The 144179-nt window shown below is 43.7% G+C and overlaps 5 long non-coding RNA genes and 1 pseudogene across 6 annotated transcripts in view; 2 read left to right on the top strand and 4 right to left on the bottom strand.

Moving 5' to 3' along the window:
- Window positions 1-30986: 30986 nt before the first annotated feature.
- On the bottom strand, window positions 30987-92345 carry LOC125940842 (uncharacterized). Of its 2 annotated transcripts, none has more exons than XR_007464043.1 (3): window positions 89538-92345; window positions 85070-87266; window positions 30987-32051 (listed from the first exon to the last, which is right to left on the bottom strand). It is a non-coding gene; the product is annotated as an uncharacterized LOC125940842 (long non-coding RNA). The 2 variants fall into 2 exon arrangements; XR_007464042.1 differs by having other exon boundaries at window positions 30987-33032; window positions 86045-87266.
- On the top strand, window positions 33230-34212 carry LOC125940845 (uncharacterized). The gene is made up of 3 exons (XR_007464046.1): window positions 33230-33355; window positions 33394-33486; window positions 34117-34212. It is a non-coding gene; the product is annotated as an uncharacterized LOC125940845 (long non-coding RNA).
- On the bottom strand, window positions 63838-66304 carry LOC125940844 (uncharacterized). Its single transcript, XR_007464045.1, has 2 exons — window positions 64571-66304; window positions 63838-64221 (listed from the first exon to the last, which is right to left on the bottom strand). It is a non-coding gene; the product is annotated as an uncharacterized LOC125940844 (long non-coding RNA).
- Window positions 92346-125341: 32996 nt separating the features above from the next.
- The window catches only part of LOC125940841 (uncharacterized), a 58009-nt gene continuing 39171 nt past the window's right edge, over window positions 125342-144179 (bottom strand). The window contains exon 4 of the long non-coding RNA XR_007464040.1: window positions 125342-125360. This is a non-coding gene — a long non-coding RNA (uncharacterized LOC125940841). The remainder of the gene's footprint in view (window positions 125361-144179) is intronic.
- LOC125940840 (piggyBac transposable element-derived protein 4-like) lies at window positions 127771-128680 on the top strand (annotated as a pseudogene).
- Window positions 137353-143534, bottom strand: LOC125940843 (uncharacterized). The gene is made up of 2 exons (XR_007464044.1): window positions 143250-143534; window positions 137353-140481 (listed from the first exon to the last, which is right to left on the bottom strand). It is a non-coding gene; the product is annotated as an uncharacterized LOC125940843 (long non-coding RNA).

Raw genomic sequence — 144179 nt, 5'->3', positions numbered from 1 at the left:
CCAACCAACCAGTTACAATTTGAAAACCATTTTGTTGTACGTGCATGTCAGCAGGTGAGGAGAGTGGATGCTCGGGTACGACCTTGGAGACATCGCATGATTCACCAGTGATGACGTCCTGTTACTGAGTGATTCTGAACAGCTACCTGCCTTTTGCAAACCATTTCGTTTGGTGTGCATGCCCGCAGGTAAAGGGAGTTGATGCTCGGGTGCGACTGTGGTGACGTCATGTAACTCACTAACGGTCACGTAATGGGACTGAGTGATAGTGAGCAGGGTTGTTAACCTTTGAAAGCCAATTTGTTTGATATGCATATCGGCAGGTCAGAAGAGTGCATGGTTGTGTAAAAACCATGACGACGTCTTGTGAGTCACTAGTGATCACATCACTTGACTGAGTGATCGGGAGCCGGTTGTTGACCTTTGAAAGCCATTTTGTTTGATATGCATGTCGGCAGGTTAGGAGAGTGCATGGTTGTGTAAAAACCATGACGACGTCTTGTGAGTCACTAGTGATCATGTCATTTGACTGAGTGATAGTGAGCCGGTTGCTACTATTTGAAAGCCACTTCATTTGATATGCATGTCGGCAGGTTAGTAGAGTGCACGAGTTAGGTAAAAACCGTGATGAGGTCACATGACTCACTAGTGATCACGTCGTTTGACTGAGTGATAGTGAGCAGGTTGTTAACCTTTGAAAGCCATTTCGTTTGATACGCATGTCAGCAGGTTAAGTATAAACTGCATTCACGTGATCTTGCGCGCGACAGCGACAAGCGACGCGATGGAGATGGCTGTCGCGTTCGCTCGTCACCTACAAGCCGTACCACATGCAAGCGACGAGACGAGCGACGACTTTGAGCGACGTCTCCCCCGGTGTTGCTGGTATGAGGGCAGCAAATACTCGCTGAAACTGGCGTGACGCTTGCTTTATTAATTTAAGTTGATGTGTTTTAGTGTAAAGAGCAGCACAAATATTTTTAAAGGTCTTGCACTACGTTATTATCCTTGCACGTATCAAAATCTAGTCGTTTGCTCGTTCCGTGCGACAATCGGTAGTACTTGACTGATGTATATCCAGTTCCGGCTCCGCGCTATTGGCTAGTCGCTCATAACACTTCCGGGCGACGAGCGACGAATTCTAGATTTCTAGAACCGAGCGATTGAGCAAAAAGACCAAGCGATCTGCTTGCGCGACGAAGCCGTTGCTCATCTTCTTCTTTCTGGAGCTTTACGTGCCAAAACCAGTTGTGATTATGAGGCACGCCGTAGTGGAGGGCTTCGGATTAATTTTGATCACCTGGGGTTCTTTAACGTGCACTACAACGCAAGCACATGGGCGTTTTTGCATTTCGCCTCCATTGAAATGCGGCCGCCGCGGCCGGGATTCGATCCCGCGATCTCGTGCTCAGCAGCGCAACGCCTTAGCTCACTGAGTCACCCCGGTGGGTACCGTCGCTCGTCGCCATCGCGCACAAAATCGTGTGAATGCGGTTTGGGCTTTAGGAGAGTGCACGGTTGTGTAAAAACTGTGGAGACTTCACGTGAGTCACTAGTGATTCCATCATTTGGCTGGTTGATAGCGAGCAGGTTGTTAACCTTTCAAAGCCATTTCATTTGATTCCCTAGTCAGCAGGTTAGGAGAATGCATAGTTGGGTAAAAACTGTGATGATGTCATGTGAGTGATCATGACATTTGACTAGGTGATAGGGAGCTGGTTGTTCACCTTTGAAAGCCATTTCGTTTGATATGCTAGTCAGCAGGTTAGGAGAGTGCATGGTTGGGTAAAAACCGTGATGATGTCACTTGAATCACTAGTGATTGCATCATTTGAGTGGGTGATAGTGAGGAGGCTGTTACCCCTTGAAAGCCATTTCATTTTATATGCTGGTCAGCAGGTTAGGAGAGCGCAGCTTGGGAGCAGCACTAGTGACGTCGAGTGAGTCACTAGTGACGTAATCATGTGACTCAACAATAAGCTGTAATACCGCTGTCACACGGGCACCCGCGAACTCCGTTGAACATGAAACTCCCTAATGGAGATTTATGGCAATGGAGTTGCGGCGGTGCTACACGGCACAGTGCGAGCTTTTGACGGGCGCCGCATGGGACAGAAACGGCGCTGCTGTGCTTACTTCACCGTGCAACTTTTCACATATATAGTCGTCTTTAAAGTAAATTATAGGTAGTTAAAGTATAGGTGCCGGGATCGCTCATTGCCGTGTTTCTCGCCAGGAGAGTTTTGCCGTACGATACGTGCGGCTCGCGCACGCATAAACAAACGAAACAGCGGAACACTTTCTCATGCGGGATGGCGAAGCATGGTGTAGAGAGTACAGGCGCTCATGTCCTTAAAAACAAATTGAAAGTTCCAATTACGCAGTGCATAACCAAAGGCAAAACAAATAATAATGCTAAAATTTGTAAGTGAGCCAGTTACGCCGATTTTATTAACATGGTTTTCTTCGCAGCTGTAGCTATCTGGGAACGAGAGTACTCCGTCCAGCCGTAATGGTCATTGCCGAACTCCCTTCGCGAAAAGCTCCATTAAACTCCCTTGGCGAAAGGGAGACCGTGTGACACCGAGCGCATCTCCTTCGAGATAAAGACGATGGAGTTCAAAGGAGTTCGCGGGTGCCCGTGTGACAGGGGTATTACACTCTCAGAACCATTTCGTTTGATATGCATGTCGGGAGTATAGGAGTGCATCCTAAAGTACAAGCTTGTGAGCTATCATGAGTCGCTTAGTAATGGTGAGCAAGTTTTTACTTTTGCAAACCATTTCGATCGATATGCATGACGATAGGAAAAGAAATTACAATCATGATAGAACACAAGTTGCGCAATGTGCGTTACGATTGTGACTTAGTTATGCAAGTCAATCTTGTCACTCAGAAACGCGACTCGAAAAGGAGGAAATGAGTGATATACCACACTTAAGTGTTTGTGAAGCAGCCATGATGACACTGGTAGCGTGGAAGCTTCCTTAGTGCTGACACACAGGGATGATGTCAATAAATAGACGGCATTGGTGACGCATGTTACTACCTCTTTTTCAAAAATTATTCGTTCCTTAATCAATTGCCAAGAGCATTAAATTGACCGGCACTGAGATTGAAATGAGTGGCACTTGGATTAAGATAGCTGGCGCAAGGATTAAATCAGTTGGCACGCAGATTAATTCGGATGGCGCTGGGATTAAATTACTGGTACTTGGACTAAAAATGCTGGCGCTCAGATCAAAGTGGCTGGCACCTGGATTATTTTCAGTGGTGCTCGGAATAAATTGAGAGGAAAAACCTGTAGAACACTGTTTAACATGCCCTTCTGTCTAACATGTCTTGCAGCATTATTAATGAGCTATTAAAACGTAAGCCTTTTAACTCGGAAGAAGAATTCTATCTAATGTGAACTGTCACACCTGTTGATAAATTTGCAGGAAGGACAAGAAATTTAGCACATGCCACTGTGGCCTGGTCAGGGGCTCCAGAACCGCGGGGCAGTGGGGGCATGCCCCCTCACTCTGAGCTGTTACGAGTGCCCCCCCCTCCCCTCTTCTCCCCTCCCACCAACCATGAGGCAAGTGACTTATGACTAGTTAAAGGGTGCTCCCTTCCTTCAACAAACGAAACAAAATTTTCTAGAAGCTTGTAACTTCTGAGACTCTTTGTCAGTGCTTTTTCTGCATCGAGAGCACTCCGTGTTTTCGTCTGGTTCAACGTATCTTCCATCCTGACATGGTTCTCAAGGAGGGGAAGGCTGGCGCTCTCTTCTGCAGCTCTTGCAGGAGCACGTCTCAGCGCCACGACTTATGATGCCTCTTGTTCTGTCCCTTTTTCCTTGCTCCTACCCAAGCCCTTGAAAAGCAAGAAGATATCAAAGGTCGGTGTAAGCCTGTTCCTAGAAAAGCACGATTTAAATCGGACTGTAGCTTTCATTTCTCTGCACTGTGCTTGGTCTGTGGTCGTTGATATATGTATATATATAAAGAGAGAAAGATAGGTGAACCACATGATGCGACATGAGCCCCCGACATGAGCCCCCACCACACATCAGATATACTTCCGGAGCCCTTGGGCCTGGTCTTTGTTCTAATTTCTTGTTTTCTTTGCCAACTTGTTATATTATGTGTTCTTTCAAGAAATATATATTTTTTCTCTGTTAACAACACATTTAGGTCAATCCACATTCAAGGTAAAAGGCGAACCTTCGATATGCTGGCATAGCTGTGCAGTCTCATGAATGAAGGCACTTTTTAAGAAATTCTCATAAACAGTGGAGTCAACTTCCCTTGAGGTAACCTTACAAGATATTCTAAGCTTGAGGGAGCCGGATACCTGTCAGTGCAGTTTGGCATCATCTGCAGTCATAACAAAATGATCAATCGTTGAATCGCCCAAAAATTTGCGAGCCCCTGACCTTTAGGGCTTGTTCCCTGTGTGACAGGACATGTGGCTGAAAAGGTTTTTCTTCTGCGAGAACGATGTATTGCAGTGCACACCGCGAAAGGGACATTCTCTGGTGTGACAGCGCAGATGCCAACTGAGGATGAAATTGCCAGTGAATGCCACAGGGCACAGGTGGCACTAGTAGCGACGCTTGTCTGTGTGGCCGCGCACATGCCGTTTTAGGTTGCACCTCCGAGTGAACTTGGCTGGACACAGGTGGCACTCGAAAGGGCGCTCGCCCGTGTGTGTGCGCAAGTGTTCCATCATGTAAGTCTTGTTGGTGGTCACGTAAGTACACAGCAGGCACAAATGCAGCCGGCCACGCACCGACACGAGCGACTGATCCAGCTCCTGGGACCCCGATGGCAAGGAACCTGCAAAGTCACAGGGAGCGCGAGAAGGCAATGCGAATAATGCATCACAGATATGGTGGAAGTAAAGTGCTACAGCTGGCAATCAAAAAGGACGGCCTCACTTGTAGGCAAAATGTGTGATAATCGTGGACTACTCAGACAAACCATGTAGCATTACTGTCGTGGAAGCAGTGTACATGCCTCACACAAGTTTCTATCTCTCTGTGTGTAAATAACTACAACTATCCTTATTAGATACAAACCTCTGCAGCCAATACATAGAGGTTGAATTTTGCATGAGATTCTGAGATTACGCTAATAAAGTCATATTGCTTTGTATATGGAACACTGCATTATGCATTCACCTAATGAACTAAGTATTACATGCTCTTTTTTGTTTTGTTTTTCGCATTACAATGCAGCACTAAAAAAAAAAAAAACTGGTATTTAAACATATGTGGCATCACAACTGAAATATGAATATGAATGAATGAAGTTATAGGAACCAACAACTAAGTTTTAAGAAACCTGTTTTTTATGGCACAATCAAAATCTAATCCCCAGAAGTGTTTACACCTGCAGCGGTTACTTCCAAAAGAGCACGGAAATTTTGTAAGCAGAATTTTTCAATCTGACCAATGCCAGCAACACTGAGAAGTGACAGCCAGTGCTTAAAGTCAGGGGGGGGGGGGGGGGGGCTTGGGAGGGCCCGGCCCCTCCTACATTTCCTAAGGAGAGGCTTGCCCCCCCCCCCTCAGCAGGTCAACTGTAGCACTGCGGCACCCATTTTCTTCCTATTGGTGCCTTGTACGAGACAATTTTAACTCTCCAGTTTATTGATTAATGATTTATACAGAATTAAACATTTGATGTGGCATGAGCAAAAACAGGAAAACAGATATTGTTGTACTGCTGCATGCATTTACCCGAAGCACTGTAAATCACGGTCACCACTCTTGTTCGACTAAGATTCTTGGCATAGTGGTCGCAACACTATGAGGGGCCCTCCTCCACTGATGGGAGACTTGAAGCCCTGGTGACAGCATTGCCGATAGCCCGCCTTGCAAATTGGGGAAAGCAGAACAATGGCTGGTTTTCGCAGGAGGTAGTGCAACTTTTGTTAACCACCCATGTTTTGACCTTTCCAGCCACTTTCAGAAACAAAAAGCTGCTGCAATAAGTGTTTGTTGCTGTACAGACCTTACTTAGATTTCTATTGCTGTTTTCTTCATAATTACATGCCTATGTGATGGCATGCCCCTGGCATCTTATTCTGCCAATAGACAAGTCAAGTGATGTAAACAAAACCACTTTTTTGCATGCACATGGGAGTATTTTCCTTGCGTCATGCAAAGGCAGCGCCTGTTTTATACTAGCTGCAATTGAAAACATTCCTGCACATGGTGAATTACAATAAATAACTTAAATGCGCAGCTTAAAAGTCTTCGATAGTTGCGAGTTGAAAAGTGGCCTTGCCTAACAATAAATTAAAAACATGTATTGCATTTCAGTACTTAAAGGAAAAAGGTCCCGCAGCAATCTATATTAATGGAAGCTCACATGTTAAGATATTCTATTGTCATATTTTTGCCACGTGGAGCGTCTAACGTCATTTTTCGAGACTGGTTGTGAACAATTAAAATATTCGCCTCAGTCAATAAGAGACACAATCTTCACATCAGTGGCGATATCTCAACTCATGTTTTGAACGGTTGTCTGTCCCTTTATTATGAAAGAAAATGAAAAACACATAAAATGAAAAAAAAAAATGAGAGAATAAACAGCATTTTTAGACTTTGCAATAGCACCACATTTGCAGGTCGACAATACAACATTTATGTATATTAAACAAAGGAATGTTTCTTTCAATTAGTGCACTATAAACAGTTTCCATGCTTGTTTTTTCTATAGCCTCAATGAAAGCAAAATGCAACTAACCTCTTCATCAATCAGTGCTTTGACCACTGATAATACAATACATACGCACATATAGACAACCCACTACCTCACGATACATAACTCATTATCCTAATTACATACAGCAGCTGCATATAGAGCTCAGATGTGGTGAGCCATTTTGATTTGTCTAAGTGATCAAAGTAGTGTAACATTGCAACACTGTATGTGCAACAATGCCAAATGATCAATGTATGTGCAACCTTGCACAGTACACTCGCCTACAGTCAAACCTCGAAATAACGAAGTTGTACTTGCAGTGAAAAACTTCGTTATATCGAGAGTTTCGTTATATCGAGGTTTTATTAATAGAACTAAGGTGGGGAAATAAATAGAGTTTATTACATCGCAAATTTCTTTAAATCGAGGTTAGTTATATCGAGGTTTAACTGTATTTACATAAGTACCGCAGAACCTTGCTGATATGATCCCGTTTCATACAATTTCCTGGCGCCAACATTTGCAATCAAGAATGCAAGAAAGTGACCTAGTACAGTTAGGCTTATATTTTAACGATTAATATGCTCCCGGGAAACACAAATATTTCGGCAAGATCATTAAGTATATCGCCAAACAGCAATCGAACTATATATTTTCAGGTCGCTAGATCCCATATAAACAATAAAAGGAATGAGGCACACGTTATCAAGAGCAGTAGACGGCCCTACCAGATCGGCACGTGTGGGCGTCATGTGCTGCAACAATTTGGGCAACGCTTCGCATAATGTAGATGTCAACTACACTTGAATCTGCCCAATTATTTTAGCGACCACATTGTACGTTTTACCGGTTTGTACATTTCTGCTTGCATTTTTTCCGAAACATATCAATGAGGTTCTACTTAGTACATACATTTTAGGCAACGTACTATTTGTACCATGCACCACAACAAAACCACAAACTGATATATAAACATATATGAAAGCACATGAAATAAATCAACATGAAATAATACGAGACATTGGGAAAAAAGAAAAGCATTCATAGAGATGAGAATGGCATAGCGTTTGATGGTGGGGGAGAATACAGCCACGCTTTGGTGCATTAAAGAAACGATTGTTTCCCTGTCAGCGCCACTGCGAACAGTAAAATATATTAAAGTAGCCAGCTCATGGAGATCTTGAGAATGCTTCAACTTGAAAGCACCATACAAACAACAGAGACAGACACACAGGCTTACAGGATAATCAGTGCAGTGAAATAACAGACACGCTGTAGTCCAGGTAGAACCATAAAACTCTATGTACTTGAAATCATTGCCAAGAGAGCGATAAAAGTAGTGTCTGTGTGTCTCTGTCACAATCATTTGTAAATACTGTAAACTTCTTTCATTATCATTTTTTCTTTAGTGCATTAAAGCAAAATGGCACTACAGAGTCCTGAAGGTAACTTACTGACAAATTAGGTTCTCGCACCAAAAGTAGCCCGCACACGTAAAATCTGTTGAACATATCTGTGAAGACAGCCACAATCATGTTGCATGTATTGCCTTGTTTAAACTACGTTCTCTACCAGTACATTGCAGTACCTTTTTGTTTTACTCCATTGACTACAACTCAGTTACTTGCAATAAAACCTCTTCTTTCTTTCATGATTCCAATAGGCTTACAGGGGAGCAAGTTGATTTCCAACTTCAGTGGTTGCATACAAACCAAGCCGAGGCGGCCGTCAGTAAACAGTCACATCACTGTCACAGTGTTAAATCAAAAATAAATCAAACTTCTTTGTCAAGTTGTAGGGAAAACAAGCGATGCTTTCCAAGAATATTCTGGTGAGCTGGATTCTTGGCTAAGTCCGAAGCATTTGAACTTCTCGAACGCCCTGCCCTGTGGGACGGATGGACACATCTGTAACAGCACCAAGATCACTGTCAAATCCAGCACAAACAATAACAGTACAGTCAAACAAGGATTTTCCCTTTGTATCAATAAACATATTCAGTGCTACACTAACCAAAATAATATGATGTAATCTATCTATTACAAAATAGTATTCAATCATGCCAAACCTACTTAATAAGACTGGAATATATTTACCTGAATACAAATTTATATCTGCCCAGAGTGTTCATTACCATGTCCTCTCCTTGAAACACCACGTCTCAACATACTGCTGCCAGCATTCATTTAGAGGATTAAAAATTTGATGAGACAGGAATGTTGAAGGCTTTTCTACAGTAAGTGAATGCAACATCCCATAAATATGTTGCTCAATTACCACGAAAAATGGTCCTCGAACAACAATAAGTAGCTGTCACTGACCTTGCAATCTGGACAAAAGATCTCATCAAGGAGACTGTTGTCCACATTTATTTACATTACGACTTGCCTGACTTTGGCATTCGTTAAAGGGACCCTGAACCACCACTCGGGCTAGGTGAAATACCATAGTCCGCGGGTAGCATAAGCTGCTGTGAATATCTCAGCCAAGTTTTGATGTCGTATGCAGTGCATGGAGCTCGCAAGCGGAGCGCGAAGTCATATTTCTCTCAAATGCTCTGGTTTCAACAGAAGCCATGATCTTCACTCTTTTCTGGGTGCTTTATTTCGTAATAAAGCACATTCCTATATGCGGCTGCTATTGGTCGCCGCGAGGTGCCGCCCCGAGTCCACTGGCTAAGTGCACTAGGGCTCGCTGAAGACAACCGTATTTGGCTTACGTTTACCACGTGTGAGGCACCAAAATCGGAACTGTGGCGTCTACGTCAACATCCAAACTTAAATTTGAACTGCGCGCCACGGTGACATTTCGAAGGTGGGGCGTTGTGGCTTCGCCCCACTCCGCCGTAGCATTCGCAGTGCAAGGCATTGGAGAAGTAACGGGAACACAGCAGAGGCCGTGCTTGATTACTCATAACTCTGCTTCTGCTGAAGGCACTGAAGTACTTTTTGGGGCAATGTATTTTTGAAATAGCCTATTTTGAATTTAAGTGCCTTTCTCCACTTCGATAAAAAGTGGTTCAGGGCCCCTTCAAAAACTGCAGAAGATCAAAGCGAAGTTGCAGTGTCATATCACAAGAGACTGAAAAACCAAGTAGAGCCTATACAAAGACTTCATAAAATTTCCGCTCAATGCTCACTAAAAGATGCTCTGTAATATTTACAAAACGAGGTTAGTGTGATTTCTCAGAGTATAACATGATGCAAGCTATCACATGTCCATACATATATATAGCAGTGGTTGGCACAAGGTTGACAACAAAAGCCAGTAGAACATATCTGTACACTTCACAAGTGATCAAACATACATATTGAAACAGGACACATGTCAGCACTGAAGGCATGAACATTCAGATATCAAGACAGACTAACACTTTCTTGCCTTGCATTAGATTGTTCAGCTGGGTCAACGAGGGCTACTAACCATTCCCGAACCCTTTTTATCTACATTGTAGGAGCACTTTTATTGTCAAGCATTGCTTTTCTTTTTCTTTTCCGTTTTCATGTTCTGCGCCCTCTATTGCACCTTTCCTTTTGAGCAAATAACAGCATCAACACTATTCCTTCACTACTGTTACATGACATGTTTACCTGGAAATGCTTTTTATGTTTGTTATTGCTCCCTCAAAAAGAAAGTGTATGCCATCTTGCTATATTATGTAATGACTATAAATAATTAACTAAATTGTAATGGAGAAAGAGGCAGGAGACCGTCCTAACTAATGCCTGGTTTTCTCTTCCCTTCCTGGTCTTCTTTTTACCCACTATTTACTCTTCCCACTCGCTCATGACTTTAGGTCATGCAGCAAGTGTTGTCCACAAAGTTTTCTTCCTTCTTTTTTTTTTTATTTTGTGTTTTCGCATTTCATAAGTCAAGGTGATTGTCAATAATGGGCATCTTGGTTTTTGAAAGTGGCTCTGGTGGGCGGCACTAGCTGTTGTAAGCTGGTCGTAGTTCTCGTAAACATGCTATGGGGTTTAGGAGAAGGCAGCAGAAAATACAGGAAACAACACCATGATCAGTCAAATTGATGCACTGCTCAAGAAGCGAAAGTATCCACATGACTATCGGTGGTGTCAAGGTGTGAAGGAGCTCCTCACCATCTGTCACACCGAGACATATAATAAAATCATGAGGTTCAACAACATTCAACAATCAACAACACATTTTAGGCCAATCCACATTCAACGTAAAAAGCGAACCTTTGATCTACTGGCACAGCTGTGAAGTCACATGAATGAAGGCACTCTTTATGAAATTCTCATAGACATTGAAGTCGACTTCCTTCTAGGTAAATTACAAGAAATCCTAAGCTTGAGGGAGCCGGATACCTGTCAATGCATTTTAGAATCGCCTACAGTCATAACAAATTGATCAGTCGTTCAATCTACAAAAAAATCTGCGAGCCCCTGACCTTTATGGCTTCTTTGTGTGATAGGACATGTGGATGAGGAGGTTTCCCTTCCGCGAAAACGATGCACTGCAGTGCACACAGCAAAAGGGACGTTCTATGGTGTGACTACACACATGCTGACTGAGGCTGGAACTTTCAGTGAATGTCGCAGGGCACAGGTGGCACTGGTAGCGACGCTCGCCTGTGTGGCCACGCACATGCCGGTTCAGGTTGCACCTCCGAGTGAACGTGGCTGGACACAGGTGGCACTCGAAGGGGCGCTCGCCCGTGTGTGTGCGCAAGCGTTCCGTCATGTAAGCCTTGTCATTGGTCTTGTAAGCACACAGCCGGCCACGTACGGACACATGCGACTGATCCTCTTCCAAGGACCCCGATGGCAAGGAACCTGCGAAGTCACAGAAAGCGCGAGAAGGCAATACAAATATTGCATCACAGATATGATGGAACTAAATAGCTACAGGTGACAATCAAAAAGGATAGCCACACTTGCAGGCAAAATGTGTGATAATCGTGGACTACTCAGACAAACCATATAGCTTCGCTGTCGTGGAAGCAGTGCACTTCCGCGACACATGTCTCACACAAGTTTCTATCTCTCTGTGCGTAAATAACATCCTAAAGATACAAACTTCTGCACCCAATACATACAGGCTGGATTTCACATGCAATTAATATGGTCATATTACTTTGTATATGCAATAGTGCATTATACATTTACATAATTAACTAAATATTACATGCTTTTTTTATTGTTTTGTTTTTTCACATTATAATGTGGCACAAGAAAGCATAAACTGATACTTAAACATATGAAGCATGAGAAATGAAACATGAACATGAATGAAAGAAGTTATAAGGTTATAACAACTGACAACGAAGTTTTAGCGAACCTCTTCTTTATGGAACAACCAAGAGCTAATCCCCAAAAGTGTTTACACCTGCAGCGGTTACTTCCAAAGGCACATGAAATTTTGTAAGCAGGACTTTTCAATCTGACCAATGCCCGTAACACTGAGAAGTGAGAGCATTGCCGACAGCCCGCCTTGGGGAAAGCAGAACAATGGCTGATTTTGCAGGAGGGAGTGCAACTTTCTTTAACCACCCCAGTTTTGACCTTTCCAGCCACTTTTAGAAACAAAAAGCTGCTGCAATAAGTGTGTGTTGCTGTATAGACCTTACTTCGATTTTATTGCTGTTTTCTTCGTAATTACATGCCTCTGTCATGGCATGAGGGCATGCCATGACAGAGGCATGTAATACGAAGAAAACAGCAATAGAAATCGAAGTAAGGTCTGTACAGAAACACACACTTATTGGAGCAGTTTTTTATTCACTTACTGCAGCAGCGTCTTATTCTGCCAATAGACAAGCCAAGCCAAGTGATCCAAAACAAAACCACCTTTTTGCATGCACATGAAAGCAGTTTCCTTATGTAATGCAAAGGCAGTGCCGGTTTTATACTCACTGCAATTGAAAACTTAGCCACACAAGGTAAGTTGCGATAAATAACTTAAATGCGCATATAAGTCTTTGATTGTTGCGAGTAGAAAAGCAGCCCAGCCTAACAATAGAAAAAATGTGTAGCATTTCAATATTAAAATAAAAAAACGTTCAGCAGCAATGTATATAAATGAAAGGTCACATGTCAAGTTATCCTATTGTCACGTTTTTGCCACGTGGGGCATCAAATGTACTATTTTGAGACTGGTTGTGAAGAAATAAAAAGAATTGGTTGTTTAATGATGAAAACAGTGCTCGCTTCAGTCAATATGAGACACAATCTTCACATCAATCTCCACATCATCAACTCATGTTCTGAACGGTTGTCTGTCCCTTTATTATGAAAGAAAATGAAAAACACATAAAATGAAAAAAAAAAAAAAAAAAACGAGAGAATAAACATCATTTTTAGACTTTGCAATGGCACCACATTTGCAGGTCGACAATACAACATTTATGTACATTAAACAAAGGAATGTTTCTTTCAATTAGTTTTCCATGCTTGTTCTTCTATAGCCTCAATGAAAGCAAAATGCAACCAACTTCTTCACTAATCAGTGCTTTGGTCACTGATAATACAATACATGTGCACGAATAGACAACTCACTACATCACCATACATAACTCATTATCCTAATTGCATACAGCAGCTGCATATAGAGCTCAGATATGGTGGCCCATCTTAATTTGTCTAAGTGATCAAAGTATGTGTAACATTGCAACATTGTATGTGCAACATTGCCAAATGATCAATGTATGTGCAACATTGCACAGTACACTCACCTATTTACCCAAGTACAGCACAACCTCGTTGATACGATCCCGTTTCACACGATTTCCTGGCGCCAACATTCGCAATGAAGAATGCAAGAAAGTGGCCCAGTACAGTTAGGCTTATATTTTAACGATTAATATGTTCAGGGGAAACACAAATCTTTTGGCACGATTGCTTAGTATATCGCCAAACTGCAATCGTACTATATGTTTTCAGGTCGCTAGATCCCATATAAACAATAAAAGGAACGAGGCACATGTGATCAAGAGCAGTAGGCGGCCCTACCAGATTGGCACGTGTGGGCGTCTTGTGCTGCAACAATTCGTGCAACGCTTCGCATAATGTAGATGTCAACTACACTTGAATCTGCCCAATTTTTTTAGCGACCAGATTGTACGTTTTACCGGTTTGTACATTTCTGCTTGCATTTTTTCCGAAACATATCAATGAGGTTCTACTTAGTACATACATTTTAGGCAACGTAGTATTTGTACTATGCATCACAAGAAAACCACAAACTGATATATAAACATATATGAAAGCACATGAAATAAGTCAACATGAAATATTATGCAAGACATTGGGAAAAAAGAAAAGCATTCCTAGAGATGAGAATCGCATAGCGTTTGATGGTGGGGGAGAATACAGCCACGCTTTGGTGCATTAAAGAAGCGATTGTTTCCCTGTCAGTGCCACTGCGAACAGTAAAATAGATGAAACTAGCCAGCTCATGTATATTTTGAGAATGTTTCGACTTAAAAGCACAATACAAACAACAGAGACAGACACACAGGTTTACAGGATAATCTGTGCAGTGAAATAGCACACACGCTGTAGTCCAGGAATTTTAGAACCATAAAAACTCGATGTACTTGAAATCATTGTCAAGAGAGCGATAAAAGTAGTGTCTGTGTGTCTCTGTCACAATCATTTGCAAATACTGTAAACTTTTTTCATTATCATTTTTCTTTAGTGCAGTAAAAGCAAAATGGCACTACAGAGTCCTGAAGGTAACTTACTGACAAATTAGGTTCTCGCACCAAAAGTAGCTCGCACACGTAAAATCTGTTAAACATATCTGTGAAGACGGCCACAATCATGTTTCATGTATTGCCTTGTTTAAACTACCTTCTCTACCAGTACATTGCAGTACCTTTTTGTTTACTCCAATGACTACAACTCAGTTACTTGCAATAAAACCTGTTCTTTCTTTCATGATTCCAATAGCCTTACAGGGGAGCAAGCTGATTTCCAACTTCAGTGGTTGCATACAAACCAAGCCGAGGCGGCCGTCAGTAAACACAGTCACATCACTGTCACAGTGTTAAATCAATAATAAATCAAACTTCTTTGTCAAGTTGTAGGGAAAACAAGCGATGCTTTCCAAGAATATTCTGGTGAGCTGGATTCTTGGCTAAGTCCGAAGCATTTGAACTTCTCGAACGCCCTGCCCTGTGGGACGGATGGACACATCTGTAACAGCACCAAGATCACTGTCAAATCCAGCACGAACAATAACAGTACAGTCAAACAAGGATTTTCCCTTTGTATCAATAAACATATTCAGTGCTACACTAACCAAAATAATATGATGTAATCTATCTATTACAAAATAGTATTCAATCATGCCAAACCTACTTAATAAGACGAATATATTTACCTGAATACAAATTTATATCTGCCCAGAGTGTTCATTACCATGTCCTCTCCTTGAAACACCACGTCTCAACATACTGCTGCCAGCATTCATTCAGAGGATTAAAAATTTGATGAGTCAGGACTGTTGAAGGCTTTTCTACAGTAAGTGAATGCAACATCCCATAAATATGTTGCTCAATTACCATGAAAAATGGTCCTCGAACAACAATAAGTAGCTGTCACTGACCTTGCAATCTGGACAAAAGTTCTCATCAAGGTTACTGTTGTCCACATTTATTTCAATTGTGACTTGCCTGACTTTGTCATTTGTTAAAGGGGCCCTGAACCACCCCTCGGGCTAGGTGAAATAACATAGTCCGCGGGTAGCAAAAGTTGCTGTGAATATCTCAGCCATGTTTCGATGTCGTATGCGGTGCATGGAGCTCGCAATTGGAGCGTGAAGTCATATTTCTCTCAAATGCTCTGGTTTCAACAGAAGCCATGATCCTCACTCTTTTCTGGGTGATTTATTTCGTAATAAAGCACATTCCTATATGCGGCTGCTATTTGTCGCCGCGAGGTGCCGCCACGAGTCCACTGGCTAAGTGCACTAGGGCTCGCTGAGGACAACCGTACTTGGCTTACGTCTACCACGTGTGGGGCACCAAAATCGGAACTGTGGCGTCTACGTCAACATCCAAACTTAAACTTGAACTGCGCGCCACGGTGACATTTCGAAGGCGGGGCGTTGTGGCCCCGCCCCCTCCGCCGTAGCATTCGCAGTGCAAGGTATTGAAGAAGTAATGGGAACACAGCAGAGGCCGTGCTTGATTACTCATAACTCTGCTTCTGCTGAAGGCACTGAAGTACTTTTTGGGGCAAAGTATTTCTGAAATGGCCTACTTTCACTGCAAATGGCTTTCTCCACTTCGATAAAAAGTGGTTCAGGGTCCCTTGAAAAACTCCAGAAGAACAAAGCGAAATTCCAGTGTTGTAGCAAAAGAGACAGCAAAACCAGGTGTGATGGAATAGTTCGGCACGTATGTCTGTGTGCAGTCAGGCGGTAATGAACGTCAGAGACGCACGAGCAGGTGTAAACGAACATTTATCTAACATGATAGGACTGAGACAAGACAAGCATTAAACACAGAATACAGAGCAAAAGTCCCTACAACAAACACGTCTACACGAAGTCCTACACGCAGCGTTCAAGGAAAGAGCAAGTAGGTCTCATGGGTTCAGTCCTGATGATGTCGTCGATCGGCGGTAGATCGTCTAAGCTGTCGTGACGGTTCGCGTCGGAGGCAAGCCAAGGCACGATGACCCTCGTGAGGGGCGAGCCAAGGCACGATGACGGCACTGGTCATCAGATGAGGCAGGCGACGGCCCACGGCTGCATTACCGTGGCCAGAGGACTCGAATGGGTGTCAGGCGGGTGGCTTCCACCGCCACAACTTCACGCGCCACCTCGAGCAAGAGGCGGCCTCAAAGCAAAGGCCTCGAGCAAAGGCCTCGGTTAGGCCTCGCCCCGGACACAGCCTGAAGCTGCTCCAATAGGCGGCAATGAGCAGGCAGCAGCGAGGCTTGCTCCAAACAGCGTCACACCAGGCGCCACTCTGCGTCTGCACGGACAGGCAGGCGCGTTGACCTCAGGGGCACCTCAGGTACCGTGGCAGGAGCTCCTGGAACAGCGCACTGGTCCTGCGTCTTCCAAGTCACGAGCCCCCTCTGCTCGTTCGGCACCTGCCTCTCTTCTTCTTCCTTTTCTCTTGCTTCTTTTCTTGCCGCTGTCAAGCGCACAAGCTGCCCCTAGCTCGCCTTCTTCTGTTTCTTCTTTCTTCATGCAGAATCTAGAGAGTTCTCACAAACAGTCCACGCACATAAACAACACCAATAAATGTCCCTGCACTACACCAGGTAAAGCCTATCCAAAGACTTCATTTCCTTCTGCTCAGCACTCACCCATGCCTTCAAAGCCTCTCCACTCAGTCCCATCTCCTTACCTAACTCAACTAGCATTCTCTTTTCGTCCATTATCGTCTACCACACACAAACTATGTGCGGCTCTAAGATGTAAGGTTAGAGCTCTGTCCTTGTCGCGGACCCCAGAAATTGTGATGTAATAGTTCGGCACGTATGTCTGTGTGCAGTCAGGCGGTAACGAACGTCAGAGACTCACGAACGGGTGTAAACAAACATTTATCTAACATGATAGGACTGAGACAAGACAAGCACTAAACACAGAATACAGAGCCTAAGTCCCTACAACAAACACGTCTACACGAAGTCCTACGCGCAGCGTTCAAGGAAAGAGCAAGTAGGTCTCACGGGTTCAGTCCTGATGATGTCGTCGATCGGTGGTAGATCGTCTAAGCTGTCGTGACGGTTCGCGTCGGAGGCAAGCCAAGGCACGATGACCCTCGTGGGGGGCGAGTCAAGGCACGATGGTGGCACTGGTCATCAGATGAGGCAGGCGACGGCCCACAGCTGCATTACCATGGCCAGAGCACTCAAACGGGTGTCAGGCAGGTGGCTTCCACCGCCACAACTTCATGCGCCCCCTCGAGCAAGAGGCGGCCCCAAAGCAAAGGCCTCGGTTAGACTTCGAGCAAAGGCCCCGGTTAGGCCTCGAGCAAAGGCCTCGGTTAGGCCCCACCCCGGACACAGCCTGAAGCTGCTCCAACAGGCGGCAACGAGCAGGCAGCAGCCAGGCCTGCTCCAAACGACGTCACACCAGGCGCCACACCGCGTCTGCACCAACAGGCAGGCGCGTTGACCTCAGGGCCGCCTCAGGTACCGTGGCAGGAGCTCCCGGACCAGCGCACTGAGCCTGCGTCTTCCAAGTCACGAGCCCGCTCTGCCCGTTGTTGTTGTTGTTGACCTGAGAGGTTGTGGCGCATACCCACAGCGGGGGATTGGCCATGAATCGGGTGGTTATATTTGGTGCATAAATACAAGGGAATTAACGAATTGAATACTGGAGTTTATAAAGGAAGATTTTGTGAGACGAGAAGAAGAAAAAAAAACTAAATAATAATAGGTTTAAAAAAATGAATAAAAGAAAACTATGGTGGGAAAGGTGACAATAAGTTTAGCATGGTAATCGATTTGATTCTATGAGATAATTTTGGATTGCCAAGCAAGCATTTCTGTGGCTGAACCCAATAATAGAGGCTCCAAAAGATAGAATTACAGGTTCCGATAAATCTAGGCCAATATTGCGAAGCGGGATTTCCAGTAGTCTTTTCCTTATGGCAGAAAAACGCCGACAAGACAACAAGAAATGGTCTATTGATGGGTCTAATTTGCGTAGAGCCAGCACCACCGCCATGAATTCGGCTAAAAATATCGGTATAAAATCTGGCAGCCGAAGAGAAAATGTCCAATCGAGAATAGGGGAAAATATGCCAACACCTGATTTTTCCTCACATTGTGAGGCATCTGTCGCAATAACGATATTTGTTTGCAGGCTCTGCAGATGATCTTGTAATAGACCATCTAGAATGCTATGTGGAAGTAATTTTGAATTATTAGGAAAGATGTCTTCGAATTGAATATCAGTGGCAACAGATCTGTCAGGAATCGGAAGTACATCACAGATGCGCACGTCCAAAGGGTCAAGTAATTGTTGCGTGAATGTAATTTGGGGAGTATGTAAACGCGGCCAGTTTACACGAAAAAACCAATCAGGTTGGGAAATGAATATTGTTTGAGAAAGTCTCACCGGTGTTTCATAAATTCTCAAAAACGTCTGTACTGTCAAAAGACGGAACCTACACAAAAGAGGAGGAACACGGGATTCAAAATAAAGAACAGAATTTGCAACAAATTTAGGAAGCCCTATGCACAAACGCAAAGCTTCTCTTTCTAAGAGGATCAAAGGGCGGGCGTGTAAGCTGGAGCTCCAGAGAAGAGTGCGTAACCAAATTCTAATACAGGACGAACGTACATGCGATATATCATTAGAAGTGTATCTCTTCTCAATCCTATTCGACAATTGCTCAGCCTGCGCAAAATGCCAATTGCACGGGTACCTTTTCCAGTCACATGATCTATGTGTGGCCGCCAGTTGAGAGAGGCGTTATAAATTATTCCAAGGTACTTAACCGATTCTACCTGTGGTATGTCTTGTAGGTGGTAAGAGAGAGAGATATGCACTGGGTCATTTACCGGAAAAACTAGAATGGCACATTTGCTGGTATTGAGTAAAAACTGATTAACATCTAGCCAGCTCTCCAGGTCACAAAGGTAAGTTTGCAGTCATTGATATAACGTATGAATGTCATTTGCAGATGCGAAAAACACAATATCATCTGCATAAACATAAGTTGTGACTTCTTCGTGATGGGGAATTGCGCTCATGAGAATATTAAAAAGCGCCGGGGAAAGGACTGAACCTTGCGGTACTCCTCTCGTTTGTTTGCACCTAGAAGACGAAAAGCCACTTTTGTAGCAGTAGAATTCTCTTTCACTTAAAAATGAATGAATCCACGCTGTTATATAACCAGGAACACCACAAGATGTTAGCCGATTTATCAAAACTGTGTGTTCCACGGTATCATATGCTTTAGCGATATCAAGCGTCACTAAGGCAGCATATTGCTTATGACGTCGAGCAAGTTGTATCCGGCTTTCTAAGTCGACATGGGCATGCCAGATAGAGCAGCCAGCCCTGAAACCAATCTGACATGGACTAAGAATTGAATTATCGTTTACAAATTTTATGATACAAAGGTGAATAAGCCTCTCAATTAATTTTACTACATTTGACGTAAGCGCTATAGGCCTGATGTTCTCCAATGTATACCCTCCCCCTTGTTTCTTAAGTATCATTACTACTTTGGCAAGCTTCCATTGCAAAGGAATCCAAGCATTTTTAATCGAATAGTTTACCACGTCTAAAAGAATGTTCGGCGATTCTTTTAACAATATTTTTAACATTGCATTTGTGATTCCGTCAGGGCCAGGTGCTGTATTTGGCAAGCATGCTGCAGTCTGATTGAGCTCAGATAATGAAATTGAGGTGAAGCCATCCGAAGAGTCTAAAGCATAATGAATAGTTGGAAGCCGGGCTGCAAATCGATTTTCTAAACCTTTGGCAATCGCTTCTAAAGAGGAGCTCATTTCTTGCGGGGTCAAAACGATGGAGTCTAATGTTAACGGCGTTGGTAGCACCTTTCTAGCACGAAGAAATGCGAACAGAGCTCGCTTGTTTTTTGATTTTGATAGATAATCATAATGCCTAATATCACATTCATCTTTGGCTCGGTTAACAGTACGCTTAAATACACCAGCGTGAAACTGATAATTTTTCCAATTTGTCGGGCATTGATTATGGAGAAGTGTTTTCCAGGCTGCTTTTCTTTTCCTATAATCACGCGTACACTCATCATTCCACCAACGACAAGCGGTGCGCTTAGCCAAAGGGATGACAAATTCAGCTTGCTTCCGGGAAGCCTCAAGAACCGAACAAATCATTGAAGCGATTTCCTCGTCATTGGCATTGGCAAGTTTCGAAACGGATGCAAGTAAGACAGTCTTAAATTTATTGTGGTTGACGAATGTGCATGCCTGGCATTCTAAAGATGTTATTGGACACATGATTTCAAATGACACAGGAAGATGATCACTGTTGGTTGCTGAGTCAACCGTTAACCACGAAGAAACATTGAGGCCAGCACTACAAAATGTTAAGTCTAACACTGACCGAAAGTGACCTCTAACAAAAGTCACATGTCCTGTGTTCTGACATGAAAGGTTACTATCAATAGCCCATTCCCATAGTCGCTTACCACACAAATCTGTTTTTAGACCCCACGACACATGATGCGAATTAAAATCTCCTGCGAACAAAATTTCTTTTCTACAAGCAGCTACAGCCCTATCAAGTTGGCGCGTACTTTGCACACCGGTGGGGAAATAGGTATTAATAATTGAAAATGGTTGATACCCTGGGAGACATAAGTCTATCGCCAAAATTTCGCAGTCGGAGTCCATGAATTTAAAAGAAAGGTTTGCCATATGACAAATTTTATTTGAAACAAGTATCAATAGTCCTCCACCTCGCGGGTTATGATCTAATCTGAATGAACGAAAACCTTTGAAATGAAAATTTTTCTCTGGTGATAGCCAAGTTTCCTGAACAAGTATAACATCTGGATTAAGCTGATGAGATAGGTAAAACAAATCTGTTAAAGCTGAGAAGATAGAGCGACAGTTCCACTGCAATACTTTCAACTGTCCAATGGTGTTGATCGCACAGCAGCGGCAACTGCCGCCTTAAGAAAGCTTTCTTTATTCATAGGCGATGGTTGACTCTTTTTTGGTTTTGGTTTCATGGTCTTAGAAATTGGAGATCCCATGCGTTTGGGAGCTCGAGCGTCAAGTTCCATATCTGTGACAGTAAGAGAGTCTGAGGAAGAGGACTCACCCTCGCCTGGCTTGAATTGGCGGAGTAGTGTCCGTCGAGTGATCTTTAAATGTAGAAGGCGCTTCTACGTCGTTGCTAGGCATTCGAGGTGTGGCGTTAAGTACTGAGGACTGTAGCGGTGCCTTAGTTGCTTGCAACAATTGAATCATCTGACTGGAAATGATTTGAGCTAGGCATTCTGATAGGCCGGATACCAATTTATCCCTAGCTTTAGTCATTGCCTTTTCCACAGCAGTGTCAATTGCTTCCGAGAGATTAATATTCATACTTGGAGCGTTACGGGCTGTAACACCAGAGTATCCGAAGACCCCGTCTTTAATGACTGCAATTGCATCTCTTCGGGAGCAGCGACGGCGGTCGATTACTTCAAGAATTTGAGTTTCTTGGGCGCGAGCTGAGCAATTCGAATAGTCTGCTGGGTGTGTTCTAACGCAGAGGCAGCAGTTTTCAGATTGCGCAGAGCATTCACTTGAGGAATGGTCATCTCCACAGGTGCGGCAGCGTAGGCTCGACTTACAACCTCCTGCACTGTGCCCGAATCTCCAACAATTCTGGCATTGTATTGGACGTGACGCGAGTGGTTCTACACGGAACACAAGAGGCCACACTTTGATTTCGGACGGACATGATGTGCCCACAAACGTGGCAATTACTGACTCAGTCGGAATTCTCTCATTATTTACAAGGCGATTGCAACGATAAATAGCAATGACGCCTGCTGCGGAGAGCTTGTCCAGGGTTTCAGTTGGACTTAAGTGGGAGTCTACGCCCCGTACAAGGCCCTTGGTGCACGCAAGGTGAGGCGGGATAAAAGTTCTCACCGGGATGGAAGCGAATGAAGTGCATTTCAGCAGATCTTCAACACAGGTCTGGTCCGGTGACCGGCACAATATACCTCCGCGTCCGAACGCTCACACGTCAGTAATGGTCTGGAAGTGGTTGGACATGGTCTTAAGTTCCTTCTGGACAGCTTGTGGGTTCGTCAGCCTGATGGAACCTCCATTGGTAGGCACGAGCGCAACAGGAATGGTGCTTACGCCACTGCGAAAAAATAAATCTAAAGGTAATTCATTAGATGGCAGGGATGCTGACCAGGCGGATCGCGCCTGGCCAGGAGAATTGGTCGACATCAGCCCAAGATGGCTGATGCAAGAAATGCGAATAAAACAGGGATGAAATAAAGGTAGTTAGAAACCTGAAACCACCCGATACACAGCCAAAATACCACTGCAGGCCAACGAAGCTTGGAGAGGCACCGGAACGCCGCAGGAACACCGTCAGCTGCTAGTGCACGAGACGCGTTCTCTGCCCGTTCGGCACCTGCCTCTCTTCTTCTTCCTTTTCTCTTGCTTCTTTTCTTGCCGCTGTCAAGCGCGCAAGCTGCCCCTAGCTCGCCTTCTTCTGTTTCTTCTTTCTTCATGCACAATCTAGAGAGTTCTCACAAACAGTCCACACACATAAACAACACTAATAATGTCCCTGCACTACACCAGGTAAAGCCTATCCAAAGACTTCATAACACTTCCACTCAATATTCGCTGAAAGATGTAAGCACAGATTTGTCGCATGACTGGCAAGTTACACATGTGCGCACCAAGCTCTTCAATGTGATTATCCATACATGCCCACCAATACGACTCTGTAAGACGAGCTTTGGTGCGACTAATTCCTGGGTGTGACTCATGAGCCAGATCCTTAAGATGGCATGTCAAAGTTGTAGGCACGACAATCCTGTCACCCCGGTACAGAATACCGCTAACAACAGAGAGTTCAGATCGCATGTGAAAGTAAGGTAGCAGCTCTCTTGACAAGGATTTCTTGTCCGGCCAAGAAGTAGTGGTAAACTGCTCAACTTGAGAGATAGCCTGATCGGCAGCACATGCTTCTTGAAGCTTTTGCATGGTAACTACTGGGGACAGAAGAGAAATAAGTTGTTTTTCGGGTGCATCGCAGATGAAACACTCTAGGGGCAGGTGGGAGAATGCATCAGCCACGATGTTTTCGCTACCCTTCCTGTATTCCATGATGTAGTTGTAACACAGCAACCGCGATGACCAGCGCACAATCCTTAACGGACAGTGACTTGTGCTTTTCGTGGAAAGGAGCGTAACCACAAGCAGTGTGGTCTGTCCGCAAGATGAAAGGTCGGCCCTACAGGTAAACGTGCCAGTGCTCGCAGGCCCAGATGCAGGCAAGGGCCTCACGTTCACCGACTAAGTACTTCCGTTCATGCGGTTGCAGAGTATGGAAGGCGAACGCGACAATTTGCAGTGATGTTCTGTTATCCTGCTGCAGTACAGCACCTAATCCATATCCTGAGGCACCAGTTGTAACGTACACAGGTAACTGAGGATCAAGAAAACTGTGGCTCCAATCCACACTGTAAAGGTGGTTGCACTTTGAAGCTGTGAACGACACCCACAACGATTACCCATTGTGACGTCACTTGAATTAGCACATGTGGCTCTACAAAGAGTGAAACCAGAGACAAGTGAAATGTACTTAACCACACCCTTTATTACTTCACAATGACATTATATTAATGCTGTTCTTCTGGCGTTATTACTTCCATGTTCTACCCATGGTAGCCTGGAATGAACTTAATGAGTTGCTAGACCGTGGTGACGTCACTACATGATTTTTATGCTGTTGGGTACAGTTCCACTCTGAGTAACTAATGCGACCGTAACCTTTACCGGGAAACGTATGCGGGAGAAGGAACGTGCTTCGCATTATTCGCAGATGTCATTAGCATACATTATATGGTTTGCACTTCACACGAGGGTTTTGAATGACAATCCCTTTCGAAGCAGCTGCAAGCCTAATCTTTACCGGAAAGTGTCAGAGGGTGTTCCCATTGTTCACATTTGCCTTATCATCCATCATGTGGTTTTGATGCTTGTTTTGTGGTTTTCTTTTGAAAACGAGTGCTGAGCTGTATGCTGTGAAACCATTTCTTTAACTCCCTCAGCAATTTGGCCATTATGGATGCATTTCTTACTGTTTTAGTTTTCATTAGACATTATAGTTAGCACAAGTTAAGTCGTAGGCTCGGTTTGAGCGGTGAATTAAAATGCGTAAGTGTCAAACGACCCATAGAGCAAAATGCAGCTCCACTAACGTGAAACTTGGGGAGGTGCGAAGCATGCAGTAATGCACCGCTAATGGGCTCAAACTGCCTTAAGCAATGGTTCATAACCCCGTAAATGCGGCCTCCCCATTACGACGACAGAAGAGAGTGAAATCCGATACTGGAATGATGAGCGGTAACGCAGCCAGCTGTGGAAGACGATGACGACGATGAGCACATGCCGAGTGCAAGCACGAGCTGCTTGCTTACCGAGACGTTTTTTGCTTACGCAAACGACACGAAAATGTTCTTGGCTGGTAGAGGTATCCAGCTTCGCTGTAAAAGGCGAAGAACTTTGCAAAATGTTATCAGAGTTTTCAGCTGCTCCAAGCCGCTTTGTGCTGCCGCAGTCCATGCGAAGGCGCATTTCCTCGAAGCAAAGCACGCATTGGCTCCACAACATCAGAAAAATATGGGATGAACTTGGAGTAGAAGCCTGCAAGTCCCAGCAGCGAGCGAAGTTCATTGATATTTGTAGGTGATGGTGCCTTGGTTATCGCCTTGATAGATGACATCAGCGGGAATAACCCTTTGGCGCTGAAAACATGGCCTAGGAAAGTCAATTCTGCGACGTCAAAAAGCCATTTATGGTTGAGCCTGAGGCCAGCATCAGAGAGCTGTTTCAAAAGAGCGTGCAAATTGACCAAGTGATGCTCTCGGGAGCGTCCATACACGATTATGTCGTCAAAGTACAATAAGAGGCATTTGCATCCTTTGAGGATCATATGCATCATCTTCTGAAACGCTGAAGGTGCCGATGCCAGTCTGAAGCAAACCTTCTTGAAGCAGAATAGTCCGTCGTGCGTTATAAATGTCGTAAGATCACAATTTTCTGGACTTAGTAGTAACTGATGATATGCACAAGCTAAATCTAGCTTGGAGAATCGCTGTGCACCAGCCAAGCTGTTCAAAAGTTCCTCAGTTCGTGGCAGGAGAAAACTGTCCACCACTAAAGCTTTGTTTGGCTGTAGTAAGTCTACGCACATGAGAATCGAGCCATCCTTTTTTCTGGCTACAATTGGCGAGACCCACTCTTAAGAGTCGACGCGCTCAATGAGGTCCTGAGCTTCTAATTTTTGTACTTCTGCCAAGACTTGCTCACGAATGACGAGTGGAAGTCATCTCAGCTTGCTGGCCACTGGTTCAGCAGACGCGCTAACTCTGACCTCATGAGTGAAACCTTTGACAGTTCCTAGCTGTTTTTTCGAACAAGTTCTCGAACTCAGAACGTACATCAGAAGGTAGCACAGGCGTTTCATGTGTCATTAGCAGACACCTGAGCGGCGACCTTTGAATCTTCATATCCAGAGCCGCAATACCATCTAAATCAAGAATGATTGTTCCTCCAGGCACACGTACAGAACAACAGAAGTGCACCGGCCGTGAAATGTAGCTGGAGCAATCAAACATCCTTTTAAAGGAATTGCTGACTTAGAATAATCGAGGAGCTGGACGGATGTTGATGTCAGAGGAAACGCAGTAGCAAAATGACGTTAGTGAAGTTCTTCGGCTAGGATTGAAACTTATGATCTAGTGTCAATCAGGAACGACACGGAAATTCCTTCAATTTCCAACACTGCATAAATTCCTTTCTTACGGCTCCAGATGTGAAAAACACTTATGTGATTGTCTGGGTCAGCTGTGTCTCTGTCGTCTTCCACGACATGCTGAACTTTTTTCTCAGGCTTTCGGAGACTTGCAGACCTTTTACAAATGACCAATCTGCTCAATTCATGACACTTATGTGTCTGAGCTTTGACACATATCTTCTCGCGACGGCATGCCACACGACACCTACGCTAGCTAGGCCTAACCAGCGTGCCTCATTGTGGTTTGGTGCCGAGTCAACGAAATGTGTTGCAATGGCTGTACGGGACATGGAAAGCTTAGAAACTACCTTGATAATAAAAGTGAGGGCACAGGCAACACTAAAACGGCGGCAACTTGGTCCGCGGTCGCCTGTTTACGATACCGTGCATACACCGATCAGTCTCAGAACTCGGATGACACACAGTACTGCGCCAAAAATTTCAGTAGCCGTTTCTTTATTCTTATTATTATTTCGTCTGCTTCTGCTTCATGCGAAGACCGCGGGTACTTGAACATTAACCTTTGAACATTTGTAAATTGAAACAGACGCAAAACTCCTGGTCGCACGCTTCGATTCACGGATACACGCGGCTGCTTGGTCTACATGTTTTGCATATGTGCAGGCCTTGAAAATTGTTGTGTTTGGTTATAGTGCAGTACTACGTGGTGCAGATATTGGCGACTCCGGTAACTCAGTAATGCGAATGTTTGACACTAATTGAGACTCAGTATCGCCCCTTCAAAGAGCTATGGCCACTATGGTCAAGACTAAGCTATAAAAGCAGTAAGTTCAGTGCAGGTCTGACAATGGCAAATGCATGAACTCAGCTGCTACAATACGGTTAACCTCAGCTGAGCGTAATCGACCCCAGCTTGAACTTTACGTGGGCGGCTGGCAAGTGCTAATGTTCATGCATTTCAACTTCCGAAGCATGTTTGGATTCATATTGGGTACGACTAAATATGAATAATAGGAATACAAGCGTAGGCACTGTGGCAATCACATTACGGTGCGATGTATTCGTTCAGAGGCACATCGCACGGTGACTGGTTTTGTTCGGCACAGCTACACGAAACATAATTCAATGACTTGCGTTTGTAAGTCGCACCAGAGTCGTTGCCGGCCTCGGCGTCCTGTCCAGCATGCCGCCAGTCGCACAAAACTAAAATTCCAACTGACAAAGGCACAAAACCATTTCAGCTTACTTCTTTTCTTTTTTTGAGCAACACCATTGTGTTGCTAAATTTCATGAAGGAAATTCGGCACAAACTACTGCACCCCAGTCTCAATTTTACGCTTGTTTTCTTTGGGAACTGTTTATATGTGTAATTTCGAGAAAGTTATTTCCACAGACATGAACACATTTTAGGCCACTCCACATTCAAAGTCAGGCAAACCTTTGATACTCCGGCATAGCTGGGAAATTTCATGAAGGCACTTTTTCAAAGAAATTCTCATAGACAGCAAAGTCAACTTTCATCTAGATAATATTACAAAACAGCATGGTTAAGGGAGCTAAATACCTCTCAATGCAGTTTGGAAATCACCTACTGCCAAAAAAAATTCTATCACCTGCTTGATCTACCAAAAACTGCAAGCCTCTGACTTTAGGGCTTCTTCCTTCTGTGGGAGAACATGTGGTAGATTAGCTTGGTTTTCTCTGAAAAGCTTGCACTGCAGTCGATGCAGAAAAATAGGCGAGTCTCTGTGTGACTTCGCATATGCTCTGACAGGCTGGAGCTGCGAGTGTATGTCTTCGGGCAGAGGTGGCACTTGAAAGGGCGCTCGCCCGTGTGTGAGCGCAGGTGCATCTTCATCTGATGGTTGCACCTGGTCGTGTAGGTGCAGCGCCGGCAGCGTTTCAACGGGCCACGCCCGTACACGAGCGACTGGTACTGCTCCTGAGGCCCTGAGGGCAAGGAGTCTGCGAAGTCAGAGAGAGCACAGGAAGGCATTACAAACAATGTGTCAACACTTGATGGAGGCAGGGTTCTGCACCTGACAATAAAAGAATATTGCCACACTTCTTGGCAAATTATGTTGTAACCTAGGCCTACTCAACCCACATATTACTGGTGCAGCGTAGGATGCGGCAGCAGACTACAACCTACACGAGTCCTGATCTCTCCATAAAAAAGCTGACTAGAATTGACAACCTTCTGGTGGTTACACATTGAGGTCAGACAAGGCATGGAATATTGAATTATGCCTAAGTGGTGAAAATACTACAGGTACGTAACATACAGCACCATGTACACTCATATTAACCATCTCACGCTTTTTTGGCATAGCAGTAGTTAAAGCTCAATATAACAAAGTATAACTTCCTTTCCATAGAACACCATGTATTTAGAACCTCGATATGAAGTGTGTTAATACACGATTTCAATATAATAAAATTTCACTGCCAGCGGTGAAGGAATACCGAGTCAACAAATGTTAACTTTCACAGGCGCAGACGGTCAAATGGTTGAATTACAAGCGGCTGCTTGCGAACGCGCCTCTCATCTCGGATTTCAAAGATGTGTTGAAGTGAGAGGCAGACAAAGAATTCGCTTCTTGCTACCGGTGCTTTTCATGATAGCATCGTCCCAGTGCCGGCGACACTATTAGCCACGAGGGCGGAGTGGATTCAAAAGGGTGGCTGGCTTCACTTCGGTACATGTTATCGACAAAGCATGAAACTGTATTGTTATCGCCAGCTCTTAAATTCAACAAAATTAATTTTTTCTTATTAAAATATGCTTTTTTCGATTGCCCGACAATTCAGGAAACTTTTGCGGCCCCTTCGAGTAGGAAAAATCTATCGTTGACTACTTATGTGCATATAAGAAAATTTCGATATATTGAAGCAAATTGCCAATTTTATCGACTTCGTTATAGTACAAAAGTTTAACTACTTATGCAATGCAGCACAACAAAAGGATCAACCCATGAAGCATACGAAATTAAATATGAAAATTATAAAAATTATATCAATTTATTTTTATTATAATTATAATATTACCTAAATTAATAAAAAGAATAAACACAGCATTTATAGAAGTTGGAATGGCACCAAATCTGGTAGTTGAAAAGAATACTGCCACATTGCTGTTCACTAAAGAAACACTTGTTTCTCTATGCACTTCAAGCTTACTTTGCGATTGTGTTGAAAGAAAGTGAAAGGAAAATGCAACTGCAGATTGGTGAAGGCAACTAATTTGCCAATTAGTCTTACTGCCACAGACACTACTACACACGCATACACGATCAAAAAGATCTCTGAAGATGAGCAAAATTCTACGTTATATGTTACTTTGACTGAACTACGCTGTTTGCTAGTAAATTGCAGTCTGTATTTTTTTACCCTGATGATTACGATAAAACCCTTTACTTTTTTTTTTCATATTTCTGTAGAATGACAGGGCAGCAAGAAGACTAGCCATTGCACTTGGTCAAGACAAGAGAAAAGCATTGGTGGTAATAAGTAAACCGTCATGTCACTATCACAATGGTAAATCAATCCTATATCAAACTGCTCTGTCAAGTAACAAAGCAAACAACTGGATGTTTTCCGAGAAGCTGGCGAGGTGGTTTCCAGGCAAAGACCAAAACCACAATATCTTGGATGCTCTATAGGAGGTATGGATATATCTGTAACAGAACAGAGATCACCATCAAAGCAAGCACAAACAGCAACTAAACACACAAACTTTAACCCTTTGTATTGAGAAAAACAGTTAGATTAGGGACATGGCGCTACACTTTACAATAAATTACAATCCCAAGTTGTATTACGACTAATTATTCATCTAACTTATTCAAAGACTACTCCATAAGGCTTTCCTTTTTTTTTAAATGTAAGAGCATCACTGATTTGAAAAAAAAAAATTTTATCTGCCTACAGTCTTGATCACAATGACTCGTTCTCCGAACACAAGTGTCTCTCAATGCTGCTTCCAACGTTCATACAGCCCATCAAAAGTCTGATTCGTCAGTACTCAGGAACGTTCTTATACAGTCACTGAACTTGACATCAGCATATCCACATGAAGGAAAAAAATAGTCACCAGAAAAAGAATAAACCGCTGTCGCTGAGCTTGCAGCCAACACATAAATGCTCATCAATGTCACTGCTATTAAATTCAATCAGGACTTCCTTGGCTTTCTCACTAGTAAAAAAACTTGTGATGCATGTTCTGCACACATAACAAGACCCCATCAGACGTTCTTTTCTTTTGGTTAGAGAATAACAATGTGATCCACAATATGTCCAAACTTATAGAAGTGTTGCCATCACTAGGTCGAAAATACCAGTCAATATACTTGTAGCCTAAGAAGTGATTAAATGTATATGTTTGAACAGCACAAAGTTCCTGGCCACGCACTCCAGCTCACATTAATTCCAACACTACCACAGCACGCTTAATTGGTTCGCGCCCGACAGTACAATCCAGTGTACATGCAGCAGTGCTAGAGGCTTGAATACTCTTTGCTGTAAAGCGTTTTTGACGATGCATTGAGCTGCGTTTCCGCAAGCGACCAGTGGGTCACCTGATGTGGTCCAATGCATTGCGCACTTCAAAAAAGCAAACTTTTAGTAATATTACTACCAGTGCGCATAGTTTTCGTGACCTTGCACAAATTTTGCTTTTTTTTTGCATTTGTGCCCAAAAGATCTATCAGTACATGTGAGAGTATTTCTTCAGCATAACATGCTCTAATTTTAGGATGACAACTTCAGCAAGTTTGCAACAAGTTAGTGCAGCACAAATGCCTTCCCACAGACTGCGGCACAACAGCAAGTATACATATGCAATATATTTTATTAGAGACAATAGGCTGGTCTCCACGGGACAAGCTGAATCATGGATAAAACCAATTTCGATCCGAGTGCAACTCTTGGTATGTGAGATCAGTTTCCAAAACCTTTTGTGTGGTTTCACAGTGAGGCTTAAAAATAAAAACATTTGCATGCATATCAAGCACGGCTTTTCCCACAGGTGTAAATATGTTGCAAAGAAAAGACAAAGGTGAATGAATGTATCTGAATGTATTTTTAGCTTGTTGATTTGAAAGATATTTGAATCCATGATTGCACACATAAACGTGCAGTTAAAAGTCGTATCGGTAGGAAATATTTTTTGTGACCTGGACTACAGCATCCATGTGAATCTGTAACACTTCTTAAAAACAAGAAGTGAAACTCAAACGTCACTGCCCGTTTATGCGGTCAGGGAGAAGTGAATGCTGACAACCAAATTGTGACTTTAATCACTTAATATTTGAACCAACTTACACCTTTAGTGCAGAGGTGTATAAAAAGTTGTTTGAAAGTTATAACGTAAAAATTTTATTTTTTATTCAGTCAAGACCACATTTTTAACAATTTCTTAAGACAAAATGTCCTGTGAATTGGGCTTTTTGAAGAAATCGGGCAACTAATATGCAATTGTTTTGTCTGAGAAACGAATCATCTGGTTACACTCCTCATACCAGTTGTGCTCCCACTTTAGCAGATTTTTTTTTTCTTTTTCGTAAATGACTGACAGCAGCATAGTGACATTTTTAAGAAAGCTTTTTTTACCTTGTGATTATAGTATGATCACAAGCTGCCTAAAGTAAGCAATGTGCATGTAAAAAAATACAAAAATAACTGCACTTAAATTTAGTACATTTAAAGAATTGTTCATAGGCAGTAAAATGTTCTCAATAAATTGTGCAGCAGATATACCGGCTTCATCAAATGTCAACATGACTTTCTTGGAGATGACCTCAGTTAATGGAGCATCATAACACAATCTTTATTTAGAATGCACATGCACTCGTCGTCCCTCGACAACCTGCCAGAAAATATGCATATCTCCCACCTCGATCCTTCATCGGCTGCTACCTGGATGGTAATTACTGAATGCAGAGGGATCAGCGCACGTGGACACTTGTAGTTCGACTGCCAGAGACAGCTACTCATAACAGACAGCTGAAACTCGCTGAAATGCACTTAAAGACAGCACAGTCAGTGTACGGGGTAAAAATAAATTCGAAAGACCTATTTTTAGTACTGCTTCAAGATTGTACAACATAGTCTCCAATGAAGCATATAATGGTTGCTACAAACACAGCATAAGAACCATACATTCATGGCACTTTAATACATCAACAGTACAAGAAACTTGTTTGCTAAAATAATGTGAACAATACTGCCTTCTCAATAAGTAAAAAAGAATAGCAACGGTAGGTATGCTGTGCAGTAAAGCAGTATTGACAATGAATACCAGTAATGTGCAAAGTGAAAGCAAATGCAGTTCAAAGAACCAAGTTCACAACTCAGACATAATGTACAATGCAAAAAGGTGCTATACATGAAACCAGACAACATGTAGTCTTTCCTTGGATTCAGAAACGTCTAATCTTTGGGCAGCAGCTTCAATTCTCTGGGCTAATTGTATCAATTTCTCTGAACACCATAAAGTTCCAGAAAACAAGAGTAAAACCATGCATTGCTAACATGCCAGCATAACCACGTATTGATAACTGCAATGTTAAAGGACACTGAAACAAAAAAAAAAACACTTATTAGTCCATATCTAGCATCGATCACCCTGATGTCGCTACCATTTTATTATTCCTAAATAACCACTATTCCAGGTAACCTTATGTTAACTAATTAAAGAAAAAAGTGCACTTTAAAGTACGACTACTGCAATTAGAAAGAACACACATATTTCAGTGTTTCTTGCATATGTTTCACTTCAGGAAGGTTAGTATTTGATGTAGTCACCCTAATTTTGGCTTCAGATTTCAGCTTCTGCTAAACACATATGAGACTAGAAAGAGGGCCAATGTTTAAAAGAGCAAAGCATCCATACACCACCTGCTATTTGCTGCAAAGGAGCCACCAGCAAAAGAATTGTTCCAGGAGACAACTGCAAAACTTCCCTGCAAGAACAACTATAGCGATAGGCTTTTGCAGCCCAGAAAAAAAGAAGGTAAGTCAACAGAAGCTCATTATGTCATATGGCCAGCTACATTCATTACGTGCTGACAACATTCACCAGGTACACAATATACCTCAGGTCACAGTCTTTATAAGGCTGTAGAAAGACAATGCAAATATAGGGTAACTTAGGAGAAACATGTCGATTGTATTAAAGCATATATAACTTTAACATTCATTGTACTCAACAGGAAAAAGAGGTTTACAAGGCACGTTAGGCTAATACCCTTAAAACAAGGATTAGTGTTGAAGGCTTGATTCAAAATTTAAGCTGAGAGTAGATGCACTCATATCAAGTGTCACCCTTAGTAATAAATGGCCCATATACAGGGTGTCCCAGCTATCACGCAGCACGATTTAAAGAAGAGGAACGGCATTACGTGAAGCAAACCTAGTGCGTATTGTTTCCAGTGCAGTGGAGTAGCCGCCAGTATTTTTTTCGTTTCTGAGATTTAATTAACTGTATTTAATTATCTAACTTGAGAAGTACTGTCCTAATTATCAAAGTGTCAATGGGAAAATTGTAGAGCAACATGAAAAACTCCCGATACAGCTTTCTGTTGCTCAATACGTGCTACATAAATGTGTTTTTCCGAGCATGAAAGATGCCCGCGAATACACGCAAAGCGCCTCGAGCGGCCAGTCGCGTGGCAATTCTGTGTGTATTCGCGGGCTCCTTTCACACTCGGAAAAACACATTTATGTACCATGTATTAAGCAACAGAAAGCTGTATCAGGAGTTTGTCATGTTGCTCGACAATTTTCTCATTGACACTTTGATAATTAGGACAGTACTTCTCGAGTTAGATAATTAATTATAACTAATTAACTCTCAGTAATGAAAATATTACTGTCGGCTACTCCACTGCACTGGAAACAATACGCACTAGGTTTGCTTTGCATAACGCCGTTCCTCTTTTTTAAAATCATGCTGAGTGATAGCTGGGACACCCTGTATAAGGGCCAGACACAGGGCTTGTGGCAAGAATAAGCACAGAGCACAAGACACGCGATACATGGGACATTTTCCGCAATCCTGCCATAGCCCACAGCATATGTATCAATAAATAAATAAAACGTAGCACAACAAGAGAAGGGAAAATGGAATTCAGAAAGGGCATTATGAACAATAAACTTGCTTAAGTTCCCACACTTAATATGTTGACCATCCTTGGGCAGCTCGCATAGAAACGAAACATTCTTGTGCTGTATTCTTTTTTGGTTTTATATGCGCTGCCCAAGAATAGGTAGGTTCTAACTCGCCCACCATTAAATCCTTCTGTAATATGTTAACTCGAATCTGGGCCATATATTTTCTTGAAGAAAATGTACCAATATCAATCTCACAGAATAACATTGATTTAAGAATTTGTTTCAAAGAGTAAATAGCGTACAATGCTGAGACTCACTGGCATTATCTCGTTAAGAATGCACAATCCAACTGCTACAATGTTGACAACACTGAAAGATGGGACTGTGGTGGTGACCACTGCTTCAAGTGTGGAGCAAGAAATCATGTTTTAAGGCAGCATGTGCCCTGCTAGCTGTTGCAACTCTGGCTGCCACTTCGGCTGTGGCCTTGGCTGTCAGCTTCACTTAACACATGCATCCAGCTGTGTAGGCTTGGTGGGCATGCACTTGCACTCTTTGAAGTTGCCAGATACTTCACAAAGGCATGGAAGCTGCAGAAGCACTGGCTGCACCTGCACGAAGACATTGCATGAAGACAACACTGCCACCAGCAGGTACCTTAGGTGCCATGCAAAACACAGAAAATATTTTTCTACGGCTGCAGTGACTTTTGTTTCTCTTTTGTGAAAATTGAATATAGGTGCCATTATAACACAGTTGTTCCTAGAAAACATGCCCACATGTTTTTTTTTTTGTTTTGTGAAGGTGTTTGTCCAGATGATCAATACTCTCACCAATTATAGTATGGTACCTGCCCAGATGACACAAAGATTCCCATGGATGATCCCAAAAAGATCGACACGTCCCTCGTCTCAATGAACATGTTCGGTGGACATCCAAGCAACGTCCTAGTCAGCAAGGTCCTTTTTAAAAAGCTCACCATCACGGACATGACTGGGATGTGAAATCAGCGTGCAAAGTATTTTCTGCAAATGTGCATCAGGAGACGGCGAGCCAGATGACTATGTGTCTGCTTTCCAAACAAGCATCTCTTTAAATTTACTTAACATTTTAGGTTATGCTACCATAGATGTCCAAAGGACATCACACCAGGGCCTTTTCTCGGCTCACACAATAATATAGGGCCTACTAAAGGTTTGGCATTTCAGTCTCAGAGAAAGAGAATGACATTTCAGATTATGTTCAAATTATAACCCAAAGGTATAATGTGTCAAGCTCGTCCATGAACCATAGATTGCATATTTTCTGAGAGTGTTGACTTTAAAAACTTAATTTGATTGAATATAATGCACTTATACAATGTTACGTGAAGCAATAAAACGAGACACCGACCAAAAGAAAAGCTAAAAAAAATTAAATTGAATACATTTTTTAAATTCAATTTAATTTTTTTAGCTTTTCTTTTGGTCGGTGTCTCGTTTTATTGCTTCTCTTTTCATCCCGACCAGACGGGCTTCCGTCGAACCCTCGACTTTATACAATGTTACGCATTGCAGAGGTGTGATATAGATGCAATGTGTAGTGTTCAGTGTCGGCCACAAGCACTGTGAATGTCCACTGCAAGTACTCGCAGCAGACATAGGGCAGCTGTTCTTATATTAAATTCTTATATTAAATTAAATAGAGATAGCTTCGTTATCTTTTGCTGTAGTTACTAATTATTTGCCATCCTGTATTACAGACAATTGCAATAAAACACGTGAACTTTCACATCGACTCTGCATGACGCATTACAAGCGTGAAAAGCCACAAGGTAGCACCAACAAACAATTGATTAATAACGTCCAGACAAAGGCAGGTCAGAAGCTACCTAAACCAAATCATACTTATGATGGTGATAAGTGTAAGGTTGGTTCTCGAATCACGTTAAGTGTCAATCCGTGACTTAAGTTATAAATATAAGATTGGCTTGTGAATATGGCAGAAAGTCCTATGTTAAGATTCAATGTCCTACTAATGTCCAAACAACATCCAAAAAGAAGGCCCAGCTGAAGAATCCAGAAGAGATTTTTTTGGTGTTCCACAAGGGAATTTTAAGATCATTCTGGTACAACCTTAGGATGTTCCCAATATCGAAATAGGGATATCTATAAGACATCCGTAGAATGCTCGTGTGTCATCTGGGGCACAGATATTCACCTGCATTCACAAAACTTCCCTTAAGTGCTGTCAGTGAGTGCCATGCAAAGGGCAATTGCCTAGTTATCACAATGTTCATTATAACAAGTAGCAGGTGCCAAAACGCTTTATCAAATTCAAATTTGATTGATGCATTTACACAAGAATGGATTTCAGAAACTGCTCAAATATGGATTTCAAGTTGCTGATCTTGAAATAAACAGATAATTACCCTTTTAACAAACATATGAATTACTCTTGATGAAAGGCAAGCCATACAATAAGAAGTGCTTCCAAATATTCTGGTTATAATTTCTCTGCACATGTTATGCTGTAAACAAACGACGGAAGGCTGTTAGGCAATGACTTATGCAAACTGTCTCATCACGTCTTCAGGATAATGCGCTCGAAACTCGTTACAACCAACTTGAAGGGTGAGCCAAAATTACTTTGTTATATTCATTATTGCATTTTACTGCAATACCTGCCCAATGGGGTTCATACCTTCAAACATGCATGGCATGCAGAATCGCTACAAGGCCATGTGTGCGATGAAATTTTAATAATAGAATAGAAGAACCTTTGGTATTTGCAACACATGATTTCTAAGCACCTGACGCGACAACCTTTATCACAGCTGCCTTCAGTTTCAATGTAACGCTTTTTGCTTTTGCTTGGTTCATTCATTTTGTCGTGGCACTGGCAAAACGACGACAGGTTGGAAGAGGACAGCTTGCATGCTGAGTCGCAAACAATAAAAAATCACCAGCTCTTCCCCTGTTGAGAAAATGGAGGTAAACAATGCTTGTGCCAAGACAACGCTGTCCATAGGCGTTTTACTTTGTTTGCCCTAAACTCAGGTTCGGGGCTCACTGACGTTTGGCCTCAAAATCGCGCTCCCACAACTTGAGGTCCGCGGCTCTCCGATGACGTTTCGCCTGGGCTTCGGAAGCCCTCACGCTAGAATCAGCACGTCGACTACAAGCCCTTTCGCAAGCGAGTTCACGGTGCCGTTGCTCAAACGCAGCCTGCTCCTCGGCGGAGCGCACCTCATGCGGCCTTCCCATCCGGTCGCCAAAACTGATCTGAGGCAAGGGAAGCATGGCGGAGTGCGTGCCAACCCCTTTCTTTTCCTTTCCCTCCCCACAACACACCATACGATCCTGATTGGTCACGCATGCCATGTGATCCGGCGCACCTTTTCCTGCACCTGTCTACTCTGGGAGCAGCCGGGCTTTAGCATGACACCACCATCACCACCGCCGACACATGTGAGGAAACACAAGCTTCGCTTGAAAAATTTAACCGCCCATGCACCCCGTACAGATGGTAAACCAGCGGAGCTGAAATTTTCAGCCCCGGTATGAGCCACACATGATTTCTTTCTTTCTCTCTCTCTTTCATTGTTTTCTTTCTTTTTTCTGCCTTGTCCCTGGCTTATACCTACATATCCAATGCGGGTATGCGCCACACGTCATTTTATTATCGTTAATCGTGACGCAACTGACAAGCATGTTTGAACTGACGAGCATGTTTGAGCATAACATGAACTAACAGTCATGTTATTCATACATTCAGACCCTTCCATGCCAATTTTGGTAAATACCAAGTGAACAAGACATGAGTTTTCGACAGGTTTTCGATATGGCTTTAGTGCGACATCACTACCACCCCCGCCCACACTTGTGAGGCAATACAAGCTTCGCTTGAAAATGTCTGCAGGGATGGAAGTGGCCAACGGAGTTCTGGCGCAGCTCTGGGAGCAGCAAATTTGGCACATTGGAGCAGGTTTGGAGCATGATGGGTACGGCTAAACATGAGTGAAATACAGACAAATCAAGCAATGATGTTTTTTTATTTGACTTTGCAGAACAGTATTACGTCGAATCAGTTCTGTGGAAGTCCACAAAGTGGAGGAAAGTTCACTAAAGGAAAAAAAATGTCATACACTCTACAAAGGAAACCCATTTGCGTTCCTCGGAAACCACTAAGTAGAGACCACTTATAACGTAACCGCTTATAGTGCAGGACCAAATATAGCACGGTCTTTTCAGACTCCCGTTAATTTTCTCATAGCACTCCATGTATACGCATACCGCTTACAGTGCAGCCGCGTGAGACGAAATACCGGTTATAATGCGGCTTCCGTGGGAAAATCTCGCCGACAAGGGCCGTAGCGAGCACGCTTCTCAACGAGGTGCGCCCACCGATGGGAGAGGAGATCAACGATGGCGATGAGGAGGAGGAGCATGAGACGTGGAGCATGAGTCCAAGGGCGATAGAATCGTCACCGCGCGCCGTATGTGCGAGTGAAAGCGCGCACACACTTGCACAACCACGAACAACATCCATCAACATACAGTGAACGCCGTTCGCGTAATGCCCTCAGTTATTTTTTTCATTCTTGGTAGCATTCAGTTGGCATAGCAGAGTACCAAAAGAATAAATGCGAAGTTACTTTGTTGTTCAGACCCCTCCCTAAAATCTGTTCCAGTCTAATAAAGTTTCTATACATATATTTTGTTGGTCGTGGAACTGTTTGCCAGTAGTCCACATAACTTGGTGAGAAAAAAAAAACACAAAAGCTTTGACAGTCACGAAAAGAATAAAGGCCAAAAAGTGTTCAGTGGCTCTCCAATCAACGACATCAACCAATACTTTGCACAAGCTTGATTATGAGGGCTGCCCCATAAAGTCAATGTAAAATGGCGACAGATATTTTAAATGCCCAAACAATGGATTGTTAAAATTTTCGGGCTTGATTTGGGCAAGTCGTGTTGTAAACACCATTGCCGCGAATGCAATTTATGTCGTTCGCGTATTCTTCGACCCTTTACAACCGGTAGACTACGGTACTACGGTAGACTAAAACCGAAACTTTACATTCTTGGTTTGCGTTTTGCGGCCGCAGAAATCTGATCTTGTATAGTGTGGTTGTGCAGAATATAGAGTTGCCGGAGTGCAAATTTGAGTGATGATTACGCTTGCCATTGAATATTTCTGCTCAAGAGCTTTCACGTGCACGTGCAAAATATATTTTAACGTTACACGCATGTGTTCACCATTAAGCGATGCAGCTTTCCCAACAGGGCCTACAAGCAAGCCTTAAATTGCCTAACGACAGACCGTACAACCTACTCATTCAGCTGTGAGCGTGGCTTTCTTCCACGGCTGCCCCACAAGAAGAGTCAAGTAATCTTACGCATATTATGCAAATGCGTAAAACTTTTATAAAATATTCGTAATGCATTTTATAGCACAAAGGATAACGCAGCCAAGTTACAATGCGCCACCAAATATAACCTCACTCCAAAGACACCAATGCTGAAAGAAACAGATCGCTTTAGCTTGGCTTCTAGGGCTAAATGCCAACCAACACATGCCACTCAACACGAACATCCTGCAAAATTTAGCGACTTCATTCGAAGTTGGTGTTTCGGCGCAAGTTGGCGCAGCTCGGTTGTCTGGCGCAAGATGGCGCAATTGGCGCAGCACTTCCATTCCTGTGCCTGTCGTGGTCAAGCAGCATGTGGCGCACCACACAGCGCGCCAACTATGCACCTTGACCAGGCTGATCGCCGGCCTCATGGCACTCTGCTGTGTGAACAAGGAGGCCAATGAACCTTGCTGCACAAGCTTGGTCTGGCCAGCTCATGGTCTCCAAGATTGCACCGGCACGGATTCAATCTCTGTGACCTATCATGCTGGGACCTAGCTGCACCAGCACTTGCCGCACGCCGCATTGAGAGAGAAGCTGATGCACTGGTCTTAAGCTCTGCCACTCACAAGAGCAGCTCACCATTGTACGTATGTCCCTACTGTTACTTCTCGCGCTGTGAAGCTAGGTGTGGCCTTGAAGATTGTGCCAGTGCAATCTCGGAGGCCACGCTCAAGCCACACCTAGCTGTGCCAGCCTGCACGGAGCACCGAAGTGAGAGAGAAATCTGCAAAGGCAGTGAGAAAGGAGGAAGGCAGTAAGCCACTGCTCACACGCGGCTTTGAGAAGACCAGTGTTTCTCGATGACATATTCAATGCAGAGACATGACAATTTTTAACTGCTGCGCCGAACAATTCTCGAACACCGTGAAAAGCGATGTACTAGACATGCAACGATCAGGAACAAGTTCGTTACATCCACTGGCAGGACTTCGTTACAAATTTGACTTCGTTAAATTAAGGTAATAAATATAAGATCTATGATCCTTTTAAGGAGCATTTCATTTACTTATTATCACCATTATTTTGTTTCATCTCCTTTTATTATACCGAGGTTCGAGTCTACATATAAGCCACATCAGCCATGCAAGGTCATTAAAGGGACACTAAAGGCAAAAATTACTTCTGTATCAGTAGATTACCATTCCACAATACCGAAAACACCACTCTTACCGCGAGAAGCCGCTTGGTAAGCCAGAAAGAAGCGAAAAACACAGAAGGCGAGTGGCGATGCCACCATGAATTTCCCGCACCAGCTCACCATGACGTCAAGGATTTTGACAGTGTTTTCGAGGTCCCAGTTAATTCTTTAGCAGTAAAGATTGACTGCATTGTGTTCTAAAGGAGCCCAAGAGTGAGTATGGCAAATTTGGTGAACTTTTACAGAGCCAACGTGGCCCAAATACTAAAAATTAATTTAGAAGTCGTGACGTTACACTGAAGAGCTGACGTTGTGGTTTCCGTGCAAAATTCAAATTCAACTTTGAGCTTCATTTTCTCTTCTAAAAATTGACCTATTGCAGTTTAATTAACAACAGCAGAGTTTTCAAGGAATACTTAATTAGTCTAAGTTGATTTATTGTTTTGCTTTAGTGTCCCTTTAAGAACAACACTGCTACCTAGTATATTCTTGAGAAGGAATTACAAGCACTGGCAGTATAAACAAGTTCAATTTTGCTTGCACACACACTGCAATGCCACCCAGTAGCTTCTAGAAATAAATCGTACTCAACATACAGCAGCTGAATAAGTATTTCCATAGCACTTAACATGCAGGTGCTGTTATGCGTGCACTGAGTACAACAAGTTTGTTGTAATGCTTCACACTCAATATCCAAATCTCTGCACCAGGTACTTATAACATCAAGCACAAAACAATGTAGGCGAAACATCTGATACATTACACTTTTATTTGTACAAAGGACATGTGTATAAACTGGACATGACAGTGATGACCCTGTTGTAAAGTGTGCCATCCTTTCTTCTGCAGCTTTTGCTCATTCCTTCCATACAAGTGTGAAGCTAGATAAAAAGAGCAAGACTATTTTGCTTGGTTCCGACAATTCGCATATAGTGAATGTGCCATTAGCCATTCTAACAGAAAACCTTTCGAACCCTGTTCTCTCAACCCAACAGCCCGATGCACTACCCCTTCGCCCACGGACTACCCAGTGACCCAGGTAGGTGGGAAAAAGGTTAAATACAAACATACAAAATAAATACTTACATGCATTGATACATACATACATACATACATACATACATACATACATACTAGGCAGTGAGCCACTGCTCACTGCCTAGTATGTGTGGAAAGTGCTTGAACTACACAAAATATGCTAATCGATTGAAAAACTACAAGGCCCTGACCTTTTGGGCTGAATCCCTGCGTGACAGGCCATGTGGATCAAGAGTTTCCCCTTCTGCAAAAATTACACGCCACAGGGCACACATGAAAAGGGTCATTTTCCTGCGTGGTTGCGTAGATGCTGTTTCAGGTGGGAACTCTGAATGAATGCTCTTGGGCACAGGTGGCACTGGTAGGGGCGCTCGCCTGAGTGTGTGCGCAGGTGTTTTATCATGTCGCACTTCTTGTTGGACTTGTAACGGCACAGCCGGCAGGAATGCAGCCGGCTGTGTACGGACACCAGCGACTCGTACTGCTCGAGGGACCCCGACGGCAAGGAACCTGCGAAGTCGCACAGCGCACAAGAAAGCAATGCAAATGAGGATGAACCTGGCAATCAAAAAGCTTGCCACACTTGTAGGCAAGATACATGATAACACCTTGGCTAGTGCTTACACGTCTTGGCAAAGGTCTTGGCAACAGTGCAGTACGAGTGTAACACAAGTTCCTATTGCTCTATACGTACAAATTTCTGCTGTCAATAGGTTGAATTTGTGATGAAATTTGGATATTATGCTTAAATACTAAAATTACTCTATGTATTTAAACACTGCATTGCACACTCACCCATTAAACTAAAACGGAATTTTTTTTTGCATCACAATTTGGCCCAACAAAACCATCAAATGATATTTCAACATACGGATATTTCGAAATGAAATGTGAATATGAATGAAAGAAATTTAATCTCACAGAAAATGAGAAACACATGAAAGCATAAGTCGCAGTTTCGCCTGAAAAGCAAAGCATCGATTATGATAGCAAACTAGGAGACAGCTATACGAAGTAAGGATAGAAGTTTTATCGGCCGTATCAAGTTGTAAATATTCGCTTACTAACTAAACAAGCACAGGGTCACGCGCGCACAGGTAAACATGAACACATCTCGCTCGATGACCGCAGGAGCTCGTCAAAACACTGGAGTGAGAAAGCGCGCCGGCGGCAGCGAGCAAATTGACCTTCGCGCTGGCTCTCGCTTCAACGCGAACTAAATGTCGAACGCACAGTGCATACGAAGCTACCGGCACTCAGCAAATGCACTTTGGCCCATCGCAGATCGCTTTCAAGATGAGGCCGCCGCGGGCACACACTTCAACCGCATCGCAGATCACTTTCAAGATAGCTCCACGAGCAGCAGCCGCGGAAGCAGAACGCACCCCCCCCCCCCACTTCTGTCATGTCTCCTCCTCCCCGTGCCCCGTGCGTGAACGAAGACCATGCGCTTACAGGCAACAGAGGGCAACACTTGCCGCTGATCCACAACGGCTGCTAGATTTGGTGCGTTTCTTTCGCAGCTGTGTTACCAACCACCATTGTCACCTTCACCCCTTCTGTTTGACCTCCAACTACAGACACTTGCACTGTATGTCACCTGCCACACATCAGTGTCCATAAATCTTTTTCTTCTCCTTTAACTTGCACTGCAGATGCTTACATGTGAACATTTGCTTGTCATGATGATTCTGGATATATGTTCTCGCTCAAAATCCACACTAAATATTCACATGAAACTCTTACTATCTCCACCCCACAGCCTTTTCACAATAGTAGTAGCAAATGAGCCATCAGGGATATCTAGGCTTTTTCTAGATTTTGTGCATGCGTATATCATGCATATATAATGACACAATGATTATTTGAAAAATGTAATGTTTGGATGGTTAATGTCACAGCGAAGAGAAGTCAAAAGACAAAAGAAGTGGGACTACAAATGCACTACAATCAAAAACTAAACCTTAATCTACATTCCATTTTCCAGCTTTGTTTTTAGGAGCATAGGAGCAGCTCCTAGGAATGTTCTTTTTTCACTCACTAAGCAACCCTTCGATCATATGTGACACTGAGGTATTTTTTTTAAATTTACACCTACACCGTCATCTGAGAACGAAACTGTTCATGACTTCTCTAATTCAACATCGAACAAGCTTAACCCAATGCCATTACATGCGCAACGAGAAATCGCCTTTGAGTTTGAGAAAATAGGAAAACCGACGTGTGCAAGCTTAAGACTCAAACCACGGCAGAAACAACACAGCGCACCGCAACAACTGCATAGCATGACAACCGTTTGAGACGAGTCAGTGTCAAATAAAAGAAAATAATTTAAGCTTGCAAGACTTATCCAACAATCGAGCAATGCAAATCACATTTTTGAAATCAGACCAACAAGCAGGTTCGTTCATTTCTTGTCGTCTGCTATGCAGCCCTCTTCGGCTGCATAAGAATCACTTCTCAAGATGGATGTGCAATATTCAATTTCAACGGCATGTAGTGCGCTGTATTTGTGTTAGCAGCCTGGAAAAGAAACGGAGGGGAGAAGCATTGCCAAAGGCATGTTGTCGAGAGGATTAGCAGCAGAGACAGAGAGCAGGGCGGTGGCATAATACGCAAGCTGAGGGAAAGTGGGTCTGCTGCATCGTTAACAAAAATGAGCAAACGCATTCAATCCTATATCGAACTGTGTGATGAATATAGTGGGCTGATTTCCTGGCAAATCCTGAAGCGGACAACTTCTTGGAGGTTTTATAGGAAGCATGGACACATCTGTAACAGCACAAAGATCACTTTCAATGCCAGCACAAACAGTAACAACACAAACATTTGCCCTTTATATCAACAAAAATATTTAGGCTGGGGGCATGATGCTACACACCACAGTATATTTGAATCTCATTAATCCATTACGAATTATTTATGAACTCATGTCAAGCTTCTTCTTAAGACTGAATTATATATTGTTTTTCAATCTAAGAGCATCGTTGTTATAACACAGATTTCCATTTGCCCTCAGTCTTAATAACATTGGCAGCTTTTCCAAACACCATGTGTCCCAATACTCCTGCCAGCACCCATTCAGCACATCAAAAGTTTGATTGGCAAGTACTGGTAAAGGCTCTTCTACAGTCACAGAACAATTATGATTTCCGTGACTTTTTTATCAGTAAAAATCTTCTGAGCAACAGCTTGCCATGTCGGAATGCACAGATTACATACAGCTCCAGATACTGCCTATACAAAAGCTTCCTGTATTTGTATGAAAGAGCCACACAGTGCTTGTCAAAAGGTGCTCTGTATGCATTACAAGACCACATGGGGAGTATTTTTCATGGTTAGAGAATAACGTAATGTGATCCTCAGTGCATCCAAACATATACATAGAAGCTTATTCATCAGCTGGTGATAGGACACCTCTTATGTGCAAATCTGAGGATGAGAACTTGAACAAGACTGCTGGTATATTCAAACACATATTTCTTCCGACTGACTACTTTGCTCAAACACAAATTCCTCTCACTGATCGAATTTTGCAAATGGTGATACGTTTTCTAGCGTCTAAAAAAGAATAAGTTAGGATTAACTGACAAGGTATATTATGGATAAAACCACGTCCAATCTTACTGAGTGAAGGAAATACTAAAGGATGCTGGTAGAAGTCATAGTCATGAGCATGACTCGACAAAAATGACAATGACTCAGCAAAAAAGATTAACACTCAAAAAATGCCTTTTTGCGAGTGTGCAGACGATTGCGCGTCTTACATCTTAGTTGCAGTACTCAAATGCGTAAGGAAAGAAAAGAGGTTAAACAAAAGGGGGGGTTAAGTCGGCCTCAGGGGGGGGTTCCGACCCCCGAATCCCCCCCCGTCGGTGCGCCACTGCCCTGTGCAGAACCTCTCGTGCAGTTTCACAAGAATAATTAAAAAATAAACAAATCTACATGTATTAAGCATTGCATTCCTTGTGCAAAATGTAAATATGCTACGATGGAAACAGTGGCGCAACGACCGGGGGGGGGGGGGGGGGGGGGGTTGTAACCTCCCCCCTGAGGCCAACTTAACCCCCCATTTTGTTTAACCACTTTTCTTTCCTTGTGCATTTGAGTACTGCAACTAAGATGTAAGATGCGCAATCGTCTGCACACTCGTAAAAAGCACATTTTTTGACAATTTCCCGTGAAGAAATTGAAATTACCGCTGTTTCGATGGTATTGGCAAACTGTCAACCCCCCCTGGCAGAGATCCTGGGTGCGCTACTGGATGGAAAGGCGTGAATGTGCTCCGAGAATGTGTCTCGATGTTCCTCTCATCTTGTCAGCTATTATGAACTCTTTGCTAGTTAACGCAAGTCATCAACCCTTACAATGAACTGGCTTAACAGGCAAAAATGAATTTCACCCTGCATGTGCAAAATGATTCGTATAATTTTTTGAAACATTTTCTGATTTCTGATTTGCAGCAGAACAAGGAGTGATGAAAAAAAAAAAACACTCCTTCGAAAGGATAGAAATCCTGAATTTTCAAAATTGTCATTAGATGCAGAAATGCCGGAAAACATTGATCCATACAGACTAGTAGATTTGGAAACGCCATGTTTAACACCACGTGGGGTACAAGGAAAGCTTTGGAACAGACTGAGCAGTTGTTTAACAAAAGTTCATTCAGGTTTGTCACTCTGATTGAATAGGTTGCCAAGCCCTCTCATTGCGTTTCAGTATTAAATACGAAGCATTTCTTGGCGAACACTTGCTACTTTGACTGTATCTATCTAGCCGCCTACGACTTTGTGCTCTGATGGTCGTTTCATTAACTTGGTATGTGCCAAAATTGGCATATGATGACAAGAGTATATGACAAACATAAATTAAATGTCATGACATGCGTGTCATGTAGGTCATGACAATGACCCAGCGAAAAACATTACCACTCAAAAACCACTGAAATGGGTTCCGACGTGGGTACTAAGTGAAGGAAATACTAAAGGATGCTGGTAGAAGTCATAGTCATGAGCATGACTCAGAAAAAATGACAATGACTCAGGGAAAAAGAGTAACACACAAAAACCACCGGAATGGGTTCTGACGTGGGCACTAAGTGAAGGAATCACTAAAGGACTATGGTAGAAATCATAGTCATGAGCATGACTCAAAAAAACGTCAATGACTCAGCAAAGCAAGATTAACACTCAAAAGCCACTGAAATGGGTTCTGACGTATGTACTAAGTCAAGGAAACACTAAAGGATGATGGTAGAAGTCATAGTCATGACCATGACTGAGCAAAAATGACAATGGCTCAATGAAAAATTTTCCCCGTATGACTCACCCTCTGAAATAATGCAGGCTAATGGCATTCAATGTCTCGAACAAAGAAGGAAAGCTTTAGGTTTACAATTTCTTTTCTTGCTGTGGAATCGGCACCTAGCAATCAATCCATCACCCTATCTATCATCTATATCAAGGCATACTCGCCACCATCATCCTACTTCCCTGACACCCTATTTTGCACGAACAGATTTATTCAAGTTTTCATTTCTTCCTCGCACTGTAACTGATTGGAACGATTCTTCTCATTCCTTTGAGGCCTTTTGCCTCAATTTGATGTTTTTGAAATGTTATTAACTCTGTTGTATTTTCCTTGTTTACCTTTTTACTCACCCTGCTTGCACCTGTACAAGGTTTGCAGTATTGAATAAATAAATAAAATAAAAATGTGCACAAAATATCGCAGGGAGAGGCCTTCGTCCTGCAGCGGACATAAATATAGGCTGATGATGATCATGCAAAGTAAAGAAGACAGGAAGAAAATACAGAGTAAGCAGAGCTTTTACTGCACCATGCAAGCTGTCACGCATTTGTTTCACAGCTAAAGATGGCGCACATAATATGTGTTAGTTATGTGCTATTGCATGAGAACTGAAGGTACAGCGATACAGAAGGCACAACTTGAGTATATGGTCACACTGCAAGCCTGGCTACACCCATCACACATTAACAAAATGTACAAGGTACACATACACCTCAGGTCATTGCCCAATAAGGCTGTATAATGACAAAACAAATGTAGAGTCACATAGAGACACCAGAGAGGAAGGGAGAGAGAGAAAGCTCTGTATTGAAAAGCAGAGTGATTTATGTTCACCTACACGTGAGAATCAGCACCATAGTATTAAAGCCTATGTTACTTTAACATTAATTCTATTCTACAGGAAAAATACCCATTGAAGACGGATTATCATTCAGGGCTCGGTTCTAAATTTAAGCTTTGAGCACATGCACTGATATCACACGCCACTCCTGGTAGGCAGCTGTGGCAACTCTGGCTGTGGCTTCTGATGTCTCGGCTGTCACCTTGACTGAAGCTGTGCACACAGCTGTGGAGGCTTGGTGGGCACATACTTGCAGCCTTTGAAGTTGCCAGATTGCTCGGACAGTGTTTTGAAGTTGCAAAACCGCAGGCTGCACCTGTGTGAAGAGTCCAGTTGGCCGTGTTTTCCACTTGCCAAAACAGTTAATACAAGCAGAAGCACTAGATGCCAGAAAAAGCGCAGATAACTTCTTTCTTCAGCTGCTGTGGCTTTCTTTTCTTCTCTTTTCTTATGAAAACTGAAAATACATGTCATTACAAAACACTTGCTTTGGAAAACACACCCACACATAACTGCATGTCGTCAACTTCAAGAGATGCGCCTTCATGTCTTAGCTATGCAACATTCATAAATATAGATTTGTCAGATGATAATTCAATTTATGGTATCTGAATATTAACCCATATTAACAAACCTTCTCTTAAGTGCTGTCTGTGAATGCCATTCCCAAGATGATCGGCAAAGTATCACACTGATTGCTACCATCATAAGTAGGTACACAAAACACTAGTAAATGAAAGGATGCTTTAGGTAAGTTTATGAAAAGAGGTGCTGAACTTCCAGTGACATCTTTTATTACACATTCACCTCCTGAGTGAACTTATACAAGCAGAACAGAATTAATAAACTCTCATGTAATTTCATGAGGATTCAATAAGCTGCTGATATTGAAATAAATGAAAGATTAACCTTTGAATAAGTGTAAGAATTACACATCAGGCCAAGTGCAACAAAATTTTGGAGCGTGTAAAAAAGTCGAAGTTTCGCCCGAAAGGTGAAGCATCGATTGCGATGGCAAATTAGTGGACAGCTATACGAAGTAAGGATAGTAGTTTTATCGGCAGTATAAACTTGTAAACACAGGCATACTAACTAAATTAATAAACAAGGTGTCAAGCACGCACAAGCGAACATGAACGCATCTCACTCAATGACCGTGGGAACTCACTGCCAAAGCACTGGAGTGAGCAAGCATTGGCTGGTTGAGCACGACATCATCCAATTTTGCTCAACCAGCCAATCAGCGTGCGCCTGACGGTGATATTGTCGGCAAGGCGATACTATCACTGCAGTGGATAATTTCAGAATACGGCCCCTGGTCAGACTCAATGTCATCAATGTTCTTCTGAACCAGGTAAGTGTTGGCGAGCCCCTGGAAATGCTCAATTATAGCTTTAGATGACACCAAGCGCTTTTCAATGGTCTGCTTTTCCTTACAAAGTTGGAGCCTCTGCTCAGCAACTGGCTGGTTCATAAGTGATGCTGACTGACTATTTGGACACCAATATTTCAGCCATACTAGATTATTTGGAATGGTTCACAGCCCCACCACTGACCCATAAACTTAATGTACAAGTACAACCGAAATTTGTGACACCTTAAGGTTCAATAATTAGGATTCCACCTGCACGACCGTATGGCACTTTGACCACTGAGTTGAGCGGAAATAGCGATATTTTGGCTTTGATAAGTTGCTGGCATCACCGCGGCATGGTCGTCAGCAATGTTGCCAGCACCTCCTCGAAACAGAAAACTAGTGAAGCGTAGTTGAGCCAGAACCACCCACGCCAAACAAAACCAAAGGACAATCGAACCCCAGCAAGCAGGCTCTAAAAGAACTCGCCGTCATTCGGATATCACAGTGTGCTCGACGTTTTGACCGCGATTTTTGTAGCAGCGTCGCCCTATCATCAACTGTTCATGGCCGGCTGATCCCATTAATAACACAGGCGGAGCACCACTCTAACCACTGACGAAGCACGAAGGAGAAGTGGCACTGCAAAAGGCATTGCTACAATATCGCGGCGCTGTTATGTTGCCAGAGGATGAAAATTCGCCGCAGAAATTTATTTTACTTTTACCCATCTGTGGCGACAGCATGACAATGGTAGAGATACGGAATGGCCATATTCAGCATATGTCTGCGCACCAACGCCTTGACAAATTTGGGCTTTACTTTTGGTGGATCATTACCGGGGATACTTTCACTTTTTTGACATTTCACATACACGTCGACGGATGATAGCATTTCTGCCACAGTGCCAAGATGCCAAAGGTCGTAGACATCGAGACCTCTGATGCTAGTCACGCCAAATCTCAGGGTAAATCCCAGTAGTGGTCATCCAAGAATACAGCACACTTCTTTAGCCACTTGTGGAATAAAGTCACTTGTTTGCTTGAAAATTCAAATATTTTAGAATCATGATTATTCAGGTGGCCTCTTATTTTTTTTATCTGGCTTAATAAGATGCCTCTCAAAGAGTGGGCTGTATTGCGTGTGTATTCTAGAAAGCTAGTTCACCAATACAGCTGAAGTTCACTTTCTTATTACCATTCTTTTAAAGTGAATGAACTTGAAAATTTTAACAAATAACATAGTGCTTCTGTTACAAGCCCTTTCCAGAAACAAGTCTCTTTACGAATCTCCATGCTGCATTACCGAATACCTTGCGTGTGTACGTATATACCAGCAGTTCATCTTGCTTTTGAAATTCACAATCTCCACTGATGCAACTGCAAAGGCACTGTGGACAGTGCTTACAACGGTACAGCTTGGCGCCTGTGTTTGTCCGCAAGTGTGTTGTCATGTCGAAACAGCTCTTCACAGTATAGTTGCACAGCTGGTGCAAGCTCATCTTTCTCACATTGAGAAACAGTGATATGGCACTGGTCTCTCTTGACCCTGCAAAAAAGGTAGACAGGGCTGTGCAGCTTGCTGCATTATGACACAGTGCAGAACAGAATAATGTACAGTATTGCATGGTATAGGTGTGTGCCTAAATTTTGACCACACAGGACCTCTGTGCTCTTTGCACACTGTTCAGGCACAAAGGTCAGATGATGAATAAACAACACAGTGAATGTGCACCTTTACACATGCCCAGATATATTTATGGCCCCTACTCTCCATCTAAGCATCAAGTACTCAATACCTTGCAATCACTTAGTAGAAGAAAGAAAAATCTATTGAACAGAGCTGCATCTGGCGGCAATAGCACAGCAAGCAAGGTGCACAGATATTATCAGAGAAACTGACGGAAGGAAATGCAATGTGTACAGCTTGTGCAGTCACTGCTGGATGCAGGAACGTTGACTAAGAAATGCCCTTAGGGAAGTAACGGAAGAAATATGCACGTAGGACAAGAAGCCACTTAGCAATGACACAAAACAGAACAAGCAAGAACGCAATTGCAGCATGATTCGCACACTGAGCGGTGACAAAGGTGAAAGACCAATGTGAATATAAGGTGTTACTTTTTTTTTAGAGTTAACAGAATTTTAGAAATTGCCTGTGGCATATAACAGATGTCTACTACTTGAGCTTGATTGTTCTAAGAGGCAGACAAGAAAATGGCATTTGGGGTAAAATTTATTCCTGAATTACTCATTTGTTTGCTATGCTATCCACAACTGAAACTTCGCTCCAGCATGTCAAGAATGTTACTATGAGTCTGTATTCAAGTTTTCCATCCTTAATTCCGCCCCTTTGAGGTATCAAACTCACCGCATCAAGGGTGTTGTGGCGTTAAGAAATGACCTGTTACCATTAGAAGTTTAGCAAAAGAGTTGGGCAGGTCTTAATTTGTCAGAAATCTGCTGTGCAATGAAAATTCAGGCAAATGAAGATAATTACTGTTTCGGTATGGCCAGCGACCACCTAAGAATTCAGTACAAGCTCGGCCCACAAAACCATGTACCACATGCCCTGTGCCCCAAAATGTGCTTCTTGGGGGACAACAATACTGAAAGACATTCACCTCCACTGTGCTATCACAGAAATGAGTAAACATAATTGGCTGACGCACCTACAAAAAATTATTTTCGAATTGGACCATGAGATATTACCTACTGCATTCTCGTGTTATCACTGACTAGTACCTTAAAGGGGCCCTGCAACGCACCAGGGAAAGCTTTTTGAGCGGCACACCAACGACATCGCCTCGATGCTGCGATATTGTGTACTTCCTAGAGAGGACGTGACGAAAGAGAGTGCCAGTGTGATGATTGGTTAAAACTGTAAAGTGCAAATTAGTTCGCATGATATTGCGACTACTGTGAAAAAAGCTACGGCATTACGTTTTACAACTACAGTAGAATCGCAGTAAACAGAACTCGCTTAAACAGAACAACCACCTTTAAATTGGTTTTTGTATTTGGGCAATGCAAAAAAAAACTTTCGTTAATTGGAACCAAAATTTTTGCAACTCTTTGTAAATGAAAACACAGAAGCAAGCTCTAAATTTTTTTCAGAAAAAGGCACAATCTGAAATAATTTTTCTTGGCTTCACTTTTCTAATTAGAAAGCTTTTCTTAAAAAAGTCATGAATTTGATACATACTTAATGTCCATTATGTACTAACTTGGAATGCCTCACAGCACTGTCAGTCGCCCCATAGTCGACCAAAATAAGGACAACCGAAATTTCGGACACCTTACAGCGTGCCATTCGATAATATGGACACTCCTCTGCCAGAGCACGTTATTCAGTTGCCAACTGGTACAGTAAGAACTGTGTTCTTGCTCTGTGATGTCGCCGGTACCAGTTCGAAATTGAAACTAGCGAAGTCTAGTCAATTCAGCAGCCGTCGACCACGCCGAAAACACGAGCCAAATTAGCTGCTACACTCACTTCCTTCCACTTAACATATCTACCAGAGTTAAGAAGGTGTGTGACATATAGTCATACAGCTTCTGCTGGGCAGGCCGTGTAATGCGTAGGATGGATAACCGGTGGAGCATTAGAGTTACAGAATGAATACCAAGAGAAGGGAAGCGCAGTCGAGGACGGCAGAAAACTAGGTGGGGTGACGAAGTTAAGAAATTTGCAGGCGCAAGTTGGAATCAGCTAGCGCAAGACAGGGGTAATTAAAGATCACAGGGAGAGGCCTTCGTCCTGCAGTGGATATAAATATAGGCCGATGATGATGACATATAGTGCTGCCCCTTTGCGTATCTTTCTCAATAAACGGTACGCCTGTTAATCGCAACACATTCATCCAGTCCCTTGACATTCCATTTAACGAGATTCTAGTGTATTTTAAGTATTGCAAAGCCGTGGGCAAGGTGTTGCAACCAGGGGAATGACCCATCGCATGCCGAGCAACGGTCGCCTTCCGGAAGCTGTTGTATAATTATAAAAGTGATGCCATGGCCTTCGAGATCCGACCCTATGCCGCCTGATTGCGAGGGCTATGGGAACACCATGAAACACCAACAGGCTGAGCAGACTTGGCAGCTGTAGTGTGCCAAAAAAAGAGAACGATACTGGGCAGGTGGCATTTTAGTACACAGAAATTTCGGAAAGACGGGAGGAATTAACCCGGTGTGCCTGTAGTGCACCAACTTCCCCTAATGCGCTGTTGCTATTCCGTGGCACCATATGACATCATGGAAGAGTTAAATGAGCACCTTAAAATTACAAAAATTAGAGTGGAGGGCAACTCACTTTTCTTGCATTTTTATTTTTCTCTGATGGATAACTCGGGGGTTTTTGTGGGTCAATATTCCGACATCAGGCTTCTCACAAAGAGAGCCATGTACAGAAGACAGAGAAAGAAAGGACATAAACTATAAGCAGAACTGAAGGAAGGGAAGTTAATGGCAAAACAAATAATACCGTCCAACGGTGCATACTCATAAAATATACTGCAGACATTCATCAAAATGAGACACGCCAGCACCAGCAGAGATAAGAAGAAAAAAATGCAAGGCTCTATAAGGTCTACAAATGCAAACATTTTGCAAGAATAAGGTCAAAAGAAATATAGCATATAGCCCAGCAACAAGCCTCGTTAAAATATACCATCCCCTAATGTCTAAATTAATTTTAATAAAGCAGCACGAACACGAAACACTGTTGTTGTTCTCCACTAAATGTTTAGTTTTCGCGCTGCCGGCTTCATGGTACAAATGGTTATCTGTTCTACACAAGCCCGTGCTATTTTTTCTTTCACTGCGCGATGTCCAGCTATCTTTATCCTTCATGTTACGGATGCATTGGATGGTTCGGGACGAACGCATGAATTACACACTTTCCTACTTTTCAAGGATATGCCGTATTTACCCATAATACACGAGTTCAAGGTAAGAAAATAATGCGCGCCATAATCTACCATGCACCTCAACAAAGTATAGCATGCTTCAGTTTCTTGGACAAGTAGTAGCATGTCTCGGTTACTTGGAATCATGAAAAACAATGAAACGTGCACACATTACCTCAAGAGGATGAACATTTATTCACATAATGTCCACGTCGACACTCACTTATCCTTGACGGTCGATACACAACACGGCGTCGTCTGGGCGCCGTTCAATGAGGTTGACATTCCGCACTTGCAACGTCGCTACCGGAATTGTGGCCTCATCCAGACTCAACTATAAAACTCGTCCGGTGACGCACGTAGGACTAAGGAACGTCAAAACATGTTGTCACCAGCTTATTACCTCAAATCACTTTTTTTCGAATGAGTTATAGAACGAAACAAGCGCGTCGCTGTCAAAAAGCCAACAGCACGCGTGCTCCCTCTGCGCCGTCTCGTGATGCACTGACGATAGGCTGTTGACAACGCTACGAGTGCGGTTTCGGTTTCGTATCTGAATGCGACGCGCAATGTTTGGACACATTTTCTTGAAAATAGCAAGACGTGTTCATTATTATCGGGCGAATACGGTAGGTAACCCGCCATACATCATGTGGGATTGCCTGAGATATGCAATAAATTCATTCTTTTTTGTTTGCAGATTTGCAGTGGCAAAAAAGTATGAAACACTGCTTCCAAATGTTCTTGTCATTCGATCGTCCTAATCTCCTCACAATGCTATCGTGAATATTCCAGCTTTTTTATTTTCTCGGTGCTACTACAAGTCATAATTATTAATGACTAGCCTGCATACCAGGAATAATTATTCAGTTACAAGCTGAAGAAGTGTAGCCAGGAACTCCCCACTAAAAAACCCCCACACGACACAGAGTACAGTGTACTCTGTAACACAGAGGCATCATACGGATGTCTAATGAATATCCCTGTTTGGACATTGGGGAAACCGTAAGGATGTACCAGAATGGTCCTGAAAAGCTCGAGCCAATCATCGTTAAACAAACATTTAAATAATCATTTCACATAAATTGCAACATATGCGCGTTGCATATCTGCGTTTGTTTAGCAGTAGTACCTCGCGACACTTCTGCAGCTTGCGGCTGCATAACAATCATTTTGGTGTAATAGCAACACACGCACACATCCACACAAAATACCCACGAAAGCTTGGGAAACTTAAAATATGTGCTCCGGCGTCGGTGTTTCATCACTGAGAACATAGCATGTGTGAGAGGGAACAAAAATTTCAACTTACAATAAGAAAATGTCTTGTTCGCCTTGTAACATAAGAAAACTCCGCAGTCAAAGAAAAATTATTTCACTGCATATGCCAGGCCAGTACCTCCTTTATTTTTTGATAAAATAGAGGAAGCGCTGGCCAGGCAGTCCCAGAGGTCCCAGATCACCGCAGCGGTGGCCTAGCGGTAGAGCATCCGCCTCATATGCGAGAGGTACTGAATTAATAATAATAATAATAATAATAATAATAATAATAATAATAATAATAATAATCTGAACTTGTCTAATGCTGCAATCTCTAATATGATATTTTAACCTAACTCTGAAATATATAAAACAAATGAAAGACAACTTTTCGTTCATGCGAATATTTTATTTCAAAATGAACATGGTATGCATACAAATATGTACGAACAAATAACTTTTCATTCTAACATATGGCACTGTGGGCTACCAACAAGCACAAATTTAAAATGAGCATTGCATGGAAATATGTGCAAACAAATCATTTCACATGTAAACTACAGCGCCATGTATTACCAAATACAAAGAAGTTATTGTCAAATATTACAAGACAACATATCAATATAAACATGGCCCGCAAACGCAGCCAAAATAGGTTAGGAATCAAGTGTCTTTAGCTTTCGCTTCTTTTCTTGTTTGCTGGCCGTAAGGTTGTCATTTTTCTGTTTACACAAATTCCTTAATAAAAACATTAGCAGCTGCACTAAAAATGTATTTCATGACAAAGTGTGGTGAATTTCTTCAAAGTCTTCGTTGCTCTCAATAAGGGACAATGTCAAGGCAACAAGTAGATCTTTTTGCTTTGGACAATTGTAGAACTTGGTGGCATTTTTTTTTTTTTTTTCACTTATATATACAAGCTGCTCAAGGACAATGTCCATCGTCAACACTACATGCACAACCACAGGCTGGGGAAACATGAGGCCACCTCTCGTGGCAGAGGCAATAAGTGCGAAATCATTGTTGTCAAAACTCCGATTTTCTAGTACCAGGTTCTCCTTGCAAGATTTACATGCAAGCTTCTTTGTAGCTGCATATGCGCAGTAACCAGCCACATACGTAATGGCGGGGAGCATCGGCTGCTTTTTTGCGATATCTTGCTCTCTTACAGCAACATCAAAATGCTTGAAATCTTGTAGGTCGTTAACGCAACCACAAGGACTGAGCACATCTAGCTGAGGGAGTTCGGGGAGCTCGAGCACTTTCCGCAATCTGAGCTTGTGCTCAGATTCATATATCTGACGTATAGACACGTGGTACTGTGCTCCTGACAATTGCCGATATTTTTCAAATCAGTCCTCAAGGCAATCAGTTTGGAATTTCCCCAATAACAAGTATGAAAATCCGAGCTCTTCAATGCAGGAGCGTGTTACCTCCACAAGTGCATGCGTAGTGTGGCGGAATGCACTGTGTTTCGCATGTCAGATGACCTGCATCATGCTTTAGACTTTCTCAATAATCTAACCGGTCAATTACACTGTTCAGAAAGTCGATCTGAGAGGAAGACAGACTTCTGACAGGCTCTTGAAAGGTGTCGTGCAAGCGCTGTCCTTTGTGAGGCGTCTTGACATTTACCATGTTCCACTATGTCAAGATTATGCGAATAAATTCAGATGTGCCTTCGGCATGTTGAAGTTTAGCTAATTTGGAACTGGTCAATGCTGCAATAGTAGAAAGGTTAAAAATCTTCAAGACGAGCTTGACACTCTGGCGCTCCAAGTTGGATGGATTTAATGCTTTTAAAGATAATGTCGGGGCCAACCGCAAGGGTTCATTGTTTTCCTCTTCATGTGCCTTCATCAGAGTATCAAATGATGCTGCTAACACCTGCCCATTACTGGAAAGCTCAATTATATCAGGAAAAAACATCCAGGTCCCTGGATTATGTTGATTAAGCCAGTTGTTACGTATGCACTTCAAAATGTGAACGCTGTCCAAGACAAAGAACAACGGTCTTGAAGGATCAGATGGGTGTGCATAGACAATATTAAATTTGGGGGATCACAAAAAAGGAACTTGGCTTTCCGGTTTATGGAATTATTATCAGAAATGACTGCAATTACACAAAGCCCAGCATCTTCTAGCACTTTAATGAGGCATCTGAGGAAGTAATGCAAGTACTTTGCGTCAAGTTTTGCAACAGGTAGAATATGCACAATGTCTTTGTTCGGCGACAAAAGGTTCTGTATCATAAATACGTATGCTGTTATTGCAGCCTAGGGAGTTTTAGAATAGGGGCCCCAAACGTTTTGGGGCCCCAAAGAAATAGCGTTGACACCACTGCGCATGCACGAGACGCTAACTGCGTTTGGGTTTTGCGTTGGGCACGCTATTTCACCGATTTAGCGGGAGCCCCAAAAGCAGCCCCAAAAGCTTTGCGTCAACAAACATGGCGGCACCCATCGAAATGACGGCTCTCCGAGTACCAAACTCGGCTTGATTCTTGGTAACGCGTGAAGTTCGTAAGCTAGGAGAAGTGACTGCGGTTATCGCTTTCTCTCAACTAACGTGTGTAATGAAGATTGATTCATTAGACGCCGCTGATTCCGAATTCGAGTGTCCATTTCATCGCTCGTAGGCCTAACGTGGATTAGCTTGGCTGGTGAAGGCACGTCAAGTTGGTTACTCAAAATTAGGTGCAACAAATCGCTTGCTGCTAATACAATAACCTCTCAATTGTAATTAAACGCAAAACCACAAAAGTCAAAATTACTCTTCCTATCATAAAATGGTATAGTTTATTTTAATATTTATAATAGTTTTTTTTTGACACCGTAGTGGCGCTGCAAGCGAAAGACGCTATTCGCAAACGCAAAGCCCTATTCTAAAACTCTTCACTCTTGCATGCCCAAACGCTAACATCCGCAAAGCTCTTTGGGGCCCCAAGCTTTTGGGGCCCCTATTCTAAAACTCTCTACTGTTTGTGGCTGCACCTGTGACAAAACCACCTTTTTACTCTAAGTAAGACTGTAAATGAATTTCGTCTATCATGAGCGTCACAGTCCGTTCATGGTACTTCAGTGCTAATGCCATTTTTTTTGCATACGACAAGTACAATTCATCTTGTTGCTCCAATGAAGGGCTGATCCCGTATGCAGCACAAACACTCCTAATAGTGTTTGGATGAGGAAGCTTCATGAGGAAGCTCCGGGTTGGTGGTTTTGATAGAAACTCCCGATATTTTTTGTCCTACATAGTTTATCACCGCGGCTGAAAAAGCATGGCGTCCTTGGATTTCGGCCGCGTCAACGTAGGCTGCTTTATGATTAGTTGCGAATCGGGTGTGCAGGGCCTTTGCCCGCTCCACCCGTCTTTCAGGTGTGATGGGTTGGGTTCATATTACGAGGTATGGGGAGAATTTTGAGATGTGTTCTCTGAACAGGGGATATATTGGTTTTGGGGGTTATGGTAAGGGTGTGGGGAAAACCAACACAACCAGAGGCACCGGCAACAGTCACGGACGCCGCACGCGTTTGCTATGAACGCCTGGAAAACCAGCACAACCAGAGGTACCGGCAACATTCACGGACGCCGTGTGCGTTTGCTGCGAACGCTGGGAAAACCAACACCACATAGAACCTTCCGTCAATCCGCCACCGATCTCACTGTAGTGACGTCAGGCTGATGAGAGGAGGAAGCGGGATAGCCTTCTCTCTTCTAGGTGGTGTTGTCCGAGCCCCCCCTGATAATTCCAGCACGTCGGCGCTCACCATACTAAGCATGTAGCGAACCCCCCTCTCCTTTCCTGGATGTTTTGATGAGGGTCCCCCCATGGAGCTTGCGTGACAAAAGAGCATGAAACACTGCTTCATGGAGCCTGCCCTGAATCCGCCCCTGTGTACGGGTATTTTCGATCAGGCCAGCTCAATGCAGATCAGATTTCTCAATCGCGATTCGCTCCCTTCTGCACCTTGCACAAAGGAATCACTTGTGTAATTGAATGAATGCCTTCACTCAAAAAGGCATGTAAAATTGTTTGCACATTTACGTTCTAACCTCATTATCGTGGCATTCTTGTCAGCCAGATGAAACTGAAACATTGTTAAGGGAATTCCCAGAATACAATGGGAGTCAAGTGTGAATCAGTGGGGCATATTCCTTGGCTAGGTTGAAAAGGCAGTAACAGACCAGTTATATTACAGCTACAGGATTTTAACAACAAAAAAAAGAAAGACTATTTTTAAAAAATGTGAAAAGAACTGAAATGGTAAAAAATATTTATCTAGGACGATTATTCACAAACTCCTTCACAAAAATGCAAGCTGTCTAAAGATGAAGCGCCAACTGTGACAGCACACTAAGAAGGAACAAAGACAGGACAAGGCGCTTGTCCTGTCTTTGGTGCTTGTCCTGTCTTTGTTCCTTCTTAGTGTGCTGTCACAGTTGGCGCTTCATCTTTAGAAAGCTATGCACCAACTATCCCCACAACGTGTTTTACTGGAATGCAAGCTGCTTTGGGATAGTGTAAAAGGGTGACAAACAACAAGGGAAGAAGGTTTGGTGAATGACAAGATTAAGATTGATGAAGATATGTACATCTGGGATGATAAACAGAGCAAGAGTAAAACTAACGAGCGAGCTTGGCAAACAAGCACAGGAATGACTTGATATGATGACGGCACAAAAGGTGCTCACTTAAATGCCTAAAGAATTAGAAATAATATTAATGCAGCATAATACCCATATTACAGTATAGACCACTTATAACGTAACCGCTTATAGTGCAAGACTGGATATAGTGCGGTCTTTTCAGACTCCCGTTAATTTTCCTATAGCACTCCATGTATACACATATCGCTTATAGTGCAGTTGCGGGAAACAAAATAACGGTTACAGTGCGGCTGCCTGGGAGTACAGAAGTCAGCGGAGATGGCGAATGCTCCCCTCAAACGGGCGCCCCAAGGAGTGCACGAGGAAGAAAGAGAGACGAAGTGGAGGAGAAAGGCACGGGGTGCGAACGAACAGCCAGTCAGGCTGAAACCAGAACCTTGAGTGCGAGGAAATATCACGGCGCGCATAGTGAGTGAGGGCCACGAAACTGCTAACGCCGGCCAAGGCTCGCTTCACAATAACGGCAGTAAACGAAACTTCAGGGAGGGAACGGGCGGCGCCGACACAGCACGGCGAAGGGCACATGCGGAGACAGTGGAATGTGAGGGAGGAGGGCAGCAGGGAAGCGGTTTTCGCCTCGGCAGCTCCGCCGCTTCGGTGGCTCCCCTCACCCTCCCTCGTAGCTCCCTCACTTTCGACTGTCACCGTGCGCGCCCGCAGCCGCCGCTGCTCCATCTCCCCGAAGTTTCGTTTTCTGCCGTTATCGGGAAGCGGGCGTTTGCCGGTGTGGGCAGCTCCGTTGGCCAGCCTGGGACAGCGTCGCTGCTTCCCTCTGCGCCGTAGCCGCAGCATGCAAGGTCATCACGTGACTAAAAAGTAGAGGAAGCATAAAGGAGAAAGAAGGGTTCACTGCCATTTTTTACGCGTGGCTACGGTAGCGTGGCTGAGACGTCGGCACGTACACGCATGTTCCGGTGCAACGCAGAATCGGCGACCTTGCCATTTGAGGGAGGGTGAAATTTGCGCCGCATTTATTTATTTTTTTTTTGTTCGCGCACGACATTGGGGGGTCTCTCTTAAGCTTTTACTCTATGGCGGTGCTGGAGCAATGCCGGTCGGAGGCGCCGCCGCATGATTTGGTTTGAATTAACAAGATTCGACTGTAAACTGAATGCAAACGTTCTAGCCGCATTCCTCGACTGTTGCATATGCGTGGCGGCTCGGTGCACATGTTTTGTATATGTGCGGGCCTTGAAAATTGTTGCTTTGGTTATAGTGCGGCACCGCTTATAGTGCGGATATTCGCGACTCCGGCGACTTACGTTATAAGCGGTCTACAATGTACTATCGTTACTGAAACGTGGCTACATAATGAAATTGCTGATGAAGATATTTTCCCATCCTATACCGTTTTCTGATAGCTTAACTAGGGGCGGTGGAGTAGCAGTGCTTATTAAAAAGTATTTTGATGCTGTTTTGCTACATGTTTTGCCTGGAGTGCCTATGCATAAAACTGTCTTGTTAGAGCCACGTTTCCATTCTGTATGCGATGTACAGACCACCGGATATATCACTCAATTATTCAAGTAAATTGCAGGCACACATGCATCAGTAATGACAGTGCAGTGGTTTTAGTTGGTGATACTAAGCCAGGCCTCGACTGGGAATGACTACAATCTGCAGTGTATCCAAGCAGCCATGTAAACAATCTATATGACATTATGTTATCTCATGACCTTGTTCAAGTCGTAAATAAGCCAACTCAAGTGCAAGGCTGTTCAAGCTCTGTCCTAGACCTAGTATTCATTCCGTGCAGTTTTATTGACTACACCGCTTTTGTCGAGTGCTGAATCTTGGATCACAACACTGTCAGCGCAGAAGCAGACAGCCCCGCACAATGCTTTAAAGATTATTCCTGGGCCGATGACGCATCCATAACTGAACACTTATAAACGTATAATGTTGTTTTGATGACGCTGATATCTTTTCTCCTAGGATCATTTTAAGAACATGTGCCATTATTATATCAACAATTTTATGTCTAACAAGCAAAAGAAAGTGTGCAAGCATACGCCTTGGATGACCTTCTATATCATTTATACAAAGCACAAAAGCAAAATATTAAAATGGAAAAATGCATCACCAAAGGCTTCAGCTGAAGTACCGAACAGCCTTGTGCGTGCACTACATCCGTCAAAGAATTATTCACAATAATGCTACCTGACTTCCATCAAAATGACCCCAAACAAGTTCTGGGACAATCTCAGGGAGAAAGGGAGAGAGAGAGAGAGAGACAAAACTTTATTTTGATGGGGCGGGCAGTATCACAAATTTCTGCTGATGGTACCATAATCACAGATCAAAAAGTAATCGCTCAGCATTCTAATACTTATTTTAATTGTCTTTTTCTGCTACCACTTCATGCACAACTAATGCTATAGAGTTCAGTGCTTGGGATGTTAACTTTATTATAAACTATCGAAGAATGGTTCCCATTTTACTTATTCAAAAACTATATCTTCTTGTGGTCCTGACAACTTATCAAACATCTTTCTGCCCTGGCATGCCAAGTCGGTTGCAAACTTTCTGGCAATTATATTTCACACTTTTTTTAAGCGAAGCTTTATAGGCTCACAAGTTTCGGTGGTGGCAGTGGTGGTGTCCCGCTGGAAAGTGGGCCAATCCTGGCGATAGTGAAGAAAGAGTCCAAGCTCAATGGCACATACCAGGGACAAGAAAGAAAGAGAGAAAGTGAGAGAGGGAGAGAGAAATAAATAAAGAGACAAAGAGAGAGAGAAAGAGAGAGAGAAAAATAGAGAGAAAAACAGAGAGAGAAAGAGAGGTAGATAGAGAGAAATAAAGAGAGAGACTGTGACATGTGAACTTTACGTTACCCTGACGAAGGTGTGATACACGCACGAGCTTCACTTACCCCCATTTTCTTGAGAGGGGAAGGGCTGGTGATTTTGTTTACCTGCAATTTTGCCTGATGACTGGAAGACAGCCCGAGCGGTGTCAGTGTTCAAGAAGGGCGAATGAATTTTGTTAGAAAACTACAGGCCAATTTCTTTAACATGTACATGCTGTAAACTGACTAAGACATTGTTTCAAAATGCATTAACGAATTCCTCGAACAGAACTCGATTTTAACAAACTTGCAGCATGGCTTCACAAAGGGATATTCTACAGTTGCTCAACTTGTTTCAGCAATTCATACATTTGCTTCGGTTCTCAGTAACGGTCAAATTGATTTAATCTTTTTAGATTTTAGAAAAGCATTTGTTAAGCTCCCTCATGATCGATTATTACTAAATCTTTGAAATTCCTCAAATGTATAGCAGGTAATGAAAGGCCCTGTAGTGGAGTACGCTGGACTAATTCTGACCCCCTAGCGTTGTTTAATGTGCATCCAAAGCACAGTCCATGAATGTTTTTGCATTCCATTCCCCCATGGAATGTGACTACCATGGCTGGGAATTGAACCCTGTGATCCTGTGCTTAGCAGTGCAACATTATAGCCACTGCGCCACAGCCGTGGGTATTCTGCTTCCTCTCATCCATTTTGAAAAAGCCATGCCACATTTGCACTTGTTTTCAAATGCTCGATCAAATTCATCTAGTCGCATTGTTTTGTCCAGTACTGCCCCCTCTTAAACAATTCTGGCCTTCTGTTTCTCTTCTTTCTTCTTTGTCTTAAGTGTGTGATAAGCAGTAAAAAGATATTTTGCCTGCTAAAAAGATGAATTTATTTTATACCTTGTACCTACAGTGTGATAATCCGAAAAGTTACACCTTCAAGTAAACAATGCAAATGTAAAAAACACAGTATAAGAACTACATATTCAAGGCACCTTTGCACAGCCGTGTATGAAGCATGTTCACTAAAATACACTAAACAATACTGGCTTAAAAAAAAAGGGGGCATGTGCTGCAGCACTAAAGTAATGAAAATTAATGAATATCAGTAATATGAACTTAAAACAAATGTAGTACAAAGAACCAAGTTCACAACTGTGACTTACTATATAATGCAAACAGGTAATATACTTGAAGCCAGTTAACACACTCTCAATAGATCCAGAAATGTCCATTCTTTGTGTAGTAGCTGCACAAACTCACTAAAACTCACAACAGACTCACTAAAATGCAGAAAAAGACAATACAGTCAGTGTATGACATTAAAACCAACTAGAAAAGCCTATTTCTAGTACCACTTTGAAGTTGTACAATAGAGGCTGGAATACAGTGTATGATGGTTGCTACTAACACAGTATAAGAACCACATATTCAAGGCACAGAATATCAGTAATATGAACTGAAAACAAATGTAGTACAAAGAACCAAGTTCACTATGACTTACTATATAATGCAAACAGGTAATATACTTGAAGCCACTTAACACAGTCTCAATAGATCCAGAAACGTCCATTCTTTGTGCAATAGCTGCACAAACTCACTAAAACCCACAACAGACTCGCTAAAATGCAGAAAAAGACAGTACAGTCAATTTACGACACTAAAACCAACTAGAAAGGCCCATTTCTAGTACAACTTCGAAGTTGTACAATAGAGGCTCGAATACAGCGTATGATGGTTGCTACAAACACAGTATGAGAGCCACATTTTCAAGGCAACTTTGCACAGCAGTGTATGAAGCATGTTCACTAAAATACATTAAACAATACTGGCTTTTCAAAAAAATATTCTAGGTATGTTCAAAACTATGCCAACGGCAGAATCTCCCCCGAGGCATTGAGGATCTTAAATACAAGCAAAACTCATGAGGCAGACAAATCTGTACAAATCCTCTGGTTCCTAGCCTACACACCCACAGATCTACCGGAGTTCAGTCCAAACGAGGTGGCACACAACGTGGCTCGAGGTCTCACGTTCCGAGCCGCATTCGAAGAAGCAGCCACCCGAACGGACTCCTCCGCGGTGGTGTGGGAGCCGAGCCCATCACAGCAATCTGCAGGAAATCAATAAAGTTCTTCTCTCTAGGTATGTTGTGCAGCACTAAAGTAATAACAATGAATGAATATCAGTAATATGAACTGAAAACAAATGTGCAAGAACCAAGTTCACAACCGTGACTTACTATATAATGCAAACGGGTAATATACTTGAAGCCAATTAACGCAGTCTCAATAGATCCAGAAACGTCCATTCCTTGTGCAGTAGCTGCAACCCTTAAATTTAATTGCACTGCTTTCCCTGAACACCATAAAATTGAAGATAACAAGTGCAAAACCATGCATTGCTGACACGCCATCGCAATCATGTAAAGATAGCTGTAATGCTAAAGGACAATGAGAGAAAGCACTATATATTAGACCATATCAATAACAAACCACCCTGACTTCACTCCATTCGTAGCATTCTGCATATCCACTTTTCAGGTAACACCATGTAAGCTAATAAAATGAGCAAATGCACCTAATTGTATAGCCCCCCCCCCCCCATTTGAAGTCGTAATAGCCCACAAATTTCAGTGTTTCTTGCTCGTCTGTTGCTTCGGTCAGATTAATATTGAGTGTAGCCACCACAATTTTGGCTATAGATTCCCACTTGCATTGCTAACCACATATGAGAACAGAGAGAGAGTGCAAATGTTTAAGTGAACAAAGCATCAATGGAGCACATGCTATTTGTTGCTTGCGAGTCACTAGAAAAAGGATTGTTCCAACTGCGAAATTTCTGGAAAACAATGGCGATAGACCCCTTTCTGAGCCTGTCCGGAAACGTATAATTCATCAGAAAATTTATCAGGCAGAATGCATGCCTTTCAGCCTTTTGGGTTTTACTGGCGTTCCTTATTATTTTTTTTTCATGTTATAAAGCTGGTCGTTCCTTCAATAAAATTTCCATTTGGCAGTATCATCTTATTGTGTTTCTTTTTGATTCTTGTCCTCGTCTTCCTCACATGCTGCAAGTTATAATCAGAAAATCATAACATCAAATGGACGGCTATAAGACTATGCAGGACACTAAGTGTGTTATGTGCGATTGCATGAGGTCTGAGCTCCCAGAGGTATAAAGGACACAGAGTTACTATGCTCCAACTGCAAGCCTTGTTACACCCATCACTCATTTACAAAACATACAAGGTACACATGTATCTCAACCCATAGTCTAATACGCCCACAGAATGACAAAGAAAACCCACAGGGTCTCTTAGGAGGAACATTTTGATATTATTGAAACCTATATAACTTAAATATTCATTCTACTCAACAGGACAAAGGGGCTTACAAGACGCATTAGACAAATACCCATCAAATAAGAATTAGTATTCAAGTCTTGATTCCAAATTTAAGCTGCGAGTACATTCATTGACATATTACGTCACTCCTGGTTGACAGGCGAGCATGCTTGTGGCAGTAAGCTCTCATGCAAGTCGTGCCCTGCTAGCTATTGCAACTCTTGCTGTGGTTTCGGCTGTGGTCTTGGCTGTTGCCTTCACTAAATCTCTGCCTGCAGCTTTGGAGGCTTGGTGCGCATGCGCTTGCACTGTTCGAAGTCGCTAGATTGCTCACACACGGTCTTTGAAGCTGCAAAAGCACTGGCTGCAACTGCACAAAGGGTCCAGTCGACAGTGTTTTAGACATTTCAGAACGTTAATACCAGCAGAAACGTTAAGGTGTCAGACAACGTTTTCCCACAGCTGCCGATATTTTTTCACTTTTGTGAAAACCTAAAACAGGTGTCATTACAACAACTTGCTCCTGAAAATGACACCCACACATTCTTTATGAATATGCACTTGTCAGGTGATCAATACTGACTTAACAATCAATGTATGGTACCTGGATATTTTCTCACATTCACATAACTTCTCTTTTGTGCTGTCTGTGAGGTCCACTCCCAGGGCGATCATTTGTTTACTATGCTGATCACTATTGTGACTAGCAGGCGCCCAAATGCCAGCAAATTAGAGAACACTACAAGCAAGAAGCTTATTGAAGAGAGGCCCTGATCTTCCAGTAATATCTTTTACCACATATTCAAAATCTGAGAAATGCAGCTATACAAGTAGAATAGACACCGATGCAATTTCATGACAAGCAAGTAAGCTGCTGATCTTAAAATAAATGATAAATTACCCTTTCAACAAGCATATGAATTACCCCTGTAAAAAGGTAAGCCGTAGAATAAGAAGTGCTTCCAAATATTCCGGTTATAATTTCACTGCACATGTTACGCTGTAAATAAACATTCGGAAGAGAGTCAAATACAATGAATAATGCAAACTGCCTGATCTCATCATTTCATCCAGGTCATTAATTACATATAGCACTGGTAGCATTTAGAAGTAAAAGCAAGCACGCACACAACAAACAAGCTCAACTCTGCTTGCACATACATCACTGTGCTACCCATCTGCTCTTAGAACCAAATTGTACTCAACATACTACTACAGATGAACAAGTATAATTTCACTTACAGGTGCTGTTAAGTGCACATTGACTACTGTGTGTGATTATTACAAAGTTTTGAACCAGTTACTGATAACTTATACTAATCAGGGGTGGCCAAATATTCAAAGCTTCAAATACAAATAGAATACTATTATATTCGAAACGAACTACTCGGTATTTTTGAATATTAGAAACTAACGAAATATGTCGCTACCAAGGAATGTTAAAGTCTAGTTACTGTTCTTTGTCTACTAAATCAAGTATTGCAAATTATCAGAAGTGAAATGACGACAAAAGTTTCTGAAGGAATGCAGAAAAAAACATGGGTAATGCAAGCTTGGTTTTTGGACCTGTGATATTTCCTTGTAGTCTGACATTTAGTATTTTTGGCAGTCTAGCCTTCTAACAGTTTTGTCTACTGCGCTACATTCAGTGATATACTACTTGCAATGGACCCTTTTACATGTGCCTATGGCACACGATTATTCAGCAGTTCCATAATTTCTGATCTTTTTTGCAGCAATTGTTTGGTTGCCATTTTTTTTAAAAGCTAGTCATACAGCAGCCATTCCTTCTTGGAGTGCTTGTTGGCAGCCAGGCTCTGAAGTTGTTGGGTGGATATTCGTGCAGTTTGTTTTAATGACAGTGATCTTAAATTGAAAAGCTGATCCTTTCTTTCTTTGTTGAAAACTGATGATGATGATGAAATATGGATATTATTGGCCACAGATGGCCAAAGAGCGCCAAGAAAAATGGTATGGAGCAGTCTATGAAATGGTAAATGACAAATTGTAATTGTACTATGGCTGTATAGAGGCCTAGAACATTTGCTGTAAATGGCATAAAATATAGAGACACTAAAATAATGACCATGATAAATGATGTGGGCTATGACCAGGAAACATATTCTACAAAATGTGCAACTGATCCTTTGCTGCTGCCTGGTGGATCTGCCTCAGATAGTGTGGCCCCAACATTGTCACCCACTTAAGCCTCCCGTTCCCTGTAATTTGTCAAATTACAGGGAATGTAAGGCTCAAGTGGCAACTTTTGAACCAATTAACAAATTTTAATGAGTTTTTTATATGATTTACCTTCTTATCATTAGAATACATTATAACTTCCATTACCCTGACTCAATTATAAAAAAAGTAATGGACATTACCTTGAGCAGTTTAGCGTGCCACCTTGACAAACTATCATTTTAAAAATCGTGCAGATCTCATGCAGTGTGGGAATCAATGTCATGCGAAGCATTTTGCAGACCCCTAGCTATCTAGCATTGTCTGGGGTTAGACAAAGCGAAACCAGCTGGATGAATGTGTTTGTATAAACAGCAGCACAACGTACCAGCTGTTCGATGCGAGCCTACGACATGGCAATTGTTGGTTTCTACATAGGTAGCAGAGTGTGCGCGAGACGAACATGGAATATAATGTCATCAGCGACTTTGTGACTCCAGTGAAGAACTATTAGAGCATGATTAACTTAGGCGAACATAAAGTCAGTACAACGGCGCAAAATGTCTGCTTAACGTGCTACGAGGAAAGTACTGAAGAAAGTGGGCTGGACCTGGAGAAAGTTCAGTCTAACACAGTGCCTCAGAGAGCAAGCTGTCACAGGAGGAGGAGGGAAAACTTTATTTTCGTCAGATGCAGAGTTATTTAAATTACTGGGTTTCTTCTGCTAGGCGGCGTGAGGTGGCCGTAAGCCCTTGACTTTCGGCGACCTCCAAAGCCCAGTTGACGGTCCGGAGCTGGACCGCGGGATCCGAGCTGGACACCGCTACCTCCCAGTCTGAAGTGTTGTAATTAAGAAGAGTAACCTGTGCCTCAGCAGCATCGCCACCGGCATGAGCTCGTGGTTGCTGTCCTTGGCCGAACGCTTGTGACTGCTAACCGTTCGCCTGCATCCGTTGCTAATAAACCTATTAGCAAGTGGTGGAGTCTGCTGGGTTTCGACTACCCTGGAACTGCGGAGTCGCACTCTACCCTCCATCATGCCCGAGGACGCAAGCGGCACTCCTCCAACCCCTCCACCGGCGCCGCCCACCCTAGTTTGTGCCGGCGCCTTGCGTCTGCGAGATCCCCCTATCTTCTCCGGCACAGATGAAAAAGACGTTGAAGATTGGATCTCCTCATACGAGCGAGTGAGTGCCAATAACCATTGGGACGATGCTACCAAGTTGAGAACCGCAGCATTCTATCTCGCGGACGTTGCGAAACTATGGTTTCTCAACCATGAAGGCGACCTCACTACGTGGTTGGTCTTCAAGACCATGTTTACCCAAGTTTTCGGTCGGCCAGCAGTACAAAAGCTCCGTGCAGAACACCGTTTGCGCACACGATCCCAGGAGAGCGGAGAGAATTTCACGAGCTACATTGAGGACATTCTTGACCTTTGCAAACGGGTGAACGCGTCGATGTCGGAGGAGGAGAAGATCAAACATATAATGAAGGGTATTGAGGACGACGCATTCCAAATGTTATTATCGAAGAGTCCTCGCACTGTCGTTGAAGTGATCGAATTGTGTCAGAGTTACGACGAGTTGCGCAGGCAACGGCTTCACACCAGACGTCCCCCTGCGCCCGCCGACTCTGTGTCCAGCCTTGGTGTCAGCGACGACCATGCTGCCCTGTTTCTGAAGATTCAGGAATTCGTTCGCGCAGAGGTTGCTCGCCAGCTATCTTTGATGTCTTGCGTCCCGGAACCACCACCCGCTTTGGCACCTACGGCTCCGCAACTTCATCCAGGAGCAAGTTTCGCAAGCCATTCCTCCAGCACGTGATCCGACGCCAGTCACTGCACCTCTCACGTACGCAGAAGCAGTTGCCCGACCTCGCCCACAAATGCTCTCGCCGCCCGCTATGCATCGACCACCGGCCTTTTCGCCGCATCCTATGCCGTTACCAGATCGACAGCATTTTCCGACTTCTCAGCCACGAGTCGGAGCTTACCCCCAACAATGGCGCACCTTCGATGACCGTCCAATATGTTTTGCTTGTGGTGGTGCTGGTCATGTGGCGCGCCATTGCCGTCGTCGCATGCTTCCTTTCCCGAACATCTGGCGAGCGCCACCGTTCCCCGCTCAATTTTCATCGTCGCCTTACAGCCTTCCTACCTCTTCATTTTGTCCTGATCGCTCACCGCGCCTACCCGCCGCTCACCATCTCCACGTCGTCGCTCGCTTTCTCCGATGCGTCGCCGTGCCGGACCCACCGAGCAGAAAAACTGAAGGCCGCAGTTCCCAAGGCACGAACTGCGTCTACGTCGAAATGCTCAAGTCCTCGTCCCTCTCCAGCCAACGTAATCGAAGTGTATGTCGAAGGAGTCGCCGTCCTGGCACTTGTCGATACAGGAGCCGCAGTATTTGTAATTTCCGCCAAACTCTGTCGCATACTAAAAAAAGTTCTGACACCTTTATCCGACCTCTCGCTCCGAACCGCGACTGCTGAAAACATTACGCCTCTCGCTGCATGTACTGCTCGAGTCTTCATTCAAGGAGTTCTGTATACCGTCGAATTCGTTGTCCTGCCCTCGTGTTCCCATGACATTATATTAGGCTGGGACTTCCTTGCAAATAATAACGCCGTTATTGACTGTTGCCACGCCGAACTTGAACTTTCTGCGCTTCACGATTTTGAGACAATCGACGACCACCCTTCTAGTGATAAACTGTTTGTGTCCGAAGACAATGCCGTTCTTCCGTGCTCTTCCCTGCTTGTCCCTGTGTCGTGCGCCGCTATTTCTGAGGGCACTGTTCTCTTTACGCCCTCTAAAGTGTTCCTTCGCCGCAAATGCTCTCCGCTGCCCTTTGCTCTCCTTACTCTTCGCAGTGGCGCCACGAAGATGCTCGTCGACAATCCCACGGCGTGCCCTTTACCTTTATTTCATGGCGAATGCCTAGGCCTTGTTCAGCCGGTCGACACCTTTTGCATCTTTGACGCTCCTGCGGCTTCTACTCCTACAGACCTTAGCGCACTTTCTTGTGACCCTGCGGTTGATCAGTCCCTGCGCGACGCTTTCAACCGCTCCATCGACGATGAAACGTCATCTTCACAAAGAAGCCAGCTGCTCGCTCTGCTTCGGAAGTTCCGCGCCTCTTTTGACAGCCCTGCTTCCGGTTTGGGTCGCACATCAACCGTTTTTCACCAGATAGATACCGGCAGTCATGCACCTCTACGGCAACGCCCTTATCGGGTATCCGCCTTGGAGCGCCGTGTAATTGATGACCAGGTTGATGACATGCTCAAGCGCGGGGTTGTAAAGCCTTCGAAAAGTCCCTGGGCGTCACCGGTCGTTCTTGTTAAGAAAAAGGATGGCTCTATTCGGTTCTGCGTCGACTACCGACGTCTGAACAAGATAACGCGCAAGGACGTTTACCCGTTACCGCGCATCGACGACGCCCTCGACTGTTTGCAGGGAGCGGAGTTCTTTTCTTCGCTGGATTTACGTTCCGGATACTGGCAAGTCCCTATGGCACCATCTGATCAGCATAAAACAGCATTTGTGACGCCTGACGGATTATATGAATTTACCGTGATGCCTTTCGGCCTGTGTAACGCTCCAGCCACTTTTGAGAGGATGATGGACAATATTTTACGCGGCCTCAAATGGAACACATGTCTCTGCTACCTGGACGACGTTGTTGTCTTTTCCGCTGATTTCCATGCACATCTCAGTCGTCTCGAGCACGTTCTGAAATGTCTCACTGACGCGGGACTTCAACTCAACTTAAAAAAATGTCGTTTTGGTGCCCGAAAGCTCCCCATTCTTAGCCATGTTGTCTCGCGAGACGGCATTCTTCCGGACCCAGCCAAGCTCCGCGCCGTCGCTGACTTTCCAAAACCGAAGAAGTTAAAGGAGCTTCGAAGTTTCGTTGGTTTATGCTCGTATTTCCGACGTTTCATTCGAAATTTCGCATCCATAATTGCACCCCTGACAGACCTTCTAAGCGGCGACAACGACCTTACAGCTTGGTCGCCCGCCTGCGATGACGCCTTCACGAAATTACGCCGCCTGCTAACCTCGCCACCTATCCTCCGCCACTTCGACCCTGCCGCCCCCACCGAGGTCCACACCGATGCCAGCGGCATCGGACTCGGTGCCATACTCGCGCAACGGAAGGCGGGGTTCGATGAATATGTTGTCGCCTACGCGAGCCGAACTCTGACAAAAGCCGAGGCTAATTACTCGGTTACAGAGAAAGAGTGTTTAGCCATTATTTGGGCCCTTGGGAAATTCCGCCCTTATTTGTATTGTCACACTTTCGACGTCATCACTGACCACCATGCCCTTTGTTGGCTGTCCACCCTCAAGGACCCATCTGGCCGACTTGCTCGCTGGGCCCTTAAGCTACAGGAGTACGACATCCGCGTTCTTTACCGTTCTGGCCGCAAACACACGGACGCTGACACCCTTTCTCGCTCACCGGTCGCAGCTGACAACGCTTGCGTATCCGCCCTTGAGCCCGCACTTGCATCACATGCACTGCACAACATGCCGTCGGAGCAGCGCAAGGATCCCTGGATCAGTGCTCTCATCACCATCCTTTCTGATCCATCCACCTCTTCACCATCTCGCGCTCTTCGCCGCCAGGCTACCCACTTCTGCATTCGCGATGGCCTTCTTTATCGTCGTAATTACCTTTCTGACGGACGCAAGTGGCTTCTTGTGATACCCCGACATCTCCGTGACCTTATCTGCGACGCTTTCCACGCCGACCCACAGTGCGCGCATGCCGGCCTCTTCAAGACTTACGCTCGACTACGCCTCCGATTTTATTGGCGCGGCATGTATAACTACGTGCGAAAGTTCGTTCGCTCCTGTACTCAGTGCCAACGCCGAAAATTACCTCCCGGACAAGTCTACCCGTCACAACCCCTTCCCTGCCCTAGTCGTCCCTTTGATCGTGTTGGTATTGACATATACGGACCGCTACCATCCACTCCAGCAGGGAACCGCTGGATTATTGTTGCCGTGGATCACTTGACCCGTTATGCTGAAACCGCCGCTCTGCCGACTGCCACCGCCCGCGACGTTGCATCGTTTCTGTTACACCATTTCGTTCTGCGCCACGGTGCCCCTCGCGAACTTCTGAGCGATAGAGGCCGAGCCTTTCTTGCCGATGCTTTGAAGGCACTACTCGACGAATGCCGAATCATTCACCGCACAAGTACAGCGTACCATCCGCAAACTAACGGCATGACAGAACGCTTCAACCGTGCTCTTGGTGATATGCTATCAATGTACGTCGCCTCTGATCATTCAAATTGGGACCAAGTTCTCCCTTTCGTCACGTATGCCTACAATACTGCGGCCCAAGCAACTACTGGATTTTCCCCGTACTTTCTCCTATATGGCCGAGAACCATCTAATACGTTCGATACAATTCTTTCATATAAACCTGATGCGTCCGAAAGTACTACGCTGTCTGAAGCTGCTCGACATGCTGAGGAATGCCGCCAGCTTGCCCGCTCTTTTTCCACCGAGGACCAGTGGCAGCAGCAATCCCGTCAACCAGCCAACCGTTCTGCACCTACATTTCCCCTGGCTCTCTGGTCTGGCTTCGGGTACCCGCTACCACACCCGGCCACTCTGCAAAACTTGTCGCGAAATACCTCGGACCCTACCGCGTTCTGGAGCAAACGTCATCCGTCAATTACCTCGTGGAGCCCCTCAAGCCACCGACAGACCTGCGCAATCGCGGCCGCGAACTTGTCCACGTCTGTCGCATTAAGCCGTGCTACGACCCACTAGTAGTGTCTTCGCCTTAAGCCGCCAGGATGGCGCCTTTTTCGGCGGAGGGCGATTGTAATGAAGAAGAGTAACCTGTGCCTCAGCAGCATCGCCACCGGCATGAGCTCGTGGTTGCTGTCCTTGGCCGAACGCTTGTGACTGCTACCCGTTCGCCTGCATCCGTTGCTAATAAACCTCTTAGCAGTGTTATTAAGTTCGAGTTCTGCCCTAGGTTTGAGCCTGGGGCAGTCGCTCAATATATGTGTCAGGTCCGCTTTATATGCGTCGCAGTTCTTGCATTTAGGTGAGAAGCAGCCCGGATATATTAGTGAATACTTGTAAGGGTTGGCAAATGAGCCAGTCTGCTACTGTCTCCAGGTCACCTGTTGCAGTTTATTCAGTGTGATAGGACGCGTTCAAGGTTAGATGCGCTTGGCGTTTTTATGAATGCCAGAAACAGGCAACGGCCAAGTGGAGCGAGTGCGAGCACCAACAACAAGAAGCGTCTTCTTCTTCGTCCTCTGCTGGCGCTGGTATTTGTCACTACAAGTGATTTATGCGGAGGGGGGTATTTTTTGTCTACCTTCGTGGTAGTGCATAGTAATTTCATGGAATGTCACCATGCGATCCCTCGCTGAACCCAGGTCGAGGCCTTCCACTGCCCGGCTGACGAAACCTCGGGCATAGTTGTGGGCAGCCTCATTTCCTGGGTGCGAGGAATGTGCCGGGACCCAGATGATTTGAATCTGGCGATCAGGCGGTGGATAGTCGTTTAGAATTTGCATGGCCGGTTTGTGGATTTTGCCACTGGCAAAGTTTCTAACTGTGGTTTTGGAATCGCTAAAAATAAGAAAAAAAAAATGTGGTTGATCCCTCTTATATAGGAATCGGTATAGAACACGAAAGTGAAACGTGTCTTCACAGAAGTAGTGTAATGTTTATTGCACATTGATATATAATGTCTATTGGTGTTTTGTGGCTAAAGCGCCCTTAGGCGTTGATGCACCCACGCTGACGCCTGGTGGCACGTCTCCTCCATCACGACTACCAACGTCGATGACCATGAGCAACCGTCGTGCATATGGAAGCTGCACTACGCTGCACACGCTAGCACAACGCGAAAGACGAAGCACGTAACTGACACACTAATACAACGCGCAAGACAAAGCACGTAACTGAATCGTCACCGAGTCAAATCAGCGCGTACAGCGCGTCGTAATTGCAGCCTCCGCGATCAACTTCAGAAACATTTTCAGAGCTAATTGCGGAGGCCACGCTCCGCTGTGCTGAGTACGGTGAACGCCACCTAGGTGGCGTTGGTAGTGCTTCTTGATGCCAGCATCCCTTCGAATGCTGGCATCGAGGCGTCGTAGTGCTGAGACTACCGAAGCGTTCACTGTCGGTGCGCGTTAGTGTCATAATGCAGTACTTCTCTTTTCTGCTCGTAGGTGGCGGCACCGCCCCGAGCAAGAGCGCGGGTACACGGAGGAGTGTTAGATATATAAGGCGCGTCTGTGTAGCTCTCTGCAAATGCGTTTGTGGCGCAATGGGTTAAACGCTCGGCGATCTATCGTCGCGGACCGAGAGGTCGTGGGTTCGATTCCCAAATTTTGCATGTTTGTGGAACTTTTTCTTCTGGTTTCTTTCTTTGTATTATGTTCGTGTACATTGTAAGAACGTCACATCCGTGACGGAAATACGTCAGTGAAGTCTTGGTGGACCCCGGCATAAAACACTTTCGTGTTAAAAAAAAGATGAGGAAGTGGCACGGGCCACACGCAGGGAGCGTTTCAAAGAGGCAGCTTGCTTTGGAACAATAGAAGTATGCATGCAATCGTGGCCTAATGGTTCGAGCACGGGGCTGCTGTGCACCACAGCAGAGGTTCGATTCCACCGTCAGTCACACATTATTTTCTTATCATTAAATCGAGGTGAGACAGAAAGCTAACCACCTACATACCTACCGCAAGGTGCCAAGAATGAGACAAACAATGCTTCACATTAATACAATAGATATATTCATTGCTTTCAAATAGATACCTTCTGTGTGGACTATAGTGCAGAATATGGCTAGTCACTCCTTTTTACATTCCATTTGCGTAAAAGATTCTATACTTGAAATTACGGTTGTCACCACACATCAAATTTGTGATATTTTTATCGTGTCAGAAGAAATTTAGAAGCTTAAAAAGTATTTTATCTTGTTCGTAATAAAATTTAAATGTAGAAAACACTTCGAAAGCGGGTTTTCCCAGAACAGTTTGCAAACACTAGTTTTCCTAATGGTGTTGCTTGGCCAAAAAGTGCAAACAGAGAAAAATCAATTCAAAGATCGCAGAACATGCTACTTCACTTTAGGGTGAATAGTGATTAATAAAGGCCTTGCTGCATAGGTTAGGCCCTCTTGGTGGCAGTCGCTTAAGATCATCTTCTATTTTGTTCAGTTTTAGAGCTGTCCTGTGGCATTCTCTATGCTCGCATAGCTAGGAAATACGCTCGCATAGCTAGGAAATTTCATAAAGGCACTTCTTCTAAGGAATTCTCATAGACAGCAGAGTCAACTTTCATCTAGATATTATTACAAAACAGTATGGTTAAGGCAGCTAAATACCTCTCAATGCAGTTTGGAAATCACCTACTGCCATAAAAAGTTCAACAAACCGGTTGATCTACAAAAAACTGCAAGCCCCTGACCTTTAGGGCTTCTCGCTTGCGTGAGAGGACATGTGGTAGACTAGCATGGTCTTCTGCGGAAAGATGGCACCGCAGTCGATGCAGTAAAATGGACGTGCTTGTGTGTGCCTCTGCACATGCTCTTTCAGGTTGTCTTTCCGAGAGAATGCAGCCGGACACAGGTGGCACTTGAAAGGGTGCTCGCCCGCGTGCAAGCGCAAGTGTTGTGTCATGTGGTTCTTTTTCTTGGTGGCGTAGGGGCACACCTCGCACGTATAGAAGCGGCCACGCATGGACGTGTGCGTCCGAAACTTCTGCTGGGGCACTGAAGGCAAGGAATCTGCAAAGTCACAGAGAGCACAGGAATGCATTACAAACAATGTGTCAAAACTTGATGGAGGCAGAGTTCTGCACCTGGCAATCGATTGCCACACTTCTTGGCAAAGTATGTTGTAACCTGGGCCTACCCAACCCACATATTACTGGTGCAGCACAGGATGCGGCAGCAGACTACAACCTACAACCTATACGAGTCCTGATCTCGCTATAAAAAATGCAACCGCAACCTACAACCTTCTGGTGGTTGCACATTGAGGTCGGATCAGGCATGCAATATTGATACTGTATTATGCTTAAGTGGTGAAAATACTACATGTATTTAACATACCCAATGTACACGCATATTAAACATCTCATGATTTTTTGGCATAGCTGTACAGTTAAACCTCAATATGACACAGTATCTACCTTTTTATAACTTCCTGTCCATAGAATATCATGTATCCATTTAACTTTTTATAACTTCTCGTCCATAGAACGCCATGTATTTAGAACCTCAACAAAACGAAGTGTGTTATACATGATTTCAATATACATGTAATGAAATTTCACTGCCGCCGTGAAGGAATACCGAGTCAATAAACGGTAACTTTCACAGACCCAGACGGTGAAATCGTTGAATTACAAGTGGCTGCTTGCGAATGAGCCTCTCGTCTCAAGTTTTGAAGACGTGTTCAAGTGAGAGGCAGACAAAGCATTTGCTTCCCGCTACCGGTGCTTTTCATGATAGCATCGTACCAGTGCTGGTGAGACTATCAGCCGCGAGGAAGGAGTGGATGAAAAACGGGGGCCGGCTTCACTTCGGTACATGTTATCGACACAGCATGAAGCAGTGCTTTTCATCGCCAGCTCTTAAATTCAACAAAATAAATTTTTTTCTTATTAAAATATGCTTTTTTCAATTGCCCGATAATTCAGGACAGTTTTGTGGCCCCTTCCACACAAGAAAGATCTATCGGCAACTACTTATATGCGTAACAAAATTTCGTCACAATGAAGCAAATTGCCAATTTTATCGACGTCGTTATAGTACAAAGGTTTAACTACTTATGCAATGCAGCACAACAAAAGCATCAACCCATGAAGCATACGAAATGAAATATGAAAATGAATTATAGAAATTATATTAATTTTTATAATTAATATTATGATCTTTCATTATTATTCAATAAAGGAATTAACACAGCATTCACAGAAGTTGGAATTGCACCACATTGGCTAGTGGAAGCAGGATACTGCCACATTGCTTTTCATTAAAGAACCACTTGTTTCTCTATTTCTGCACTTCAAGCTTACTTTGTGATAGTTTTGCCCTTCTGTAAGTGAAAGCAAAATGCAACTGCAGATTGGTGAAGGCAACTTATTTGCCAATTAGTCTTACTGCGACAGACACTACTACACACGCGTACACGAACTTTCAAAAAGATCTCTGAAGATGGGCAAAATTTTATGTTATATGTTACTTTAACTAAACTACGCTGTCTGCTAGTAATACTGCAGTGTCTGTATTTCTTTACCCTGATGATTACGTATTGGCCCCTGCAATAAAACCCTTTATTTTTTTTAAATAATTTCTCTAGAATGACAGGGCAGCAAAAAAGTTTGCCATTACACTTGGTCAAGACAAGAAAAAAGCATTGGTGGCAATAAGTAAACCGTCATGTCACCATCACAATGGTAAATCAATCCTATATCAAACTACTCTGTCAAGTAACAAAGCAAACAAGTGGATGCTTTCTGAGAACCAGGCGAGATGGTTTCCAGGCAAAGACCAAAACCACAACAGCTTGGATGCTCTGTAGGAGGTATGGATACATCTGTAACAGAACAGAGATCACCGTCAAAGCAAGCACAAACAGCAACTAAACACACAAACTCTAACCCTTTGTATTAAGAAACATACTTAGATTAAAGAGATGGCGCTACACTTTACAATAAATCATAACCCCATGTTGTATTACGACTAATTATTCATCTAGATTATGCAAAGACTACTCCATAAGGCTTTCCTTTTTTTTAAATGTAAGAGCATCACTGATTTGAACGAAATTTTTTATCTGCCTACAGTCTTGATCACAATGACTTGTTCTCCGAACACAAGTGTCTCTCAATGCTGCTGCCAACGTTCATTCAGCCCATCAAAAGTCTGATTCGTCAGTACTCGGAACGTTCTTCTACAGTCACTGAACTTGACATCAGCAAATCCACATGAAGGAAAAAAATGGTTATCAGAAAAAGAATAAACCGCTGTCACTGAGCTTGCAGCCAACACATAAATGCTCATCAATGACTACTGCTGTTAAAATTTACTTCAATTACGACTTCCTCGGCTTTCTCACTTGTAAAAAACTTGTGATGCATGTTCTGCACACATAACAAGACCACACCTGACGTTTTCTTTTGGTTAGAGAATAAAAATGTGATCCACAGTACGTGCAAACTTATAGAAATGTTGCCATCACTAGGTCGAAAATGCCAATCAATACAACATACTTGTAGCCTAAGAAGTGATTAAATGTACATGTTTGAACAGCACAAAGTTCCTGGCCACGCACTCCAGCTCACACTAATTCCAACACTACCACAGCATGCTTAATTGGTTCGCGCCCGACAGTACAATCCAGTGCAAATGCAGCCGTGCTAGGGAGGCCAGAATACTGTAGCTTTGCTGTAATGCATTTATTTTGACGATGCATTGAGCTGCGTTTCTGCGGGCGACCAGTGGGCCACCTGATGTGGCCCAATGCATTGCATACTTCAAAAAAGCAATCTTTTAGTAGTATTACTACCAGTGCGCATAGATTTTATGGCTTTGTACAAATTTTGTTGCTTTTTTTTTGCATTTGTGCCCAAAAGATCTATCAGTACATGTGAGAGTATTTCTTCAGCGTAACATGCTCTAATTTTAGGATGACAACTTTAGCAAGTTTGCAACAACTTAGTGCAGCACAAATGCCTTCTCACAGACTGCGGCACAACAGCAAGTATACAACTGCAATATTTCTTTTTGAAGACAATAGGTCAGGCTGCACGGACCAGCGGAATCACGGATAAAACCACCTCTGATCGGAGTGCAGCTCTTGATATGTGACATCACTTTCCGAGCTCTTTCCTGCGGTTCCAGTGAGGCCTAAAAATAAAAACACATCACATCACTTTATTTTCCTTAAAGACACCTTTGGAGGTGTCACATAAGGGGTGGGGTTGACAAAATGCAGGCATTTAAAGCAGTCGAAAATGTTGATGAACAGGTTATGGCAGCGATATGGTGGGGAAGGCTGTTCCAGTCAGTTGCTGTTCATGAAAAAAAATGAGTTCATAAAGGTAGTAGTAAGGACTCGTGGACGCAAAACTTGAAGAGGGTGACCGATGCAATGGGATCTGCGTGGTGGGGGTGCGCAGATGTATGGTTCTTGTCTTAGGGGCGAATAAAAGAACTTGTGATACAGAACAAGACTGGCAATGCAGCGGTGAGCAGAAAGATGACACAAACCTGATTGCAATTTTAGAGATGATATGCTAACGTCATACAAGTATGAAGAGTGAATAAACCTGGTAGCTGTGATGATTATGTTGGGGGCCCAGGCCTCAAACACACAAAGATGGCACAATGAACACAGAGAGGCTATAATGACACGGAGACGGGACTAGGACGACGTACACGATAACACACACAATTCAGTTCTAGTTGTCTGTCGCTTATACAGCGTCACTGTCAGATGAAGTCTAATAGCATGTCGGTATCACACACTCACATCACGAGGAGTCGCAGTTATGACTCTAGCAGCGGGTGGCGCAGGGGATGGAGGCCGGGGCGGAGGCCCGGCACACGACGAGCCACTCGCGTGACAGCTGGGTCGGGACGTCAGCCCGCCACAGCTGTACCGGAACATGCCTCAGTTGCACCAGAACACGCCGGCGTCATATGCCCACACGGCAGTGGAGCAGGTCGGATCAGGCACAGGAACAGCCAGACCTGTTTTCGAGCTCACCCAGGAACACCGGCCTAGAGTAGATGGACAGCTCAGCTCATGAGGCACGAAGACCCAGACCAAGCACAGGCTCAGACCGGGCACAGGCTCAGCCCAAGTACAGCGACAGCCCAGACAGCTCTCCCAGCTCACCCAGGAACACCGGCTTAGGAACACCGTCCTGGGGTAGGTGGATGGCTCGGCTCATTCAGGACGAAAGCCCAGACCAGGCAGCTCAGAGTGGTGACATGGCTGCCCCTTCCGCCCAGGCACCGGCCCTTCCTCTTCCATCGCGCACCACAACAGTCACGCACTTTCGGCCACGCAATTCAAACAGAGTCTTAACTCCTATCACATAGCCCAGCTTTGTACAGCTTTGATGGCATTCTTAAATATGCTTGATGAGGGTTCCAGATGGCCGATGCATATTCCAGTTTAGTTCTAATGAGTGAGATGTATGCTTGTAGTCTGATGTGTTGAGGGGCTTCCCGCAGGTGATGTCTTAAGAAACCTAGTGTTTTATAAGCCGATGATATCAGGTTGGTCATGTGCAGACGCGAAGATAAATCATCAGAAATGGTGATACCTAAGTATTTGTAAGACTGGATGAGTTAGGAACGGTATAGTTGAAAACAAAAGGGTTGCAACGGCGGTGAAAAGACGTACTTACATTTCTTAGGGTCGAGTGTCATCATCCACTGCGAACACCAGTTTGGCACGTGGTTTAGGTTTGCCTGAAGGGATTCTTGGTCAGAAGGGTTAGTTACTAAACGATAAACAATGCAATCATTGGCAAACAAGCGAATATGACAAGATACACGCTAGGATAAGTCGTTAATGTAAATGAGGAATAACAAAGCACCGAGGACGGAACCATACGGGACGCCGGAGGTGACTGGGAGCGGCTTGGAGGGTTGGTTATTAATCAAGTCAGACTGAGAGCGATGCGTGAGGAATTCGTTAATCCACGCGATGATGTTTGGATGTAGGTTCAACTGAGAAAGTTTAAGAAGCCAGCGTTGGCGAGGTACTTTATCGAACGCTTGCATGTATCAAGCACAGCTTTTCTCACAGCTGTATTCCGAATGTATTCCGATGCTCCTCTCACGTCTGGTCTACCATTATGAACTCTTTGCTAGCTAATTTAGACAAGTCAAACATTAAATTGTAGCTGGCTTAACAAGCACGGCATGAACTGCATACTAGCAAGTGCAATATGTTCTAGATCGTTTTAGTGTAGGGTGGACCAAGTGACCCCTAAAGAAACCCTGCTTCAGATTAACTTCTTCCTGGGTGAGTTGGTGTTCGCTGGTCTAGACATGGTCTAGCGCTCGTATTTCATTTCCTCTCATTGGTATTTTTTATTTTCGAGTTGTTGCACTACAGAGATCACGTTAAAACGCTACTTGCAAGACATAGAAACCTTTGAATTTAAAAATTATTTTTCGGTGTAGAAATGCTGCAGAAAATTGACCTACACAGGTTAGTAGATTAGGAAGCACCGTGTACAGTCAACTTTTCTGTTTTCTATGGTGAAATAACCCGCTTACTACAATGCCCCATGCCGCATTATCGGTTATAACGAAGTCTGGCTACTGGGTGTCCATGCCGAGAGGGTATGGAATATCCGAACTCCTTGACAAGAAAAAAAGAAATTCGAGCCATTGCACGCCGCCGCGTGCAACGGCTCCATCCTTTTCCGCATCGCCAGTCTCGCGCGCTCTTTCCAGTTGCCCTTCCACCCCTCCGAACACGAATGGGCTGCCGCGCCACTCTCCGAAACATGAATGAACCGCGCCAAGTGCGCTGGGCTGGCGAAGCGCCGAAAATGTGCGACGCAATAGAGCCAAAATGGCGTTAGCTTCTACCGAAACGAATCGACGGAGTTCGCAACGCCATAGTCATCATTGAAAATCGTACTGGAATGACAACAACACCGGAACGCTTCGTACCTATTTGTGCCTTTAAAGAATTTACTCTTGCATTTACCGCCGCTGCATAGCACCACGTTGGCCGCGTGCCTTCATAACTGAGTAGTCGCCATCCATGATCGTTTCGATAGCGGCCACGATTTCATTTGCGGCAAACAGTTTCGTTTTGACTCACTACGCGCGTTGGCCGCGTGCCTTCATAACTGAGTAGTCGCCGTCTATGATCTGCGTCAACAGCGGTCGCGGCAAACAATAGTTTCGTTTTTACTCAGTGCGCACCAAAGCTGTCGAGGATGAAGAGCACCGTCTACATCGCGATGGGTGGCGACCTGGCGAAAAAATAATCGGGTTGCGCGCGCGGTAGTGAAAGGCGTTAATTTTAAACAGCATGTCTCAGTTGAAGACGTGCGCACGCGGCCGTGCTTTGAAATAAGTCGCGAGGCCTTCGCCGCTGCATGCGCTAATCAGACACGAGATGACACGAATTGCAGCAAATAGAAATAGGATTCTGCTGATGCAGTAAATAAAAGCGTGTTGACATAGAAAGCATTTGTTTATTCTTTTCTTCTACCCGCGATAATTCAACATTCGGTCCCGTTAAATCCGAATTAACGAGGTTTTACTATAGCAGTGCCATTCTCAAATGCCGACAGCCGCGACTTGTCACACACAATCAGAGCGTGCAGCAAGCAAAGTTAAACAGTTAAATGAGTCAACACAATCAGCAGCCGGGTGGAAAAAGGTGGTGTGGAGGGGCACTGGCCCTCCCTGCCATTTAGTTTTCTCACAGCAGCTTTGAAATCCCTCAGTTCTGACTTTTTTTCATGCAACCCAGCTATAACAATGGAATTTTCGTGGCATTTGAATATTGTTACAAGTAGGTTCGACTGTACAACATCACGTGAAGTACAAGATTTAGGCCATGCTAAACAGCCCAGTTTGATGGGGTCATTCAGGTTTGTAATTTCCAATGAATAGCTTGACAACTTCTCCAGTCAATTTTTGCAGTCCTTTCTTTTTTAACATGTTGATTTACAAGATATTTGAACACATAAACGTGCAGTTAAACGTCATCTCAGTAGGAAATATTTTTTATGACCAGGAACGCAGCATCCATCTGGATCTCTAACACTTTTTAAAAACAAGAAGTGAAACTGAAATGTAATTGCCCGTATATGCTGCCACAGAGAAGTCAATGCTGACAACCAAATTCTGACTTCTATCCCTTAAAGTTTTAACCAACTTGTACCTTTAGTGCAGAGGTGTATGAAAAGTTGTTTGAAAGTTATAACGTAAAAATTGTATTTTTTATTGAGTCAAGACCACATTTTTAACAATTTCTTTAGACAAAATGTCGTGTGAATTGGGCTGTCTTTGAAGAAATCGGGCAACTTATGTGCAATTGTTTTGTATGAGAAACGAATCATCTGGTTACACTGCTTATGCCAGTTGTGCTCCCACTTAGCAGAATTTTTTTTTCTTCGTAAATGACTGACAGCAGCACAGTGACATTCTGAAGAAAACTTTTTTTTAACCTTGTGTTTAATGTATGATCATAAGATAAGTTGCCTTAAAGTAGGCAATGTGCATGTAAAAAAAAATACAAAAATAAATGCACTTATATTTAGTACACTTGTGTGTTTTTTTCTAATAAATTTATTGTTGGACAGTGAATCAACACAACATTTAGGAAATTGTTCATAGGCTGTGAAATTTCTCAATAAATTATGCAGCAAATATATCGGTTTCCATTAAATGTCAACATGACTTTCTTGGAGATGACCTCAGTTAATAGAGCATCATAACACAATTTTTATTTAGAATGCACTTGTCGTCCCTTGACAACTTGCCAGAAAATATGCATATCTCCCACCTCGATCCTTCATTGGCTGCTACCTGGATGGTAAGTACTGAATGCGGAGGGATCAGCGCACATAGACACTTGTTGTTTGACTACCAAAGACAGCTACTCATAACTGACAGCTGAAACTCGCTGAAATGCACTTAACAGCAGTACAATCAGTGTACGGGGTAAAAATAAATTCGAAAGACCTATTTTTAGTACTGCTTCAAGATTGTACAACATATTTTCTAATGAAGCATATAATGGTTGCTACAAACAGCATAAGAACCATAAATTCATGGCACCTGAATAAAACAACAGTAAAAGAAACTTATTTGTTAAAATAATGTGAAGAATACTGCCTTCTCAAAAAGTAAAAAGAATAGCAATGGTAGGTACGCTGTGCAGTAAAGCAGTATTGACAACGAATACCAGTAATGCGCAAAGTGAAAGCAAATGCAGTTCAAATAACCAAGTTCACAACTCGGGCATAATGTACAATGCAAAAAGGTGCTATACATGAAACCAGACAACATGTAGTCTTTCCTTGGATTAAGGAACGCCTAATCTTTGGGCAGCAGCTGCAATTCTTTGGGCTAATTGTATCGCTTTCTCTGAACACCATAAGATTCAAGAAAACAAGAGTAAAACTATGCATTTCCAAGATGCCAGCATAATCATGTATTGATAAACGCAACGTTAAAGGACACTGAAAAAAAAAAAAAAAAACTCTTTATCAGTCCATATCTAGCATCTATCACCCTGATGTCGCTACCTTTTTATTATTCCTAAATAACCACTATTCCAGGCAATCTTATGTTAACTAAGAAAAAAGTGCACTGTAAGGTGACTACTGCAATTAGAAAGAACACACATATTTCAGTGTTTCTTGCATATGTGTCACTTCAGGAAGATTAATATTTGATGTAGTCACCCTAATTTTGGCTTCAGATTTCAGCTTCTGCTAAGACACATATGAGACTAGAAAGAGGGCCAATGTTTAAAAGAGCAAAGCATCCATACACCACCTGCTATTTGCTGCTAACGAGCCACTAGTAAAAGAATTCTGTTCCAGGACACAACTGCAAAACTTCCCTGCAAGAACAACTATAGCGATAGGCTTTCGCAGCCCAGAAAAAAAGAAGGTAAGTCAACAGAAGCTCATTATGTCATATGGCCAGCTACATTCATTACGTGCTGACAACATTCACCAGGTACACAATATACCTCAGGTCACAGTCTTTATAAGGCTGTAGAAAGACAATGCAAATATAGGGTAACTTAGGAGAAACATGTCGATTGTATTAAAGCATATATAACTTTAACATTCATTGTACTCAACAGGAAAAAGAGGTTTACAAGGCACGTTAGGCTAATGCCCTTAAAATAAGGATTAGTGTTGAAGGCTTGAATCAAAATTTAAGCTGAGAGTACATGCACTTATATCAGGTGTCACTCTTAGTAATAAATGGCCCATATATAAGGGCCAGACACAGGGCTTGTGGCAAGAATAAGCACAGAGCACAAGACACGATACATGGGACATTTTCCGCAATCCTGCCATAGCCTGCAGCAGATGTATCAATAAATAAATAAAACGTAGCACAACAAGAGAAGGGAAAATGGAATTCAGAAAGGGCATTATGAACAATAAACTTGCTTAAGTTCCCACACTTAATATGTTGACCATCCTTGGGCGGCGCGCATAGCAACAAAACATTCGTGTGTTGTATTCTTTCTCGTTTTTCATTTTTGTGTGCTGTCCAAGAATAGCTAGTTTCTAACTCGCCCACTTTTAAGTCCTCGTGTAATATGTTAACTCGAATCTGGGCCATATATTTCTTGAAGAAAATGTACCAATACCAATCTCACAGAATAACATCGATTTAAGAATTTGTTTCAAAGAGTAAATAGCGTACAATGCTGAGACTCACTGGCATTATCTCGTTAAGAATGCACAATCCAACTGATACAATGTTGACAACACTGAAAGAAGGGACTGTGGTGGTGACCACTGCTTCAACTGTGGAGGCTCCTGGTCAGCAGTCTGCGGCGAGAAATCATGTTTTAAGGCAGGATGTGCCCTGCTAGCTGCTGCAACTCTGGCTGCCACTTCGGCGGTGGTCTTGGCTGTCAGCTTCACTTAACGCATGCATCCAGCTGTGGCGGCTTGGTGGGCACGCACTTGCACTCTTTGAAGTTGCCAGATTCCTCACAAAGGTTTGGAAGCTGCAGAAGCACTGGCTGCACCTGCGTGAAGACATTGCATGAAGAGCATGAAGACAACACTGCCACCAGCAGGTACCTTAGGTGCCATGCAAAACACAGAAAATATTTTTCTACGGCTGCAGTGACTTTTGTTTCTCTTTTGTGAAAATTGAATATAGGTGCCATTATAACAAAGTTGTTCCTAGAAAACATGCCCACATGTTTTTTTGTTTTGTGAAGGTGTTTTCAGATGATCAATACTCAAACCAATTATAGTATGGTACCTGCCCGGATGACACAAAAATTGCCATGAATGATCCCAAAAAGATCCACACCTCCCTCATCCCAATGAAGATGTCCAGTGGACATCCAAGCAATGTCCTAGTCAGCAAGGTCCAAGAAACTCACCATCGCGGACATGACTGGGATGTGAAATCAGCGTGCAAAGTATTTTCTGCAAATGTGCATCAGGAGACGGCGAGCCAGATGAGCATGCATCTGCTTCCCAAATGAGCATCTCTTTAAATTTACTTAATATTTTAGGTTATGCTACCAAAGTTGTCCAAATGACATCACACCAGGGCCTTTTCTCGGCTCACACAATATACGGCCTACTAAAGGTTTGGCATTTCAGTCTCCGAGAAAGAGAATGACATTTCAGATCATGTTCAAATTATAACCCAAAGGTATAATGTATAACCTAAAAATACAGCCGCCCGGGCAGGCGCGCGCGGCATAGTACGTGGCCTCCGTCCTCCCTACCCTCCCCTCGGAGCCTTGCAGCCCAGCGCACACAGTCACTCGGGCAGCGCAAAATACCCCCTCCCCCCCCCACCCACCCTGCCTTCTGAATGTTGCGTGTGACCGGAAGACGGTGCGCTTACTTCCCGCTTTCCCCTCCCATGCTTTCACACGCACACAGAGCATACGACGCACGGTGACGATACGGAACCTCTCGGCGATGAAGACGGCAGAAATGCCCCTGCAGTGTCCATATACCTCCTATCATAAAAAAAAAAAACAGACAAAGTCCTCTCCCAGTCTTTTTTTTTTCCCCCTCCGGCGCTCTCAACCAATCAGATAAGCCAACCTTGAGTCTTCACCAGGTATCCAGAATAGCACCCCCATAAGCTGCATTGGCAGATATAAAATCTCTTGCATTGCTGCGTTGTGTGATTGCACTCAAACGTTTTTTGTGTTGTCATTCTTCAGTATGTGCCTGTGCCCCCCCCCTTGTGGTCCTCAAATGTCCACCTCTGAAAATTTTTCTGGCAAGAACCCTGCACCGTTGACACAAGTTTATGAATGACGTATGCACTGCAGTGGGGCTTCTCTTTCGTGCTTCTTTGAGAACACTCGGCGCCACCTAGCGCAGTTGCCGCATAGCCTCTGCGTGGCCATCCAAAATGCGTGGCGCACCAGTGCATGTGAACACTAAGAAACGCGTCATGCGGCACCTGGGCTTCTCTCGCGCGCATTTCTTTCTGGACTTGCTTTGCCATCTAGTGGCACTGACGAGAAGTCCACACGTGGCCTCCGAGACGAGAAGCGTGGCACACCTGGTGGCCGCAAATGCCACGAATCGTTCCCTCACTTCCTGCACACTCAGCGGCACATACTCAGTGGCCCAAGTTGGCAAGAGGTTCATTGAAGAGCGGCACATACCCAATGCATTCACGGTGCAGCCCGCTAAAGCGCTGGCGTGAAAGGCATTCACTGAAAGCAGCACGTGCTCCATGCATTTGTGGCGCAGTCTGCAAATGTGTCGGGTTGCAGTCCTCGCGGAACCCTTGCGATGCGGGTTCGATTCCACTCAGCGTCGAAGAAATTTAAGTGATCTTTTTCGTCGCCGTAGAGCGGCAGTGGCTCATACCTAGTTACCTAACTTGGCATTAAAGAGATTCCTTGAAGACCAGCACGAACTGAGTGGCACATACCCAATGCTCCAAGTCGGCGTCAGAGTTTGTTCGAACAGCAGTACCCACCAAATCGCACATGCACCCATGTGGGCATGAAAGAGATTTGTAGAAGATGGGCACGTATGTACAAATTACCACATACTCAGAGACCCAAGTTCGCTCGATGGTTGGTTTCAAACGCTGTTCCCTCACCCTAGCAGCTCGATGCACTACCCATTCGCCCCCGGACTACCTAGTGACCCAGGCAGGTAGGAAATTGGTTAGATACAAACATACAAAATACATGCTAGTACATACATACATAGTACATACATACATGCATACATACATAACCTCCGGAGAGTTTGAAGTACACAAAGAATGCTAACGCATTGAAAAAATGCAAGGCCCTAACCTTTAGGGCTTCTTCCATGCGTGGCAGGACGTGTGGATAAAGAGTTTCCCCTTCTGCAAAAAGGACACACCGCATTGCACATAGGAAAAGGGTCATTTTCTCGTGTGGGTGCGTAGATGCCTTTTCAGGTGGGAACTCTGAATGAATGTGCTCGGGCAGAGGTGGCACTGGTAGGGGCGCTCGCCTGAGTGTATGCGCAGGTGTTTTATCATGTCGCACTTGCTCTCGGACTTGTAACTGCACAGCCAGCAGGAATGCAGCTGCCTGTGCACGGACACGAGCGAATCGTACTGCTCGAGGGAACCCGACGGCAAGGAACCTGCAAAGTCACAGAGCGGACAAGAAAGCAATGCAAATGAGGCTGAACCTGGCAATCATAAAGACTTGGCACACTTGTGGGCAAAATACATGATAACCTTTGACTCCCCAAACCACACCTTGGCTACAGTGCTTACACGTCTTGGCAAAGGTCTTGGCAACAGTGTAGCACAAATGTAACACAAGGTCCTATTGCTCTACACATACCAATTTCTTCTGTCAATACATAGAAGTTAAATTTGGCATGAAATTTTGATATTATGCCTAAACAGTAAAATTACTCCATGTATTTTAACACTGCATTGCACACTCACCTATTAAACTAAGATGACACTTTTTTCGCATCACAATTTGATATTTCAATGCATGAATAAGTCGAAAAGAAATATGAATATGAATGAAATTAATCTGACAGAAAATGAGAAACATAAAAAAATAAAATAAAAAATAAACACAGCATTTATAAAGGTTAGACTGGCACTACACTTGCAAGCGGAGGAGAACACTGACACTTTTCTGTGCATTGAACAAAAAATTTTTTCTCTCTACAGAATTGTAAACAAGCACAACTATGTTTTCATTGCTTCAGCAAAAGCAAAGTGAAACTACAATGTACTCAAGGTAACTTATCCACCAGTTTTTATTTCTGTCGCTGAAGCTAACACAAACACGCACAAACTAAACACAGATTTCTGAAGACAGGCAGAATTCCATGCTATATATATAACATTGCCTGGATTACGTTCTCCGCACAAAGTAAGTAATATAAGGATTAAGATATATAGGCGAGCCAACTGATTTGATAGTAGTGTTTCCTTTTTGATATGACAAAAGGGCAGTTTTGCCACTTGTACAGAGGGCAACACTTGCCGTTGATCCACACCAGCTGCTAGATTTGGTGCGTTTCTTTTGTAGCGGCGTCACCAATCACAGTTGTTACCTTCGCCCCTTCTGTTTCACCTCGAACTACAGAGACTTGCGCTGTATGTCACCTGCCGCACATCAGTGTGCATAAATCTTTGTTGTCTGCTTTAGCTTACACCGCAGATGCTTACGTGTGGACATTCACTTGTCCTGATCATTCTGCATGAATGTTCTCACTCAAAATCCGCACAAAGTATTCGCATGAAGCCTTCACTATCGCCAATCCACAGCCTTTTCAAGCTATTAGTAGCAAATAAGCCATCAGGAATATCTAGGCTTTTGCTAGATTTTGCGCATGCCTAATGATGCAATGATTATTTGAATAAGCAAACAAACTTGTGGATAACATTGCAGCGAAGATAACTTAAGAGACAAAAGAAGTACAACTAAAAATGCACTATAACCAGAAATTATACCTTCCGTTTTCCAGCTATGTTCTTAGGAACATAGGTGCAGCTTTTAGGAACATTCTTACTTCACTCACTTAGCAACCCTTCGATCGTATGCGACACGAAAAGGAAATTTTTAAATTTCATTTACACCTACACTGTCATCCGAGAACAAAACTGTTCATGACTTCTCTAATTCACCATTGAACAAGCTTGACCTAAAGCCATTACATGCTCAACGAGAAATCCCCTTTGATTTGGACAAAACGTAGGAAAACCGACATGCGCAAGCTTAGGACTAAAACCATGGCAGAAACAATACAATGCACCACAACAACTGCAAAGCATGACAACCGTTTGAGACGAGTGGGTGTCAAATGAAAGAAACTGATTTAAGCTTGCAACACTTATCCAACAATCGAGCACTGCAAAGCACATTTTTTAAATCAGACCAACACGCAGCTTCGTTCATTTCTTGTCGCCTGCTACGCAGCGCTCTTCGGCTGAATAAGAGCCACTTCTCAAGATAGCTGTGTGCTATTCAATTTCAACGGCACGTAGCATGCTGTATTTGCGCTAGCAGCCTGGAGAAGGAAAGGAGGGGAGAAGCATTGCCAAAGGTCTGTTGTGCAGAGGGTTAGCAGCAAGGCAGAGAGCACGGCAGTGGCATAATACGCGAGCTGAGGGCAAGTGGGTCTGCTGCATCGTTAACAAAAATGAGCAAACGCATTAGCCAGTGCCAGAGACGGCTCTCCTGCATATTTTGCTCCGTGGTTCTCTACCAGTACATTGCCCTGACGATTACATCTCAGTGACTGCTACAAAACCATTTCTTTTTTTTTTTTAATGATTTCTGTACAATAACGGGACAGCAAGCGAATTTGCCATTACACTTGTTCCAGAGAACAGTCATATCAACAGTCATATCGCTGCCCCAATGCTAAATCAATCCTATATCGAATTGCGTCATGCAACGGAGCAAACAAGTGAATTCTTTCTGTGAAGAGTCTGGCGAGCTGGTTTCCTGGCAAATCCTGAAGCGGACAATTTCTTGGAGGTTTCATAGGAAGCATGGAAACATCTGTAACAGCACAAAGATCACTGTCAAAGTCAGCACAAACAGTAACAACATAAACATTTCCCCTTCGAATTGACAATAATATTTAGGCTGGGGTCATGATGCTACACATCACAGTATATTAGGATCTCATTTATCTATTACGAACAATTATTAATTCATGCCAAGCTTCTTAAGACTGGCTTATATATATATATTTTTTTTTTTTCAATCTAAGAGCATCGTTGTCTTGAACACAGATTTCTATTTGCCCTCAGTCTAGATAACAATGGCACCTTTTCCAAACACCATGTGTCCCAACGCTCCTGCCAGCACCCATTCAGCACATAAAAAGTTTCATTGGCAAGTACTGGTAAAGGCTCTTCTACAGTCACAGAACAATTATGATTTCCTTGACTTTTTCATCAGTAAAAAGCTTTAGAGCAACAACTTGCCATGTTGTTATGCACAGGCTACAGCACCAGATACTGCCTATACAAAGGCTTCATGTATTTGTATGAAACAGTCACACAAGGCTTGTCAAAAGGTGCTCCGTATGCATTACAACACCACATGGATGGAGTACAATCGAATCTCGTTAATTCGAACACGCTTAATTCGAACTGCCGGTTTATTCGAACTGACACTCTGGTCCCGTCAAAGTTATGTGTATTTCAATGGGCGAAAACGCTCGGTAATTCGAACGCGAAAGCATTTGCGACGGTTAATTCGAATATACCGCGGACCGACAATGCTATCAGCAGCGCGCCGAATAACGCGGCGGTGCCTCCGACCGGCATTGCTCCGACACCGCCTAAGAGCAAAAGCTTAGGATAGACCCCTTCATGCAGTGGCGGAGGCCCAGTCCGGCCCACGAACTGCCCGCGTCGGCAAACGCTCCGCTTCCCGATAACAGTGGAAAACCAAACTTCAGGGAGCGGCCTAAGGGTACTGCCACGCTAGCGGCAAGAACGCGCGTCAAAAACGCGCGGCAACGCGTCATGCCGCGGGCGGCCAGGAATCGGGGGTTTTGCGGCGTGCCGCGCGAAATGAGTTCGAGACCCATTTCTGCGGCAAATGCCGCGTGCCGCGAGATGAATCAATCAAGAGCGACGAGGGTGACGTCACGGAGCCATCACAACCGGACCGCCGCCGGTCCGCGCCGGGTTTTCAATCGAAGATTGTCGTCTCTCGCATGAAACAGCGAGCGCTCGCGGTGTTGCTCGCGCGTTCGGAGAGCGCGGGAGATCTTATCGCGCTGCCGCGCGGCAACTTGCCGCTCGCGGCATGACTCGCGCGTTTTTTGCCACTAGGGTGACCGGACCCTAAGCTGGCGCCGGGCCGGCTGGACCGGCGGCTTCGGCACCCCACGCCGGCAAACGCTCGCTTCCCGATAACGGCAGAAAACGAAACTTCAAGGAGGCTAATCTGCGCCAAACCGGCTGTACCGGCGGTGCTAGCGGGCGCGCACGGAAACAGTCGAAGGTGAGGGAGCTGCGAGGGAGTTGAGAGAGAGGGCGAGGGGAGCTACCGAAGCGGCGGACATAGCGGCGGAGTTGCCGAGGCCAAATCCACTTTCCTGCCGCCCTCCTCCCTCAACCTCGACGGTCTCCGCACGCGCGCGCGCCCGTCGCCATGTCGGCGCCGTCAGCTCCCTGAAGTTTCGTTTTCTGCCGTTGTCGGGATCCGAACGTTGGCCGGCGTGGGCGCAACTCGCTATGCGCTTGCGCGCCGCGAAATTTCACGACTCGCACCGTTCGTTCATCTTGCTATGGTGCTCGAATACTTCAAAAATACGTCCTCCCGTTAATTCGAACTTCTTTTAATTCGAACAAATTTTCGGGCCCCTTCGAGTTCGAATTATTGAGATTCGACTGTATTTGTCACTGCTAGAGAATAATGTAATGTGATCATTGTGACCCACAATACGTCCAAACATTTACAGGTGTCACTGTCACTAGGTTGAAAAAAACCGGTCAACAGGAAATACCCCTAAGCCTAGCTAATGATGAAAAATTTTGGCTGAAACAGCACAACCTGGTGGTGTGCCCCAATGCATATTAATTGCAACACTACCACAGTATAATTGGTGCCCACTTCTCCTGAATGTGAGTACAACTGTAGTTCAAACATATGTGACTGTATTTAAGCAAACTCTAGCACCTATGCAGTGGTATTTAGGGTGGCTAGATTCGTACTGCTACTATTTTTAAATTTTTTTGCATGTAGAAGTTGATCCATCAACAGATGAGAGGGCATCTCTCAGCAGCACACGCTCTAATCTGAGGATCAGAACTTGAACAAGACTGCTGGTAGCTATATTCAAGCATATTCCTTCTGACCGACTACTTTGCTCAAACACAAATTCCTTCTGACTGACTGAATTTTGCAAATGGTGATATGTTTTCTAGCATGTAAGAAAGAATAAGTTAGGATTAACTGACAAGGTATATTATGGACAAAACCACATCCAATCTCACTCCAACTCATAAAATCGTTTCACCTTGCATAAAACCTCCCGTGCAGTTTCACAAGAAGAATTTAATAAATAAATCTTCATGTATTAGGCACCGCTTTTCTGACGGAAAATGTAAATATGCTGCGATGGAAAGGCATGAATGTGCCCTGAAAATTTGTCTTGATGCGCATCTCATGTCTGGTGTGCCATTATGAACTCTTTGTCAGTTAATTTACGCAAGTCATCAATCCTTAAAGCTGCTGGTTTAACAGCCCAAAATGAACTTCACCCAGCATACGCAATGCGATATGCATCATTTTAGTGTGGCGGAACAAGGAGTGACGAAAAAAAAAAAAAGCCCTCCTTCGAAAGGATAATGATCCTGAATTTCAAAATTGTCATCAGATGTAGAAATGCAGAAAAACATAGATCCATACAGACCAGTACATTTGGAAACACTACATATAACCCCACGTGGAGTAAAAGGCAAGCTTTGGACCTGACTGAACAGCCCTGTTTGACAAAAGTTGATTCAGGTTTGTCACTCTAAATGAATAGCTCGCCAAGCTCTCTGGTTGCATTCCAGTATTTTTTTTTTAGGATCTTAAAGTAGGCTAGTTGGTTCATGGTAAATGAAAATTTTCGGCGTTAAGTAAACAAGGATGAAATAGAGACACGTGAAAACAGGACCTACACTTACTTTCAACTGAATTTTTAATCACTTGAAGGCACAAATATATGTGTGCACATCATCAGAAAATCACACGAAACCTGTCAAAAATTCAACTTCATTTTCCAATAGTGATAGTGATGGCGTGCTGATCCAACTACTTCCTCCCAAATTGATAAAATACGTCTCTATGATTTCACATTCAAGCTTATCAAGCACCCGTTTTAAAAACGTGGTGTTATGGAAGAGGAGTGCACTTTCACTGCTTGCAATGAAAGGCAAGGTGCCCACCAGATTGGCTAACAGACAGTGTGTGTTCTTGCGCACGCTCATTAAAGCATCTTCCAGTTTGGCCTATATAGCTCTTAATGCAATTTAATGGAATCTTGTACACAACTTCACTAGTGCAATTGGTGGACCGTAAAAAATGCTTTCGTTCATATAAACTGCATGCAATCCCTTATTTGCCCCGAATTTCACACAATGTAAAAAGATAGGAAGAAAATAAGGCGTAAGCATAGCTTTTACTGCAGCATGCAAGTTGTCACGCATTTGTTCGACAGCTGAAAAAATCACGTATAAAGTGCGTTTGTTTGTTATGTGTGATTGAACGAGAACTGAAGGCACAGCGGTATAGAAACCACAACTTCAGTGTATGGTCACACGGCAAGCCTGGATACACCGATAACAGATTGACAAAATGCACAAGGTACACATATACCTCAGGTCAATGAACAATAAGGCTGTATAATAACAAAGCAAATGTACAGAGTCACATAGGAGAGACACCAGAGTGGGGGAGAGAGAGAAAGCTCTGTACTGAAAAGCAGAGTGGTTATTTTCGCTTAGGAGTGAGAAACATCATCATAGTATTATTACTATGTTATTGTGTTATTACTATGTTAATTCTATTCTACAGGAAAAAAGGAGCTTACAACACAAGTTAGGGAAATACCCATTGAAGATGGATGAACATTCAGGGCTCGATTCTAAATTTAAGCTGTGAGCACATGCACTCCTGGTAGACAGGCTGTGGCGGGAATACCTGTGACATCAAGCTGTCAGGCAGAAAGTGCCCTGCTAGCTGTTGCAACTCTGGCTGTGGTTTCTGCCGTTGTCTTGGCTGTCACCTTCCCCTGTGCATGCAGATGTGGAAGCTTGGCGGGCATGTACTTGCAGTCTTTGAAGTTGCAAAACCGCTGGTTGCACTTGTGGGAAGGGTCCAGTTAGCCGCATTTTACACACGCCAAAACATTTAATACCAGCGGAAGCATTATATGCCAGACAAAGCACAGACTTTTTCCTTCCGCCGCTGCATTTTTTTAACGGCGAAGCTGTTTAAGTCAGCCTTAATTTATGGTGCGTAGCAAGAAACTACCAAGAAAGAAAGAAAATAAACTTTCTTGCCGAGGCCGGATTCGAAACCGCGTACCCCCGGTCCCAAAGCAAGCGTCGTAACCACTAGGCTATACAGCCACACCTGCAGAGCATGCAGTTATGCAAACCATATGATTCCGTTCGAGCATCGTCATCTTCGTCCACAGCTGGCGCGTTCGTAGGCTCGTGCTCTGTGAGATGAAGAGGTTTTGTGCGCTGTGAGAGTGACAGAGAGACGCATTCACGGAGCGGGTCCCCTGGAATGCGGTGTTGGCATTGAACGCGGTGTCCGCGTTGCAAGCTGCACTATGCAATGCGCAGTGACGACTTAAGTCCGAGATGCGTGAAAATAAATTATCATCATAGAGTATACAAACGGGAAAGTTTGTACTTGGTCGTAGAAAGCTTAAGCACAGCGAAATTGGCTGGCTGCTACTGCTAGGTATTAACTTGGTTGCTGCTAGGCCTTAACTTAGTTTAACTTAACTACGCATGTAAGAGGTATTCTCGAGCGATCATTTTTGGAGGCACCTTCCCTTTCGCGACATTTCGCGCGACTAGCGCTGGACGCGTCGGCGCCTACGAGCGACAGCGCTCCCGGCATGCCACTAACTGCAGGCAGGCTAACCAAGTTTGGTACAGTGCCAAGAACGCCGCTGCTTGCTGACGCCAAACGCGATGGAGGCTAGCCGCTCTATATCAGTCGGCCTGCTTTGCTGTGTCTTGAGCTTTGCGCGGCCTAGTGCAAGCTTTCGCATTTTTTTTTTAGTTTTTTAGGAAAACTGAAAATATGTGTCATTACAAAACACTTGCTTTGGAAAACACACTCCCACATTACTTATTGTTGTAGACAGCGGTAACAATTATCACGCTGCCTTGTAACTGCTGGTGGAAAATGCACATCATGCCTTGGTTTCTTTTCTTATCCCCTTCCCCCAACCCACCTCCTTTTTCGCATATGCACTTATATGCTCAGAGACAGTCAATAAATTGCATTTTTTCCAAAAGCTCGAACTGCGTGTCATCAACTTCAAGACATGCACCTGCATGTCTTAGCTATGCAAAATTTATAAATATGGATTGGTCACATGACAAATTCAATTTATGGTATCTGAATATTACCCATACTCACGAAACTTCTCCTAAGTGCTGTCTGTGAATGCCATTCCCAAAATGATCGCGTAATTATCACAATCATGATTAGGGGGCACACAAAACATCAGTAAATGAAAGAATGCTCCAGGTAAGTTTGCGAAAAGAGGCCTTGACCTTTTGGCAACAACATTTACCACACATGCAACTTCTGAGTGATGAAGTTATACAAGCAGAACAGAATTAAGAAACTTTCATGTAATTTCATGAGCAGCACTAAGCTGCTGATATTGAAATAAACGAAAAATTACTCTTTGAACAAGCATAAGCATTACTCTTCAGGCCAAATGCAATAAAATTTTAGAGCGTGTAAAAAGCCTAGTTTAAGATAATGTGGGTATAGAGAAGCCTCCGTGCAAAATGTAGCATTTGGAATTCGAACAGAAGCATCACGAAAAGCTCTCAAAGTCGTTTTTGATACTGAAACAGGAAAAAAAGAAAGAAGAGACGCCACCATTACTGCTTGCTGGAAGTGGTGCATGACCTTGGAGATTGCAACAGTGCACCCAAGCAATGTCAAAGGCCATGCTGCCACACAGTGCAGACACCGTGGCCACCCCTGGGTGTCACGATGACCCCTTTCGCCATCGAGACGTTCCGGACTACCGCAAACCAGCCCAAGGACTCAATTTCCATGGCCGCCCGCGGTTTGCTGAAACATCTCGGACACGGTGTGCTAAGAGTTAAATCAGCAACACCACCAGGTGCATGCATCGTCTACTTAAGTACTGTTCAAAGGCTGCTAACAAAATAACTATATCACTGGCTCTGCAGTTTTACCAATATTGGTTCAGTAGTATTACTACTCATTTATAACAAATTTAGCAAAAGTGAAATGTTGATGCACTTGGCTTTTAATGAAAGGCAACAAACCATAGAGTAATACAGTGCTGACTGCTTATAACGTAAGTCGCCGGAGTCGCAAATATCCGCACTATAAGCGGTACCGCACTATAACCAAAGCAACAATTTTCAAGGCCCGCACATATGCAAAACATGTGCACTGAGCCGCCTCGCGTATGCGACAGTCGAGGAATGCGGCTAGAACGTTTGCATTCAATTTACAGTCGAATGTCGTTAATTCGAACCAAATCACGCGGCAGCGCCTCCGACCAGCCTTGCTCCGGCACCGTCATAGAGTAAAAGCTTAGGAGAGACCCCTCAAGGATGTCGCGCGCGAACAAAGAAAAGAAAAAAAAAAAAAAATGCGGCGGAAATTTCACCCTCTCTCAAATGGCACGGTCGCCGATTCTGCGTTGCACTGGAACATGCGTGTACGTGCCGACGTCTCAGCCACGCTACCGTAGCCACGCGTAGAAAATGGCAGTGAACCCTGCTTTCTCCTTTATGCTTCCTCTACTTTCTAGTCACGTGTTGACCTTGCAAGCTGCGGCTACGGCGCAGAGGGAAGCAGCTGCGCTGTCCCAGGCCGGCCAACGAAAGTGCCCAAGCCGGCAAATGCCCGCTTCCCGATAACGGCAGAAAATGAAACTTCGGGGAGCTGGCGCCGGGCCGGCTGGAGCGGCGGCGCCTGCACAGCGCCGGGCGCGCACGGTGACAGTCTAAAGTGAGGGAGCTACGAGGGAGGGCAAGGGGAGCCACCGAAGCGGCGGAGTTGCCGAGGCGAAATCCACTTCCCTGCCGCCCTCCTCCCTCACATTCCACGGTCTCCGCGTGTGCCCTTCGCCGTGCTGTGCCGCGCCGCCCGCTCCCTGAAGTTTCGTTTACTGCCGTTATCGTGAAGCGAGCGTTGCATGGCGTTGGCAGTTTCGCGGCCCTCGCTCGCTATGCGTGCCGTGATATTTCACAACTCGCACTCAAGATTCTGGTTTCAGCCTCACTGGCTGTTCGTTCGCACAACGTGCACTTCTCCTCCACTTCGTCTCTCTTCCTCGAGCACTCCTTGTAGCGCCCGTTGGCGGGGAGCGTTCGCCGTGTCCGCTGACTTCCGTACTCCCAGGCAGCCGCACTGTAACCGGTATTTCGTTTCCCGCAACTGCACTATAAGCGATACGTGTATACATGGAGTGCTATGAGAAAATTTACTGGAGTCTGAAAAGACCGCACTATATCCGGTCCTGCACTATAAGCGGTTACGTTATAAGTGGTCTACTACTGTACCCCTGTCAAGCGGGCAAGTTAAGTGCACTTACGGGGAGTGCACTTCGGGACCTTGAGTGACACTTTAGGCTACGCGGTTCTAAACGGGAAAACAGAGCGCACTCGCAGTAAAAAAAATGCCGACAGACTACGAGCACGTTTTGTGAAGAAGTAGATTAAAAAGAAAAAAAACTTCTAACGAGTGATTGTCTTACATTGTATTATTAGTTAAAACAAACTTAATCTATGTTTTTCAAAAAAAAATACTAAAAGATTTTTTTTATTATAAGTGGCAAGTCAATGCCGGCCAATAAAAATGCCTAGCCAATCCAGAATGACATAGCGGTGTGCGACGAGGCGGCATTTAATCCTGCTCAAACAGAATATGAACGCGTTTTAGGCTATTTGTGCGCAGGAGCTGTTCAACCACTAAAATGAACTTCTGTGTCCTTTTTTTTTATGCCTTACCTTTTGTACCATTGAAACCGCTGGCGACGAGGCTACGCACTCGGCCAGCAAAGTGCGTTCCGTGAACGCACTTCGACCGAAGTACACTCTGCAGTGAGCGACACTCCACTTGTGAGGTTTAGATTTGGCAAAGTGCACTTAAACCGAGTGACACTCTCCATAAGTGCACTTAACTTGCCCGCTTGACAGGAGCATAAGAGTCACTTCCAAATATATAATTTCACTGCCCATGTTATGCTTAAAAGAAAAGTATTAAAACGTGCAAGTAGAGTTATGTGCATGCGTGTGTGAAGGTTTTTAACCATATCGTACATACCGTAAAAACCGAACTATAGGTCGCACCGGAATATAGGTCGGCTCCCCAACTAACCAATTATAAAAATGAAAAAAATCTTTTTGAATGGTAAAAGTACCGAAAGACACCCTTACCATTAAACAAATGCGACTCAGCCGGTTGCACAATGGTGACAGTATTTATTTAAATGCTGCTCCATGCCGTGATGATAAGGTGCTAACAAAAACGCGGGTCGATGGTCACACGATACGAAGCCCATGGCAACCTCGCGGGTTGCCATGGGCTTCCGCGTACTCAATCGCCTTTTTCTTGAAGGCAACGGTGAATTGCCGTCGGCTTCCGCTCATTTTGAAACAAAATGTGAAAAAGTAGCCTCAATGCGATGGCGAAGCCGGCCATTTACTTCATCTGCCAATTGTTGCAAGACTTCCGTAGTTTTTCCGCCAATGTCCGGTATAATGACGAGGGTCGACTTTTCACAATGGTTTTTTGAAAAAAAGTTCGACCTGTATTCCGGTTTTTACGGTAACTTAGTCAGGACCAAGCGCAAGAGCTCTGAAATGCGCTCATGGAAGCTCTCAGCTCAGCAACGCTGAAAGGACAATTATAAGTTCGGTTTCGGCTACATTTACAATAAAGTGGCTTACATCCATCTATTTCACGACTCAAATTAGTAGATTGACCAAGACACATGCTCAAAGTGTTGACCAAGGGCATCAGCCTGGTCTTCAAATTTGTTTCCCTTTTCATCCACCAGGAGCAACTCGTAGATTTGCTGCTCCTTAAGGCTCCTTAGCACGTTCCATACTTTCGCCTCGTGCGTGTACAAGTTAATGCTCGAGAAAAACCTCTCCCAGCTTGCCGTCGCGTCTGCCTTCCCTGTGATTTGATGTGTTTGCAGTCAACCAGATTTTACGCGGTTGGGGATCGACAAAGTATGGCTCATGCTTTACAGTTTCTTTTGCGCCTGCTTGCAGTCATCATTCCACCAAGGGACTTGTCTATTGCATGACCTACCACTTGCTTGTGGAATGCATTTGCTTGCTGTGTTGATCACAAAAGCTGTAAAATACGCTGCTGCATCATCTATAATAAAATTGTTGATAAAATTTAGTGATAAGTAACTTTATTCTTTCAAATGATCCCAGTCAGCCAAGCTAGTTTTTATAGAGGAGTATGTGGAGGAAATTTGTGTTGCTGTATTAGCTTTAACATTACAAGGAAGTGGTCACTTCCAAAAGGATTTTTTGTTGCACTCCATTCTAGATATGGAAAGAGGGCTGCAGATCCAAATGCTAAATCTGCTTGAAGAATACGAACTATGTTGTAGACTGTAATAGATGGACTCCTTTTTATTAAAGAGGCACGCACCAAAGGATACAAGAAAGTTTTCTATTAGTTGGCCTGTCATGTCTCACTGGGAGTCTCCAAAGAAAGTGTTATGAGCATTAAAATCAATAGTGATAATGAAAGGTTCTGGGAACTCGTCTATGAGGCTGTTGAGACCCGCCGCTGATCACTTCTAAGATAGGGCACAGCCATGGATGGGCTAGAAGGGTAGACGCGCGCTTCTACCCCAAGTTTTGCGGAGCTGATAGTTGGGAGGTATGTAAATGGAGCAAATGGTTACCAACTTGTTGAAGAGAATTGCTCACACAGACAGTGCCTCGAGGAGTATCTGAAGGACAAGCTGCTAAACACATGTTGACAATAATTAGCACCCCACCGGACGAGGCAACAGTGTCGTCACAGTCTCTTAGAAAAATGGCGTACTGCCGGAGAAAATTCAGTTGTCTGGAATTTAAATGTGTCTCAGTGAACACAGAAAACCTTGGGCCAATATCGAGATAATAAAGTTATCTCGTCGAGATTGCAGTTGAGTTCCCTGGCATTCCAATGCATTATCTGCACCACCATGTAATATTATAAACAGTTTGCTCTGTGTGTGAAGGAGGAATCAGAGCAATGCGTTGGTTTGTGCTAGTTGGTAATCCATACTTATTAGTGTTTTAGCACAGAATCGAAGCACATGGAGACACTGTTCCGTTCATGTCTACGTGTGCTTCTTTGTAGCATCTCCTCTAAAACCGTAAAAAAGTTCGAGGGCACTTGGGTATCCCTACGTGGATGAATGCGAAAGCATTGCAACGTCTCTCCGATGATGCTTTGGCCTTGTTCACGTACTTGTGTGAATGTAGTAGTTTGTAGTACTGAGACGACGTTAACATGACACAGAAACTGAATAACGAATGTTATGTGGATAAGTTCAGTATTCTGAATTTCATAGTAAAGAGATATTTTTACTTTGAAACTACAAGCAGTCAGCAGGAATTTCTGAACAGTTTGTTAATCTGAAAAGTTAGTTAATGTGGTGTTCATAGTAACGATGTTTCACTGTAAGCAGTAGCTTGGCAGTACCTAAAAAAGCAGTAGCTAAAGCTAGCCCCCTGGCGTGCCACATCAGCATAAGGGGAGTTGTGAAAGCTTGAACATTATTTTCGAACTTCTTTGCAGGAAATGTTTTTTTCTGACTTTCAGCAAAACTATTTTTTCCCCCTATTCCAGGCTACACAAGATCATGAATACGCTGGGTGGTCACCATGAGGAATAACACAATGAGATTTGTCAGAACAATTGTCTGAGAGGTGGCCTTGGGCCCCGCATTTCGCACAAGTGTTGCAAAGTCTTGCCCTGCCTTTGTACCTGCCACAGGTCACCTCCAAGATAGGGCGTGCGGCCATGAATGGGCTAGAAGGGTAGACGCACTTCTACCCCCCCTCCCCCTCAGCTTGAGCGGGAAGGCAGCGTGCATCAAGCCACAATACTTCTTGGCTCATCTTTGCAAGCCTTCCCTCACATACAATCCACAACATGACGGCAAGAGGGTCCTTGCTGCTATGCCTCGGCGGACGCTCTCAGTTGCATGGCACGTGATTTGAAAGGTGCATTCTCAAGCAGCCAAACATAATTCAACCATTTGACCACCTGCGTACGAGGCAGTTTCCATTCATTGCCTCAGTATTCATACGCAGCAGAAATGAAATTTCGTTTGCCTCAAATCGCGTATAAAACGCTTTGTTATATTGAGAATTTTGTTATATTGAAATTCGTTATTCAACATTTACCTGTACTATCTTGGTACAAACAGTGCAAATTTTACTATTTTACACACGTACATAGCCACATATGCGCATGTATCTGTGTGTCTGTAATATTCTGTCTTTCTTTGGCCAATTAACTTCTCAGTGCCCCTTTCATTCTCCGTGTCCCGAGTGAAATTTGCAATTTCCACCAAACTAATCCAACCAACATTGGAGGCAGATTCTAGATGTACAAAAAATGATGCCGAGTGGCTCTAAGCAAAAGCAATAGGTGTTTTTTCTCCTCAGGTAGTTTGCGAGGTTGCAAGTACTATCCTGGTAAAAAGAGTGCAAATTTTACAATTTGATACACGCACAAAGACACGTGCGCTCCTGTGCGCGCCCACTTCATGTGTGTCCAATCTCCATCTTTCTTTGTCCATTAAGACCCTCAATGCGTCATATCATTATCTGTGTCCAGAGTCAAATTTGCAGTTTCCACCAAATTGAGACTACCAATCTTGGATGCAACACAGAGTTTCTTGATGTATGGAAAATGATGTCAAGTGGCTTTACACATGAGCATTAGGTATTCTTTTTCCAGATACAGTGGTGCCATTGGCAAACTGAGATTTGGAGCAATTTTTGAAGCTACAAAATGTTAATTTTAGAGCAATTTGGTGCACCTAAATAAAGATTCCAGAGCACTTTGGAGCAAGTAGATCCACACCTGCTGGACACGTCCTAGACACTTTCAAACACCTAAAATTGACAACCATTATTCAGAATGTGCATTTTGCTTCCTGCAAAGTAATGTTGCTCTGCCTCTAAACACACACACACACAAAAAGGGAAAGTTTAATTTGAGTATCGCTTCAATTTAAATGAAGACAACAAACCTTTTCACACAGCCTGCTGTAATTTGTTTATTTCTAATTGAGTGAAGCTGTTCAGAGGTTGCCTTTAACATATTATAATTTTTTATTGACAGCTGCCAGCTTAGACATGTTAACAGCAAGGCTAGAGTTAGCATTACTTACAAACACCTGGCCAAACTCAATGTCATCAATGCTCTTCTGAGCCAGGTCAGCCTTAGCGAGCCCCTAGAAACGCACAATCATTGCTTTAGACGACACCAAGCACTTTTCAAAGGTCTGCGTTTCCTTATAAAGTTAGAGCCTCTGCTCAGCAACTGGCTGGTTCACGAGTGATGCTGACTGATTATTCGGACCCCAATACCTCAGACATACTCAATTATTCGTAGTGCTTCGCAGCACCATCACTGGCCGTAAACTTAACGTTAAGGACGACCAAAATTTCTGAAACCATAAGGTTTCCAACTGCACGGTGCTTTGACCACTGAGTTGAGCGGAAATAGCGTCATTTTTGGCTTTGATAAGCTACTGGCATCACCGTGGCATGGTCATCGGCCATGTTGCCAGCACAACAAAACCGAAACTAGTGAAGCTTAGTTGAGCCAGCATCAACCGTGCCCAAACCGTGGGATCATCAAACTCCGGCAAGTCGCTCTAAAGCTAAAGAATTCGCAGTCATTCAGCTACAACAGTGCGATCTGATATTAAAGAGAAACACTCAGTTTAGAGTTATAATGTATCCTCTGAGAACTCCTTATTTTCGTCAATTTCACAGTGATAAGTTGTTTAACCGTAGAAAAAAGTATTGACAAATTTAATCATTTTTTTCTTTTCATTTTGCACCACAAGCTCTGCGTTAACATGTCCATGTGACATCGCTGATTTCAAAGTATTTTGTCCTATCTTAGCCTTAGTGGCACAGTAAACGTTCTCGAAACTTCCTAAATTCAGTGTTTGACTCCTTTCAAACATGTTTCAGTTCATCTTTGCTGCTAAAAAATTAAATAGATGCCTTCAAAATCTGGGACATCACGGTTGGCTAGTACGGGTACTTGAAGATGGCCTCTATAGCTTTTTTTCTTCTTGTCTGACTTGCTAGGGCTTCTCTCAAAGAGCGTCTTTTTGTGTGTGTATGTGCTCTAGAAGCTAGTTCGCCAATACAGCCCAAATGAACTTTCTTATTAGCATTCCTTTAAAGTGAATGAGCTTAAAAACTTGAACAAGTAACACAGTGCTTCTGTTACAAGACCTCTTCAGAAACGAGTCTCTTTACGAATCTCCATGCTGGATTACCGTGTACTTGTGTGCGTCCCTCATCTGCGGGAGGTGGTGGGTTTGATTCTCACCGCTGCCGTGCATCCACTGGTTCAAATCGGCACAAGTGTCACCCGGCTTGGCGTTTGGCTTCCTTCAGGGGTTATACGCTTGGAAAAGGAGCCTGCGCCCTAAATTCCCGTCGAAACCCTCGTGAGCTCAAAAGGTTTGGGCCGCTCCCACGGCGGCCATTTCCCACGTGGCACCCCAAAGGCACCTATTGAGGTGGGGATGCCTTTGGGTTGGGGACAAACACCCCCTTCGAAGTGTTGAGATACCATAGTGGCCGAGCACCTGGCTGGCAGCGCGCTTGTACCTATTTTGCCGGTAGGTAACCAGTGGCAACACTTGCCTCCCACAGCCGCGGCGGATGCTGTGGTTGGACAACCAGGCGCCCAGAAACAACTCGTAAGTCTCTATTGAGCCCCCTCTTCGAGATGTGAACCGTCATGAGAGCCGCACCCCAGGCAAGGAACATCTCTACCCATTAGAAAAAACCAGTGGGTTCCCGGTGGCACTGGGATTTGAACTCAGTACCTCCTGCATACGAGGTGGATGCTCTACCGCTAGGCCACTGCTGCGGTTATGTGAGCGCATGGACGGTGTTGACAACAGTACAGCTTCTCGCCTGTGTGTGTCCGCAAGTGTGTTGTCATGTCGAAACAGCTCTTCACAGCATGGCTGCACAGCTGGCACAAGCTCATCGTCCTCACAATGAGAAACAGCGATTTGGCACTGGTCTCTCTTGACCCTGAAAAAAAAAAAGGTAGACAGGGCATTAACAGCATGGAAGGCTGTGCAGCTTGCTGCTTTATGACAGACAGTGCAAAACAGAACAATGTACAGTAGAGGATAGTATAGGTCCAGTGGTGGTGGCTGCTGGAGCCCCTGGTATTACCGTAGTGGGCTTGTTTGCCATTATCTGGGAATGCTGCCGCCCACGGCCTCAGCGAGATGGTTGACCACCATCCCACTTCTGACACCATGTGGTGACACTGCATACGAGTGCGACGCGTATGCGTGTCGGAATAAACAGTCGACGAGCTGCGCTCTAGGTGACGAAAGGAAAGAACCCCTGTTTATTGTGCTGGCTGATAATAAACACTCTGAGGGACGTCACGTGGTAAAAGTAGCTTGGCGCACGCAGTTGTCGCCCAGCTATCTACCGTGACGTCACACGCCGAACACAGGCAGGCGATAACAGCACAGTGTGTGCCTAAATTTTGGCCACACAGGACTTCTGTGCTCTTTGCGTACTGTTCAGGCACAAAGGTCAGATGATGAATAGACAACACAGTGAACGTACACCTTTACACACATGCCCAGATATATTTATAGCTCCTACTCTCCATCTAGCCATCAAGTACTCAATACACTGCCATCTCTTAACAGAAGAAAGGTGAATGTATAGAATAGAGTTGCATCTGTGGCAGTAGCGCACTAAGCAAGGTGCACAGATGTCATCAGAGAAACTGAGGGAAATAAATCCATGTCCAGCTTGTGCAGTCACTGCTGCATGCATAAATGTTGAATTAGAAATGGCTTTAGAGAAGTAATAGAAGAAAAATGCACATAGGACAAGAAGCCACTTAACAATGGCAGAAAACATGACAAGCAGAAAAAAAATGGCAGCATGAAGCACAGGCTGAGTGGTGACAAAGGTGAAAGGAAAGACCAATGTGAATATAAGGTGCAGCTTTTTTTTAGAGTTAACAGAAGTTAGAAACTGCCTGTGGCATATAACAGATGTCTACTACTTGAGCTTGATTGCTCTAACAGGCGGACAACAAAATGGCATCCGGGGTAAAATTTATTGAAGAATTACTTTGTTTGCTATGCTATCCACAACTGAAACTTGGCTCCGGCATGTCAAGAATGTTACTATGACTCTGGAATCAAGTTTTCCATCCTTAATTCTGCCACTTTGAGGTATCAAACTTCCTGAATCAAGTCCAACTTGTTGAGTTTCGTGGGTTTAAGAAATGACCTCTTACATTTAAAAGTTTAGCGAAAGCGTTGGCAAGGTCTTTATCTCTGTCAGAAATGCGCAGCACAATTAAAATTCAGGCAAATGAAGATAATTACTGTTTCAGTATGGCCAGCGACTACCTAAGAATTCAGTACAAGCTCGGCCCACAAAACCATGTACCAGATGCCCTGTGCCCCAAAATGTGCTTCTTGGGGGACACCAATATTAAAAGACATTCACCTCCACTGTGCTATCACAGAAATGAGTAAACATAATTGGCTGACGCACCTATAAAAATTATTTTTGAAATCGACCCCGAGATATTACCCACTGCATTCTCGTGTTATCTCATGACTAGTTCCTTAAAGGGGCCTTGCAACGCACCAGGGAAAGCTTTTTGAGTGGCACACCAACGACATCGCCTCGATGTCGTAATATTGCGTACTTCCTAGACAGGACCTGACGAAAGAGAGTGCTGGTGTGATGATTGGTTAAAACTGTAAAGTGCAATTTAGTTCGCACAATATTGTGACTACTGTGAAAAAAGCTACGGCATTACGTTTTACAACTACAGTAGAATCTCAGTAAACAAAACTCGCTTAAACGGAACAACCACCTTTAGATTGGTTTTTGTATTTGGGTAATGCAAAAAAACTTTCTTTACCGGAACCAAATTTTTTGCAACTCTGTGTAAATTGAACAGAAACAAGCTCTAAAGAATTTTTCCAGAAAGAGGCAGAATCTGAAATAATTTTTCTCGGCTTCACCTTTCTTCTATTTAAAAAGCCCTCGTGCTGAGAATTGATTTAGAGCAAATATGGTGGCCCGATAATGGCATTGCAGGGCCCCCTTCGACTGTGTACAGAAAGGAAGATTATTCATTTGATGTGCTAGTTGGCAGTGTCGAATAAATTCGGCATCAGGCTTCTCACAAACTGTTCAGAAGATACAGAGAAATAAAGAACAAAAACTATAAGCAAAACTAAAAGAAGAAAGAGCAGTCAACAACAAAACAAATAATACAGTCTCACAGTCATGCTTGCAGCAGCAGAGAGAAAGAAAAAAAATAAGAAAGAAAAATGCACGGCGCTCAATGGTTAGCACATGATCTACAAATACAAACACTTTGCAAGAATAAGGTCAAAAGGAATATAGCATCTAGCGCAGCAACAAGCCCCGTTAAAATATACCATCCCCAAATGTTTCAATTAATGCTAACCCAGTGTTACAACCTACAGCTATACATTTACTGCTGCAGCTGCCATAAATCTGCTGGGTCAAAAAGTGCGCCGTTGTTCTTACACACAGAACTAACTACCCGCGTTCTTTACCAGCACTTAAGGCAAAATAAAACATGCATCGAAATTCAATTTGACAAGTTAGTAAGAAGCAGAGTCCTATTTCCAGAAATAATGGTCATGTCTACTTGAGCGTGATGGTCTCTCCCTACGCCTGCCAATTTCTGACCTGTTGGTTTCACTAACGTCATTAACAAGAAGCACGAAATCGAAACCCTGTTGTTCTCCGCTAAATGCTGTTTTCGCGCAGCCATCTTCAAGATGCAAATAGTTATCTGTTCTACACAAGCCTGTGTTATTTTTTGGTTTCACTGCGTGATGTCCAGCTTCCTTTAAACTACATTTACCCTTCAAGTTACGGCTGCATTGGATGGTTCGGGACCAACGCATGAATTACACACTTACCTACTTTTCAAGGATATGCCGTATTTACATATATTACACGAGTTCAAAGTAAGAAAATAATGTGCGCCATAATCTACCACGCACCTCAACAAAGTACAGCACGCTTCAGTTTCTTGGAATCATGAAACGTGCATACGTTACCTCCAGAGGATGAACATTTATTCACATAATGTCCACGTCGACACTCGGATATACTTGACGGTCGATGCACTACACGACGTCGTCCGTGCGCCGTCCATCGAGTTTGACAATCCGCACGTCTCGCAACGGCGCGAACGGAGTTGCGGCCAAGCCTCAACCAGACTCAACTTCGCAAGTTCGCCCGGTGACGCACGCAAGTCTACGGAACGTCAAAAACATGTTGTCACCAGCTTAATAATTCAAACACTTTTTTCGAATGTCTTATAACGAAACTGGCGCGCCGCCGTCGACAAGCCAACCGCAAACGCGCTCAACGTGCTCTCTCTGTGCCGTCTCGTGATGCACTGACTATGGGCTGCTGAAAATGCTGCGAGTATGGTTTCGGGTTTCAGTTTCGTATCTGAATGCGATGCGCCGTCAATGTTTGGATTCATTTTCTTGAAAATAGCAAGACATATTTATTATTATCTGAAGAATACGGTAGGTAACCCGCCAAACATAATGTGGGATTGCCTGCGATATGTAATTAATTTTACCTCCATGTCGACAGCCTACTATCAGCGCATCCAGAGCCAGCGCCAACTATCTTTCGGTTGGCTTGTCGACGGCAACGCGGTACTTTCATCATCTATGGTTTCATTATAAAACTGATTCAAAGGAGTCATTTCTGATATTCAGCTGATGACATCTTGTTTTTGAAGTCCCAGAGACTTGCGTGCATCGCCGGATACACTAGCACTAATACACTAACAACTCCGGTCGCGATGTTTGCAGAATCGTGTTGTGCATCTTGAGCGGCTATGTGGTACGCGATGGTCATGTAGCCGAGTGTCGACGGTAGTCACTGTGTGAATTTATTTCCATTGTGTGAAGGTAACGTATACACATTTCATTTCTTTTTTTTCGTGATTGCAATTAAAAATCGGGGGCATTTGCAATACTTATTTCTTGTTATCAAAATGGGGCGAGCGATATATTTTGATGCACGTTATTTTGAGCCCATATAATCAGCAGGAAAGTGTGTTATAAATGCATCCTACCCGCATTACCATATGGAGCCTAACTTGAAGGATTAAAAAAAAAAAAAAAGTCACAGTTTCGCCTGAAAGGATTGCAATACATTTTACCAAATGACTAGCTGTATGCATTTTTGGTGATATCAGTTTTGTAGGCCGTATAAACTGCTGTTGACGTTCGCTCTCTAACTAAATTAGCAAGCTTGGTGGGACGCGCGCACAGGCAAACATGGAACACATTTCACTCGCTGTGAGGCAACGCCTCCTCTAGAGGAGGCGTTGTGTGAGGACGCTGATGTGACGTGATGAAGAGCGGCAGAAGCGGCGAGCGAATTGTTCGTGCTGCCCCTCACTTCAATGCGAATTAGGCCCGTGAGAACACAACGTACACAAAGCCATCAGTTATCTTGGGTTGCCTACATTTGCCCCTCACCCACCGCAGATTAATTACCTCCAAGATAGGGCGCGCGCAGTCGCGGCCGGAGTAAAGAGAGAGGCAAGCTAAAGTGCAGTTTACCAACTATAGTGTCGTGATAACCTGCTAATGCAGTGGGTAAGCTGTAGGAGGTTCAACTCATGAAGAATTTGTACAGATGCACCAGCCAATTATGTTCACTCATTTCCATGACAGCACAGTGGAGGTGCACATCCTTCAATACTGGCGTCACCCCAGCAGTACATTTTGTGGCGCAGAGACAGTGAGGATTTGCAAGCTGCAGTGTGGCTTTGTGCGCAGAGCTTGTTCTAAATTCTTAGTTTGTCACCAGCCACAATAAAACAACAATTTACTTACTTTGCTGAAGTGTTGTCAATGTGTAGCATGTCATAGGCAGAAAAAAAAAAAAAAGACTTTTGGAATCCTTTTGCTAAGATTTTAAGGGCAACATGTCTTATCTTAATCCCACAACCCCCAATGAATTGTAGATTATGCAGTGTGTTTTTTCATGCCAAGATCATAGTAACATTATTGACATGGTGGTAGTGAAGTTTCAGTTCAGGTTAGCTCAGCAGACCATTTATTAAGTAATTACTATGGTAATTAACATAACTTGCACAATAAACAACATGCATAAATATTAATTGCCAAAATTTAATTAACCAACTTCCTAACTAATTACTTCTGGGCATGTAATACAATTTACAAATTGAAGTTAAGGCAGATGCACTTCAGAAGGAATTTCAAACTAGCATGTTTGGGATAAGTGCCGTCAAATGTGGGCTAAAAATGCATTGCTGTTCCACGTACTGTTTTAACAAAATGCCTTTTTATGAATGAAAACTCCTAAAACACCTGGAATACCAATGTATTTCATTACACACTTTGGGAATGCATCTCTCAAAACTGGTGTCATCTTAAGAATTTATTACAAGTGGATATGCCTTGCGAACTTACTGGCTACAAATCGTAAATTGAAATCTGTAGCATAAAGTAATAAGCCAGAAGTTTATTACTAAAAGTTTGGTGATCAGACTATTACTCAAACTCAAGAAGTAGAATTCTGCTACATGCCACAGATGCTTTCTAAAAATTCTGTACACTAAAAAAAACAAACAAAAAAAAACTAGAAAAAAAAACACAACCTTGTATTGGTAAACACATTGGTCTTTCACCTCGGCCACTGCGAAGCCTGTGCGTTGTGCTGTAATAGCTTTGTTTCTTGTTCTGCTTTCTTTTGTTGTGGAGTGACTTTGTGCCCAAGATGCATTTTTTGTGTTACCTCTGTCATTTTTGCATTTCTTGTATTTCTCATTTAACATTCATGCATTCAAGAGATACTGCCTAGTCTGAACACTTCCCCTGCCTCAGCTTCTCTATGCATCTTTGCTGCAGTGTTGTTCTTGGCTCAGTATACTTTAGCCACCAGATGAAGCTCTGTTCACTACATTTTTATTTCTTGTGCCAAGCCCAATAGATACATGTGCGTTTATAAAGCTGTACCTCCACTGCCTTGTCAATTTACTATCTGGCCTTTGTGCTCGAACAGTACACAGAGGTTATGTGAGGCCTAATTAGTTAGGCACACACCTACACCGTCCGCTCTGCTTTTCATCTTGTACTGCCTGTCATGGTGCACCAAGCTGCACAGCCTTCTGTGCTATTGAATTCTTGTGTACTATGCGATTGGGATCAAGAAAAGCTGGCGCTGCATCAATGTTCATCATCATTAGGAAGATATGCTTCCACAAGCTGTGAAGAGGTGCTTCAGCATGATGGCACACCTACTCATCCACACAGGCGAAAAGCCGTGCCAGTGTTGGCACTGTCCACATACCTTTGCACACTCAAGCAACTTTTTCCACCATATGCTCACTCATCAGTATCAACAGATGTTCAGCTGCCTCAGGGGCAATCACATATTTAAACCAGAAGATTAATTGCTGCAACATATATGCGCACACAAGTAGACTGTAGTCCAGCATAGGAATTTGTAAAAAAAAAGGAAGGTACCCTGGGCTGTCTATGAAAAGGTTTTGCAACAGAAGTGCTCTGTGTACGTACTAGTGTGTTACTTGTTCAGGTCTTGTAAGTTCATTTAGTTAGAGGGACATGTTGCAGCGAAAGTAAAATTGAGCTGTATTGGCAAACTATGTTTCTAGAACACGAAAAAAAAAAAAGAACACTCTTACTTTGAGAAAAGGCTTGATAAGTTAGAAAAGGTGAACAAACAAAAGACGAGTGGATCCTCTACTTCGATGATCTCACACCATTCAACTATGGCATCACAGATTTTGACAGGTCGGCTAGTGCCTCATTTTTGTTTTTCAAACAAAGATGGACTGCATCGTTTTTCAGGGGAGCCAGAGACTGAATGTGACAAGTTTTGAGAATGTCTACTGTGCCACAACGGCCAAAATATGAGAAAATGTTTTAATGTCAGTGAAATCAGTGATGTCTCATAGATGTGTCAGCACCAACTTTTTAGCTTGGTATTATAAAAAATTTGTTCATTAGTAATTCTCTGTTCTGGCAAACAACTTCTTTCTGTTAAATTGAAAAAAAACAATTAAGGAGTTCTGACAAGATACTTCGTATCGCTAAATTTATTTACTGTTTCTCTTTAATGTCACTTCTACACCACAAAAGCAGAATTCTGGGTCGGTGACATAACGTGTAAGGTGCTGTGGTATATGCAAGTGAGACTGCTCCACCCTGTGCAGCCACAGCTGCATATGTTCTGTTCACAACCTTTTCTGATTCTCAAAACATGCTGAAAAGAGGTAGCACTTGGGTTTGAGCACATATAGCTATGCTGTGCACCTTATTATGTACCATGTCAGACAGGAGGGCTTGACTCGTAGCTCTGACAATGCTAGACTAGGGTACAGTATAGTAAGTGTGGCTGTATGGATGGAAAGTGCATGGCAGCAGGTGCACACTTCTGAATCCAGTCTACTACATAATTGAACTCTGCAACTATCAGGAAAAAGAACACCTGATGCTCATATGTAAAGCCATTTGACATCACTTTTCTGTACATTGAAAACCCTCTGCTGCCTCCAAGGTTGGTAGTACCCATTTGGTGGAAACTGCAAAGTTGACTCGGGACACAGAGAATGAAATGATGCATTGAGGCTCTTAATGGACGAAGAAAAACGAAGATTGCAAACACACAGATGCATGTGCACATGCATTAATGAATGTGTGTAAAATTGTAAAATTTGCACTGTTTTCATCAAGATAATGCTAGCAACCACACAAACAGCAGCAACAAGCCGAGTATCAAAGCAAAACTTTTTGTTCTGGTTCAGTAAAAATAGTTCATTTCCTGAAAAACAAAATGACGGTTCAACCTGGTTTTGATCGGTGTATATTCATTTACGTAACCTAAGAATAGTTACAGGGAAACAGCCTAATTTTGTTTTCTACAAACACTTGGACGGTGTTCCTGAGCTGCACATCAAGACTGAAGAAAAGTATGTGTGCTGTTTTTCACGACGCAATTTGTCAAGAAAAAAAGGCATGTTTAAATGCAATATGGCCTCCTAGTGTGTCAGGGGGAAAGGTCTGACCTTTGGGCAGATAAAGCATATTTAATGCAGAGAATTCTCACTCCACGCTAACTTGTGTAGGAGCCACTCTGACAGAAACTTTTGTACAGTTGTTGCTATTATTTCTTTCTTGTGCCCTGGTACTAAACATGTACTAAACTCTCTCGGAATCTGTGAATTACTGGTTTGAACAATTTAATCCTTTTTCTGCTGGGTTTTCTTCGTGTGCTAGCTTAGTGGACATTTTGTGCAGCATATAAACTGTTTCTTCATCGTTGCTTTCTTCCGATACCGAATTCATCAACAGCTTACAAATCCCTTCATCTGTCAAAGTGCAGGTAGACCTGCCACACTGGTTTGACATGGTTGTCCTGCTGAGACCGGGCAACAGTGTACCGAGACATTTGCTGCACCTGCTATTACAAATTTAACGTATAAGTTTCAAGTGTTTTGACGACCTCTTTATTGATGGGTACAACAGGTACACAATGTCTATTCCTGCAAGAGTGGTTTATTCAGAGGCAGGGAATGCGCTGAAAAGACAAAACGAGTGTACTCAGAAGTGGCACTCAAAAGGTAAAGATTTTAAATGTTAAAAGAGGTCGTAGCACTGATTCGTTAAGAAAATGTGCCAGTTTCGATTTGCTTCTCCAGGTCCAGGTTGCGACCGTTCACCAACTTTTTCCTGACAGAAAATTTTTTGCTCCGACCTTACTGTTTTTTTTTTCCTTTCTTTTTTCGGCGAGTACCTGGTTCACTAGTCGACGCTAAAGGCGCAACCGCATGGACGCGATTTTTGAGCGACAGTGACAAGCGACAGCGACGAGCGACAGGTTTTGCCGTCGCGGTCGCTGGTCGTGTCGCCGGTTTCTGGCGAGCCAGAAAATATCGCTTGTCGCCCGGAAGTCAGCGCGACGACATCCGCTGGGGACAGCGATTGCACAACAGCATGGTAGCAATCAGTCTGCCCGCTTCGATCTGAATTCGCTCTTGCAACTTGCTCTCTGTTGTGACAGCAAAAAAATAAATAGTACAATCAGTCATCGCTTCACCTCATCGCTAGCTGAAGACTAAGTATCGGCGCTCTCTTGTCGTTATTGAGATCGGTTGTTTTGTTTTGACGCTGTTAGGCCTGAGACGCCACCGAGAGCGGAGAAGTCCAAGATTTACTCAACAGATGGCGCCACGGCACCTTACGCTGGCGGCATGGGACAGAGTTCCACTGGGGATGCATGGGACGGATTTTCACTGGGGATGATAGCATATTTTAGCTAGGTCTAGATAAAACATTGACCTTTTGATAAAATTGAGATTTCTTTACGGCACGCACGATAACATTTATTCGCACAACAATGTAAATCCGCCGCTACTCTTTTTCGCGATGTCGCATTCATGTGATTGCTCCACGCCGCGACACGACAGCGCGACAGGGTGTTCCTGTCACGTCGCTTCTTGCTTGAATATCGCATGCATGCGGTTGGGCCTTTAGATGTGTTGTATGACTGCGCTTACTGCGCCTCAACACTTTTTTTTTTGCAACGTATTCGAGAAGCAGTCTGCGCAATGTCATACAGCAATTTGACTACACTATAACCAAGAAAGTGAATTTAATGTTCGAGCACAAATAGAACAAGACTTTATTTGTAAGACTATTCAGCTAAACGCATGCAATGAATCATACAAAAGAGAAGACGGATCTCCTTTGGTCTCATCTCGTGCACCATCAATTCTAGGTCCAATGCGTGCAGCACTGCTGGCTATGCTCCTTATCATGCCAGCATTGCGAGATGCCCGACAGCTGCCAAGGCACTGTTTGTGCTACACAGCAGCAGTTGCCTCACATGCTGTGTTGAGCCACCATTTCACCCCTGCGTATTCTTAGAACATTGTCTGAGGAGTATCATCGCATCGCTAATATGCTATCACTTGCAATGCTTCACCCTCTGGCCAATCATCATTAGCCTATTTTTATGCCCACTGCAGGACGAAGGCATGAGGTTTAATGAAAGATTAGCCCAAGATATAAATTTACTGAGAAAAACAAAATAACTAAGAGGAAGGTAACTAACCAGAGCTGAAATAGACAGCCTTGTTATAACAGTGACCGCGCAGCGGCAGGCTTTTATCGCTTCCCTTGCAAATTGTACCCCAGTCAGACGGGAAAATGTAGTGTCACTTTGAGTGACTGCACTTCCACATTAGTGTCACTCGCTGGTTGTCACATGGCAGTCCCAGTCGCTTTAGAACGCACTCACTGGTGAGTGCGTTCGTCAAACTAACTTCGTTGCGTCAAAGTCTGTTGCCTCGATAGCAGCGCTTCAAAAATGAATAAAGTCATGCTCAGAGCAGGGTCGGCGCTAGTTCTGATTTATTGTGCTTTGAACTGCTGCAAGTGTCACTGTGCCGTAAGTGAACGTCTGCAATTGAAATTGCCATTCTTACTCCGCTTGCCTTGGATACAATGCTGTCTTTTATGGGATTGTGACGATTGATTGTGTTAATAGGTTTATGGGATTGTTACAATCGATTGTGTTAGTAGGGCTTCAACGAAGCAGCGCAGCACGAAAATGACACTTAATGCGGCGAAATGCACTAGCTCAAGGTGTCACTAAAGTAGCCCATCTGACAGGTATTGGATCATCATGCTGCACTGTATGGGGAAGTGGCAGTTATTCTGGTCTTCTGGTTCAAAATTATTGATTTAACAAAGATAAACAGTGTTTTTACTCTCTCTTTTTTTCTCTGTCTTGTAGGCTGGACAAATGCATAGTTGAAGCAATGCACAAAAAATTCACTAGCTGCTTGAACGTTGTGGAAGTAACTGAGCCTTAACTAATTTTTGCTGAATGCAGACACAGTCCCAAACAGCAGCACTGGTGGAGGTATCTTGTGACACTGTGCGCAACCAACCTGCATGGACCTCTTTGTTGCATGCGGTTACATTTCCCATATAAAAAAAAAAGTTCATAAAAGGACACGGAACATGAAAATCGAAGAAAAGCAACACATGATAATAAATGTGTGCCTATAATGCAGATCAAAAAGGATTCGGGACCTCGTTGACCCAACTAAATATCTCTAATGCAGTGGGAGAAAGTGCTTGTCTGCCCTGATGTAATGTTCATGCCTTCAGTGCTGACATGTCCCCTGTTTCAACATGTAGATTTGATCACTTGCTAAGTGTACGGATATGTTTTATTGGCTTTTGTTTTCAACGTTGTGCCAACCACAGCTATATAAATGTTTGGAGGTGTGGTAGCACTTGGGGAAACGATAAATAACACTAACCTTGTCTTCTAATTATTACAGGGCATCTTCCAGTGAGCATTGAGTGGAAGTTTTAAGTCTTTGTATAGGCTGCACCCGGTGTTGTGGTTTCTTGCCTTGCAGCATTGCAAGTTTGTTTTCTTCGACAGTTTTTAGCAAATGATCAAGTCAGGAAAGTCGTAATTGAAATAAATGTGGACAACAGTTACCTTGATGAGAACTTTTGTCCAGAACTTTTGTCCAGGTCAGTGACAGCAGCTCATTCTTGTTGGAGGACCATTTTTCTTGGGGATTGAGCAAATCAGTAATGAAATGTCGCATTCAGTAACTGTAGAAAAGCCTTCAACAGCCCTGACCCATCGCATGTTTAATCCGCTAAATGATTGCTGGCAGGAGTATGTTGAGACATGGTGTTTCAAGGAGGGGCCACTGTGGGTGGATAGAAATTTGTGTTCACAAAAAAATTGTGTTCCAGAGTTATTGAGAATGTTGTTGCATGTTGACTCTGACATTGATCTCTGTGTTGTTACAGGTATGTCCATGCCTCCTACAGAGCATCCAGGAAAACTTGTGCTTTAGACTTCGCCAGAATTCAGTCACACCAGCTTCTTAGAAAGCGTCCGCCTGTTTGCCCTGTTTCATGGCATAGCAGTTTGATTTATTATTGATTTAACAGGATGACGATGTGACTGTGTTTACTGACTGATACCTCTGTTTGTTAGGTTGCAAAAAGTAAAATTGCGAATTTCCTTGCTGCTTTCTTAAGTCTATTGGGATCATGGTAAAAAGAACATGTTTTATTGCAATAACAAACTTGTAATCATAGGGGTAAAGAAAAAAGACATTGTAATGTACTGGGTGAAGCTGTAGCTTCCTCAAGGTGACACATGGGACAGAATTGTGCCTGTTTTCACCGATCTGTTCAACAGAGTGCACATTTGTGTTGAAGTGTTGCTAAAAAAATAATAATAATCGTAGCTAACTCACCTCAGCAATTTGCAGTCACATTTAACTTTCACTGCATTAAGGAAATGTTACACAAAGTACTTTGATTATGTAGGCATATCAAGATAGCTTGCCAAATCTGGGCTCTACATACAGCCATTGTGTGCATTCGGGGTAATGAGTTATGTAAAGTGATGTAGTCGGTTATCTATTCATGTGTGTATGTGTGATAGTGTCAGTGACCAAAACCACTAATTGGCTAAGTTACCTTCAGCATTCCGTAGTTGCATTTTGCTTTGATTGAAACAATAAAAGAACAATCACAGAAAATGTATGCCCAGTGCATTAGTGCACACAAACAATCCTTTGTTTATTATGGTGTATTCTCCTTCATTAGCAAATGTGGTGCCATTCTGCCCTCTAAAAATGCTGTAGTCTTTTTTCTTAGTTTCACATGTTTTTTTTAATTTTCTTGCATATTAACTTCTTTCATTCATATTTATATTTAATTTCGTATGGTTCATGTCATGTGTTCAAACATCAGTTGACACTTTTGTTGTGCCAAATTGTGATGCAAAAAAAAGTGTCACTTTAGTTAAGTAGGCGAGTGTGCAATTCAGTGTTAAATACATAGAGTAATTTTACTCTTTAGCCATAATATCGAAATTGCACACCAAGTTCGACCTCTGTGTATGGCTAGCAGGAGTTCGTACGCATTCAGCATAGTTATGTATAGAGAGATGGAAACTTGTGTGAGACATGTGCTGCACAAATGCACTTTTGCCACGACATTAATATGCTGGTTTGAGTAGCCCAAGATTATCATACATTTTGCCTATAAGTGTGGCCATCCATTTTGAATGCCAGGTGGAGCACTTTAGTTCCACCATATCTGTGATGCGTTATTCGCATTACCTTCTCGCGCTCCCTGTGACTTTGCAGGTTCCCGGCCATCGGTAACCCTGGAGCAGAACCAGTTGATGGTGTCAGTGCGTGGCCGGCTGCATTTGTGCCAGCTGTGTGCTTACAAGACTACCGACAAGACGTACATGACAGAACACCTGCGCACGCACACGGGCGAGCGCCCTTTCAAGTGCCACCTGTGTCCAGCCGCGTTCTCTCGGAGCTTCGCCCTGAAGCGGCATGTGCGCGGCCACACCGGCGAGCGTTGCTACCAGTGCCACCTGTGCCCGGACGCATTTGTTGACAGTGGCCCCCTTCTTCGGCATGTGCGCTGTCATACAGTGAAGCATCCCTTTCCCTGTGGGCACTGCAGCGCAACCTTTTTGCGGGAGGACCTCCTCACCAGCCACATGTCCTGTCACAAAGCGAAGGAGCACTGAAGGGCAAGGGATGCTTTTTTTTTGATCAACCAATTGATCTATTTTTTAATGCAATTAGGTGATTTATAATTTACAACATTGAGAGGTTTTCGGCTTCCTGAACCAGAGAGATTCTTGTAATGTTACACAGACGGACAGTGCCCCCTTGGTAAGCTGTTCCATGGTTTCGGTCGAAGATTCAAAACTATGTTAGGTAAAGCCATAAATATGAAATAAAAAAAAAATAGATTCCAATTCCCTTGCAAACTTGTTGCTACGTACTACATCATATGCATCCACATAAATGTAGCTGCATGCAAGTACTTTTGTGGTGCTGCTTCGGGTGTGTTTGTGAATTTCTCACCTTGGTCTCCAATAGATTACAACTTTTATGCAAGATTTAGTGAAGACAGACACCGGTGACTTCTTGGCGGCAAGCGCCACATACAAACCGTAAAGACGGTGTCTCCCAGCTGTTGCGCTTTCTTTTGTGGCATGTGACAAGACGTTCATCGAAAACATGGAGGAAGAAAAATGGTTGAAATAAAAAGTTTCCTGCTGTTCTTCGCATGCTTCCCGGGTTGTGCAAGTTTCTTTTTTTTTCTTTTTCTTTCTTGCTCCGCACTGCAGTAGCAGTGTGCATACGGTTGCCTCTAGCTTAGTCCTCCCTCCTGCCCGCATTTCTCTCCCCCCCTTCCATACCCTCTCGTCTGTTTCCCTTTCTTTTTTTCCCTTTAGCACAAGTTGTCAGAACAGCTTGTGATTGGGATATACAGTAAAACTCAATGTAACAAACTTCAGTATACCGAAATAATGAAGTATTTAACTTTTTTTTATAACTTCTTGACCATAAAACACCACGCATTTCGAACTTCAGTACAATGAAGTGTGTTTATACCTAATTTCAATTTAGCGAAATTATAAAAAAAATAACGGAACATTAGGTTTGCTAGTTTGTAGATAACACATTAAATTCTAGCCGGCTTAACAACCCAGCATGACCTTCATAAACTGCAAGCCCAAAATGTTCACATTGTTTTAGTGTAGGACAGATCAAATGACCAGAAACAAAAAACTACTTGTAAGACATAAAAATCCTAAAATATATGCATTGTCATCAGATGTAGAAATAGTGCAGAAAATCGATCTAAATAGACGAGTAGACTACGAAACACTGTGTATAACGTCACGTGGGGCACAAGGGGAGCTTTAGACCAGACTAAGCAGTCCTGTGGCATATAAACTCATTCAGGTTTGTGACTTGACATGTTCTCCAGTCAATTTTCATATTTGAACCACATTTTTGACACACAATCGTGCATTTAAAAGTCGTACTACAAGGCATTAATTTGTGTGGCCTGGACTGCGGCATTCCTGTAGATCTCTAATGTTTTTTAAAAACAAGAAGTGCAACTCAAATGTTAGTTTTGGCACGTAAAACCCCAGAAAGAAGTGTGATCACAGTTACACGTTGACATTATCCAGTACGAGCACAGTACGGTTCGTACGCTACAAGTTTTTCATTGTAACTTCGCAGTTTTATTGTCGTACATTAAGCATAGGAGGCTCAAAGCCGTCGGATCCGTTTATCTGAGTGGCCGTTCTCGCGGAGCGGGCAAAGCCTCGAGCAGCGGCTGCGAAGTGGGGGAGCGGGACGTCAGCGGCCAACGCCAGCGCGCTGGCGTTGGCCGCTAACCACGCGTGGTTAGAGAAACGGGAGCACATGCGCGCCTTGTGTAAAAGGATGACGTCGTGTGGGAAGCAAAACATGTAGACGCTGGGTCGCGCTCTCGGCTACTAGGCCACAACGTTCTTGTAGGTGGCGTCATGAGTCTTCTTCATGCGCGGTGATTCGCATATCGTAAACAACCAGCGTAGTGGTTGCCGCGTTGGAGCTCCAAAGCAAAAGAAGGTGTCTCAGCCGAACACAAAGAATCTTCTTAAGGAAATCAAGATGTCCCAACAGAACTCCAAAGTGGACCCGTGCTTACACATTTATAACAAACCTGCGACAGATCATCCCAAATTTTATTTTAAGAAACAATACAGGCTAGATATACCGGGTGTTCAAAATTATGCGTTATGGTGTTCTTAAAATTAGACACTGGGAGGCACGTAAAGACCACCTGGCCAAATAAGTTATGTGGCCAGGGGGACACAAAGTGAGATAATAATTATTGCTGTCAGCAGCCGAATATTACCTAAAATTGAATATTAACTATTTATCGACTGCAGTAAGTGTGTATGTTTGTATTGAAAAGTTAGAGGCAGCCGTGTTTCTACACAGTTTCACTTGATAGAATTCTTCTAGCATGTCTATTCTCCAAGATATCCAACTCCAAATTTTAATTGTCGTTCGCATGATTACCCATGCAAGAGAGTGAGGATTGGCGCAAAGCTCCTCCATGATGTGACGCGGCTGTTGGGTGCGGCGTTTAGTCTGACAACGCGGCGGAGGCATTGGCAAAGATAATAACTGTCCCCCTTCCCCTGACGGCTGGCGAAATAAAAGAAATCGAAGAACCCGTAACCGCTGTCGTAACACGCAACCGCGCAGCCTGTAAGCTGGCGGCAGCTGCCATGCCGAGATAATGGCGCGAGCGGAGAAGCCGGAGGGCAATGCGCGTGCGTAATGGTGACTAGACGACCGGGCATGGTCATTTCCTGGGCTACGCAAATAAAGTGACTGCTGATTTCCAAGTATTGTAAGTTTTATTGAACTCAAAAGCAACAACTACACCATCAACAACAGAAACCTTTTTAGCTATGCTAACGAATATTTCATATATACTGTCGTTTTAAGTTTGATGATGTCATGCACGAATCTCATGACAACATCTCACCCATCAGGATGTCAATGCCCTAAAAACGTTCAAAATGCCTCCCTTCCACAGCAACGCAAAGCATAAACCACTCCCGCGTCGATTCCATAACTCTTCGCAGTACGACAATAGAAATTTGGGGCGCGATCTTGTACGCGTTACAAAATGGAACGGAGGCGTTCCGTTCCATCGAGCCGCACACGATTGGCCAATTTCAACCGCGACGTTCAAATTGACCAATCGTGTGCGGCTCGATGGAACGGAACGCCTCCGTTCCATTTTGGAACGCGTACAAGATTGCGCCCTTGGAGTCGGATATCTCGGAGCACTAACACGCTAGAATAATTCTTCCGACCGATACTGTGTAGAAACACTATTGTCTCTAAGTTTTCAATACAAACATACCCACTTACTGCAGTCGAAAAAAATAATTGTTCAACTTAAGTGAATTCGGTTGCTCACAGCGATAATTATCCTCTCACTTTGTGCCCACCTGGCCACATAAGTTATTAGCACAGGTGGTCTTTGCGTGCCTCCCAGTGCCTAATTTTAAGAAAACCATAAATCTTAGTTTTGAACACCCTGTATTATAAGGCACAGCCGCCAAGCACATGGCTGTATTGGGTAACGTCCTTTTCCTTTATGCTCGGAGAAACCGATACCTGGCTTCGCTATAGGGCTTCTTCCTCTTTCTGGGGTTTTACGTGCCAAAACCAGTTCTGATTATGAGGCACGCCGTAGTGGAAGGCTCCGGATTAATTCTGCCAACCTGGTGTTCTTAAACGTGCACTACAACGCAAGCACATGGGCGTTTTTGCATTTCGCCTCCATCGAAATGCCGCCGCCGCGGCCGGGATTCGATCCCGCGATCTCGTGCTCAGCAGCGCAACACCTGAGCTGACTGAGCCACCACGGCGGGCTACAGGTGTTGCTCTAGCCGTATAAAACGCGGATTTATCGTGAGCAGAAACGGTGCATTTCGGTAAATGAGAAAGGCTACTATCATCATCATCATCATTGACAGAAGCTGACCCCCCCCTCAGAAAAAACCTGGATCCGCCCCTGGGCACAAGGGGAGCTTTAGACCAGACTGAGCAGTCCTGTTGCATATAAACTCATTCAGGTTTGCGACTTGACAAGTTCTCCAGTCAATTTTCATATTTGAACCACATTTTTGACACACAATCGTGCATTTAAAAGTCGTACTACAAGGTATTAATTTGTGTGGCCTGGACTGCGGCATTCCTGTAGATCTCTAATGTTTTTTAAAAACAAGAAGTGCAACTCAAATGTTATTCCCAGGATATATTACCAAAAAGGAGTCAATGCCGACAACCTGACTCTGGCTTTTGTCTCTTTATATTTTCACCTACGTAAGCCCTCAGTGTAGCGGTGTATGGCAGTTAGTGTATAATGTACTATCGACCAAAAAAGTTTACGGACCAAGGGATCTGACAAAAAAGCTGAATATCTCCGCAGCCTCAAAACTGGTATTCGCAGCCTGGTATTCCCATTTCCAGCCACTACTGGTATATACGAACAACATTGTGATGTACGGTTTTACTAGCTAACTTTTAAAGGCTGCTCGGATATTTGGCGTTAACCGAGATCCCGTGGTCTGTAAACTTTTTTGGTCGATAGTACATATTGCATTATTATTCAGTTCAAGATCAAGTTTTCCAACACTTTCATCAGACAAAATAATGAGCCTGTATTGGACTATTTTCAAGGGAGCCGTTTAACTTATATGCAATCGCTTTCTATTCATTTGATCAACCAAAATCATCTTGTGTCACTGCTCTTGCCAGTAATGCTACCACTTCAGCAGTTTTGTTTCTTTTTTCTGAAATAAAAGACAGCAGCAGAGCGACATTTTGCTTGCCCAAAGGCAAAATAAAATAATTTTTTACCTTGTATTTAAAGCATGATCATTAGAAAAGTTGCCTTCAGTAAGTAATGCACGTGTAGAAAAGCTCCAAAGATAAATGTACTCAGAATTAGTACTTCACGTGTTTCTTTATAAATTTGATGTCTGAGGGTGATTTCAAACAACATTCGAGAAATTGTTCATATGCAGTAAATGTCAAGAAATTATGCAGCAGACACAGGGGATTAATCAATTGTCATAGTGAGTTTAAAGATTACGTCCCAATTATGGAGCATCATAACACCTACTATACATACATATTCCTTATATACAATAAATACCACTGTAAAAAAAAGTGATTTTATGAGCGCCCTGCGGTACTACAGTTATGACAATGAATGCATATCAGCAACGTGCAAAACGAGAAAATATGTAATACAAGGTACCAAGTTAAAAATTTCTAATATACAATGCAAAAAGGTGCTGTACTTAAGCCCAAAAAACAACCCTCATTCCACGAAGTTACCATATTTCGTGTGAGCTTACTTTCTCTAATTTCTGCCGGCATTGTTTATCTAATTATTCTCTTACTGTTTATTTTATTATTTCTCTTATATTTTGGTCCACTTCAAGACAGTACAATTACATACATTATTAAATAACTATTTTATTTCACATCTCATTCATTAGGGTCTGCTGCTGCTGTTGTTTCTTCTTGGTCTTCATCTTCCGACCAGAGCGACGACTTCAGGATCGGTAGAGTCAAGTTGTTCTAGACGGCACTTCCGTTGCATCTCGGTCCTTCTAGCTCGCCGTTCTAGCTCGCCGTTGAGTGGGGGCATATAGGCTCACACATAAAAAGAGTCTTTTGTTGCATCCAGAAACATTGAATCTTTGTGCAGTAGCTGCAACCCTCTGGGCTGATGGCATCGCTTTCAATAAAATTGCAGATAGCAAGTGCAAAGCCATGCATTGAAGCATACCAGCCTAATCATGTCATTATAATTTTAATTTAAAGAACACTGAAAGGAATCACTATATCAGACCATATCTACCATAATAAATAAAGACCAGAAATAAACACCGGAACTTTAAGCAAAAGGTCTATTTCTTCCTTATGACCTTATTACCCCTATTTAACACCTAAAGACAAAGCATGGAACTATAAATATTTCACTGGCACTTTTATTGTGCCTATAAATGCCTATTTCTGTGTATTATCCTAGCATCATCTTTTATATTGTTTTTAACCAGATGAGGAACTTGGCTGAATGCAGCCGATTATTACGACAAACATTTTGCCAGTGTAAAAGCTGTTACCAGCTTTGCAGCGGACTAGAGCATTGCTGACAGACAGGCTGTAACTGTTCTATGCGACGATACACTTGAAGCTGCCTAACGTACTTGTATGCTCACTTCGCATTTTTAGCCGCCATCATCGAGAAACTTGATTGCTCTGGTGCAATTCTGATCTGGAACGTGGGGCTCATTTTGGACATTCAGGACATTGGACTGTCCCCAATGGACCTGTTGCTGATATAGTAAATATGAAACTTCAGTCTGTTTCGGACAAAAATGCCAGGTTTTCGGTACTGAAGCAACTGTCAAAAGTTTTGACCGGCGAACATTCTGCAATTCCAGAGTGCACTGGGTCATCAAACGTTTGAAGTACAAGTATGTGCCGCTAACTCTGGTGGATGTTTAGTATAACTAATACTCGGTGAGAAAAAGTGCAACACGAAACCCGAATATATTGGGGTGGTGCTTGTTTGTCACTGCTTTCATAACTTTTCACATGGTGTCTAGCCACAGAAGAGCCAGATAAATCTTGTAACCGGTGCAACCTGCCTCATTATAAACAAACATGGCTACATCCGTGTGGCGTACTCGCGCGGGAAATCTTTCTCCCTCAGATGATGAAAGCAGCGAGTGACGAAGATGTGGTTGTCATGTTTAATTCTTCAAGTGAAAAGATAGTGATGACGTTTTTATGGACAACGACTTTGAAGCGGAAGAAAGCAGCGATGATACGATGGCGAGCACCCGCAAATGGTACCGGATAGACCCCGACAGCATCCCAGCCAGACCTCCACGGTTTGAATTCAAGGGTTCTCCGGGAGTGACGATCACAGTGAGCTCTCCCCCTCAACCACTTGAGCTTTTTGAGGCTTACTTTGATGATGAACTGATTGATGTTATCGTAGTCAAGACAATCGAGTACGCCTCTCAGCTATTGAATTCGAGTAACCTGAGCCAACATTCTCGCTTCCGAAAATGGTCTGCACTTAAGCGAGAAGAACTTCAGTGTTTCTATTAGCCTCGTGTTGCTGCAGGGAACTGTACAGAAACCAAATGAAAGGATGTACTGGTCGAGAAACCGGCTGATTGAGACTCCATGCTTTTGGCGAAATAATGCCCAGAAACCGCTTCCAACTCATCATGAGAATGTTGCACTTTGTTGACAGACCATCGAAAATTTGGAAGGACACCCTCAACCTCATCTCAGAAAAATCTGGCTGGTGTATCAAGAGCTTCCCACCAAATACCGCACGTTGTACGTGCCTGAGGGTGACGTAAGTGTTGACGAGAGCTTGCTGCTATTCAAAGGACGGCTCAATTGGAAGCAGTAAAATTCCCTGATGAGAGCAAGGTTTGGCATCAAGTCATTCTTGCTGTGCGAGTATGAAAGCGGCTATATTTGGAGCTCACTAATATATACAGGGAAAGGCACCAACCTTGAGATCTCGTCAGTAGGAACAAAAACCTTCGGAATGGCGACGAAAGTTGTACTGAAGCTTGCGGAGCCCCTCCAAGACAAAGGCTACTGCATCACAACCGACAACTTTTACACATCACCAGAACTGGTTGACTTCCTTCTCAAGAGATCTACCGATATCTATGGCACAACACAAGCCAATCGCAAAGACCTTCCTCCAGGTTTTGCCAGGGCAAAGCTCAAGAAAGGTGAAATGAATGCCTTTCAAAGGGGCAAGTGTTTGGCAGTACAGTAGATGGATAAAAACCTGGTAATTGTTTTATCCATGGTACACAGTGCTGAAATGGTGCCATTCACTGACAAAATGGGCAATCAAACCTTGAAGCCTAAAGCTATCCTGGATTATAACCATACAATGGGAGGAGTCGACAGGGCAGATCAGATGTTGTCCAGCTACTCAGTGCCACGCAAGTGAAAGATCTCATACAAGATCTTCCAACACTTCTTAGATGAAGCGACCTACAATTCATTCGTCCTTTATCAGAAACGAGGAGACAGAGCATCTCATCTGGACTACCGGCTCAAACTTATTGTGGCGATCATCACCAAGTACTTCCGTAAGAGCGGTACCAAGAAGAAAGGGCAGCCGGGATGTCCCCTGAACATGAAACGGATTGCTGAGCGCCACTTTCCGTCGCATATACCAGCAACAGTGAAGAAGCAAAAACCGACACGCCGCTGCGTAGCCTGCTGCATGAAGCGAGGCGAAAATGGCAAAAACATCCGCAAGGAAATCAGGATCTGGTGCAGGTGGTGCGAGAAGGCTCTCTGCGCAGTGCCATGCTTTGAACGCCATCACATTAACACTTAATCGAGGAATAGTGCATCTTCTGCACGGCAATTCAATTCCAACCCTTACTTTCTGGAGTTGCAGAAATTTATTTCAGAATACACCTCAAGTGCCCCATGTATTATAGGGTACTAGATGATGGAGCGAGGAATGGCCAATAAAACATTATTATCTGCTGTAAAAAGTTTTCGCAAATATTTTTTGTTTTGAACATATTACTGAAGCATTTCGCATCATAAAAAATGTGGCAATTTTGGAACATAATTTTTTTGTTAAATGAGCCCTTAAGGGGTTAAAGGGGACCTGGACCACCCCTCGGGCTTGGTCGAAAAATACATTTTGCAGATAGCTTACGGTGCTGTGAACAGCTCAGTCAAATTTTGCACTCATGTGGGGCGCACGTGGCTCACAAGCGGAATGCAAAGCCACCTTTTAAACACTCTTTTCAACAGAGACCTTCTCCTCACTCATTTCTGGGCTACTGGCAGCTGCCCCTTGATGTCAGCGGGCAAATTCCCACAGAGCGCTGCCATTGGCTAATAGTTGACATCAATCAAGAAGTTTGTTTTGATCAGTGTGATTCTTCCTGCAGTTACTGTGCGTAATAGTTGACGTAGTGAACGAAACAGGCTGAATTAGAGTTCACTATTGTTACGCTGGCGGCGGTCACGTTGCTTCTGACAGGAAGTGGTCCGTGTCACTAGGCAGAACAACCAGCGTTTATTTTCCACTGAGAATTTACAGACAAAGAGAGCCACCTGTACTGCCTCGCTCCTTTGGAATGGAGGGTTTTGAGGGTGAATGGGAAAGGTAAATATTCATGCAAAAGCACTATATGCCTTGTGAAGTGGAAAATCCGGCATCTGTTATCATCCGATGGTATCAATCCCACGTGACCAAGTGATGACGTCATGTTACCAGTGCTGGACCTGCTGCGGCTCGCACTGCGAAATCCCATGGTGGACAGTCCAACGCCGTTGCCCACTCCCAAAATTGAATTAAGGTGGATTAAGGTTGGTACAAATTAGAGCAAACTAGATTAAGGTGGAGTTATAATTTAAAGTGATAACTTAGAAACGCCCTAAAGCTTTCGCATTCAAATCACGTAAGGATACTTAAGTGACTGTCAATTTTTGTGCTCGCAGTCAATATACGCTCGTAGTAGGTCTTTTTGAAAATGATTTCAGTAATATATTCCTGGCAGGTACCATACTCGTTCCAAGGTATTTCTAAGGCTTCAAAAAGGAGTGTAATACACAGCAGATTTATTTCTATGTTTCGGTGAGGGATTGGTCCATTAAACATCAAAATATATTTATGTTTTTCAAAGCTTGCTTTCTAAACATTTCGGTTTGTAAATTTGTGAGGACAGGAGGGAGAGTGCAGGCAGTACACGAGTGGGCGCAGCCTCGGAAGTTGGCGTTGCTAATTTAGGCTTCGATTCGGGATCATATATTTACAGCAGAATGTTTCTGGAGCTAGAAAAATAAATTTTATACCTAAATCTTTCTTCTACTCTTGCAACAATTAATGTGTGCAGCAAAAGTTATGTGTCAAAGTTAAAAATTGAATAGCGTTATTCTTTTTATTTAGCTGCTAGATGTCATTGCACGTGGACAGCATCTCAATGACGGCTTGGTTGTTGCTGTTCTAAAATAACATCCATATATGGTGACAACGGTGCTTAAATGGGTTCAGTCCTTGGTGTAAGCACACCTGGAATAAGGCGACAGCATGAAAAAATGTCGCAGTTTCGCCCGAAAGGCGAAGCATCAATTGCGATAGCAAATTAGTAGAGAGCTATACGGAGTAGGGATAGTAGTTTTATCGGCTACATAAACTTGGACACATTTGCTTACTAATTGAATTAACAAGCATGGTGTCAGCGCGCACTAGCAAACATGAATAGATCACACTCGATGACCGCAGACAACCACTGTCAAAACGCTGGTGTGAGCAAGTGTGGCCGCCGCAGCGAGCACGGTTTGTACGGTCTATCGCTTCAACGGAAACTGAGCGGCGAAAGCACAGCGCATACAAAGGTCAGAGCCGTGTTGAGATCCTTTTCGAGATATGGTGCGCGTGATAGCCCGCACCGGCGCAAAGTACAAGAACGCAGTTGTTGGCAGAGTAGAAGCTGCCCCCTCCTGCGCTGCCTTCCCGCTTTCCTCCTTTCGCGTGGGAGATTGCGTCGCCAGTTCCCCTTGTGCCCGGTTGCAAGATAAGCATTTGGCGCCGCAGCACAGCGTCGCCCCCCCTCCCTCCCATACCTCCACGGCCTTTCACGCGAAGGAAGAAGTCGCGTTTGCTCTCCGCCGTGCGTTCGCTCTCTGTGAAAGCACGCGTTCCCTGCCCGAACGCTTTCACTCGCACATACGGCGTGCGGCGACGATTTTATCGCTCTTGGACTTTATTTATATGGAACCTCATGATGGCGATGGCAGAAATCCGCTTGAAGTGTCCTTATAATTGCTATCGCAATAAAAGCTGTCTTAGCACTGGCCTCGTCATCGGTTGTAAGCAGAAAGCACTGCTACTGGCCTACCACTGTTATATCACCTCGACCACTTCGTGTATGGCATTGCCGACCGATGACTTTGACATTAGTAATGTCACATTGTGCTGAAAGTGGAATTTGTTCCCAGAAGGACAAGTAGCACTAAAATCACAACGCAAGCTGCGAACACTGTCACCGGTTGTTGAATCTGTCCACTTATGCACTCGTGTCATCGAATCTTCTGGATGCGCTCATGGTGATGATGTAAATTTTACAATGTGCCAGAATCACCTACTAGCACACCCACAAACTGATACATGGCGGGCCTGTTATTCCAGGAAAGTACTACAGTACTTCTATGTCTAAGAACCATGCGTTACTTGATAGCGTGAGTGCACTGTCGCAAGACAGCAGAAGCGTGATAAAGTCGTGTAGTGAACATGAATGAAATTCGTGGGATAATATAGAATGGCGACAACATTCAAGAGCCTTTGGACACCGTAAGCAAGTCTTGTACTCAGATACAACTACTTAAGAGTGATAATACAGTGAAAAAAAGTCACTGGCGAAAAGTAAAACAACGGCCCGTTACCCGAGGACTTCGAACACTGCTGGGTCAGAAAAACTAGAGAGCACAAAGGGCCTTCTTGTGCGTCCTGAAGCCACTGGCTTGTTGTTTGCGAAGAATGCCCGCCAAGTGATTGCAGAAGAGGCGGCGGAACATGTCTTCATATCGAGAAATGCGTCCAGGAACACCAGCCACCAAGGTTGGGCAAGCAACAAGACGAGAGAAGCGGACATTATGAGCAGCTGCCAAGCATGTCTGTTATGAATGAAATGGCCATTCCTTCCAAAGCGAACAACCTCGCCACCAGTTCCACTCCTAGCAGACGACGCGTTCGGTTGAGAATGATTGACAGGAGTGCGACGTGCACATTATGCGGTCCCGCCATGCCACAATGGCAGCCACTGGTGCAAGTGCGGCACCCGCCAAATCACGAGAGCGCAACCGAACGTTCGAAACATTGCGCACCAGGAGAACCAACATTTGCATTGAAGATTTATTTTAAAAAACATGTTTGCTTGCACAGCCGTTATCATACTTCAGGAAAAGCCACATTAAACAAAGCCAAACTTACCATAACCCAGCATAACCATGAAGTCACAGGATTATTTGGGAAATTCTCATCAGGTGGCATCACGTTTCCCTCAATATAACAATCTCTTATATGTGACTGAACCAGAAACCTCTTTGTGAAGTGTGGCAGCACATGCTGCCATAGAAAATCTCCAAGCATGTTTGCACAGCAGACCTTTAGGACTTCTCCCCTGTGTGACTGGACATATGGCTGGCGAGCTGGTCCTTCTGCAAAAAGGATGCATCACAGTAGACGCAAGAAAAGGGACGTCCTCCTGTGTGACTGCGCACGTGCCGCTTAAGAGCAAAACTTTGAGTGAATGTGTTCAGGCACAGGTGACATTGGTAGGGGCGCTCGCCTGTGTGGCTGCGCAGGTGCTGTGTCAGGTGGGAATTTCGAGTGAATGCGGTCGAGCACAGGTGGCACTGGAAGGGGCGCTCGCCTGTATGGCTGCGTAGATGCTGTGTCAGGTGGGATTTCTGGGTGAATGCAGTCGGGCACAGGTGGCACTGGAAGGGGCGCTCGCCTGTGTCGCTGCGCAGGTCTGCCTTCCCCTGCACCTTATGGTCAGTTGTGCACAGCTGGCAGGAATGCAGCTGACCATGCACGCACACGAGCGACTGATGCTCCTCCATGGAACCTGATGACAAGTAGCCTGCAAAGCCACAAAAAAGCACTGGAACGTGATGCAAACAATGTGTCAAAGATTTCATGGAACTAGAATACTGCACTTGGCAATCAAAAATTGCCATGCTTGTTAGAAAAATGTGTGACAACTTAGACCTACCTGATCCACATACTACTGTAGTGGAAACAGTGCACTAATGCACTACACTGCTCAGCGATGGAAATGGAATAATCGGCCCGCATGAAGGTCGGTGCTTATTGCGCCACCGGTAAGCACTGGGGGCACTGAGCTGATGCATTGTGGTATACAGTGAGAGCGAGGGCCTTCGTGACAAAACCACAAGGGTCCCGGAATAGGAACCCCTCCTAGACTTTGTATGGGGTGGGCCCTTCTGGCTCGTATCAAACTCTCTCCTTGTATATAGCGACAATAAATGTTTTTCACTCACTCACTCACTCGTGACGCGCTGTGATTACATCTGGCAATCACACCAGCGATCGCCCAGTGCTCGACTGTGGTGCAACATGCACCGGCTGCCGTGTGGGCAGGTTATCATGTGTTAAGTGCGCAGCAATTCAGACAAGTTCCAAGATTTCTATACGAAACTAGCTATCCTGAATACAAAGTCCTGCTAGCAACACAGAGAGGTTGCAACTGACATGCCATTCCGATATTCTACCTAAATGGTCAAAATTACTCGATAGATGTAACACTACAATGTGCAAATATGTTTTTAACAACATACTACAAGCGCTGTTGGCACAGTAGTATTTATGCAATGCAGCAAAATAAAAGCATCTACTGATAGTACATCTCTGCTGATATCTACACGTATGAAATATATGAAAGAACATGAAATATCAATGTGAAACAATGAGAATATGAATGACAGAAAGAATGTGAAAAAAAAAAAAGAAATGAACTCAAATATGTAGGCGAATCAGAAAGTTTTTGCCCCATTTTTTTTTAGCCAAATTACGGCTGTAAATGCGAAGTTAACGTATCCATTCCCTGAGGTGCACTTTTCTTGGACCAGCCTGGACTTATCTGCCGGTAGCGCCGCGGCACAGCACAGCTGTCAGTTGTCCATGGTGTATGAGCAACAAATTGTGATCCGTTTTCTATGGAGCAAGGGATGAACGGCCATCGAAATCTACAGGAAAATGCAGCCTACACATGGGGAAAGGTGTCTCGCTTTGAGAAGTGTGAGGTGGTGGTGTTGCGAGTTTGCAAAAGGCCGTCAAGACTTGCATGACAATGAGCATTTGGGGAGGTTCTGTGCCTGCGAATTCTACCACAGGGGCATCTCAAATTTAGTGCTGCGGTGGGACAAATGTCTGAACCAGTTTGGGTACTACGCGGAAAAATAGTGTTAAGGTACGTAGAATAGTACATATATTTGTAATTACCTGTATGTACCTTATTTTCGCTAACAAAAAACAGGGGCAAAGACTTTCTGAATCGTATAAAACAGGTTAGAATTCCGCCAGATTATGCTGATGGAGGAGAATACTGCCACATTCCTGTGTGTTAAAGAAACAGTTGTTTCTTTATTTGTGCACTCTTAAACTTCTTTTTGTGATTATTTTGCCCTTTTGTAAGTCAAAGTAAAATGCAACTACAGAATGACGAAGGTAACCTATCCACCAATTAATGCTACTGCCACTACCACAAACACATGAGCAAACTAGTGAACAGATTTCTGAAAACAAGCACAATTATACCCTCTATATTACCTTCAAATTTACATTTACGTTGATGATTACCACTTAGTCACTATAATATAACCAGTTTGCTTGCCTTGTTTTGTCATAACTTGAATAGACCAACAGGGCAGCAAGTAAATTTGCCATTACACTTGTTCCAGACAAGAGAAGCAAAGGTGGCAGTCAGTGAACACAGTCACATTACCAACACAACAGTAAATTACTGGTAAATCAAACTGCTCTGTCATGCAACAAAGGACACGAGTGAATGCTTTCCGAGAAGAATTTCGTGAGCTGGATTCCTGGCAGAGTCCGAACACACAACTTCTTGAAAGCTCTGTAGGAGGAATGGATGCATCTGAAATAGCACAGAGCACTGTTAGGCCAATGCAAGCACTAAAGCTACACCCACATTGACTCCCCTCTCCTGCTTCCCCTGTGTATCAACAAAGACAGTGCTACACCACAATATGTTCTGACCTAATATATCTATCAGAAACAGCTATTCACTGAACAATGACAAACCGACTTCAGAAGACTGAGATACATTTTTTTTTCTTTTTTCATAAAGAAGCCTTCAATGTTTCGAACATAAATATCTCTATGCATCCTCAGTATTGATCACCACGGCTCATCTTCCAAACAACGAATGTCCCAGTCATCCTGCCAGTATTCACTGCATCAAAAGTGTCATGGTAGAGGAATGGTGAAAGCACTTCTGCTTCCTCTGAACCTGACATCGTTTAAATCCATCTCTCACACCTTCAGATTTATTACAGTAATGTGGTACATTTTAACAGGGACATAATTAATGTAAAAGCAACTCTCGAACGAATATACATTGCTGCTACTGAGCTTGTCGTCATGACATAAACACCCATTAATGTCACTGTTCGTCTAATGTATTTCAATTCTACATCCCTGACCTATCCATTTGCTTCCCCCCCCCCCCCCCCCCCCCAAAAAAAAATGAATAAAACAAGACAGAGCAAAACAGGCAATTTGCCATGCTGGAACGCAAGACTAGAGCACCAGGTACGACCTAAACAGAAAGCTTATGTACTGGCAAGAGCAATCGGCTGTGTGTCAATGTAGGCTGATCCAGGTTCGTCACTTCTATTGAGTAGCCTGTCCAGTTCTCCGATCTTTTTTTTTTTTTGTTTCCTTAGCTTGTAGGCCTTAGATATTTATTCCATAAAAATGATTCACAACCGTGCAGTCAACAGTTTAACTGCACAGCGATACTTTTTGTGGCCTGGACTGGAGCATCCATTTAAGTATGTAACACTTCTCAGAGCAACCAAATGCCATTGTCTGGATAGATTACTGAAAAAAGAACATTTTAATCACTGCTCAGGGCTGAGTTCAGGCTGCTCTTATTGCTTTAATCAGCTTTAACTCTTTCAAAAGCTACATAAAACTATGCGTACAATGTACAAGTAATACTTTTTTAATTAAAACATGAACAAATTCTCATGTACTTTCTTCAGATGAAGAATGCTGCTTGTATTGCTCTATTTTTAACAAGAAATGCGACTTATTCACCCTTGATTTCAAAAAGCTATCCACCTGTTAGACCGAGTTCATATAGTGATGGACCTTTGGCAATGACGCACCAACTGCACCAGTCTTGGCTTAATTTTTTTCCTCTTATTAACACGACAGCGTTAAGTGCCACGTGTCGCAGAAAATCCGGCGTCGATGTTGGTGTCCGTGGTTGAAAAAAATCATCCCCAACCACCCTGACCGCGCAGGCCCTCCGCGTGGCACGAGGTGTTAGCAAAGGAGGAAATCATCCCGAACCACCCCGACCGTGCAAGCCCCCCACGTGGTGCAGGGTTTTGGTGAACAAAAATTGAATATCTCACAGTGAAATCAGTCAGAAAAATGGTAAAGTATGACTTAACCACAACCTACAGACATGATGGCGTCGAATTGCAATTTGAATGTATGAGAAAACATAATTCAGTCACGAGGAAACTCAAACACAAACCTTTTTTCCAGCATTTCTACCATATGAACACGATGAGCTCGGGTAATTTACTTGCGAAAATGCTATCGAAATGGCGCTCGCATCCTCGGCAGGTTAAATTGAGACTTCGCCTGCCTAATGCGTTTTGGACATGCGCGTGCGCATTGGGGCAATAGCAAACAATAAAATATTTTAAAAAGGTGCTAGGGCCTTCACATTTTAATATAAGACGACTTGCCCAGGGAAAACGTCTTCCCAGCAATGCACTTCTGTTTAAAAGTGAAGCCGACTTTAAGGGGATCGATGTAAGCTTGGTCTTTGTAACCTGGCTTTCCCATGTTCTGTGTTGTGGTGAAGCCCACTGAAACAAAAATGCGATGCAAATGGGGCCCGATAACGCTATCGCGTTCCAGTCTTAAAGGCGAAGCTTAAGTGTTCTACAATTTTTTTCTTTTGTTCTTGGTCTTAAATGAGTGATGGCCGCAAAGTGATTGAAGGGTAAAAACCTTGTACCTTGTGTTTCGGGTACTATCACAAGAAAAGCTGCCTTCTTCAAGCAAGCTATGTGATTGTATAAAATATTATCATAATAAGACAGCAAAAATAGATGTAATGAACATTAGTACTTCATACATTTCAAGGTAAACTTAAGGTAACAGAGTCACATGAAACATATTTCATGAAATCATCCATATATAGTCAAATGTTCCAACAAAATTATTCAGTATATACGGAGGCCTAATCATACATCACCATGACTTTTCCCGAAGTGACCACAGATCATGAAGCATCATTGCACATACTTTATTCACAATGTACAGGCACATGTTCTCTCTTTGCAACCTGCTAGAGGATGCACATATATCTCCCACCTAGTTCCATCATCAGCTGCTACCAGGATGGTTGTTATTAAACCCAGTGTATTTGTTCACATCGGCACTCATAGTTTGATAGCAAGAGCACACCCACTCACAACCTAAAGCCACATAATGACCCGCCAAAATGTACTAACAGATATGTTATAGAAATCACACAGACAGGTTCATTTCTGATAAAATGACAAAGCTGTACAATAGCGAATGGAATGAAGCATATGATGCTACAAACACACCATAAGAATCAAACAAGCATGGTATCTTCATATAACAAGACTGAAAACAACATATGCACAAAAACAGTGTTAAAAAATGGTGGCTTTTCAAACAATAAAAAAAGAAACGAGTAGTTCTATGTAAACTATAGGTACTCAGATTTTACACGCAGGCAACAATGCTGCAATTGCTAGAGCCGTCTCTCAGAGCCTGGACTTGTGACCAAAAATTAGTGCGTAACATGAAAGAAAGATATTGGTATGCATCATGTAATTTTGATGTGGCATTAAGTCTCATATTTTGATGACGTAACTATTGCATGCATTACAGATCTGAAAGTAATTACCACCAAATGAGTGGAGGGACACCTGCGACTAGCGGCCTCAGCACAATTAGCAACCAGAACCAGAGGGGTTCTGGGTGGGGGCTGTAAGGATTAGGGCTTGCAATAAAAAAACAGAGCATGTCGCATATTGGAAGCACACAGGCGTATAAATAACATGATTTGATGCAACCTGACTTCCACAAATTGCAGGTTTAGGATAAGAAGCAGTTATTCCGTAAAAAGCTTCACAGATCACCAAAAACTGCTTTGCAAAATGCGTGGAGTGATACTTTTACAAATGCACTACTTTCATAGCTTCTGCAGTACTGCCTGCTAAATGCGAAATTGAGTATAAAGATAACTATTGAGTTCCAGTAATGTTCAAAGCGTAAAACAAATGCAGCTCAAAGAATAAAATACACAATTATGAATTCATATGCAGTCTAGAAGGGAACTATGCTTGAAGTCAGATAATGTGCAGTCTTCACACTAATGACTATACAGTATCACGCTAATGAATACCAGTGAGTACCAGTAATGTGCAAAGTGGTAACATGTCCAGGAGAATACAAGCCGCACTAACGTCATCAAATGTTAAAGATAACACTACCATTTTAGAGAAGCAAACACAAGCTCTGGAACTGCAAAGCAAGCACTAGAGCCAAGTGACCTACTGCAGAGATATGTCAGCTGCTTCAAGTGCAACCCGTAAAACTATAGCAAAACTGCATTCCAGAGCCTCCTGCTGTGCTCACTAGATGGCAGGTTAGTTGACAGTAGCAGAAATGTGGAGTGAGGAACATCATAATTGTGGGACTGCATGCAAAATGTAAAGCGAGCAAGAAGCAAGAAAAAAAAAAAGAAAAAATGTTGCCAGTGACATTTTCTTGCCTTGACAAGCCGTGTGCTTCATCTGGCGCATCAAGTTCTCCACACACAGAAAGCAAGTAAACCGAATTAAGTCAAAGTGAGGGGGGAAACATTGCACAGACTACGCAGCCCACAGTCAACAACCTTTCTGAACACCAGCCATATGACTAAAATAAATGTTTACAGAAGCAATGCTCAAAATTGGTCCTGGCTGTGTAGATTGCACAGGACTGCTGGGTCCTTCTTTTTCCATTTTCTAGCATATTTTTAAATCATGAATGAAAGGTCAGAGCCACACACAGGTGGGAGTGTTGTCTTGCCAGATGATAGTCGGCACATAATCTCGGCAACATTCTACATAATGTGCACAAAAACGCTGACATGCTTTCCATCGCTTTCTTTCTTAAAAGGACACTAAAGCAAAACAATAAATCAACTTAGACTGATAGAGTATTCTTTGAAAACTCTGCTGTTGTTAATTACACCGCAATAGCTCAATTATTAGAAGAGAAAATGAAGCCCAAAGTTAAATTTTTTGAATTTCGTGTGGAAACCCCAACGTCAGCACTTCAGTGTGACGTCACAACTTGTAAAGTAATTTTTCATAATCGGGCCACGTTGGCTCAGTAAAAACTCGCGAAACTTGCCATATTCAGTCTTGGGTGCCTTTAGAACAAAATGTAGTCAATCTTTACTGCTAAAGAATTAGCCGAGACCTAGAAGACACTGTCATATTCCATGACGTCACGGTGAGCTGGTGCGGGAACTTCAAGGTGGTGTTGCCACTCGCCTTCTGTGTTTTTCGTTTCTTTCTGGCTTACCAAGCAGCTTCTCGTGGTAAGAGTGGCGCTTTCTGTATTGTGGAAGGGTAATCTACTGATACAGATGAAATAATTTTTCTCTTTAGTGTCCCTTTAAAGTCAGTCATGTCTGTAAAGACATACTCTTTTGTACGAAAAGAACAAAAAAGCTGGCAAGTTTGCATTCGCTTGTGCAAAGTTTAGGCACAGCGAAAGTGTCAATCTTCAAGTCTTACTGGCTGCTACTGCTAGGTATTAACTTGGTTGCTGCTAGGTCCTAACTTGGTTTAACTTAACTATGCATGTAGGGAAGGTATTCTTGAGCAATTATTTTCGAAGGTACCTTCCCTTTCGCGACATTTCGCGTGACTAGCACTGGATGCGTCGGCGCCTACGAGCGACAGCGTTCCTGGCATGCCACAAACGCAGGCAGGCAGGAGCCGTGTCTGTGTCGGGCGACGCGAGCGTGGACCTGCGCCGGCGGTTACTAGGCAAAGCGAGGTGACGTTATCGCTACTTCTTCGGCGCATGCGCGGCTAGGCAACGCGGGCAGCTCTGCGCGTTGCCTTGTTGGTGCTGCTACAATTTGTTTCTCTCTCCATCTCGCTCTCGTTTTCTCTTTCCCTCTCCCAAGCATTGCGCACGCCGCGCACATGCTCTCCTTCCCTCTCCTTAACGTCCCATGACAAGGCAACATGTGCATGGCAAGGAGAGGAGGCGAGGCACACGCCGCTCCGTGAGGTGGTTGCTAGGCAATGCAGTGACTGTCATAGCTCGGCAAGGTTTTGCGACAGCAGGTGCGACTTTTTACGGTTAGCTAGACCAGCTTCACTGTTAAAAGAAGAGAAAGATGACAATTTAGAATAATGATAAAGGTTGCTCAGTGCTGTGTGAATCTGACAGTGCTTCACAATCCACACAGAAACCCCGATAGCTGTGGTATGTTACCTTACTATAATGTTTGTGTATTTTGCAGTAAACCTGCGAGAAGCATGATCCTATTATCAATTCACACATATTAGACAAAGAAGAAAAAGAAAATTAGATTGTGGGGTTTTACGTGCCAAACAACAATTTGATTATGAGGCATGCTGTGGTGATGGAGTGCAGATTAATTTTGACCACCTGGGGTTCTTTAACATGCACCCAATGCACAGCACATGGGTGTTTTTGCATTTCACCCACATCGAAATGCAGCTGCTGGGGCCGGGCTTCGATTCCACACCCTCGGGCTTAGTAGCGCAACACTATAGCCACTACGCCACCACGACGGGTGGACGCAGTAGAAACGAAACCGAAAGTGGCTGTGAAAAATCACCAGCCCTTCCCCTGTCGAGAAAATGGCGGTAAGCAAAGCTTGTCGTGTGTGTATCTCACCTTCGTGGTGATTTTCTTTCTCTCTTTTTCTTTCTCTCTCTTGTTCTCTCTCTCTTTTTCTTTTTCTCCCTCTTTCTCTCCTCTCTCTTTCTTTCTCTCTTTGTTCCTTTCTCTTGCTTCTTTCTTTTTCTCTCTTTTTTGTCCCTGGTATGTGCCGTTGAGCTTAGCCCCTTTCTGCACTATCACCAGAATCGGCCCACTTTTCAGCGTGACACCACCACCACCGCCACCACCACTGCCGAAACTTGTGAGCCTATAAAGCTTCGCTTAAATCACTGTTAATATAAGTTATCTAGGGTGATCAGTGCCTAGCCAGTACATTTCTTAGGGTTGAGAGTCCTAGCACTTTTACTTATCACAAGAAACAGTCGAAAATATGTCAGTGCTCCCCTCAGGATATACCTCAAAACGTGGACTGGGTTTCAAAAGCAAGGTTTGGCTGCAACGGCTCAAAACAAGATTTGCTTGACACACTGTAGTGGAGATGGATACTTCTATAGCCATACTCTGGTTCAAGAAAGGCCACAATGGTATGAGGAGGTTCTACAGGAATTGGACTGTGCTTTAAACTGAGGACTTGATTGCTCTGAGCAACCAGAGAGACCAGAGAAGAATAAAAAAAAAAAAATTTATGGAGCACAGATGAATGAAGCCAAATCTTGTCACTGCAGTGTTGCAAAGCAAGCCCGGCTGGAGGAGGTTGCTCGCACGGGTTCTGAGGTTACCCTATGCAGCAGGAGAATTTTGAAGTTTTACACTTCTGAAAAGACTGGTCTGCATTTTCACCAAATTTCATGTAAATTACCCATCTGCAAAAGCAATTGCTAATATGCATATTTAGAAACTTTCTCAACCTTGTTTTGTCTTTCTTTTTACAGATGTTTGTACTGCTTATGCACAAAAATTCTTGTACTGAATGTAATGCAATCTCGGCCAAAATTTGCACGTTCATGATCTTGGGTTTATTAATTTCAGGAATTTTGGCAATATGTATTTTATGAAACCAATCATCAATGTTCTCGGTAACTTTAGTTGAGATTAACAGTTATTCTTGAAATATTAAATAAGAAAACAAAACAATTTTAGAGCTTATCTACCATACTTATTCGATTACAAGGCAGTCACGATTATAAGGTGAGGGTGCAGTTGGGGGACCCAAGAAAAGAAAATTAAGTATGCGCAGTAATATACGGTGATATGGAGTAGCCGAAGGGTTATTCATACTGGGCAAGCATTGCCCTAAATACTGAATTACTAACACAGCCAAAACACAAGATGGCGATCATTAAATGAGGGAAAAGGAGCTTCAACACACAGAGTGTGGATTATATGTGAATTTTGATTGATATGTGAATTTGAATGTGATTGAATTTTGATACGTGAATTTTGGCTTCACGGCAGCCCGAATCTTGCCTTATAGTGTGGCTTCAAGGCATGGTAGTGTGCGCTGCCGTAAAGCCACACTATGACGTGAAATTCGCACTGCCGTGAAGCCACACCTAAGGGTAAAATTCACAGTACAAGGAGAGGGGCGACTTCAAGGCTAAGAATTCTGGGGGGAAAAAAAACCTTACTTATATTCAAATAAATATGGTAATTATATGTTTATGAGCAGTAATAAAGGCCATTTTATAAGATTATCCTAGGCTTAGTATGAATTCCAAACCTCACTCGAGAAACACTAGAATTCCTACTTCAGGAGCACTGAAATATAACCAGAAAAGATAGTATTGAGAAACTAAAAAAATATATATTTTACAAAATGACAATAAGCTCACCTGCTGTTTTTAAATACTACTGATCTGCTGTTTTAAATCTTACTGTTTATTAAATAAGGGTTTGTTCTTAAAACAAAAGAATTGCCATTAGCGTGTTTATAAACTTGCAGGAAAGACCAGAGAGTTGGTGCATACTATGCCTCAGCCTCAATCATGTTTTTTGTTCAAGGGCCCACATGTGTAATAATGACTTGATAAAGAAAAAAACACTGTTTTTATAGTCATGACCACACTTTAGGGCAAGCCACATTTAAGAAAGCCAAACTGCCCATATCCAAGCATAGCCGTGAACTCGCACAATTTTGTAGGAAATTCTCATATATGGTGGCCATCCGGTTTCCCCCATAATAGAGAAAGCTCTTACGTTTAAGGGAACTTGAAACTTTTTTGTGAATGTGGCAGCATATGCTGCTATAAAAAAATCTACATGTTTGCACAGCTGACCTTCAGGGATTCTCTCCTGTATGAGAGGACATGTGGATGGCGAGGTGGTCCTTCCTCAAAAAGGATGCATCGCAGTGGACACAAAAAAAGAAACAATCTCCTGCGTGGCTGCGCAGATGCTGTGCCAGGTTGGAACTTGTTGTGAATGTGCTCGGGCAGACGTGGCACTGGTAGGGGCGCTCGCCTGTATGGCTGCGCATATGCTGTGTCAGGTTGGAACTCGTTATGAATGTGCCCGGGCACAGGCGGCACTTGAAGGGGCGCTCGCCAGTGTGTCTGCGCAGGTGTGTGTTCATGTTGCACTTGTATTTGGTCACATAAGTGCACTGCCGGCAGAAATGCTGTTGGCCAAGCACAAACACCAGTGACTCGTACTGCGCCGGGGACCCCGATGGCAACAAACCTGCAAAGCCACAAGAAGCATCGGAACGTGATGCAAACACTGCGTCACACATATTATGGAACTTATGAATATTATTATGAATATATGAATATTGCACATGGCAATCAAGAATTGCCATGCTTGTCAGAAAAATATGTGATAACGCAGACCTACCTGATCCGCATATTACTGTAGTGGAAACAGCGCACTAATGAACTACAGTGCTCAGCGACAAAAACAGAATAATTGGCCCACATGAAGGTCGGTGCTTTTTGTGCCACCGGTGAGCATGGGGGGCATTGAGTTGATGCATTGTGGTATACTTGTGATGCATTGTGACTACATTTGGTGATCACACCAGCGATCACCCAGTACTCGACGATGGTGCTAAATGTGCCAGCCACCACATGGGCAGGTTATTGTGTTTCAATTGTTGAGCACTGTACAGTTCACACAAGTTCCAACATCTCTATACGAAACTAGCTATCCTGAATACAAAGTCCTGCTAGCAACACAGAGAGGCCGCAACTGACATGCCATTCCGATAT

The sequence above is a fragment of the Dermacentor silvarum genome, chromosome 10 (genome assembly GCF_013339745.2).
Source record: "Dermacentor silvarum isolate Dsil-2018 chromosome 10, BIME_Dsil_1.4, whole genome shotgun sequence".
NCBI classification, from domain to species: domain Eukaryota; kingdom Metazoa; phylum Arthropoda; class Arachnida; order Ixodida; family Ixodidae; genus Dermacentor; species Dermacentor silvarum.
Note: the sequence above shows the minus strand (reverse complement) of the source record. Positions and strands in the feature narration are given on the sequence as shown.